General features: G+C 39.5%; 1 protein-coding gene across 1 annotated transcript; it reads right to left on the reverse strand.

The window, feature by feature from the left end:
- Positions 1–16,862: 16,862 nt before the first annotated feature.
- Positions 16,863–99,790, reverse strand: LOC120494960 (serine/Arginine-related protein 53-like; the record flags this gene model as incomplete). The annotated part of the gene is made up of 5 exons (XM_089121622.1): positions 16,863–17,301; positions 19,358–19,468; positions 23,719–23,825; positions 52,813–52,878; positions 99,652–99,790. Coding segments are annotated over 5 exons (516 nt in total), but the record flags the coding sequence as incomplete, so codon positions are not given.
- Between the last annotated feature and the right edge of the window lie 44,389 nt (positions 99,791–144,179).

Here is a 144,179-nt window from a genome sequence, read left to right on the forward strand (position 1 = left end):
CAAATGCCGTAACAAATGTGTTGCTCATGGTTAGTGCATGTTAGTAAATACATTAACTAATGTTAACTAATGAACCTTATTGTAAAGTGTTACCATATATACATATATATATATATATATATATATATACAGTATATATATTTTTTTGTCCAGATGTATTTTAAATGTATTTATTCTGAATATTTTAATTGATCGAATCTCTGCTTTGTATTATCTTTACAATGCACAGGTTTGAAGAATATCAGAGTAACAAAAGCAGGTCAAATGATCCAAAGTAACCTTCAGTCTCACAGCTCATGGAAACCCGTGTTGGGCAGGTCCAGTGCTGGTCACCCGCAACAGAAAGCTAACTAATTCAATACTGTCTGACTTAGTAATTGATTGCAACCTACCTCGGTCTATTGTGGAAAACAAGAGTTTTCGGCACTTTCTCTCTTGACCAGAAGTACACCTCAGTGTGTCTTGGCCTCTGAACATTGGCCTCAAAAGTGGAAAACCTTGCAGCGGAGCGATGCATGAAGCTAAAAACTGTGATGAGCAACGCACAAATTGTGTCTGTCACAGTGGATATTTGTTCCGATAGAAAAATGAGGGGGTTTCTTGGAGTAACTGTACACTTCATTGAGTCAGCTGATGAGAAGATAAAGATACATTCGAATTTTCAAAGGCCCACACACCGGTCAAAGAATCACTGAGCAATTTGAGGCAATTTGTGATGATTTTATAATAATAATAATAATAATATGTTTATTTTATATAGCGCCTTTCAAAGTTCTCAAGGTCGCTTTACAGTAAGTACAAGTGAGCATCACATAACAATATGACATATAAACAATACAAAACGTTGAGACATAGAAACATGACATAGAAAAAACAAATATAAATTGAGATAGTGGTACCAAAACAAAGAAATCAGCAGAAACAAGAAGCGAAAAGATAAGTTTTAAGGTGAGTTTTGAATTCATGTAATGTTGAGAGGTCTCGGATGTCTTGGGGAATAGAATTCCAGAGAGTTGGGGCAGCAGTACAAAAAGCCCTTCCACCAAATGATGACAGTTTGTGCCGTGGAATCCTTAAAAGACCAGTATCAGAGGATCTAAGTGTGCGAGCTGGGGAGTAGGTATGGATGAGATCAGAAATATAGGGGGGGGGGGGGGGGTGGGCAAGACCATGGAGTGCTTTGAATGTGATAAGGAGGATCTTGTAGTTAATTCTAAAGCGTACCGGTAGCCAATGAAGTCTGCGTAAAATCGGAGTGATGTGGGAAGATTTCTTAGTGTATGTGAGGACCCTAGCTGCAGAGTTCTGTATGTATTGGAGTTTATTTATAGAGGAGTCGGGTAAGCCATAGAAGAGAGAATTGCAGTAATCAAGCCGTGATGTGATGAAAGCATGAACCAAAGTTTTAGCATCGCTGATGTTCAGAAATGGACGCAAACGCGCAATATTACGAAGGTGGAAGAAGGCAGACTTAGTGAGCGAGGAAATGTGTGGAAGGAAGGAGAGAGAGGAATCAAAGATTATACCAAGGTTTTTAACAGTAGTGGAAGGTTGAACCAAAACTCCAGCAATGTGAACATTGTCAACACAGAAACGGGGTGTGATTCGAGGTGAGCCAATAAGAAGTAGATCTGTTTTGTCGGTGTTGAGCTTGAGAAAATTACTAGTCATCCAGGCATTTAAATCATCAATACAGGCTGATATGGAATTTGTGGGAAAAGGAGAATTGCATTGAGAATGAATGTATAGTTGGGTGTCATCAGCATAACAGTGGAATTTAAAGCCATGATGACGGATGATATTACCTAATGGGAGCATGTAGATGATGAAGAGAAGAGGCCCAAGAACAGAACCCTGGGGAACACCGTGTGGGACAGAGAGAGTAGTGGACTTAGCCTGGCGAATGGAGATGTAATGCTGGCGGTCGGACAGGTAAGAAGTGAACCAAGTTAGTGCAGTTCCAGAAACACCAATAGCAGAGAGTCGCGAGATAAGAATACTGTGAGAGATTGTGTCAAATGCAGAAGAAATATCTAGAAGAATTAGAATACTAGTGGAGCCGGAGTCAGTGGCCAAGAGGAGATCATTGACAACCCTGAGAAGTGCTGTTTCAGTGCTGTGGAGGGTGCGGAAAGCAGATTGAAAACATTCGTAGTGGTTGTTAGCTGACAAGTGTGTTTGAAGTTGGGCAGAGACCACCTTCTCGAGCAGTTTCGATAGAAATGGTAGATTTGAGATTGGTCTGAAATTGGCCATGTTGGTGGGGTCAAGGCCGTGTTTCTTTAGGACAGGAGTGACAGCAGCAGTTTTTAATTCCAGAGGAACAGAACCAGAACTTAGTAGTTGGGAGATGAGAAGTGAAATCGGGAAAGAAATCACAGATGCACATTTTTTCAGTAAAGTAGTAGGAGCAGGATCAAGATGACAGGAAGATGTGTTTGCTTTGTTGATTAGCTCAGAGATATAAGCAGGGGTTGGGGGGGTAAAATTAGTGAGAGTACCAGGTGTAAAAGCAGTGGCGAAGTCAGGTGTGTAGACAGGCGAGATCATGGATGGGAAATGATTGTGAATGCTATCAGTTTTATTTTGAAAGAAATGAAGGAATGATTCACAGAGGTCTGCCGGGTTACTAATGACAGGTGCAGGAGGGTTGGTGAGTTTATTGACCACCGAAAACAGTGCTTTGGGACGTGAAGACGCATTATTAATAATAGTAGAAAAGTAACTAGAGCGTGCAGTGTTTATAGCAGATTTGTACAATTGGATATGGTCAGTGTAAGCAGTAAGATGAACAGTCAAACCAGTTTTCCTATAAAGGCGTTCAAGACGACGACCAGCTGTTTTTAGCTTGCGAAGTGCAGGGGTAAACCAGGGAGATGTGTGTGTAGAAGGTACAACTCTACTTTTAAGAGGAGCATGAAATTCAAGGGCAGTGGAAATACCAGCATTATATTTGGTAAGGATATTAAGAGAGCTAGTGTGTGCAGTAATATCAGAGAGATAAGTTTGTGCAGATTCAGAAAACAGTACTGGATTTACAGAATTGAGGTTACGGAAGGTTATAGTAGATTTCACCCTGAGGCGGGGAAGAGGCATTTCACAGTTTAGTTCAACAAGGAGGTGATCAGACAGTCCAATTTGAGAACCAAGCACAGAAACATTATATAGACCAGTAGTGCAGACGAGATCCAGTGTGTGACCTTTAGAGTGTGTAGCAAAATCGACATGTTGTACAAGATTGAAACATTCAAATAATGACATAAGTTCACACGATTCTGCACAGTCAGTATCAACATGTATGTTGAAATCACCAAGTAATATAACACAAGAGGATAAGGCAGAGGAAAGGGTTAACAGTTCATGCAGTTCACTGAAGAAATCTGAGATTGCTTTAGGTGGACGATACAGGAGAATCAAGATCATTGGAGATGTACCAGAAACTTTGAGAGCTAAATACTCAAAAGTTAAAGTCACGTGAAAATCAATAGTTTTGACTGGAATGCTGCTGCGGTGAACAGCAGCCAGGCCACCACCCCTTGATGTCAAACGAGGTTTGGCCAGGTAGCTGTATCCACAGGGAGTGAGAAGATTTAGGTGGAAATAGTCATTAGGAGTTTGCCATGTTTCAGTAAGGAGCAATAAGTCGAAGTTTTTCTCAGTTAGTAGTGAGCAAAGCACAGTAGCCTTATCTGTGAGGGATCGACAGTTAAATAGCGCAACTGCAGGATGAAACACGCAGTCATTGCGCGTTTCGGTCAGAGACGGATCACATGAGACTGTTTTTAATGAGGAAAGGTTTATTCCTAGGGATGGTAATATGGCGGCTGCCGCTGCTTTGCGCATTACTGCAGCATGTTCCCGTATAAAACCTGAGGTATATGAAACCTCTAATGGGAAAGTGATAGTGGAAGATGAGTTCTTAAACTTCATTTCTATCAAAATCAAGACACTATCACAGGATGAAATTGTTTTGTTAGCTTCAAACAACTTCTCCTCGGACTGGATTGAGCATTCTAAGAAACTTTTGTTTGAACTGTGCCCGACAACGCAACGCAATATCAAGCACAAAGGCACTCAGAAGGACGTTAATAACATCAAGGACTGTTTGAAATTGCTCAATGAGCGTGGTGAAGATATTCCCAGGTTTGTCTCACATTACCTGGATGAACTCCCACCTGTTGGGATCGGCAATATGAATACCTCGGCGTTACTCGGCAGGATGGAACGATTGAGTCGGGAGGTTTCTACGCTAAGGGGAATCCTGGAAACGCAGGCAAGTGTGAGTGAAAATCTTGGGGCGGCTACTGCGGCCCTAGATCGCCGGATGACGGAGATTGAAGAAATCCGCGGATCCTCTGGCCGGGCTAGTACTGCGTCGGGATCTCAGGAGAGAGAAACGCAGGTGTCGGCGGGTCTTGTTCATCAGGCACTGGAAGAGACTACGAGTACTCAAACTCCTTCTCCTGCTTGGAATATTGTCGTGAAGGAAGGGAGGCGTAAGCCGCCTCAGAAGCCACCAAAATTGGCCGTGCAACTGAAACCTGGCCGCAAGCAGACCCGTTCAAAGCGTGAAACTAAAATGGGTATAGTTGGTACCGGCACAAACGTGAGTAATATCCCAGCAATTAAAACTAAGCTGGTGAGTGTCTTTGCAACCAGATTCTCTCCGGATCTTGATGCGGACACTCTGCGTGACTATCTGATTGGAAAACTTGGTAGTTCTGTGATGTGTCGCAAAATTGAGACTACCCGCAATAGATTTAGTTCGTTTCATGTTACTGCTGAATGTAATGAAGTTGGTGAAATTTATGAGCCGCAACTTTGGCCGGAGGGGATCTATGTACGTCGCTACTTTGAGGCTCGTAGACCCAAAGATGACAGCGATAGCGCGGCCCATATATCAGTAGGAGAGGCTGGCCTACAGCAGCAGTGCCCTATGTCTGGCCGTATACCAGTAGCCCCACAGGGGAGCAGCAGTCAGGCTGCAGCCTAGGAATAATAAACAGAGATGAACTTCAATATCGTGTCATATAACGCACGAGGACTGCGCCTTGGTCACAGTGAAGCAGACAAATCGCGCCGCCTAGTAGTGGACAAGCTCTTAGAGGCTTGTGATGTACTATGTGTGCAAGAAACTTTTTTAGCAAAACAGGATTTAGAAGGTCTAAACTCCCTGCATAATGACTTTTATGGGGTGGGTGAATCTACTACTGACCTGAGTACCAGGATTGTTTATGGTAGAATACCTGGTGGGGTTGCCATGTTGTGGCGCAAAAAAATATGATCAGCTGGTTAAGGTGCTTAGACTGGGTGTGGATTGGGCCATAGGAATTGAGTTTGATTGTGGGGATAAAAACTTCATTATCTTAAACATTTACACACCATATGAATGTTCTCAAAATGAAGAGGAATATCTCAATAGGCTAGCGTGTGTTATGTCTTTCATACAAGATAATGCCTCTACGTGCTGCTTTATTGTGGGTGATATGAATGCAGATGTCTCTGATGACAGTGCTATATTTGCCAAGCATCTAATGCAGTTCTGTCATGATAATGGTCAAATTCTTTCTAGCAAAGTGCTCTTGCCTGACATCAGTTACACCTACATCAGTGAGGCATGGCACACGACTTCATGGCTAGATCACTGCATTTGCACGGCTGATGCACATGATTCTATAGAGGCTATAAAAAAAATTAACTATGAATTTGCCACTACTGATCATGTGCCTTTCTCTCTATCTGTAAGTCTAGGCAGTCTACCTGCTTTTGTACCTGCAGATAACATGTGCGTGGGGAACATAGATTGGTCTAACCTGAATGAGGAGGACCTTAAAAAATATTATATCCAGTCTGATGTCCTGCTGAATAATATTGAATTACCTAAAGTATCTATGGCATGCTCTGATATTAATTGTAAGAACCCTCAACACGGTATTGAGCTATGTACCCTATATGAGAATATAGTAAAGTCCCTTCTTGTCTCGAGCAAGCCCCTGGTTAAGACACACAGATTGTACAAGGTCAAGCCAGGGTGGAATGACTATGTAGAAGAGACACATGCTGACGCAAGAAGAGCCTTTAAGGCATGGGATGAGTCAGGTAGACATAAATGGGGTCCGTTATTCGATTACAAGAAACAGGCAAATGCAAAGTTTAAATATGCTCTACGGTACATTAAGAGGAAGGAAAATATAATGAGGTCGGATTCTTTGGCAAGGAAGTTGCAATATAATAGTCCTATTGATTTCTGGAAGGAAATTAAGAGAATGAATAATTGCAAAACATCATTACCAACGGACATTAATGGTGTCAATGGCCCTGACGAAATTATTCAGCTATGGCGGAAACATTACTATGAGCTGTTTAACTGTGTTAAAAGTAAGCTGTTTACGATGGGTGACATTGATAGCAATGAAGATGTAACTGTCTTACCTCAAGAAATCTATGATGCAATTGTGATGCTAAAGGATAATAAGGCATGCGGTAAGGATGAGATATCTGCGGAGCATTTGAAATTTGCAAGTAGGAAACTCTGTCCCCTAATTGCTATTTGTTTTACTGGGCTGCTAGTCCATGGTATTTTACCTGATTCTGTTTTATCGGTTATATTAGTGCCTATCATTAAAGATAAAGTGGGTAAGATTAATAGCATAGACAATTACAGGCCCATAGCCCTAGCCAGTATTTTATCCAAAGTCCTGGAGAGAATTATATTGAATAGGTTGGAACATTTTGTTTTGACATCTGACAATCAGTTTGGCTTCAAACCCAAGCATGGCACTGACATGTGTATTTTTGCCCTGAAGGAGATTTTAGATTTGTATAATAGGCATAATTCAACTATTTTTCTGTGTTTTATTGATGCCTCCAAAGCCTTTGATAGGGTAAACCATGAGAAGCTATTCTACAAATTGTACAACAGAGGGGCCCCTAAATATCTAGTAAGAATCTTGGCCTTCTGGTATGCCCATCAGTCTTTTTTTGTGAAGTGGGGTAATGCTGTGTCTGCCTCATTTAATATAGGTAATGGAGTTAGGCAGGGAAGCATTCTATCTCCCTTTCTCTTTAATATCTATATGGATGATCTATCAAATCTGTTAAACAGCTGTGGGACAGGCTGTAGGGTTGGGGACACTGTTATTAACCACCTAATGTATGCGGATGACTTGGTCATTTTTTGTCCTTATAGTGCTGGTCTCCAACAACTACTAAGGGTCTGTTCCCAATATGGTTTGGACTTTGACATTACTTACAACTCTAAGAAGAGTAATATAATGATTGTTAGAAGCAGGGAGGATAGTAAACTCTCATTTCCTGCATTTTATCTGTCTGGTACTTTACTACAAGTGTGTGATGAGGTCAAATACTTGGGACATTATATCACTGATGACCTGTCTGATGATAGGGACATTCATAGACAGTACTGTATGATATATGCACAAGCTAATATGTTGAATCGCAAATTTAATATGTGCTCACTTTTTGTAAAGATTAGACTTTTTAAAGCTTTTTGTACTCCGATGTACACTGCTCACTTGTGGCGGCGTTATAAAAAAAGTAGTCTGCAGAAACTCAAGGTGGCATATAATGATGGGTCGCGGTTGCTGCTTAAATTGCCACGAGGGGGCAGTGCGAGTCAAATGTGTGTAAGAGTTAACGTATCCACATGTCCTGCTGTACTCAGAATCTCATGTACAAATGTATGTGTAGACTAGCAGAGTCACATAACAGCATCATCAAAACACTAGTGAATCCGGCATTGAGTGCTGTTAGGTTCACTTCTGGTTTGTGGAATCATTGGCGTTTTAGTTTGTATGTTAACATTTGAACACTTTTTTGTATGTATTGTAGAATACTGACTGTGTAGTCATTTTATAGAACTCTGTTCTTTTTTCTCCCTTTTTTTTCTCTCTCTCTTTCTTCCTTTTCTTTTTAATGCACTTTGTAATATTATGGTATATGTATAGGGCTATGGACCATCTTGTGTGTCCTGAATAAAGATTATCTATCTATCTATCTATCTATTCCACGGTGACGAGAAGACACCATAGAACAGCGGGTATCCGAGCGGTTCGACCAGATGGAAGGAATGGCTGAAGACAACGAGCAGCGCGATGAGAAGTGGAGGCGACAGGAGCGATGGACATAGCGGGGTCGCCTAGCAATCCCGAGCTCCGTGCAGAGTCTGTATGTAGCCGCGTCAAGACGAGGACGCGTTTTCATGCAACGCAGTTGGAGTAGCGAGTAGTTAAGCGCCATGGGTTCGACACAGCAGAGTAATAATCCCAGAGTTAGAACTCTAGGCAGTACCGGGACCGGGACGTTGGATGCAGTATACATAGTTAGACCGCAAACATGTAGCAACAACATGACATCACTGGCAATTTTAAGAACGCACTTCCCGTTGCAATAGAGTGCAAGAAAGCAGTAACACCCTCAGCGCTAATTATGCACGATCAACGCAGTATGCAGACCTTATCAGATAAATTGAATGATAGGGGGTAACCTGCCACTCAAAAAACTGTCCACAATAGATAAGCGAGGGAGTGGAGACTCACCAGCCACCTACGTAGAAGGTACAGCAGCGCGAAGATCGGCAAACAGCAGCAGAGTAGTGTAGGTTGGATGAGTGCCAGTGATGAGTTGGAGAGTTGTCAGTTGTCAGTATCCGCGATTCCGCGTTAAATCCACAGGGAAATGACAATAATAAAGTCCAGGAAAACGACTGTTCAGTAAAGAAGGAGATGAGCCGGTAGACGCAAAGCAGCAAAACAAACAAACAAACAAACAGAAAAGTTCCAGCAAGAAGCGGCAGCAAGGTGCGCACAGCGTACTCTCACCGGAAACGGAAGTCTTCAGTATAACAGCATTTTTAAACGACTGTCTTCATGAGTTTGCTTGAAACATACGGCAGTCATTGAGGTAGTCCCAGCCCAAGGGGTGGGAGCGTACTCAGCAAGGACGACAGAACGAGTCTGTCAAGGGAAAGACACGGAGCTAGCCAGGAGGGTAGATCGGGCGATCCGCCTCGCCTGGTGCCGGAGGGGTGATGGAGGAACTTACGAGGTTAACCGTTTGTTGGGGAACCAACAGAGCAAAAAGATGCACGTATCCGGCTCATTGGGCGGGAATGGTGCAGCAAGCCGACATGACCTAGTTCCTCGCACTAATTGCCGTAGAGAGTACATGGGAGGAAACAGGTTCAACACAGAGGCTATAGAATCTAGCGAACATGTTAGGTGTCGCCCAGCCCGCAGCTCTACAGACGTCTGTCAGCGAGGCACCCTAACTCAACCTAGGTGGGCAAGGCATGTCCTGGGACTCATAAGCCCAGACGATAGCATCCACTAACCAGTGGGCTAACCTCTGCTTGGAGACAGCCTTCCCCGTCTGCTGTCCTCCGTAACAGATGAAGAGCTGATCTGAGGTCCTGAAGCTTTGTGTTTTGTCCACGTAACAACGGGACAGAGGAAAGCTAGGGCTGGGTCTGCCTCCTCCAGGGGCAGCGCTTGCAGGTTCACTACCTGATCTACAAACGGAGAGGTAGGAACCTTGGGCACACGGCATCCGAACCGGGGTCTCAGAACAACATGAGAAAGACCTGGTCCGAACTCCAGGCACAATCCGTCGATCGAAATTGCCTGTAGATCCCATACCCTCTTAAAAGAAGCTAACTTCTACTGCATCTTGATGACCAGCTATTGCAGCAACATACACTTTGAGGGTGGAGGGAGACAGCCATCAAGGAAAACACGACTCTGATCGGGCAAGTTTGGGGGTCTTCTCGGTGGGAATAACATCAATCGACGAACAGATTCCACTTCAACGCATAGAGACGCCTCGTAGAGGGGCTCTAGCAGAAGTGATGGTGTCCACCACAGCCTGTGGTAGGCAACCTGGAACCTCTGCGTCACGTTCTGCTCCTCTAGTGGGTACCGCTGACCGGGGGACCAGCAGCGGAACAGAAATAGGGGTGTGCGATATTGGTAAAAAAATATATATCGACATTTTTTGAGATTTTGCCGATAACAATAACCAGATGATATTTTGCATTATTAAAAAACGTGTTTGTAAAAGTCTTTTTACTAGCTCCGTTTTACAATGACAATAGGATATTGAAATACACCTAATTGAAACATATTATTGGAAAGGGTATTTATTATTTAAAACTGAAGCATTCAAGTAGAAACAACACAAATCACTGCTCTGATGTAAGGTGAACTGTGCAGAATACAAGCAAATATGACATTATAATAATAGTATAAAAGCAAACTTGTCAAAAACAGCACAAGAAAACCTTTGTAAACAAATTACTCCCTTCTGTAAAATGTTCTATAGTCAAAAATACAAAAAACTAGCCCATAGTATTGTTCATTAAATTACTAACTTCAAGTTCTGTCCAATATTGCAAAAAAGTAAACAGCTTCAGATTTGTCAAATGTTGCACTCAAAAAAAATGTAAATGTAAACCAATGATTCTACTGTAAACATAGTCTGTGATTTAAAGATAAAACACCATCCTGTCCACAGCATCTAGCTGCACAGTGACATATTATGATATTTCCTCCTGTGCTGAAAGCTCTCTCAGAAGGGCTGCTTGAGGCAGGGATGCATAGGGACTTTTTTTGCTAGTTTCCCAAGTCTGGGGAAATTTATTTCTTGTGTTTTCCACCAGTCAAGTGGGTTAATGTCACTGTCTACCTCTGGTATCATTAAGTAGCTCTGGATCTCCTTTTCTATAGCATTGTGCAGAGACTCACCTCTGAATTCCTGTGGTTTCTTGAAATAACTGCCAAGACTTTTTTTGTCTTTTTTTGCTGGTTCAGTGGTGTTTCGCTGTTGTAGCCTGAGCAGAGGCACTTGATGGGCATGGGTTAGGCCTGTCTTCCTCTGTCCCCATGGCTATGAGTTCTGCAGTCACTGCTGTCCCAAAGGTTTTGATCCTGCCGTCGCTTTTATAGTGTTTTTTGACCTGTGGGGATCAGATCATTTGTCTGGAGTGCATGACCTCAAAATGTTTATTGGCATATACCAGCCAAATAACCAATTATATAAACTGAATTTAAACAACTGAACCTTAAAATGAACAAAAGTAATAAGAAAAGAAACAAAACAACTTCAGTGTTAAACATTCAACAAAAAGTGGCCAACTTTACCTGAATTCCCCCTACCTGATGCTTCTGATTGGCTATTTACTTCTCATCCTGGAAACCCATGAGTTCATGCATCCTGTATCAAGCTGTGCTTTCTGGCTGGATTCAACCTAACAAACTTCCATTTGATCATGTCTGCCATATCTGCTTATGAGCCTAAGTTAGATATTTGGCGCCATCTATCTTCTCAAAGTGGTTACAAACAACAACAACAACAACCTCAGAGAACATCAGTTGGAACAAAGCTTGTCATTTACATTGCCTTACAAAACCTAACAATTACAACATGTCAGTTTTCCACTTGATATGTATTTTATTTGTAGAAATAAAAATTAGAAAATAAAAAAAATATTCTCTCATTCTACAAAAAAAAATAATGTAATGATTATTCTTGTTCTTTATAATATACAATAATTTTACAGTAATTTGCTATTCAACATATAATTTGGGGCTAATTTCTCAGCCAAAATCAACTTACAATTAATTAATTGACACATCATGTAATTAATTAGATTACATTTTTTATGTCTTGACCAATTACACATTGTTTTACTGTAAATAAAGTGTAGAAGCAAAACCTCCTTTTTAAAATGTTATGTCGAAATAGGTTTAACCCGGAAATCCCAGATATCTGTTTTAAAGGGAATGTTCTTCCATTGCATCTGGGGATGTGACGTGATCAAGACATTCTGGCAAAAAGTGACAGCACTAATTTCTTCAATTATTTCAAAACCAATTCCAATGACCCCTGAAATATGTTCTTTGGGTTTTATTCCTGCCAGTCTATCATTATCATGTTACCACACTAAAATGATTGACATTTGTCTAGTTCTTGCCAGACGTTTAGCAGCATTACTGGAAGAACATAGAAGGTCCATGCATTGTTCATTGGTTAAAGAGCTGTCACATAGTTGTCACGGAACAGTTACAAAAAGTGGAGGGAGGACTCAAGTGCAGAAAATGATGATTTATTTACAAAAGAAAACAAAACACAAAGCAAAAACCCACAAGGGGGAAAACACCATAAATGGGACATGAAAGAAAACTGAACTCGAAGAACGAACACTTACTCTAAACACGAAGACCATAACTGGGAAACATATGACAACGATCCGACAAAGACTGCAAACAAGAGGAGACTTAAAAAGGGAACAAATCAAGAGGGAACAGGTGGAAGAACTCAAACACTAATCAGGTAACAAGGGGGAGGGATCAAACAATAACGAGAGCACATGGCCCAACATAACAAAGACACCCAAGTGTAATACAAGACAGGACAGACACGTGACATTACCCCCTCCCTACGGAGCGGCTACCAGACGCTCCATCAGGCGGGACAGACCAGGGCAGGACGGGCGGGAAAGACCAGGGCGGGACGGGCGGGACAAAGCGTTTAGTCCTGGGTGACCCGGGCGAAATACAAAGTCCAAGGGGCGGCCAGGGCGAAACACAAAGTCCCTCGGGCGGCCAGGGCGGAGCAGAACCCTCGGGCGGCCAGGGCGGAGCAGAACCCTCGGGCGGCCAGGGCGGAGCAGAACCCTCGGGCGGCCAGGGCGGTGAAGCATTTTGGGCAGCAGACACCAGCTCGGGAACAGACACCAGTTCGAGAACAGGCAGTGGCTCAGGAACAGGCACTGGCTCTGCCTCCGGCTCTGGAACAGCAGCCACTGACTCAGGAACTGCCGACACCGGTTCAGGAACAGCCACTAAAACAGAAATGGTCACAAGGACAGATGCAAATACAGAAACAAACAATGGGTCCAGAACCGACAGGGGCTCCAGCTCTGGAACAGGCACTGGCTCTGCCTCCGGCTCTGGAACAGGCACTGGCTCTGCCCCCGGCTCTGGCTCTGCCCCCGGCTCTGGAACAGGCACTGGCTCTGCCTCCGGCTCTGGAACAGGCACTGGCTCTGCCTCCGCCTCTGGAACAGGCACTGGCTCTGCCCCCGGCTCTGGAACAGACACTGGCTCTGCCCCCGGCTCTGGAACAGGCACTGGCTCTGCCCCCGGCTCTGGAACAGACACTGGCTCTGCCCCCGGCTCTGGAACAGGCACTGGCTCTGCCTCCGCCTCTGGCTCTGCCCCCGGCTCTGGAACAGACACTGGCTCTGCCCCCGGCTCTGGAACAGACACTGGCTCTGCCCCCGGCTCTGGAACAGGCACTGGTTCTGCCCCCGGCTCTGCCTCCGGCTCTGCCCCCGGCTCTGGAACAGACACTGGCTCTGCCTCCGGCTCTGGAACAGACACTAGCTCTGCCTCCGGCTCTGGAACAGGCACTGGCTCTGCCTCCGGCTCTGGAACAGACACTGGCTCTGCCTCCGGCTCTGGAACAGGCACTGGCTCTGCCTCCGGCTCTGGAACAGACACTAGCTCTGCCTCCGGCTCTGGAACAGGCACTGGCTCTGCCTCCGGCTCTGGAACAGGCACTGGCTCTGCCCCCGGCTCTGCCTCCGGCTCTGGCTCTGCCCCCGGCTCTGGAACAGACACTGGCTCTGCCTCCGGCTCTGGAACAGACACTGGCTCTGCCCCCGGCTCTGCCTCCGGCTCTGGCTCTGCCCCGGCTCTGGAACAGACACTGGCTCTGCCTCCGGCTCTGGAACAGACACTGGCTCTGCCCCCGGCTCTGCCTCCGGCTCTGGCTCTGCCCCGGCTCTGGAACAGACACTAGCTCTGCCTCCGGCTCAGGAACAGCAGACACTGGCATCTCCAAGATCCGAGCCAGACAGTTCGTCACAACCTTGGTGGCCACGCCAAAGGGGATCTCTGGCTCTGTCCCAGACTGGACAGACGGAATGTGAACGGTCTCTCGCTGGGCAGACAGGCGTTTCCTCCTTTTCCTTCCGTGACAGCGAGAAGTTGGCTCTGAGCTGTCCCTCACTGGCCCAGGATCGAAGGGGGGCCAGGATGGAGAGTGATGTTGAACCTCTTCTCGACCACCTCCTCCTCCTCTACGACCTCCCCGGGTCCCACGAAAAATGACCAGGCGGGTGCCCTGAAAATCTCTCCTCTCCCGCTCCGTGGCTGGGGAAGAGAAGTTCGAAAACCCACCGCTGGAACCAGGGTTTGACGAAGTCCTTCTGTCACCACAGATAGAGGAGAATTGGGTCGATCCAAATGTAGCGATAGTGTAGTCCGGGCAATCCAAGTCATTGTCGTCCATGCAAGCGTCATAATCCAACCACTCAAAATCCTTGTGATCCATACTGCTGAGTCCTCAAATGGTCGGATCGTTCTGTCACGGAACAGTTACAAAAAGTGGAGGGAGGATTCAAGTGCAGAAAAGGATGATTTATTTACAAAAGAAAACAAAACACAAAGCAAAAACCCACAAGGGGGAAAACAGCATAAATGGGACATGAAACAACACGGAACTCGAAGAACAAACACTTACTCTGAACACGAAGACCATAACTGGGAAACATATGACAACGATCCGACAAAGACTGCAAACAAGAGGAGACTTAAAAAGGGAACAAATCAAGAGGGAACAGGTGGAAGAACTCAAACACTAATCAGGTAACAAGGGGGAGGGATCAAACAATAACGAGAGCACATGGCCCAACATAACAAAGACACCCAAGTGTAATACAAGACAGGACAGACACGTGACAATAGTATTGCATTGGAAATAACCTACAGTATAAGGGCAAACTAAAATATTACCATAAAATATGGGATCTTTATACATTTTCTGGAAAATAACCAAATATCGATAAAGCAATGTTAGATACCGCTCACTTCACAGATTGATATGTGTATATATGATGCGCTTATGAACTTGAAAATATATGGGCATGTCTGTCTTAGCCTTTGTATAATAACTTCTATACCGGTCAGATTTTTTTGGATGCAGAGGGTGTGAGTGTGAAGGTAGTTAATATATATATATATATATATATATACGTATATAATGTTTTGTTTTATGTGAATGTTCTTGTTATATTCCATGTTTTTCAATAAAAATGTTTTTTTTTTTTTTAAAAATACATGTATTTAATACATTGCAGTTATACAACATTGAACTACTGTAAGGTTAATGTGTGTGTTATGGAGCGACGGCCGGGCCAGGGATGGCACAGGTGTATTATAGGTTTAGGATGCCTGTGGTTGCCTGATTATACTCACAGTACCAGCGATGTAACCGTACTGGGTCATGCTGGTGTTTTTTTTTTTTTACCATTTACCAACTGGCTAAGAATGCTATTTGAATAACTTAAATGAAAAATTTGATGATCATCTGTAACGCAGTCGCTACTAACATCTGATATAATATGTAAACCGTTCTCTATTGTATAAAGTGCAACACATGACTGGAGGACTGAATTGCAGAACTTGTCCAAACATGTCCACATCAGTATGATCAGATGCGGTATTAACTGCTGCTCTTTCACTTCTGCATTTTTGTGGTGTGTTAGTTTTGAGAGGAAAGCTTGCAGCCCACACGTGTATATTGATTTAAATGGCACTCTTAGCAGCGCAGATAGTTGTGTGTGAACTCTTAGGCCCTGTTAAACCTGGTATTAAGATGCGATTTGGTCGATCTGATACACATCTATTAACACCTGGTGTTTTAATCGGTCTTTTTAGTCCACTTTTGTCTTGATTTCTACTATGGCAGGGTAAATGTAGGGCTTTTTTTTTCAGATTTTTTGATCTAACTGACCAGATAAGCTCATGGAATTTACATATGAACACAACCAGAGAGGACAGAAAAACATACACAGAGTGAGTGTGTGAACACTGTATATGTTAGAGATCAGGAAGTGAGAGAGAACATTGTGTTCTTGACTGCCTGTGGAAGTGGTCGAAAGTAGAGGAAAGTGGAAAAGCTCAAAACCAGTGTTTTTAGTAAGTGTTTTAGCATGGTTTATTTTGCAAACAGCACGACTCTTGTTGATCTCTTTAGTGTTTTCTTTCTAGTGGAAGCCACACCTCAGCTTAGTATATACACATCATATTACTGTAAATAAATATTTGTATAAACAAAAGTTCAGGTCCTCGAATCGGAATATGAGAGGAGCCATGAGATGAGAGGAGTGAGTGTCAGTTCTGGGACTTCTCACGGTTTGCACATTTGGCTGTTACAACAGAAGTACAACAGCCGAACAAATTCAAAAATAAATGTCTTTAGGCTCGAGAGCCCAACTAAAGCAAACACTGATCTCCATAATGGTAACCAATTACGATTTTCTCCAAACAATGTTGCTATGTGGGTTGGAGATGTATGTCTATATGCTGTAGGGTTATTCAGAATGACATGACGGTGATGAAAATGAAGGGGCATCAACACAAGACACAAGGATCTCCTGAATACTCAGGTTTGCTGCACACAGTCAGGTGTATGCTCTACGTTTTGTGTGTTTATTTCTTCTTTTCCTCAGTTGACCTAGTGTGTCTGTTACAGTAGTTACTGCACTATAGCAAGTGTCCACCTGTCCTTGTTTATTTACTCATTCAGTCTGTGTACTGTATATACACTCTGTTCAGTTCATTGTCTGCTCTTATGTCTATTATGTATCTTTCTTAGTGGTTGTTCTCTCTCCTGAGTGTTTTTTCATTTGAGTTACTGTTATTTAACCTCTGCAACTAGATCCTGCTCAAACTCATCCCTGCCGAAACCACCGTGACACACAGCGCCCGAAAGATTCATTCGTTTCATTAGTAAATGCTAATCTGTTTAACGTCCACAATACCAGTTCTGTCCAAGAATTACAACACGATCATTTATTGAAAAAAAGAACAAGGCTAAAACAAAAACCTAGCAAACGCTACACACAATTGTCATACATTCATGTTGATGAGAAGGAAGGCTGCTTAAAACTGAAAAAAGAGCATGTGTAGAGGACAAAGTATGTGTAAATAATCCCTAAATCTACTATCATTATCAGTTATTATAAGGTTAGACTAACAAACCAGCACAGATTCAGGAGAAGCACATGCTGAAATTCACTTTTGGAAGATATGTCCCGAGGAAACCAGCAGGAGGTGCACTTGCTCCTTTCTGAGAGATGTAGGAGCTCCAGAGGCTAAAACGGTCGTCACATCCGCATTGTCATCAGGACACCGGACTTCCCATGAGCCTCTCCTGACGCAGAGAAACCAGTCTGTTCAACCACAACCTCTCGGCCTCCTCTTTATCCACGAACAACTGCAACAGAGTGAGAGCCAGCTCAATTCATCAGACTATTGAAGTGCAGTGAACGTCCACTCCAGAAACAGACACATCTGAATCATCCACCACAGCTGAGACAATAAACCCCTTTTCTCAGGCTTTTCCCTCACAAATGAAGAATCAAAAACTATTTTTTAATATATTCTAGTTCCTTCACAGCTGTGCAATGGATGATTCTGACACATAGTATACGCCTTATTCACGGCAGCGCCATCTTTGATTTTTAATGAGAATGAAAGCGAGGCTGTGAGGGATAGACATGCATGTTTTCGGATTGTTCTGCTCATGAAACACTGGAAAAATATCTTTCCAAGAAATGTCAGTTGACAAAAAACTCCCGACAATGTAATCTGTGGAAAATTGTAAGTAATCTAGCCGCTTTATTCAGCTTTTTACAGCGGATGCCATTGGAAACACGGTAAGTCTATCCCCTCACAGCCTCACTTTCATACCTGTCATGGCGCTGCTCTGAATAAGGTCTATTGAGTGAAACACAGGCTGTGATCACAGGGATCGCTTCCAGACTGGTGACCTCATGAGACGTGCGTCAACGTTGTTATGATCAGTTACGTGTAATTGAAGCGATGATTGAAGTACACTGATGATCTCTTATTTATGAACTGAAAATGATCGTATATTGGATTAGAAATGCACAATAAATTGCGTATTATCCAGCTTGTTCTCATCCCAAGGCGTCATATACTGACGCTTTTGACATTTCGTCAACATCCAACGCACATGGCACCCTTTAGCGTCAATATGAGATATATATGGGCCAGAAGGCGCCTCCTAGTGGTCTAACCATAACCCTACCCCAGACCTAAACCTACCCATAACCGAACAAAGCTCTGTGCGTGTTATATTGACGCTAAAGGGTGTCTTGTGCGTTGGATTTAGCCCAACTTTCAAAAGTGTCACTATATGACTATATGCATCCGTCTTCAACCGTCTGGATTTGGCCGAGGTCTACTGACGTCATACATCTAAAACGCAAGTAATCCTTTTAAAAGAAATCTTTCCTATTGGTTTCTAATGGATCCCAAGTCTGCGCTCTAATTGTCTCGGTTGGCTTAATATAGGACAATCACAGCTGCGATTAGATTTGGAGCAAGTGTAAATGGTATTGCATCATAAACACATCAGACAGGGTAATACACGCGCTTGATTCGGATGTCAGCATAAAGGGAGAATTTGAGTGATTCCCGCATTAGTTGTGCTTATGAGTTCCTTAAGTTTGGAAGTTCCGGATTGTTCTCCAACACTCATCACTCATTCCCTTCATCCAAAAAACACGAGAGGCACGAAATCAAATCTCTGCTCGGGAAAGACTGATCACTTCCATCCGGCTGCGTGCGCATTATAAGCGCGTGATTTACATCGGGTTAGGGTCCGCCCGTAGCACTCGTTGCGGGGTCTCTGTGTGTCTGGGAAACACGTGCTGAGCAGCGCTAATAGACTGAGGGTGTATGTCGCCTGGTTATCTCTTCGTAGGCGATCCTGCGACACGACAACGAGCCTCCTCTGACTCTCGACGCACCTAGCGAAGCGCAGATAACGAGTTTGAAATTACAGTAGATACAGTAAGTGGTGGTGGCTAAATGATTGAATCATTACTGGTGATCAGGGCTCTCTCGCCTTGGGCATATTGCTGCAATAGATCAGCCTGTCGAGCTCATCTGCATCCGTCACACATAACCCAGTTTGCCGAGTGAGAGAGATGGAGCGCACTTTCATAGGAAATTCTGTCTGCGAATATTACTGAGGGTGCATAAGAAGGGCCCTGTGTGGGTTGTCAAGAAGTGGAGCTTCTGAAATAGGCAATTTCTGCAAGGGTGGAGGGGAATAAGACTCGGGAGAGGAGAATTATTGATTGGAGGCCTTTTGGGGAGCTTATTGGAACTTTGGATGTAATGCATACGAAACAAATGTCTTATTTGATGGAGAAAAAAAAATGTTCTTTCCAATTAAAAAATAAAAAAGGGTACTATTTTTAATATGGACAAGTAGGCCCACACAAGAAACACACTCTTACGTTGGGGTGAGCCAGGCTGTTGCTGTCGTTGTACGTGATGGAGATGGGCAGAACGGGGACTTCCTCTTTCATAGTCTCGGCCTCTGTCTTGATCTCTGAAGCTTCAGTCACCTGTGAATAAACAGAAAATCACACAGTTTCCAGCATTCAAATCACCTAGTTTGCATTTTTTTTATAAACACTCGAAATATTGTACAAAGTCTCAGGACCTAAACATGTTCATCCGTCTTTCGGCATGATTCATGAGTCACTGAGAGCTACAAAGCAACAGCAGCAGCCTATCCCAGTTCCTCCTGAACTAAAACTAACTGTGCGTTCACACCGGACGCAAATAGCGCATCAAATTCTTGTCTACCGCTTCTGGATGTGACGCTTGACCACTTTGTGTTAATTTGCACGTCAAGAGTGAAACTGACGCCTGTAAAAAACAAAAGTTTGAAGCGAAATTTACGCGCGTCAGAATCGAAATCCGTGGCGGCCATTTTTTTATGTCGACCGAGCATTCATCGAGAGAGTCACCGCACTGTATTTGCTCTGGAGAGCAGAACAGCGGCGTGGGGATCATCGTCGCCGTATATTTGTGTCCACCGGACCCTTCGGAGCCGAAACCGTTTGGCGAGTTTCACCATTTGCTCGCTGCAGGAGCTGCGCTGGATGACGGCCGCTGTCAGCGGTACTTCCGCCTGTCCCGCGCCCAGTTTGATGACCTGTTGTCCCGCATCGCAGCGAGGATCACCCTTGCTAGGGTTGGGTATCGTTTGAATTTGAACGATTCTGATTCCGATTCCGATTCCTTGTTTCGATTCCGGTTCCTAACGATTCTCGATTCCGATTCTTTTAAGAGGCAGGGTCAAAAAAGTTTAGCTGACCTTGCTAACCAACGGCCTTTCTGAAGGAAATAATCCTTTCTGAAGGAAATACTCCTTCTGTCACAAATACTCCTTTTGTCACAAATTTTGCATTTTGCCGAGATTTCGTTATTTTTAGAAAAGCGAAGCCACACTTTGGATCGCCGACGTAAGCTACTCATGTTCGACTCGCGCGGTTATGCCAACACTTCCGGTAGACGCTTCTTCGTTGGTGTTGTTCAGCGGTTTCTTCTTCCGCTCGGCGGACTGTGAATATCGAAACTAGGAATCGAAATTTGAACTTTTGAACGAGTCCGGGAAAAACGAAAAGTTAGTCCCGGTTCCAATCGATACTCGATTCTCGATACCCAACCCTAACCCTTGCCCTCATCCACCTAATCTGTCATTTATTTTGATGATTAACAGAGCCAGCCTCCAAAACTTATTAACCTCTCCTGTGATTTTTTTCTCTCTCACGTCCAGACACAAACTTATGCACATACAGTATATGTTGGTTGTCTTTACATCATAATCCTATTTCATATAATCTAGATATGGAATAAATAACATTCAATAGAAAATGAACATGTGTCATATATTGAAATAAAATATTTGCTTTGTTGTGCATTAGAACCACACCAGGCATTTAGTCATATTACAAAATAATTTATTGAAGCATCCAGATACTTCACCACGTGAGCAAGCAGCAGGCTCCTGATTGGTTAACGCGGCGTGAATTGACGCCAAAGTTCAGATTTTTTAACTCGGGCGGCAGACGCGAATTCGTATCAAATGCGTGAATGCACAAACAACACTAACTAAATCATTCGCGCTTAACGCGTCAGACGCTCAATTCACGCAATTCGCACGAACTTGACGCATGAATGAGGCATATTCGCGTCTACTGCGCCGCGCTCTACGCCTCATTCGCACCGCAGGAATTTTTTACGCATGTAACGTGTCTTTGCATTGACTTAACATTCAAATCATTCGCGTCTGACGCGCTATTCGCTTCCGGTCCGAAATCGAATACTTCCCTACTATATAGTATGCGAAAAACAGTACGCGAGCAGAGTAGTATGTCCGAAATCCTAGAATTCAAAAAACAGTAGGTGAAAAGTACCCGGATGACCTACTACTTCTGGCGAGATTCTGAAGTGCGCATACAATTGACACTTTACTATCCCATGATGCCACGGGAGAGGAGTTGTCGTTATATTTAGAAAATGGCGGAAACAGGAGACGCGGCTGTAACGTTGGGAAATAAACAGACACACATGTGTATCTCTATTGATTCAGTCGTGTTTATTTATCGATTGTAATATCACACGCAAATAAATGTATTTTTCCTTGCCAAAAATCAACATCTGTCATTGTTCATAGGGGTTGTGTGTGTGTTTTATGAGGTAAAATTTATTAGATAAATAAATGTTATCAGAGAAATTCCGCAAAAGCCTTGATCTGCGAGCAGCTGACCGACGCCTCCTCTTGATTGTCGGCTCGGACGACGTAAAAACGCAGATGAAAACAGAAAGCAGAACTAATAACAGTGCGAAGTTGGTGCAGTCATTGGAATGGGCTCTTTACATTTTCGCACTGTTGTGACAGCGTATGTCATACGACAACAACATGGCGCATGTAGTACGTCCGGACTCATTCATACTACCCGTATTCATACTACATAGAACGTACTTTTTTAACGGCCGTGAAGTACGTTCTTATTTAAATATAGTACCTACTCACATAGGTGGCGATTTCGGACGCAGCAAATGAGCTTATGCTGCGTTCACACCGTGTCCTATCAGTAATCACGAGACGGCAACCTGGACCTGGAGCTGTTCACGTCCTCACAATCAGATTGATGTGCTACTATGTCAACATGATCAACGCTGATATTAATCTGCAGCAGTCAGGTGGTACAGATCAGTGCTCTTTAAGTTGTTTATGTGCTTTCAGACATGAGGTAATTTGTGGGCGTTCATGGTTTAGGAGATGCTCTGAGGGGAGGTGCTTTCGCAGCTAGCTTGCTATTGCTAGCCTCGCTACAACTGCCTATCCTACCTTTAATTAAAAAGAAAAGCTATCTTATCTCGATCTTTTGAGGTACACTGTTTTTCGGTGCCAAAACTAGTCATAATTTAGACCCGTTAAAGCTGGGCTCATCAACAGCAGTCCAGTCCCAGTGAAACACACCTGTCTTGCAGCTTGATTGGGATGCATTGTTAGGGTTAAGGAGCTAAAAAAAAAATCAGATTGGTTGGTAAAGCAAACAAGTCTTAGTTTCTCAAAATATCTTCTTGTATGCTCCACAGAAGAAAGTTCGGAATGACACGACGAGGATGAGAAAATGAACCAAAATGAACTCAGATTGATTAAAAGAGGCTTCATGCTGCCGTTTTTGGCATCCCGTTCAATAACGATTTGAAAAGACTGCACGATGATTCAGCAGCAACAAGGTTTTGTTCACCCATTAGCCATTGCTGGTGTTTAAACGTGGGCGGTCAAGTTAAAGAATTCAAATACATTCATCCGTCTGACATCAGTAAGCAGCAGACGGTAAAAGGTTATTGCATCTTTTTCAGATTTTAATAACGCTCACTTTGGACTGAGAAGGAAGTGAGTTCAATGAGCTATTTTATCTCAAGAGATCACGTTAAATCTGATTGACCCATTTAAACTGGGATTAGTGGGTGCAGGTTTGAACCCCATAATGAGTCATTCTTGAAGCAGAGTAAAGTTAAACAAACACTTATCTGCAGGTTAGTCCAAGGGGATTGAGCTTGTTCATGGATCTATCAGTATAATCATAACTCTCATGTCCCCTGTCCTTTCTGTATCCAGCACGATCCTCTAACATCCAGGCTCTGTTAAGTGAGAGTTGGCTGCAAAGTATAGCTGAGAGCTCAGAGCATCCAATTACATCTAATGGAAATTATTGAGAGAATCAAACGTGTGTTATTGTGTGGCCGTGTATGTCCTCCATTTTATTCAGATGGGGCTTTTATTGCTCCATCTACAGAGCTGTTTGTACATCATTCAGAACGAAAAGAAACTCGTGCAGGTAAAGTAATGTTAAGTGCTGGTCTCGCATCAGTTCAGCTCATCTCAGAGGAGCACTGCAGTCTGCACAGACAGATCTGAGATCAGCTCGGGGGAGCCGCCCGGCCCTTCTGGGCTGTAATCTATCATACAGGCTCATTTCAACTGTCACCTTTTGTCTCAGACCACAGAGATCTGTGAGCATTTGTTAGTAATCTAATTTGAGCGGTGAATGTGAATGCTGGCGGGACCAGATTCAGTAAAGCCGTCTGTGAAGAGAGCGAACGAGGCCCGGTGCGGCCCACCGACGGGCACACGCTTTCAGGAGCCCGAGCTCAAGTGGACAGAGCAAACGGAATTTAATGGGAATCATTTCATCTGCAGACAAACGCTACATAACTCGGCGAAAGGAAATCAAATAAAAGAATATATAGATATGAGACGGAATAGGGAGGGAGAGAGCGAGAGATGTACCTTGGTGGAGTCCCGAGATGATTTGAAAGCCTGAGGAACAAAGGAGTCACTCTCAATGGCCTCGATGTCCTTTATCCTCCTCACCTGCTCCGCGAGAGATAATTCCTCTGGAAGAACAGAAAACAGAGCGGTGAGTGGACAGACGAGAGGTCAGCCGGGCAGGTCAACTGCTCCCAAACCACTGAAACGGAAAAACATCATGCTGATGGATTCGATACTGTTGAGCCGGTAGTGCACGTTTGTACGGAGGCGTATTGCATTCACTTGAAGAAAAAAAAAATCTACCCTGTTTTCCTGAATTAACAAGTTAATTTTTTTGGGGAATTTTTTTTTTGCTCTGTTCTTCTGAATTAACGAGTTAATTTTTCATGGACATCTTTTTAATTCCGAAAAACAGAGCAAAAAATAAAAAATGTCCATGAAAAATTATCACATTAATTCAGAAAAACAGAGCAAAAACTTTTTTTTCTCATGAAAAATTAACTCGTTAATTCAGAAAAACAGAGCAAAAAAATTTCCATGAAAAATTAACTCGTTAATTCAAAAAAACAAGCAAAAACTTTTTTTCTCATGAAAAAATAACTCATTAATTCAGAAAAACAGCAAAAAAAATCTCATGAAAAATTAACTCGTTAATTCAGAAAAACAGAGCAAAAACTTTTTTCTCATGAAAAATTAACTCGTTAAATCATAAAAACAGAGCAAAAAAATTTACATGAAAAATTAACTCGTTAATTCAGAAAAACAGAGCAAAAAATGTTTTTCTCGTGAAAAAATAACTCATTAATTCAGAAAAAAAGAGCAAAATAATTTCCATGAAAAATTAACTCGTTAATTCAGAAAAACAAGCAAAAACTTTTTTCTCATGAAAAAATAACTAATTAATTCAGAAAAACAGAGCAAAAAAAATTCCATTAAAAATTAACTCGTTAATTCAGAAAAACAGAGCAAAAAAATTTTCCATGAAAAATGTATTCGTTAATTCAGAAAAAACAGAGCAAAAACTTTTTCTCTCATGAAAAATTAACTCGTTAAATCATAAAAACAGAGCAAAAAAATTTACATGAAAAATTAACTCGTTAATTCAGAAAAACAGAGCAAAAAATGTTTTTCTCATGAAAAAATAACTCATTAATTCAGAAAAACAGAGCAAAATAATTTCCATGAAAAATTAACTCGTTAATTCAGAAAAACAGAGCAAAAACTTTTTCTCTCATGAAAAATTAACTCGTTAATTCAAAAAAACAAGCAAAAACTTTTTTCTCATGAAAAAATAACTAATTAATTCAGAAAAACAGAGCAAAAAAATTTCCATTAAAAATTAACTCGTTAATTCAGAAAAACAGAGCAAAAAAATTTTCCATGAAAAATGTATTCGTTAATTCAGAAAAAAAGAGCAAAAACTTTTCTCTCATGAAAAATTAACTCATTAATTCAGAGAAACAGAGAAAAAACTTTTTTTCTCATGAAAAATTAACTCGTTAAATCATAAAAACAGAGCAAAAAAATTTACATGAAAAATTAACTTGTTAATTCAGAAAAACAGAGCAAAAAATGTTTTTCTCATGAAAAAATAACTCATTAATTCAGAAAAACAGAGCAAAATAATTTCCATGAAAAATTAACACGTTAATTCAGAAAAACAGAGCAAAAACTTTTTCTCTCATGAAAAATTAACTCATTAATTCAGAGAAACAGAGAAAATTTTTTTTTCTCATGAAAAATTAACTCGTTAATTCAGAAAAACAAACAAAACCTTTTTTCTCATGAAAAAATAACTAATTAATTCAGAAAAACAGAGCAAAAAAGTTTTCATTAAAAATTAACTCGTTAATTCAGAAAAACAGAGCAAAAACTTTTTTTCTCATGAAAAATTAACTCGTTAATTAAAAAAAACAGAGCAAAAAAATTCCATGAAAAATTAACTCGTTAATTCAGAAAAACAGAGCAAAAACTTTTTTACATGAAAAATTATCTCGTTATTCTGAGATAATTAACTTGTTAATTCAGAAAAACAGGGTAGATTTTTTTTCTTCAAGTGAATGCAATACGCCTCCGTACGTTTGTTCATGACACATTAAAAACAATCGTGTTTGTGCTTGTGTCCTGATCCCATTGCCCAGGTTCAGTATGTCAGTAGCACCAGATGCAGCACGCTCAAAATCACACAAAATGATAGAGAAAAGAGAATACTGGGGGGAAACAAGCTGATCGTGAGAGAAAGAAATTGTAAGGAAAGCTTGTTGACAAAGCATATGTGGTGTTAAGTTGCCACAACTCAAATCCCCAAAATATAACAGAACATTAGCAATATTTCCCCCTTTATTTATCTTCACCTGATTTGATCTTCAAGAACAAGCTTTTTAACTTTAAAATGACCTAAAATAGGTGTGTGAATTTAGCCAAATGAATCCAACAATATGCTGAACATAACATATTCTTTCTATGCGAACTGACTAGTGAAAATCCAACAAGTTGTGCTGTCCAGTCTGTAGCGCTTTAGTTATTCTCCTTTCTTAAGTTCTCCAAGAGTCTGAAGTGGATGCTGGACAATAAGAAAATGAAAAAAGTCCTCATGCTTAAAAAAACAACAACAGCCATATAGCCTAGAAGACGTAGAGCTTGATTTTCCTGTCTCTCTGAACAAAATAAAGCATAGTAAACCGACTCTTCAGGTTGGTAATTGATGTATATTGTATTCAAATCAAGTCCTACTAATATATATATACATATATATTAAGAGATACATATGGCAATGATTAATATTCCCTGCATTATCCATTTGATATATGTGTGTTATCACAGTACACACACTCATTGCTGGTCTTTGTCAGTCGCTGACGCCCTCTGGTGGTTGGGAGTACTGATTTGAACTAAAGACCTGCCGGGACTTTGAACAGACATGAACAGACAAAAGTATCTATCTAAATGGTGCCTAAAACTTCAGTTATCCATATTAACATCGTATTTCTTCACTTGTTGTATTAAAGTAATATAAAACTGGAAATCATGCCGTCAGACTGAATATACACTGTGGTTGCTGATAGTCAAAAGTGCTCTTGTTGGTTGTTTGTGTGATTTTGTTAAATTAAGACATTCTGAATGATAAAACACAATGGATTACTGATACTCAAATTCACCAACAATTTAATCTCTCTCCACTCATATGCATGAAAATGCTCATAAACAAACACTATTAGGCAGAAAGAACGCTCTGGCGCGCAAACACACACACACACACACACACACAGAGAGAGAGAGAGATCCCTGTGCTAATGAGAGGAATTAATTTAATCCATTAACTGCCAGGGAGCGACTGTCACAACACATCTTCTCGCTCTGCTCGTTTAATGAATAAATGAATATTTGCTCTGGTTTTCTCTCTGTTAGCAGAAACACTCGTTCGTTCGCTCGCTCACACACACCCAGCTTCTAGTGTTTGTCTTAAACACAGTAGCACTGCCCTTCTTTCTTGGCAAACTGTTGGAAAATGTCTAAAGAGAAACTGTAACGAATATCAAGCTTCTCATTCGAGTAACATACTTAAAGTTCTAACTTCTGACGCCACAACAAACATGCTCTGAGAAACAAACTTGAGCCCGAACTAACTGGTGTATTTACTTTACAGGCATGAAAACACACACTTCGTCATATAAAACAACACACTTGAGCATAAGGCAATATCCTCGAGAAGTCTACAGCCTGTCCTGAAGATGACAGCAGTCCACTGCCTCTCAATCACACACGTATTACCCCTCCTGTGTGTGTACTGAACATCTTAATGACTGATACATAGACACAAACACACAAGCCCACCCACATATATCAGTGACAACCTATCCTTGGCCCGGAATCCCATTAATGCCTCATACTTTTTGACAAACACATTATGGGTAGATAAAATGACTTCCATATGCTGTTTGTCAGATGTCAGTGAGGAAAGATATGTATTTCATAGGAAAATCAAAAATAATGGACTTTGAGAGAGGGGCCCGTACCGAGCGGATAGCGGGAAATCGATAGCGCTGTCGGAGAGACGTCTCTGCCAGAACACGATCAGCACGAGGCCAGGTCAAAGTTGACATTTAATATTGACACATTATCCACAAAATTAATTTACAGTCCATTGTCGCTGCATTACACAAGCCTTATAGCAGTCTTAACCACAGAAAAAGTGATTTTGTTATATTGAAGTATGTTTCCCCCCTAAAGGCCTAAACGGATTCAGTTGATGATAGGTTGGCTGTGAAGATGTGAATCAATTGAAAACAAACCAAGATTTGTAAAAACAAAACAAAACAAGGAACGACAGACACCAGCAACATTATTAAATGCCCTTAATACGGTCTCTTAATAGCAGTTTCTCCACTTCCAAATGAAGGAGACGATCCCCTTCCGAAGGCAGGACTGCTCCACAGAAGACCACCAGAGGGCGATGTCCAACAACTCAAGGTCCTGTCGGAAAGCCACAACTCACCGAGCCCCATTAATTCACATAATTGAATGCCTTACTTCCACGAGCAAAATTACAGCAGCTCTCATCACTGATGGAATAATGAAAGCAGAAACTGCCCATCATCAGGTGACGTCTCACACGGCCACGGATTCAAAGGTGCTTTTGAATGTCATGAGCAAGGAAAGCCAGACCTAATGAGGGCACTGCACTGATTGAGAACGACAAGTACGAGCGCGCTTGTAATAAACACACACTATATCTATATGTAAAACACGAGGAGCGTTCACAAGCGTTGGCACCGCTGTGTTTATGTGTTTGCTGGAAACAGCCAAGCTCAGCTCACAACAGAAATGAACCATCACTGAACTTTTCCTGTTATCACTGTAAAGCAGCTTTGAAATAATTGTAAAAATTACTAAACTACAAAAAATAAAACCATAATTTTTACGGTAAAAAAACGGCAGCTGTGGTCGACAGAACTTTACCGATAAAATACGATTGGAACGTTAATGGTTTTACGGACTTAACTTAAAATTTACAATAATAACTGTTGATTTACCAACCTTTTGAACAATTGATAGCTGTTTTGTACTATTGTAATACACTGACAACCAACAATCATCACAGCAGTGAGCCATCAAAGCTCATCAGAAGTAGTCTTCCATAAGAAGGTTAATACTAATATAAAGAAGTCATTCACACAAACATTAAACGTAATAAATGTAATAAACATTAATTTAACAACATTAAACCCTAATGTACGTAACTGATTAGAAAAAAAAACTAAAACAAGAAACTATTATTTCAACAAAACAAACAAAAAAAAAAACAGTTATTTCAACGAAAATACATAAAAAGTTGTACACAGGGAATTGTGGGAATGTCAATTTACGTTTTTTTCACTGTAAATTATACAATGAGTTAGTTCACTTTCAAAAACTGTAAATTTAACGGTATTTTACAGTAATTTACCCTATATAGTACGAAAACTTTCTGTTAACCAATTAACAGTTTTGCACTGTGGCATTTTTACCGTTAAAATCTTTTACACTGTATATTTACAGTGACAACAATATTAAAAAGTTGATTTTCCATTGGCTTGTATAATACAAATATTTTGTGTTCACAATTCCTACCTACTCATATATTTTACAGCTTGGTGTCGTATTAAAGATTGCATTCATTTACATGACCAAAAGTAGAAGTTAAGTTCAGCGCCACTGATATAAATCTACATAGATCACACAAAATAAACGAATTCACACCCAGCACACACAAACACACTTGGATCAATGCGCAAAAGCCTTTAAACACACAGACACTGGCTCTATGGTAATCCGGCCCCCCTCTCAGCATCAGGATAAGATATGTAATTCAATACTCAATTTAGCCTCGTCTCTGCGGATAGATTTATTTATTTATTTTTGGCCCGGCTAATTGATAGAAATTAAGCCATTAATCAAGCCACTAGCCATCATTCAGGCCAAAGAAGATGAATACAAACTTTCATAATAACCACCTTCCCCATTTTAGACCTCATTAGCATTAATTTTTAATGCAATTATGCTATTCTTTTACGCTGAGCTCATAAATTACGACTCTTTTGTTGCCGACTGGCCTTGTAAAAGCCGGGCTAATGCTTTGTAGTCTGATCTTTAAGGCAATTACTGGCTTCTTCAGTCTTTTATCTCCCTGCATTTCCAATAACCTTCCATCTAATGATTTATCTGGGCAAACCCCTGACACGCATCCGACTCGCCCCTCTTCCATTAACACTGTCTTTATTTATCTGGGAAGATCTGGTGTCTAAATAAAGATCCTCTCTCCACGAACGCCGCTCGACTTTGTGTGAGATAGGAAGAGAAAATGTGCTTTCGTTCAAGCCGAAACCTAGATGAAAGGTCATTGTGCCAAAATATCCCATTTAGAGAGATATCCTCATTTAAGAGTCAGCGTTACACCTCGTTCCAGCTACAAAGACAGAGGGATTTCCATATGCAGAGCTATTGAAGGGCGAGAGCCGTGTCAAGTAATAGTTTGTGACTGCATTGACTGAAAATGCATCAAGTGCGTAATGAGCAGCTATTAGGAGCATTGATTTGCTGATTTCAATTGATAGTTCCCCGAACAAAGTGGCGCGTCAATATTTGCTAACTAACTAATACCCTCTCGGCCTTGACAAATGAGATCTCGATGAACAAAGAGAGTTTGCAATCACGGCCAATGATTCTCCTCCGAGTAACATGTCCGGAGCAGATCGCGCTCCACAGACGGATCCTGAGCGATATGATGCGTGTCTCACATCTAAGTGAATTCTCTCTCGCTGAGGAGATGCTGTAATGTCTACAGAGAGATTTAGCTGTGGGACAGAGGATTTCCTCACCAACAGTCTCTCTAATAGATGTATGATCAATGACGCTTCAAAGTAAACACCTCAGACTGCAATGAGACAAACGCGGAAATGCTAGCAAACGAACTCTATCGTTCCTGCTGAAACAGCAGCCGTTTCAGCGTATAGTTTGTATTAGATACATGGGAGAAGTCATTACAGCATGAGAAGCATTATTGGTTTGTGGAGGTTTTATCAATATCTCGGATGGCTGATGCTTCCATACTTTAATTTGAGATATATTTGATGTTGAATGCCTAATTTAAAGTTAAATCAATAAATCCCCATTACTCGTCAAATTATCGAGCGATTCCTTGTAAAACTGCACAACTGTACTATATAATATCTGTGGATGTCACATGAGGAAGCAGTGAAATGTCGAAAAATACGTACATATGATCAAAATGTGTGTTTAAAGCATTTTCACAAACTCCAAATGTGTCATGTATGGCATAATACAGATGAAAGGTCATATGATTGGCTCATTATTCTGTTGCTTTAACACAGTCTCATCCCAAAAAGTCATATAACTGACGTTTTGGGACGTCTTTTGACCATACGTCAATATCCGCCTTTTTAGGGCCCCCTTAAACGTCGGTAGATGGCGATCCCGGGCCGTCATACAACTGACGCTTTACCTTAAACGTCGGTTAGGTGACGGGTTAGGTTTAGGGTTAGGTTTAGGTATGGGGTAGAGTTAGGATCCCATAACCTCATCTACCGACGTTTAAGGGGGCCCTAAAAAGGCGAATATTGACGTGTGGTCAAAAGACGTCCCAAAACGTCAGTTATATGACGTCTTGGGATGAGACCGGGTTGGTTGCTTTGATAATTCCAGCATATCACCATGCCTCATTGATAATGTGATAATGCAGACACTGTTTATCAAGCTTGCTGCAAGTGATCCACAAATCTGCTTGAATGGGTGAAACTGGTGAAACATCTCAGACATCAGCACATTCAGTCAAAACCTGTGAGTGAGCTGAGTTTTCACTCACATGCAGCAGTGTTTAAGGATAAGGTGTTCTAGAAACTGTTAAAGTGTTTTATCCTGTAAAACTAATCTTTGATCACCAAAATGACATATTTAAAAGAAAAGATTCATGCCTTAATGTAACTCGACACCTTTGCCTCATTTGGTATGCGCGGTTCTATGAATATGCAAATGAGCCCCGCCTCCACTCACTCAGCTCAGAGATTCACTGGTTGACTATCACATGTTGATCTGATTGGTTACAAGGTCGTTTGTGGCGTCAGAAACACCAGCGATTTAAAACCGTGTTTTTGACAATACTCAGCAATGCTGTCCACTTATGAATTTATCCATGCTTTGTCTTAAAGCACATTAAAAACACCAATATATATTTAAACAACATTAAAAGCTGGATTTCCACCACGGGGGGATTTTAACAAGTTTCTCAACAGAAGCTGACACTTACTGATGCCTACTAATACACAATAATAGCTGAACAACAGTTAGCATTAACACATACATGCTAATAAATATGCAATGTTATTTTTGAAACATAAATACATAATAAATACATTAAAACAAATGAGATGAAAAACACAAACATTGTTAATACAAACACACAAACATTTGTTCTGAACATGTGCTTCACACACAACGTTCAGCGATGTTTCTCTTTAACTACTTTATGGGATAATTCCCCCCAAAATGGAAAAGGAAATCTGTCATTATTTACTCAGCCTCATGTAGTTTCAATCCCGTATGACTGTCTTTCTGCTGCAGAACAAAAATGGAGATTTTTTCAAGACGTTTTTCTTCACGTGTGGAGAACTCACTCGAGGCCCACAGAAGAAAATCAATAGTTGAATAAAGTCCTTATTTTTGTTTGTTTTTTTTGCGCACAAAACGTATTTTTGTCGCTTGATCAACTTAAAGGAGTAGTTCCCTTTTAAAAAAAACTTTTGCTGATAATTTACTCACCCCCATGTCATCCAAGATGTCCACGCCTTTCTTTCTTCAGTCGAAAAGAAATTAAGGGTTTTGATGAAAACATTTCAACCAGGATTTTCACCATATAATGGACTTAATAACAGTTCAAGATCCAAATGAGAGTTTCAGTGCAGCTTCAAAGGGCTTTAAACGACACCAGACGATGAATAAGGGTCTTATCTAGGACCCTTCGAGTCATGACTCGAAAAAAGATTTGTTCATTTTGATGAACGAGTTCGAACAGGAGAGTCACGAACGCACATCACAGAACAGAGCAAGGTGAGCATTTGAGTTAGAAAACTTAAACTTTGTTATTTATTTATTAAATGAGCGATCGTTTCGCTAGATAAGACCCTTATTCATCGTCTGGTGTCGTTTAAAGCCCTTTGAAGCTGCACTGAAACTGTCTTTTGGACCTTGAACCGTTTGGTTCCCATTGAAGTCCATTATATGGAGAAAAATCCTGGAATGTTTTCATCAAAAACCTTCATTTCTTTTCGACTGAAGAAAGAAAGACATGGACATCTTGGATGACATGGGGGTTAAAAGTGAACTACTCCTTTAAGGTTGAGCCACCGTAGTCACTTTTTAAACATTGTCTTTACTAACTTTCTGGACCGGCAGATGCATTTATTTACCCAGAAGCCTTTGGAGGAGTGATCCAGCTCTCAGACTTCATCAGAAATATCTTCATTTGTGTTCTGAAGATGAACGAAGGTCTTATGGGGTTGAACAACATGAGGGCGAGTAATTACTGACAGAATTTACATTTTAAGGTGAAATATCCCTTTAAACATTAGTTATTGCTAAAAAAGGTGGTACTGTCTCCATAAATCATAAGTTCATGTAAATGCAAATACAAATGCACAATGGAAAACAACATCTTATAATGTCAAAACTGACCCATAACACATAATATCCATAATGAGAAAGCAAATGTGTGTGTGAGAGAGAGATGCAGCCAAACAAATGTCACTTTAACACGAACAGCAAGATGAAAGAGAACGCAGTGACCTGGACGGCACATAAACCGCAGCATTGGGAGGTTTTGCTGGTCAGCGGCTCTATAATGAAGGAAACACCCCTGGCTAATTACGTAATTGGAGTTAGCCTTTAAAACACAAATGATGTAATCAGACATAAAACAGCAAGATTTGCAGACTAAGAGCCTCTCCATTCACGAGGCCGAAGCTTTACGCCAAGGCTGTAACTCTCATTTACTCTTATCAGCGAGACAAACAAATCAGATCCCAGATATTTATGATCAGCATTATTTCACAGAGCTGTAGTGTAACTCACGTAACGGACTGCAGAGAAGGTCACGGACACTCATTTGGCTAATTAACAACAGTGCCCTGGTGACCTCTGTCTTGGGCAAATAACCCTGGAGGATTTCACAGCCTTGCACTCTGCTTTATTAGACCAAGATGACACACGTCTGATTTCACCGTTCCTGAGGGTTGAATACAGCCAAACATACAGCGGTATGAACTTATTCAAAAATAACTAATCAATCACACGGGTTTCTGTCATTTATCGCACCTATCATTAAATCTTTTTTTAATAATTGAATGTGTTAATCTCCACATAAATGAGAAAACTTCATACAGAAGTATTTTAAATATCCGTTTAATGCCATCTTTTTACTCCTTCGGCAAGGGTCTTATACTGATGCCTCCAGCAAGTTATATGCTTTTAGTTATCATTTATTAACAAGGACATAAATATTATAATTGGAGAAAGTAGTTCATTCAACTCTCTTAATTTAAAAAAACTTAAAAAAAATATTCACATAAATGTATTATCATAATAAATGTTACATATAGCGATGGCTTTTATATAGTGTGTTTGGTGCTGTTTCTTTCTCTGTAGACTGTAAAATAATAATAATAATAAAAAAACTTCTTTCCAACGTGGAAAAATGAAGCCAAAATATCCCAGTAATGGTGGTTGCTGGTGTCAGGTCCTTCGTGAAATCACATCTCCACCAGCTATCAGTTAATGATAATACTAAGAACGTAAAAACAATCATAATTTAAAATATGTATAGCTGACTATAAAACAAATTGACCCTAATCTGTATCTGGATGCTATGCTAGTACATAGGCTAACTACGTAATACAGACATTATTGGTAATTATGCCATAGTTAAGGCCCCGTTTACACGAGAACGATTCCGGGTGAAAACGTAAAAATATTTTATCGGATGTGCCTTTCGTTTACACGGCAACGGCGTTTTTGAAGCTTGAGAACGCAAAAAAGTGAAACCACCCTCCAGAGTGGAAATCTTAAAAACACTCGCCGCCGCGTTCCCGTGTAAACGGTAAAAACGCAAAAGTCTGCTTGACGGTGAAGGTTGTACGCAGGCGCGTGGACTTGGTGTTGTTGTAGTATGCACTCCTAGCCGCCTGAAGTGCATACTACATTGAATTTCACACACTTTTGCGTCACCATTTGCACGCGGATTTCCCACACAAAACGCTCGTCTAAATGAATAAAAAGTGATGACGCAACGCCACTTTTGCGTTTTCTCTTCAGAATCGTTTCCGTGTAAACATTGCCTAAAACAGCTTTTATCACAACATGTTTTTGTAGGAATTGTAATCAGGCGCAGAAAGAGAGGACCTATTAAAAGGTATTTGAGTCAATGAGATCGCTTGGGGGTCCTAACTAGGGCTGGGCAAAAAAATCGATTTTTCGATTAATCGTTTTTTAAAATGTGTTCGATTCAAAATCGATTCTCAACGGCCACGAATCGATTTTTTCCATATAAAGGGCTTGCAGACGCGGTGCTGCATCTTCTCGTATCTCTGCACTAGGCAAGCGCCAAGCGCTGCAGCTGTCGATACACAGGACATGACGGAATATTCACTTAACAATCGGGCCAGCATTGCATCGTAACTAACGTTTATCATTTTCACGTCTTTCTAAGTTTTACAAGCAATGTTAAACCAATCCCGTGCTCGTAGGGCTGGGCGATATGGCCAAAAAATCATATCTCGATATTTTTTGGTCAAATGGCGATATACGATATATATCTCGGTACTTTCTACGTTTTCTATTTAGATTAAGAAAATCTTTATATTTAAAAAAAATAAATAAATAAATAAATATATATATATATATATATATATATTCACATTCGGCCCAATGATATCCTACAAACAATGTTGATATTGAAGGATATGGAAACAAATATAATATAGGCTATGCAATATATTATGTGCAAAAAGCTTTTGTTTATATATTGACTAAAAGCTAAACTAAAAATGAAAATAAAAACAAAAACAAACACACAAACTAATTATATTAGCCTGCATTTGATTACCCCATTATAATCACTTTCACTTTCATTAAAAATATATACTTGTAGGTTTAAAATTCCACATATGGCACATTTATTTTCTCCAACAACAAATATTTTAGCAATATGTTTATTTTAGTCAGAATTATTGCGTACTACGTAGTACTATTCACGCGCATGCGCTCGTTCAAGGAAGCATGAATTTTAGCGGAGATTCACTTGCAGAAGCTCGTCCTCTTCTGACATGGACATATTTGTTGTGAAATGGACATATTTACTTTACTTTCTAACATTTACAGATGGAGAATATGTGAAATGTAAGTTGAGCACTGAGGAAAGCACCACATCTCAAACGGATTAAACAGCGCAAGTATATCTGTCAGTCAGCAACAGTGTCTGTCAGAGCATTTGACAGGGTGGCAAGCTGCCTTAAACTTGTTAACTATATCAAAGTGATTTTGACGCAATTAATATAAGCTTGTGTCATGTTTAGGACAAATTGTACTAGCCTAGCTACTTTCACTGCAGCAGCTCACACTGCAACCTCCGCTATTTTTCAGATGTGCTCATATCAAACTACTGTATCGATATAAACGGTATTGCCTCATTCCATATCGTTTCAAAAAATATAACGATACATCGTACATACTCGATATATCGCCCAGCCCTACGTGCTCGCGCACTCTCAGAGATGTCTTTCACTGCGTGCACAGTAACGTTACAGCCTAAGGGGCCGTTCACATATCGCGCCTAAAAACGCGTAGAAAACGCTAGGCGCACGCGTTCTCCTTTTTCCAAAGAAGCGCTAGGGCGGTTGCACTCCGGAGGCGTCTGTCGTTGCTAAGCAACCATCAGCTGCGCTCTCCATTACATGAAGGAAATTTCAGCAATGGATTTCCACCACCGAAAAACCCTTGCTGTAACTCTGTTACAAGATTTATTTACTCAGAAAAGTTAAAAAACGCCGCAGTGTTTGGGTGCACCCCATACTACAAAAACGCAAGAACCATGGGGAATTTCACCAGCTGATTCAGGTACTCCGCCTGGACAATGGGAGGTTCAAAGCCTATTTCAGAGTGGACAAGGACCAGTTTGATTATATTTTAAGAAGAGGTAACAAAAATGGCGAGGAAGCTGATTGGTTCGTGTCACGTGACCTACGGTGCGCTTGCGGCATTCTGAAAAGTTGAGACGCGCCTGGAAAAAACGAGCGCGTCGCACCGCGACCGCGTCGCTTCCATTATGAGCGCGCATACCGCGCGCCTACATTTGAAATAACGAACTTGAGCGCGCAAAAGACGCGGTATGTGAACCGGCCCTAAATCTGCCTCACAAACAGCTCGCCAGAAACAAAAGTTTTATCCCTGGATTATATCGCTTTAACAGTTAAAACACGCAACATTATTTCAAAATTCTGGTCTTGGTGAGTAACCTCGTAAAGACAGTCAGTAATGTCTTAAATTAGCATTAAACGTTTGTAACAGAAAGTTAATGAAACAGTAATGGATTCGCGCACTAGTTCTTAAAGTGAACGCAGCCATTTGTGTCAGTCATTAATTCTGTTGTCATAACAACAGAATATAGTATTAATTGTAAGCAATCAGAATTAATAGCCTTTGTATTTAATTCAGTCTGGACTAAAAAGACTATCCAGTGTTATTTTACATTGGATTACTTTAGTCAGTTTCTGTAGTATTTCTGACATACCCAATAAACTACCCCAAAATGTCTCTTAATTTGTGTCTTTATTCTATTGTATTTATTTGTGCTACTTTTTTCAATTTAATTCAAAGATTGAAATCAAGCTTCCATACATAAACTCTTAAAACAAAAATAAACAAAAAATTACATTACCATTTAAGTAAGATCAATGTAAAAAAAAAAGTCTAAATATTTATATATTTATTTATCTATATTTATCTTAAACATAAAATAACGTGATTCTGTTTGATCAAGCTGTGCAACTGTTCTGACTTTTTTTTTGCATATTGCATCAAAATCCTGTTTATTCTTTGTATGCATTTAGTGTACCTAAAATAAAAAGAGTTTTATATACAGGTTTATGGCTCTTAATTTCCTTGTTTTAATTAACCACTAGTAAACTTATGTCCACTGTTCTTTTTTATAAATATAGGATTTGTATTACATCTTCAATATAGTCGAATCGAGAATCAAATCAGGAATCGAGAAATCGAAAATTGAATCGAGAATCGAAATCGAATCGAACTGAGAGCTTGTGAATCGAAATCGAATCGAAATTGAAATGTGAACCAGCCCTAGTCCTAACGGAGACCCAATTTTAGTCCCGAGCCGGAGTCTGCGCAGTTGTGATCCTGAGGTGGAGCCGTGGCATCGAGGTCCCGCCCCCACTCATTCCCAAGCACAGCTGTCAATCATGAGGTCACAACCCGTTTTCTAACTGGTAAGGAGGACTTCAACATACTTCAGAGGGATAAAATGACAAAAAAAGGAAAAAAGTGTAATTGGACTTTTCAGTATGGCTCGCGTCCTATTCGATTACATGGAGAGGGCGGAGTTCATGAGCTATACTGCAGCCAGACACCAGGGGGCGATCACAAGGGTTGGGCGTCACTATTCAGGATGTGTGCGACACCCTTGGTCAGGTCAGTCAGCTCATCCCCACTCTGGATCACAGATAGCATGATCAAACACTGTAACACTAGCTAAAGGATGTGTGTGTGTGTGTGTGTGTGTGTGTGTGTGGGTTAGTACAGCTACTTCACGAAGTGAAAAACAAACAAACAGATGCTGCATTAATAGTGTTAATTATTTTACCTCTTTAAACTGCAAGTATTAATCACGCAAATGAATATTTCCCAGCCTAACAACAATATATTACTCATCCTTATGACTACACTGTCATGATGAAAATGTAGATCAATAGTGTTCACATTTGTAAACAGATGAGGCAAAGTTTTCAGTGCTACTGCCACACACGCGCTGTACCACAATAAGAGCACATCACAGGTTTGTCCCGGTGATTCATGGACCTCTGACAACTGGTGACCGACCACAGACTGACCCAACAGGCTCTGAGACCACCAGTCCCGACTTGATGAGGTGCAAATGACCCAACCACACACATGCAACTCTCAACACTCGACCCTGAGGGTTTCCTCTCGCTCCCACAACATAAACACATACACACTTTCTCACATTACACACTCAAACACACCTTCTCACATATCAGCATATGACAATCTAAGAGTTTCTTTGTGAACGCGGCTGCCACACTGCATGCGTGTGGGGTTTGGTCGGGCCACCCTGTCCTGACATCGTAAGCATGTTTAACACAAGCACATACACAGCTGTTAAAGGAGTAGTTCACTTAAAAAACTAAAAACTTTTGCTGATAATTTACTCACCCCCATGTCATCCAAGAATTCATCCATTCGAAAAGAAATTAAGGTTTTTGATGAAAACTTTCGAGGATTTTCTCCATATAATGGACTTCAATGGGAACCAAACGGTTCAAGGTCCAAATGAGAGTTTCAGTGCAGCTTCAAAGGGCTTTAAACGACACCAGACGATGAATAAGGGTCTTATCAAGCGAAACGATCGCTCTTTTAATAAAAAAAAATTAAAGACTCTCCTGTTCAAACTCGTTCATCAAAACGAACAAATCTTTTTTTCGAGTCACGCATCGCAGTACAGAGCAAGGCGAGCATTTGTGCTTATAAAACTTAAACTTTTTTTATTTATTTATTAAATGAGCGATCGTTTCGTTAGATAAGACCCTTATTCATCGTCTGGTGTCGTTTAAAGCCCTTTGAACAGTTTGCACTGAAATTCTCATTTGGACCTTGAACCGTTTGGTTCCCATTGAAGTCCATTAAATGGAGAAAATCCTGGAATGTTTTCCATCAAAAACCTTCATTTCTTTTCGACTGAAGAAAGAAAGACATGGACATCTTGGATGACATGGGGGTGAGTAAATTATCAGCAAACGTTTTTTTTTTTTTTAAAGTGAACTACTCCTTTATTAGAGCTACGAAACCTGAGCATGAGTATGAGCACTGTGTGACCGGATAGTGTAATGCAACTCTAGAAATAAGAGTTTGGCTCAACAGCTTCACAGTCAAAAACTGGTCAAAGAAAATATAGGATTATTATTCTTACATGGTTTTTATGTTATTGAAGCAATAATGTATAATTTGTATTAGTTGTCTTCATCTGAGGGGACAGTTGAGGAGAGACAGGATGTAACTGGGATTGGGAAAGGACCACAAGTTGGGATTTAAACTGCTATTGTTGAAATGCTGTTGTCCACAAGGATATGGCAATATTACTTCATTATTAACTTTATTAACTTTATCAACTAACATACTTTATTAACATTCTCAATGATGCCATGCATGTTCATTTGAGAACGATGTTGCTAATGTACTGTACAGTAGGATTGGTCAGTAGTCTATTAATGATGTGGGGTTTAGAGAAGTGTCAAAAAACTAAAAGTGCATATTATAGAATATGAAAATAAAACCTTTAAATGTGCAATGCAGTCCTTGGCTAGCACAACACCATTTACAGAGGGGGGAATGGACGTCAATCATCTCTTAATTGAATAACGCACAGGAAAAGGCAAGAGTGTTTGGAGAAATGGTCCAGCTGTAGACACTGGTCAATAACATGTCTGAATATTGAGAGTGAACACAGGTGAACGAAGGAAGGATAGTTTGTTGAACTCAACGACCATGTCTTTTCAAAAGAACAACTTTAACTTTGCAGTGATGAAAAAATCAATAAAACAGTAATTGCTTGGCATGACGAGGAGGAGGCTGGTGTCCAGGCGGATTAGGCGTTTTTTGGGTTCAGTGGGCCAGTCGACGCTAAAGGTCTCTGCGTGATAATTAAATCTTCTCACTCTGATTTTCTGCCAATTTTATTTCCCTGGGGTCCACAATACTGATTCACTGCTCATAAGCCAGGCATAACTAATAACTGGAGTATGGAAAATACTTGCTTTGAATGAGAGAAAGATATGCAAACATATTTTACTTCAAATGTTACAGCTACATAATGCTTACAATGATGAATTTCACTGTGTTTACTGTGTTTTAGCATGAAGATTTTAGACACAATAAACATTCAATAACTAATGACTGGTTTACAAACTAGGAAGGAAGTGTGCCCTAAAGGGAAATAAGAAATACATTGGATTTTCTTAATTAAACATGTAATATCCTACACTGTAAGCAATGTTTGGACATGGAGTGTTTGAAAACGCCTTCAGTGTTTTAGACACTATGGGCCAGATTTACTAAACAGGCCAAATTGGTATAAGACCGCAATCCTGACCTTATACATTCTTACACAATGCAAGCTGCAACTATACAATTATCAACAATTTCCAGACACTTTTCAGCTGGTCTGGCTGGGAAAACTATCCTTGATCAGTCATCTATGGAAGCTTGTTTCCGCCACAGAATGAAAAATAAAAAAGGTAATTGTGACTTTTTATCTCACAATTCGGACTTTATTTCTCAGAATTGCGAGATGTAGAAGTCACAATTAGCCTTTCGCCGAGCCCCGCCCCCCTTAGTTACTGCTGCTACCTCCGTCAAACAAATGGTCAAACACGGGCAGCGCGACAGATTGCCATGACGGCAAAGGGTATTCCCGTGCGTGTCAGTGACCTTTTTTTGAGCAATACCTCCGCGATATCAAGCAAGATCGAAGCAAAAGGGGTTACGGTATGCGGTGGAGGGATTTATTCCAAATATAAAATTAAGAAATGAATGAGACACGACTACTATTGATGCTAATGCTTAACAGTCTCAAGAAAAATCAGAAAAACCCCATGACCATGCTAAGTTACCTCAAATGCAACCAGCACAGCCTTGAAGATTTTATAAACTGGTTCAGTGGCTAATTGTTTGGAGTTCGAAATATATAATTTGCGCTGCATATTTATTCATTTTGCCTCCGATACAGGAGTACACGTTCGCTTTAACAAGCAGGTTGTTCATTACCACAGCAACCGATTGCGTGTCATGCTGAATGCTTTTTTCGTGTTTAAAAAGTAACTAACGTTATGCATAAGAGACGGAAAGAGGCAGAGAACCATACGTTATTTAAGGTTATTTCTATTCGTTACGATATTGATATATGAACTGATGTCATGTAAGCTCCATGCTTTCCCCGTTGCGAACGTCCTCTAAACTGTAGTCTACGGTGCTGCACTGCTAACTTAGCTGTCTGCTGCTCATTTTCCCAGAGAATATCATGGTATGTTAACAACAACCCTTTAGAAAATGTAAGTCCTTTGTGGATCCTCTTGATTTCTCCGTGCTTCTTTGACTAATCTCAGTCGCACGCACGCTGCACGCGAGACGAGTTAACCATGTTCGACACATTTAACTGAAATTGGGGCGTCCACACTGTTTAATACATCTTAGGCACCGCTCGCGTTGTGTTTTGGGCTTTGGAAAGGGAAAAAACACAACTTCTCCAGACAATCTCTCGGGGTATCATGTGTCCGATTTACAAACGCCGTGGGCGCACCGCTTACTGTTTGACGGAACAGCTCACACAGTAACGGTTGCTATGATGTGTGATTGGACAATGGCCATTTTGTGGGAGGGGCCGGCGAAAGGTCAATTGCGTGATACTGTATAAAGCCGCAATTGTATGTTATAAAGTCAGAATTGCGAGATTTAAACTATTCTGAGAGGGAAAAAAGTTTTTTTCCCCCTTTGGCCTGATAAGTCGCAATTGCGAGTTTATATCTCACAATTCTGAGAAAAGATGTCATAATTTTGACATATAAACTCGCAATTATGTGTTATAAAGTCAAAATTGCGAGATGTAAACTCGCAATTGTGAGAAAAAAGTCAGAATTGTGAGATAAAATGAGATAAAATCTTTTTTTCTCAGAATTGCAACTTTATATCACACAATTCTGACTTTATATCTCATAATTCTGACTTTATAACACGCAATTCTGACTTTATATATCATAAGTCGGACTTTACAGTTTATCTCACAATTCTGACTTTATATCTCGCAATTCTGACTTTATATCTCGCAATTCTGACTTTATATCTCGCAATTCTGACTTTATATCTCGCAATCTGACTTTATATCTCGCAATTCTGACTTTATATCTCGCAATTCTGACTTCATAACACGCAATTGCGACTATATCTCACAATTGTGACTTCATATGTCTCAACTCTGACTTTATATCTCGCAATTCTGACTTTATATCTCGCAATTCTGACTTTAACACGCAATTGCGACTATATCTCACAATTGTGACTTTATTTCTCACAATTCTGGCTTCATATCTCACAATTCTGACTTTATATCTCGCAATTCTGTCTTCATATCTCACAATTCTGGCTTCATATCTCACAATTCTGACTTTATATCTCGCAGTTCTGACTTTATATCACGCAATTCTGACTTTATACCTTGCAATTCTGACTTTATAACACGCAATAGCGACTATATCTCACAATTGTGACTTTATTTCTCACAATTCTGGCTCCATATCTCCCAATTCTGACTTTATATCTCACAATTCTGACTTTATATCTCACAATTCTGACTTTATATCTCTCAATTCTGAATTTATATCTCACAATTCTGACTTTATATCTCGCAATTCTGACTTTATATCTCGCAATTCTGACTATATCTCACAATTGTGACTTTATTTCTCACAATTCTGGCTTCATATCTCGTAATTGTGAGATAAAAAGTCTCAATTATTTATTTATTTTTTTTATTCAGTGGCGGGAACAAGCTTCCATAGTCATCACAGCTGAGAAGGGCTGTCAATATTGTGTAATAAAAAAGAAAATAATTCTTGATAATTTCAAGATCAAGAAATAAGGATTTATGCCGATATTGAAACGTACGACATTTCCAAACTTTTGAAAGTATATTACAGTATAACTTATGGAGCACAGAATAAAGTGACTGTTCAAAATGGCAAAGTAATCATACAAATAATCATAGAAATACCATGTGGAGTCAAGCTCTGCGATACAGAGAAGTGTCTCATTTAGTAGGTGGCGCATTTCAAAGCGTATCCATTAAAGAGCAGGTGGAGTTGGGACAATTAAATCATTTAGGCCAGTGTGAGCCCCCCTCAGCAGGCTCTGGTCCCAGGGTCAACTGCTTGCAGACCCTCATTTACACAGCATTCGTATTCATGACAGCAGAGCGCTAAATATTTAACAACAGTCTTGCAGGAGTTACATTGTTAAGCTCACAGGTCAAATCATTTGATTTATAAAGAGATCACCTTACTCTCTATTACCCCCCTATATCGTGGACAACAAGTCATCCGGTAGGTTTGCACGAGACCGTAACTGTGCTGCAAGTTATCATCTGGATTTGAACTCAAGAGCAACATTTGAAATGCTATGAAATATTGCTCTGATGATATTTTCTTCTCTGAGGGAGTTATTCAGAAATATTTAAAAGAAGCCTTACAGAAATGATTACCTCAATAAGCTGTTAAATTCCACACATTAATAGAAATTATGTAAATATGTGTGTATGTGCAATAATAATATATTAACACAAAGTAAAAAACAATGTATTATAATTCGACTTAAAAAAGGGATAATTAAGCAATATTTTTCATATTTATACACCATTAACCAGATATGCCCTATCTAATTAAGTTTACACTGGGGGACTGAGAAATTAAGCCTATTGACCGTCTGATTTTCATTCTCACACACACAGGCTTGTTCAGCACTACGACAGACACCTCTTGTGAATGACAACACAGCTTGTTATAGTGAGATTAGAAATGAATGGATACGGGGGTCAGTCTCTCTCTGTGTGTGTCTGTGTGTGTGTAGGGGAGTTAGATTTCATCTAAATGTTTAATGGTAGTATCATTCTCCAAGACACACACACACACACCAGCAAAGATGACCCGCACGACACAGCATAATTAAGGAAAGTCTTTGGCTTTGCCATGGTGAAAGAGCAAGCTGCTGTAATGATACGGGTTAAACGCTGTTATACGGCTCATTAAAATATATGATCTGCATGGATACGGACAGAATGCAGGTCTGTGTCGGAGGAAACAGTTACAGACTGAAGGGCTCAGCAGTGATTTCAATATGAAAAGAAAAAGAGAAATGTCCGTCAATACCATAGAAGAACTATTTTGGGTTCCCCAAAGAACCTTTCTGTTAATTAAAAGATTTTAATTAAACATTTCTTAAAAGAACAACATTTTTTTCTTAGTGTGAAGAACATTTTAATAATCTAAAGAACCTTTTTCCACTATGAACAACCTTTCGTGTAATGAAAAGGTTCCATGGATGTTAAAGGATCTAAATTGAACCAGCAATGCCAATAATGAATCTATATTTTTTAGAGTTTCCATCTAAAAAGCTTTTATGCACCTATCGGCCGAATAAAGCTATTATTTATGCTCGTTTAAAAACAGCCGTACTGTGTGTGTGAAGACAATCTCTCGTGTTGAATTTAGGGCAAGTCAATGCAACAATAACGAGTTAACAGTTAAAGAATAGTGACGTTAATTCCGGCTTTATTTGACCCTGTGAATCACCTGTAGTTGTTGCCAGATCTACGGTTTTCCCATTATATGAAGCGCCTCCTGTACAATAATCACAAAAGCTTTTTGCTCTGTTTCCTCTGATAAGAAACTCAAATTCTGTGCATTTTATCACGAAATTCAAACAATCAATGGCGTTCTGACGCTCTCAAATGTGACGTGACAGATCGCTGTAGCGCCGCCAGCTCGGAGCCTTCAATACTTCAATACAAATGAAATCTAGAAAATCATGCATGAATATCAGAAGGTATGTAAAAAGATACAGAACAACTTAGAGAAATCTGTATCATGTGTCATGTAATCACTCAATCAGTGTTTTAACCGTAGCTCGTGAACAATATCACGTAACGTTCATCTCAGGAAAGTTCACAGTTCGTTAGTTAGCTATGAAAACATTAGAGAAGAGATTATTTACTGTTAATTATATGTATGTTTGAATAAATGTGGCCTATACAAACATTTAAGAGCAGTTGACTACATTGCAAAAAATAAAACCGTAATTATTTTTACTTTAAAAAACGGCAGCTGTGGTCGCCAGAACTTTACCGATAAAATACGATAGGAACGTTAATGGTTTTACAGACTTAACTTAAAATTTACAGTAATAAACCGTATTTCATTATTTGATAAAATGTTGATTTACCAACCTTTTGAACAATTGATCTGTTTTGTACCATTGTAGTACACTGACAACCAACAATCATCACAGCAGAGAGAAGAGTTACATGAGCAATCCAAGCTCATCAGAAGTAGTCTTCCATAACCCTAAAACCGTATTCTGGACAAATGTGGGCAAAATAGTTTTGATTTATTTTTTAAAAATACTTCCCTTGATCTGAGCGCTACAAGACTTGGCTACCTTTTTTGGCTACTAAGTTTGCCTCCTGAACACACACATTTTTTTTTTGACTCAATTCTACAATGTTAAAGTGCTCATTAATCTTGTATTGGGACAAAAATGGGCACCCATAGAAATGAATGGGAAAAACTGTAATTTAGAGCATTCTAAAATAAGCCAAAACAAGACATCAGATGACAGCAAAGTCACTTTATTTTTAGGTTTTAGCTCTAAGAACTTATTGGAATGATTTTGTAAAGTAGTTAAAAAATAAAAAATATAAAACATAAAAATAAGCATCATTTACATAGAAAATATGGTACTTTTTGAAGTAAATAAATTCAAAAATACCCCCAAAATAAAAAAAAAAACACCATAAATGGATAGACAAAACTTTATCGAAGACAGTGATATAACATTTATAAAAAATAAAAATTAGGATCACACCTGAGTCCTCTGTGCCCAAATTTGTCCACAATTACAGGATTAAGGGCTATAAAGTGAATACGGTTTGAGGGCTACGAAGGTTAATACTAATATAAAGAAGCTGCACAGTGTCATTCACACAAACATTAAACACACACGAAATAAAATAAAAATTGCAATAAACATGAATTTAACAACATTAAATGTAACATAAAACCCTAATGTACATAACTGATTAGAAAAAAAAAAACAAGAAACTATGAGGAACCATAATTATTTCAACAAAAATAAATAAAAAGTTGTACATAGGGAATCTTTCACTGAAAAAAACATTTTTTCACTGTAAATTATACAATGAGTTGTTCTTTTTCACTTTCAAAAACTGTAAATTTAACGGTCACGATTATTTTTTACAGTGAGCTCTGTTGTTAATTTTACCCTCTAATATTATAGTATTGAACCAAATGAGAGGGTTCCCTGTACACTGTAAAAAATATTTTAAAGATTTGTTATCACAACATATTTTCTTTTGTCAAATCAACTTTATAATAATTCATTTAGTTGAGATAACTTATTATTTTGAGTTTCTGATGGTTAAATTCATCTACTTCATTGTATTAACTCACTTTTTCCAGTTCAATGAACTTAACATTTTAAGGCAACCCAGGTTACATTTTTAAGTTAAACCAACAATATTTTTTTACAGTGTAGTAATCACAACATTTTTTCTTTTGTCAAATCAACTTAAATAATTTATTTAGTTCAGATAACAAATAATTTTGAGTTTTTGATGGTTAAATTAATCTCCTTCATTGTATTAACTCACTTTTTCCAGTTCAATGAACTTAAAATTTTAAGGCAACCAGGTTACTTACTTTTTTAAGTTAAACCATCAATATTTCTTTACAGTGCATCATTTGCAGCATTATTTCAGAGATTTTTTTTATCCTTAAGAAAAATCCAACTATCGATATCGGTCGATATCATTCAGAATAACCAGATATCGGTATCGGTGGAGAAATTTAGTATCGGTGCATCTCCACTTGTATGATTTAATTTTATAAAGTAGGAAGCACGTTGTGTGAAACCCCCTCTAAAACGATTAGCATGAGTATGAGTGTGTTTTGATATCATGTGCTGTGTTATCCTCTGTAGATTTCCACTGCTCATCTGGATTGTAGCTGTGGAGTGAAGTTGGCGAGCCCCTGAGGGAAGTGTGCGCAGGCCCTGTTCATCCTGAAGAATGGAGATTAAAGCCAGACCAAAGCCTGCCCTGCGCTCACGATGTCACTTCCAGATCACGCGGACAGAGATTGAGTGTCGGCAGCAAAAGACACGTTCAAAAGACTGTAATTGTGACTATTTTTGTACATTACAAATGCGGGGTTGGAGGTGGTGTTGAGAGCCTTCCAGCGCTAGGCAGGAAGAATGTGTTACTTCATAAGTTTAAGAGAGAAATGAAAGTGTTTTGGGAGGGGGGAGAAGTCAATTAATTCCAAAGGGTGAGATTACAGCGTGAACTCTGCTTAAGAAAATCACTCGACTGCGAGCCACACACTGTAGCCTGGAGCCACGCATGTGCAATTTACCAGTGCTGGAATCTGGATGCAGTAATGGAAACAGGGATCAATGCAGAATTAACTGGAAGTGAGAGAGTCGGGAGATGAGCTGAAATGATGAAAAGCTGCACTGATATGATTTTTAACATTATTCTCTATTTCTAATGAACTGAGTGTAACAAAAACCTTTCAGTGTGTTTGATATGGCTGACGTTGATGTCATGCAAACGGTCCTCGTTAATTTACTTTAGGGGCAGCGTATGTCAAATGTTAACACACTTGCATAGGAATATGACCGTCATAAGCATAAAGCCTATTCACACTAAAGGGGATGTGAAAGTTACAGAGAAAATTGTTTCCAAAATTATTCAGTCAAGAAGAGTATGATGCAATTTTTCGTCAAATACTAAGTGGGGGGGAGGGGGATATCAGACACAATCCAATAATTAAAATTAGATTTAAATGTTTGAAAATGATTTCAGCTGGCGTTATTTTATTATGTGGGAAGAAAGAGAGCATGGAGTGACGCAAGAGACAGGAAATATGCGACCTGGTGGTAAAACAGTCAAACAAACAGTTTAACACCAATAAAGGTACGCTCACATTTACTGTTTAGCTCAGTCATGTCTATAGGAATCCGTGTGATTGGGAATCTAGCTTGGAGGCGAAATTTTCACGTCGGTCACATCATGTATTGACTGTGTTGACCAAAACAAAAAGTGCTGTACTGTACATCACTGTACAACTGATAATAGTAGGGCTGTGTATCACCAACAATGTCACGATACGATACAGATCACGATACTAAAAAGCCACAATACGATACGCATCACGATACTAAAGCCACGATAGGACACGCATCACGATACTAAAGCCACGATACGCATCACGATACTAAAGCCACGATACGATTCGCATCACAATACTAAAGCCACGATACGATACGCATCACGATACTAAATCCACGATATGATACGCATCACGATACTAAAGCCACGATACGATACGCATCACAATACTAAAGCCACGATACGATACGCATCACAATACTAAAGCCACGATACGATTCGCATCACGATACTAAATCCACGATACGATACGCATCACAATACTAAAGCCACGATACGATTCGCATCACAATACTAAAGCCACGATACGATAAGCATCACGATACTAAATCCACGATATGATACGCATCACAATACTAAAGCCACGATACGATACGCATCACAATACTAAAGCCACGATACGATTCGCATCACGATACTAAATCCACGATACGATACGCATCACAATACTAAAGCCACGATACGATTCGCATCACAATACTAAAGCCACGATACGATAAGCATCACGATACTAAATCCACGATACGATACGCATCACAATACTAAATCCACAATATGATACGCATCACGATACTAAATCCACGATACGATACGCATCACAATACTAAATCCACGATATGATACGCATCACGATACTAAATCCACGATACGATTCGCATCACGATACTAAATCCACGATACGATACGCATCACAATACTAAAGCCACGATACGATTTGCATCACAATACTAAAGCCACGATACGATAAGCATCACGATACTAAATCCACGATATGATACGCATCACGATACTAAAGCCACGATACGCATCACGATACTAAAGCCACGATACGATTCGCATCACAATTCTAAAGCCACGATACGATACGCATCACGATACTAAAGCCACGATACGATATGCATCACGATACTCACTTTTAATGTGTATCACGATACTAAAGCCACGATACGATATGCATCACGATACTAAAGCCACGATACGATATGCATCACGATACTAAATCCACGATATGATACGCATCACGATACTAAAGCCACGATACGCATCACGATACTAAAGCCACGATACGATTCGCATCACAATACTAAAGCCACGATACGATACGCATCACGATACTAAAGCCACGATACGATACGCATCACGATACTCACTTTTCGTGTGTATCACGATACTAAAGCCACGACACGATAGGCATCACGATACTAAAGCCGCGATAAGGTACGCATCACGATACTAAAGCCACGATACGATATGCATCACGATACTAAAGCCACGATAAGGTACGCATCACGATACTAAAGCCACGATACGATATGCATCACGATACTCACTTTTCGTGTGTATCACAATACTAAAGCCACGATACGATATGCATCACGATACTAAAGCCACGATACGATATGCATCACGATACTAAAGCCACGATACGATACGCATCACGATATGGATCACTTTGGAATTTAAATTTGTTTTGAGCTGAGTTTAGTAACAGCGTTATAACAGTTGTGATAACTGAAAAACAATTTAGTTTTTATTATCAAAAAAAAAACAATGAGTTAAATATATAAAAATGCTGAGAATGGCTCTTCCTTCTGCTTTTAAAGTCTGCCTTAATAACTGAAATGACAATTATAGTGACACTAAAGCATGTATACACTGCTCAATGACTAAACAAAACTATAAAAGCAAAAATGGTAACAACTTAAATTTAACTTAGTTTTCTCAAACTCTTTTAAATGCCAAGTGTTTAACAATTTGGTCTTAAGTGTTGAAATGTGCGCCAAACAAAGTAATTTCTTCTATGTTGAAATCATTTTAGATTATTAAATTTTCCCATTTTTATGCAGAAACAAAAATGCATAAAATTTTATAAAAACTGCATAAATGCATATTAAGATTTATCATTTGTGTGGATTTATTTTCTAACACAAAATACATGCTAAAGTGAATCAGTGTTTACGGGAATTGTCCCGCATTATTAGTGGGAGAGCTATAACATGATGTGGTTCAGATAACATCATATTTTGAGTTTCTGATTATTAAATCAATCTCCATTGTATTAACTCAATTTTTCAATTTCAATGAACTTAAAGTTTTAAGGCAACCAGGTTATTTCATTTTAAATGAAAGTTAAACCAACAAAAGTGCAGGGGCTCATGACGATATATCACTGTATCGATATTGAGCACAGCCCTAGATAATAGACAGAGGACCTTTTTGCCAACTCCGACTAGGGTTGTAACGGTATACCGGTATGGCGGTTTATCGCGATATTGACATGTATGATTATCATATCGTGCACATTTGCTTATCCGCGGTAAAAAAAAAAAAAGAATTCACCTGCACTGCCGCATGCAACTTCTTTCAGTTTGACTGCTTACTCCATATCCGTACAGCGCTGAAAATGTCCGAGACAGAGGCTGCGAATCTCTATCTCCCGCCGAAAAAATAAATAAAATCTGCAGCATGGGAATATTTTGTAACTTATATCCGAAAAAACGATCGTGGTGTTGTCCTTGAAGATGGATATCCAGTTTGCAAGATATGTGGACGAAGAGTGGCTGCAAAAGGAGTAAACACGTCGAACATGTTCTCCCATATTCAGGAACACCATCCCTCCGTGAAGATAAAGGTTATTCATAACTTTTATAACTTAAGGCCATATTATTTCTGTCATGCTGAGGGAATCCCGGTCTGTCAAAAAGACGCACACATGCGTCTTTTTGCGTTACAAAACAGATGACACGTAAAATGTGCGATTTAAAAAGATAGATGGATGAATAAAGCAAAATATAGCTGTGCAGTAGCCTAAATCAAATCGCGATGTGCGTGTCTGTGAATATACAACGCAAAAAGACTGGTGTGCAAGCCCCTTCTATATTCAGCGCGTCTCTGTATGAATGAGCAGCGCCGTTTCGTCTAGTTAGTAGATCTAGTACACACTCAAGTACGCATGACGCTCGTGGTTTTTAAAGCTGTCTCAGCCACTACGAAGACGTGAACACATGAACATATCTAGACAGAGAACACTTAATGTGCACTTTATAATTATTTTTTTTAAAGAATAATCATCAAATACACTGACTGAAACTCATAGGTGTTCAGTACAACCTGGAAAAAAAGTTTGGTTTAGCCTATGACTAAAATATATTATATTGTGTATAGTTTTTTGTCCATGTTTTAATTTATTAAACTTCTCTTGTGTAGACAAACTAAAGTTGTTACATTTTGTCTGATTGCATTCTCAAAAATACATTTTGGATTCAATCACAGAAGTTATTTCAGACAACCCAGAATTTCTGAGGAAATAAATATACATTTCATAAAGACTCTATTGAAAAAAACTTTGTTACAATAAACCATGTTCAACCAAAAACAATATCTGTTTTTATTCATTGAAGGGCCATTGTAGCTGATGATGATTATAATAATGATAGTTTAATATCGTATACTGTGAAACCGTGAAACCGTGATATTTTCTGAGACGATTATCATACCGTGAAAATCTCATACCGTTGCAACCCTAACTCCGACCCATTGTGATATCTGTGAGGGGAAATCTTTCACCCACATGTGAAATTCATAATTGCATAGATTCCAACTGAAATGAGTGGATTTCGACCCATAACCAATGGTAAATATGGCTGCACCTTTACATAATGAAAGATAGTGTGCATATGAATGAAAAGCTAGTCGTGCAACATATCTCTCACCTTAGTTTGAGGTTACATTTTTTTTCTCACCTTCCTCCTTTATTGTCTTTTCTTCTTTAATATTTTCCTTTGCTTTCAGCACTTCATCAGTTTTAGCTGAAATAAAAAAAGAGAATATTGCAAGTTATAAGTTATAAACAGACCATTTAATATATAATTAAGAAGCCCTTTACACTATAATGTCTCTCTGCAAATGTACACTCCTCCCGGCACGTCTTTAAGTCTTAAGCACACACTTATTAAATAATTTTTCAGCATGCTAATTAAAAGCCTGCGAGAAATCCTTATGCTGTGGAAACAGTTTGTGTACATAGTCTTATGGCAATTCATTTAGTCTGTTGACTCGCTTCTCTCCTGCCCTCCAAATAATGAAGACGTTAGCTGAGATGAAGACATATAGTGAGCAGTGAAGGGGGACTATCAATACAGCCTGTAAATTAATTACACCTCTGTTCCCGCACGTAATTTATTCTAAAGCGTTCATGTCTCCCAGGAGCAATTTGCCTTTATTGCTGTTTCACTCGCTGATGAGAGGAGTCATGCAAAATTGAGTCCCTCATAGCATTACCTTCTATGAGTTTCAACTTTGAAGTAAAAGGAGACGGGAGGGTAATCATAGTCATTATGAGAAGCAAATTGCCATGTTTAGACCAAATCAGCTGGATAACATGATTGTTTGACCAACACAACCATTTTAACAAATAAGTCCAGTATGACATATTTTATGTTTTCATATTTGATTTTTTTTCTTCCACACTCTAGTGCTCCACGAATCAGGTGTATTTTACTCTTCTCCAAGCTCAATGGATACCAATATCAATTGATCAATAAATACCGTTTTGTGGCTCTTTAATCCGTCAGACAGATAGATCACTGTAGTCTCAGCTAAAGCATGAATGAACATCAGAAGGAATGCGGTTTCAACCACGGAAATACGCCAATATTCACCGTTTCTCAAGTTCAAATCCACTGAATTTAATCTACTAACTCTACTGACTGCTTTGTTGGATAAAATGGCGGATTATGATTGGCCCCTGCGGAGGGTGAAATAACCTTTTATCTGTAAATATTTGATATCTTATCTATATATGGGACTGGACAACTTTATTATTCTGCCATATATGGGGTTTTTAAAGGGATACTCCACATTTTACAACTCCCTCAGAGGTAAACAGTTGAGTCTTACCATTTTCAAATCCATTCAGCCAATGTTCTGATATTTAGAAGAATATCAGTAACAGTTTCTGGCCCCATTGAAAAAATATATACTATGGAAGTCAATGGGACCAGAAACTGTCTGGTTACTAAAGCTTAAAGCTGCAGACAACAAACCGCAGTGCAGGCTTAGAAAAACAGAACGCGATCATCTGTTGGCGTAGATGCTAACTTCGTTATCCTTATTGTAATCGTTCTTGGTGTGAACGGGTCATAAGATCCACCAGATTTATTTAGTGTCGCCCGCGCCTGCATTTCTTGATGTATTAGGAGCCGAAGCTGATAGCACAGCAACTATCCGCAGTAGAAAGCTAAAGACTTTCACTTCATCTACACTTAATTCCAGTTTGGCTGGCAGGATGGATAATGGAGCCTCCACTGAAATTCAATTGTGATTATATGTGTAATTGCAGCTTCGGGCCCCTAGAGTCATGTAGGAATGCAGGACTATGTTTCATTGAAATGATCACACAGAAACAAATCCATCCGCCTCCTTCATCCAGTGGGCTGATTAGCAGCGATGGCTCGTTAGAATCCAATGCAATAACGCAAACATCAGAGAGAGAGATGGCCGGGGCCCATTATCAGTGATTGATGGAGGGGTAGTGTGTTGTACGAACACGGGGGCTCAGAGGGGCCCACTATTTAGATTGAATAAAGAGCTCGGGTTTATCAGGTTTATCCACTACAGTAGAGCCACATGCAGAACCTACTCGACTTCACCCACTTTCTGTCCCTATTTACGCAGCAGCAATTCATTGATACAACACTGCCAACTGAAGGAGCTTACTGGCTCCCGAAATAACATTAAGCAGACACGTGAGATAGCATATTGAATTCAAGCGTGTGCCGGCGCAATCCGTGCGGGAGTGTCTAACAGATGCCATGTAAAACCATGACAGATGAGGTGTTGAAGGGTGCGACACGAGGTCCAGGGTTCGTTTGGGCAAAGTTTGAACTCAAAGGAAGAACTGAGATGCATAAAAATGCTATTTGAATGGATCATGGAGTAAACAAAGTGTGTGGGTGGAGGATGCACATACAAACAAACACCATGACAATGCTGTGATGGAGAGAAGGTAAAAAGGAAAGGATGAAATAATGGGGATAATCGTCAACTATCGGGAAATGCGCACAGTAGAAGAAACTTAAAGGGACCTATTACGCTTTTAAAGCTTTCTTTAGTGTCTAGTGTTCAGTTTCAATTGACCCTATTATCCATGTTTGGAAGAACAAACACCACTCACCATGAAATCAAAATGGACAATTCTGTTGTTTTTTAAAATATATATATTTTTTATGTAATATTGCAGTTATTAATTATTATAAAAGTTTTATAGCCTGGCATGCCAGACCAACATCAAGATGTTAGGTCTGGGAACTCATCATTGACGGTGCTCAATCCGAGGGGCGGGATAAACGCTTGTCTTTCAAATTCTCTCTGCACGCAATTGGATAGCGCTACAACCAATCAGAGCAACGAAGAAGGTGACGACTGAGTCCCATGAATTTTCCCACCAGCAGAGCAAGTTGATATATTAAACTTTAACCGTATCCAGTCGGCAAAACTGGATTTAAAAAAAATGACTCAAGTGCCGTTCTTTGTTCTGGTTTCAAAGAAAAGCTTAAGTTCAAATCATCCAGAGTAGCGGTCAAAGCCGTATCGGAAGAGAGCTGTTTGCCAGCAGCAGCCATTCTTTAGCCCGCCCGCCGACTCAATACACGATGTGATTGGCCTGACCAGAGTTTGGTTTTCCAGCTAAAATGTCTAGAGTTGCTAGACCACACTGCCTGTGAAATAATTTTTGCTGCCGCTAGGCTGCGTCTAGATTTCTAGGCTAAATGATTTATCCATTTTTCTTTAATCTCGTCTCGTAATCTTGAATCAGAATAATTCCAATCTCTTCTCTTCTCGACGCTTTTTCTCTGTTTATGATGATGAGTCACGCCTAGACATGTGCCGGTATTCGGTAATGCGATAAATCGCGGTAATGAATATGCACGATATTGTTATCGCGGGCTCTTCAAAATATCGTGAAAAATAATAGATTCGAATTTAGACTTTTAGAGCGCGCATTAGCTGCTTATTTTCCTTCAACCACTCAAACACTGCGTGCTGCGCAGAACACGCGCGCACTCTGATGTAAACAATCCCCACATGAATAAGCACTGTGTGCATGCGACAGTGCGCACTAGTCTAATGTAAACAATCCTCACATGGAGTAGAAGCATGACGGAACGCTCCCGACGATTTATCCCCGCAGGGCTGCCAACTCTCACACATTCCGCTTTAGACTCAAGCTTGACTTTCAGACAGGACGTGGAATACGCGCGCGACGTGCAGGGATGTTTTGTTGATGCGCCGACCTGCATCGACCACGCCGGTGTTAAAGTTCAAAATAGTTAAACTTTTTATTTGTAAAATGGCAAATCGCGTTGTATCTGAAGGGCAACGTTGAACCAAGCGGCCAGCGTCGCGCATTCCGCGTCCTGTCTGAAAGGCGCTTAACGCAATTGACACTTTTCACACGCTCTCCCACAGAGAAAAATCACAGAGCAAAGAGGACACTGACACCGACAGACTAGACAGAGCAGGTTACTTTTGATATGAAAGTTGTTATTGATAAATTGAAGTTGATAAATCAGCTCATAGGTTCTGATCACAGATCGTTGCTCCTCAGTTCAAGTAAACCGATCATCATGTTACTTTCGTTTTTATTTAAAGATACAGTATAACTTACCGAAAGGTATATTTACTTATACATAATAACGATCAATCAGTGTTTTCAAACACGGAAAGAGGTCAGTAACACTGCAGGAGAACAGTTGTGTCACAAAACGTTACATTTACCTCAGGAAAGCCATTTAATGACCAGTACAGAGTATTTTGCTAAATATTATATTTAATTTCTCTCTGTATGTTTACAGCATTATGTGAGTTTTTTTTTTCTTGAGAAACATTAACAGACTGGGGCCTACCTAATATTTATCCAAATGAGTCAATATTGAATAAAGACTGAAATCAAATCCAAGAATTTAATTGAATAATACAAACAGTAACCTACCAGTCATTGTAACATGTTGTCACTAAACTTTAAACAATTTGGTTTAGTTACCATATGTTTTGAAAATCACAATTACACATTGTGATACAAGTTAAGTTTTTTTTTAGAGACCCACAATGCATCTGTTTTTCTTGAGCATTAAAATATAATTTCATTAAAATATCGTGATAATACCGTATACCGTGATAAAAGCTCAATCAATTAACCGCAGCATGAAAATTTGATACCGGCACATGCCTAGTCACGCCGGTACTGGGCTACTCCGCAGCGGTACGGCCCGAAACCGTCTAAAAGAGTCCCACTATAGAGTTGAGGTAAAAAGTACCGACTTTGGTACCAAACGTACCAAATTGTAGCCAATCGCAGACATATCCGGTGAGTGCATGAACAAAATGCCCAATCAGAGGTGTTTACGATTCTGCTAAACAGCACTCAAAGTGTCACATTTTTAAACTTTCGGTAGTTTTTGACAACTCGATCCCAATATAAACAGTATTTTTTAATACACATTTAAAAATTAAATCCGCATACAATCTACATTTTCTTATTTCCTTTCACAGAAGTCAAACAGATCTTTTTAAAATGAAAAAAAAAAAAAAACTATTTCAAAAAAAGTATATATATAGTATATCACAACATATAATTTTCAGTTTAACTTGAGTCAGGGTTGGGAGGACAGCCACATCCTAACAGACAGTACTCTACACATTTAATTTAGTGTATATTTAGCTTAACATTTCAAATGATATTTTGTAAGTAGATATATTTACTGTGGAAATGCAATTTGGACTAATTCTGCCGAATGGCCTATAAACACATCCTGAAGACATACAGCAAGGGGAGATATATTGTACAATCATACACAATGCTGCATGAGAGGGATTGCACGTCTATAACAGACAAGAATCCTCTAAGGACACGCAAGGCTCACATTGTCTCCCTCCTTAAAACAAACCCTAAAATCGAAAGACTCCAAACCCGTGCAGAATCCTCATCTCCAGCCTCGGGCCTCTCAGTAACAGCACACAAGAGCCATAATAATCCTCTGTGATTAATTACTCTGGCCTTAATCTCTTACAGCGCTGGTGTGGAGGAAAGAAGAGCACAAAGGAGTAAGAAAACCACCCGTAGCTGCAGAACAGCACAGCTCAGATTCAGACGGCATACCTGCGTCCCTCTCCAGAGAAATCTGCCCTGGTGAGTTTAATGAACGCTGAGGATGCGCTTACAGTGCTGCGGCTATAGTGTGTTTAATAGGGGTGTAACGGTTCAAAATTCTCAAGGTTCGGTGGAAAAGGACTACTGTAAGAACATAAGAACAAATAATCTAACTGAAAGCAATAGCACAAATAAACACAAAGACACAAATAAAATAAACAGTGCTTTTCTGGTATCCAACAGTATAGTTTCCAGGTACAGACATTGAATAAAGTAATCAGATGTAAAATAAGACTGCATAATCACAACTGTATAATTTATATAAATATTATTAGTTATTTCGTTGTCGACTAACTTTAAAAACACATGTCGTAGGAAAGTTAGGCTGCTGTCACTTTAAGAAATACAGCACAATCCAGTACACTGACACTACACATGGGTTGTCTTTCTCAACCGTTCATGCAAGGCATAACCACATGTTTGATAAGATGCTCACCAAGATGGGCATGTTGACATACTTTTTGTCAAAGCGTTATATGGATGGGGCGTCAGATCTGAGATGAACCGCCGGGCAAGTGTTGTGGAGAATGGTACGGTGCCTTTAATATCACAATTTCAATTTCAACTGGTCACCTTTTTATCACGCTCCATATATATATTATGTAAATGCCATTAAACAAGAATAAGGTGTAGTTTGCTTTTTATTTGAAGCACAATTATACAGTATATATAAAAAAATATAAATCTAAAAGAAAATTTAAAAATTCAAAAGTGCTGTTTTTTTACATTGTTCAAGTTAACACAAATTTCACAATTTGATTCAATATTGATTATTTTGGATATCAATATGGTGCATATATTTGGCAAAATGCTCCTCTTTAGAGTTAATTTTTCTAGCTGACTAACGAGTTTATGGTCACTGGATATGTTTTTTTTCTGAGGTAAATGTGACGTTACACGACATTGTTTACAAGTGTTTTACTGACGTCTTTCCACGGTTGAAACACTGATTGAGCGATTCCATGTGAAAGATACTTTGTGAAAGATCTGAGGCTTTGTTTCATATCAATAGTAACAAAGCACAAAGATTATGGATACGCGCTACAATGTTCTATTCATTCATCATCTAAAAACAGCATTGCCCAACGGTTTGTAAAAATGAGAATCGATTAAAATCGAGAAATTTTTTACGTAGCCCTAGTTCAAGTAGCCAATATTTTTTAAAGTTTCTTCGTCGTCTGTTTTCTTGCGTTTATTTAGCTAATTCTGCTGATAGCCGTAACTGATTCTCACGCTGGTGCTCAGGTGACAGGTCGCAATTTTTTTCAATCACACAGCACAGAGCATTTTAGTCCTACAGGAATATCTGAACCACAGCCAATCAGAGGCAAAGACCCGCCCAATCTCTATCTCTGATTGGTTTAGACCACGATATGATCCAAGGAGAACAAAAGACTCGTTTGTGGAGAGTCAACGGATGCGATCATGCGAGAACGTTAAGTGCACTGGTGCGACCTTGGAAAAACTGTTGTCGCACCCTTACAAATTTTGGTCGCATGTGCATCCAAATTGGCACTATAACAAATTGGCATTCGCACTATAGAGCCCTGGTTCGATATTCTACTGAGAACCGTTTCATATGAAAACTACAATTTAAACTATGCAATACTGTTCATAATTTTGTGAAGAGGCATACACTCTAAACAATGCAGGGTTGTTTTAAACCAAAATTTGCGTCAAATATGGACAAACCCAAATGTTGGGTTAATAATGTAATTTACCCAACTTCAACTTTCACTTTCAACTGTACATTTTTAACCCAACATTTGGGTTTGTCCATATTTGACCCAAATTTGGGTTGAAACAACCCAGCATTTTTTAGAGTGTAAAAAGGTGAAGCACCATATGTACAGCAGCAAGAGCAGGTTTTCTTGTTTTGTGTGTGTAAAAAATAAATAGTATTTTACAGACATGGAGACTTGTGACTTGGTGACTTGGACTCGAGTCGACTCGAGTCGCTATTTTTATGACTTGTGACTTGACTTGACAAAAAATAAAATACTTGAGACTTGACTCGGACTTGGGAGTTAAAGACTCAGGACTTGACTTGACTTGAGACACGATGACTTGAATGACTTGAGTGTTAATCACATCATGTTTTCAGTTTGAATATAAAATATATAAATTATGTAAAAAAAATAAAGTTGATCCAGCTGGAGCGCAGGCTGAGAATAGCGCTGTCATGACTGGATCACGAGATCATCAGTCATGCCCTCTCGTAGTACCTTACGCACACCACGCCCACTTACATCAGATACCACATCAACATGTCAGCCGGAGGGATACCGAGGGTCGTCGCGTTCGGCTTCAAGAATTTCTCAAAACAAGATGGCAAAAGAATAGCGCTTTGCAAGACATGCAACGTTAAGATCGCGGACAGCCAGACGACAACCTCCAATTTCGTCCGTCATTTGAAGAGCCATTCTGCCCAGTAAGTGCTTGTCAATTTGTTAATGTTATCTGGTTAGCTCGTTCGTAGTTAGCTAGCTAATGTAAGTTAAAGGAGAACTCCGGCGCAAAATTACACATTACCTAGTCAACCGTTATCTGAGATTTGTTTTCATGATTGCCGAATGTAAATAGTTGTATCTATAAAAACAGTTTAGCCTATAATGCTAGTATAACGCTAGTATATAGGGCATAGAGTAATGACAAATAAAACTCGCTTGTTATTACCACAAGGCTCAAAATAGCCCCACACTATTAAGGGTAAACATAATAAGGGTCCCTACATTCAAAACGAAGCATTGAGAACTTTGTCAGTGTCCATACAGTTTAATAAGAAGATATTTTATGCACACAGTCAACTTCGCGAATACAGGAAGAAGCTCAGGGAATTCAGTTTTCCTGTAGGAACCCCTAGCAATACTGCCCTACAAAGGCAAAGCGCAGTAACTACACATTTGGTCAAAAATGAGTTAAGACTTGTAATGGGCTTTATGACATGTGTTCTGTCTTGTGAAAAAATATCTGGGTTAAATTATGTCCCATTTCGGAGAGGCATTACCACATAATCTACCCAAAACATGTTTTACTGGCTGGTATAAAAACTTTAAAGACGTTTTTCTCTCTGTTTCTTTGTTTGTGTAGTTACTGCACTTTGCCTTTGTAGCAACCTATAACGTTCCGGAGGGAGGATTTCTACAACTTGCTTGAACATTTCCATTTTATTCTGAACACAAATTTTAAACACACACCAGTCAACAATAAATCAGGTTTATATTAATATATTTTCTTAAATGCATTTTAAATAATAAAAATAAACTAAAAATTTATTTTTATCAAACTTGACTGGGAGTAATTACTGGGAGTAAGTGAGTAATGTCTAATGCTTTTTGAAAACTTAAGGCTTTTTTCATAAAACAAGTCGGGACATCATCTCATTTTTGTATACATTTTTATTTCTTTAAATTAGTAAGCTAGTAAATGAATGCGTCATTGTACCCAAATGCACTTCCGAATGCGCCTCTGTCCATTTCAAACCAAACTGATGCCCATAGATGCACGTTTAGAAGAGTTTCAATTGCATGGGAGGGAGTAGCCAGCTAGCTCTCTGTTTTGTTTGAACATCAACAGAAGTGATGTTACCCCGCCATTGCTGATACATTTAAAACATTTCAAACACACTGTTGGCAGAAGTGAAAAATAAATAATTTTATTAAGTTACAATTTTGTTTGATTCCATGATGTATTTTACTGAACATGGGTATTTACAATGCAAATCCAAATTATTGTAATTTACTGGCAAATACTTTTCTTGTCTTTTCACTTTATTAAGATCAGATTCTGCATGTAAAATTAAAATAATAAGGTGACTGGACTTGCACTTGACTTGACCTACTACAAGACTTGACTTGACATAGCCTGTGACTTGACTTGACTTGACTTGCCCCCCCAAAAAATACTTGGGACTTACTTGAGACTTGCACATGTGTGACTTGGTCCCATCTCTGGTATTTTACTAAAAGTTATAATTGTTCCGTAATGTCAGAGCAGCTCAGCTACTTTCAGAAGAACAGTTTTACTTCCGAAGAACAGCAGCGCAGTGTTACCAAAAAAAACAACATTTATTTTCTGTCCCACTGAGCTGCACATGCAGCTTTACACAAGAGGTCAGGGTTTTACAGATCATTTTTAATTATAGGCTAGAAACATGCTAGGTTTTGGAAGTGCACACAAATGTTCTTTTAACAAGCATATTTCACAGTTTTCACTGAAACGGACAGACATCAGAAACAGCCTTGGGTGAGATCTTGTTTATCTAGTGCACTAACGCACCTCATCACCATCACTATTCTTTAATCGGTGTGTGTGTGTGTGTGTGTGTGTGTGTGTGTGTGTGTGCTTATAAGACAAAGTAAGAGAAATAACGATTGAGAGAGAGAGAGAGAGAAAAAAAACTATAGTCTCTTTAAATACAAACTGGTATGGAGTCAAACTAATCACAGGCAAACACTTACACAACCTCTACAAGCTCAAAGAATATGAATATCTGTAAATGAGTGTGTGTGTATGTGTGTGTGTCCTGAGCGACCACGTCAATCACAAGCAATCTGAATGTCAGAGCTCGGGAAAATGTGATAAATCAGCCGCTTGCCAAACGACAAACATGATATTTGCTGTAGTACCCCACAATTGGAAAAATGTCCCTTTGAATCAGGAATTCACTTTACACTCACATTCTCACTCTTACACACACACACACACACCTCTGGCTATAGTCCATGAAACCTACGCTTGTACACGTCTAAAAAATGTACATAAAAAGCAAATGAAAAAAAAAAGAGGATAATATACATAATACAGTAAATTCATCAACAACAACTAACCTGTGTGAGTGTCACGATTAAAGTTAGTCCATTTTCAGACATAGTTGGCAACAAGAAAATTAGACTTCGGCAGGAACTTAATTTGTGCAATGACAAATATGCAGAACGGCAAGTTATGTACACACTGCAAACACAGATATAAACCACAGGCCTGAGAAAGCAATCCATTGAGCTGAGCAAACAAAGAACTAAACACTTTGCTTAAATGGAGATTTACCAAACAGTGTCACATTCGAGTAAAATGATTACTCGACATTACATTAAATGATATTCATGAAATATTAACGGCTAAACAATTAGAAAGGGGGCTATCGTATCAATTTGATCAATTATTCATCAAAAAGTCCTTCATTTTGGATGAGATCAATGTCTCCATAATCTGATGTCTGCTGCTGTATTCTGCGGTCAGACCTTCATCCCTTCTCCAGACACACGTTTCCAAGAGAAGAGCGGCGCGATGAAGATACGAGAAGCCCCCTCACCAAGAGTAATTAATTAATTACATGTGTATAGCGTGGTGTTTTTGAATCAGGCCCCGGAGAGCACACAAACATCACAATCAAACCCTGAGCGCTGATCAAATATTCCATTTCCGCATATATTCCACCAGACGTTTCGCCTGGAGATCCCACGGCATCTCTCGGAGAATAATTCCAGATGATTGCTTTAATTTACAGAGTAAATACTGGAGATTTGGTTGCAGAAACAAAACAGTCTGAGAGTTTTCATCATGTCCACATGAGACTCCGCTTGTTTTATTCATGAGCGTTTGGAGAGAAATGTGCGTAGGCCTGTCTGTCTCTTTTGAAGGTATCTGCCACAAGTTCAAACTCAGAGGACATATAGCTTGAAGCCTCTGATAGCAGAACGGGTAGAGCGGTTTTAGAGGAGCTTGTGATGGCGGTCTAACCGAAGGATGAGTGTGAGACGGTGTTGGAAATCTCATTTGTGGCTAAATGCAAATATGAGGCTGTGCACCTACATGGACTCGAAGCTCTTCGTGACTCGAGGCGCAGACTGGACACTCCTCTTGATCATATCCTGAACAAATTCAAACCTCAGCGATCTAGGTCACGTGTTAATGAGCGGGGAGAGAAAGGAAAAAAAAAACATGGGTATTTTCATGCTAAATCATAAAACGTATACAGACAGATTTCGTCTGAAATGTAAAGGTGCTCTGAAAGGTACATTGTCTGTTGTCAATATTATAGCGATGTATGAGTCACTTTCAAACTGAGCAGCTTTGTGTTGAACAATGCACAATGTGTTGAAAAGGTAAATGTGACTGCATCTTAAGCTACTCAACTTTAATTTAGTACACTCAGCCACAAAATTATAACTGCCTGCCTAATATCTGTCGTTCCCCTGTTACGGCCTGAGCCTTAAAGGGTTAGTTCACCCAAAAATGAAAATTCTGTCAGTATTTACTCACCCTCATGTTGTTCCAGCCCCGTAAGACCTTCGTTCATCTTCGCAACACAAATTAAGATATTTAAGATATTAAGATCGCTCCTGCATACAGTCCATAGACTTCTTGAGGGACTGGCTCTTGCTGTCCTCAAAGTCATTAAAGACATCGTTAAAATAGTCCAAGTGACTACAGGAGCTCAATCTTAACTTTATCAAACGACGAGAACACTTTTGTGCGCAAAAAAACAACAAAAATAACGACTTTATTTCAACTATTGGTTTATTTCTCCCTCTGCGCGAGTCAGGTTACTAGTTTAATAGCGTAAGCTTCTGTTATTGTACGTCACACGCATCACACACACGACCAGCGTCGGCCAATAGTGAGCCTACGTGTGACGTAGCTCTACGCAATCACACTACGTTAACTGACTTACAGGCTCATGGAGAAGGAAGTGAATAGTTGAAATAAAGTCGTTATTTTTGTTGTTTTTTTGCGCACAAAAGTGTTCTCGTCGTTTGATAAACTTAAGATTGAGCCACTGTAGTCACTTGGACTATTTTAACGATGTCTTTAATGACTTTTCGGGGACAGCAAGAGCCAGTCCCTCAAGAAGCCTATGGACTGTATGCAGGAGCGATCTTAATATCTTAAATATCTTAATTTGTGTTCCGAAGATGAACAAAGGTCTTACGGGGTTGAAACAACATGAGGGTGAGTAAATACTGACAGAATTTTCATTTTTGGGTGAACTAACCCTTTAAGCTAATGTATGTGTCCTTCTATGACTGATCTGATTCTCTTCTCTTGTACTAGGCTCCGCCTCTGCACACCTGCAGCCTGTTAGTATAGAGCATCACAGTCCCGCCCACAGCCGGTGCCGGAAGTAAAAATTCAATACAATTTCTCCATTGACATTTGAGATATAAGCCATAAAAACATAACCATACTTGGTAGTAGTGTTGTCACGGTTCCAAAATTTCAGTATTCGGTACCAATACCAGTAAAAATTCACGGTTCTCGGTACCAATTTCGGTAAAAGTAAGGAAAATGTACATTTGTATTATAAACACTTTAGAAAAAAATTAGATAAAATGACCTAAAATAAACAATAGTATACACTAACACATTTTTAAAGTTGTTTGTAAAGTTCTAATCCGTTAACATTTATTTAATGCACAATCAAGTGTTTCTATTAAATAACATTTACAAACATTAATTAACGTTGTAAAAATATATTGTTCACTCAATGTGTTGATGTGAAGTAGCTAATGTTGATAAATGGTATCTTATTGTAGCGTTACCAAACTATAGGCTATAGTTTTTAAATAGGTTTTTAAACTATAGGTTTATAGTTTTATAAATCTTTATTTGATTTGACTGTACTTTTATTTAATCTAAAACTGCATTCATATTTAATTTTGAAAAGGCTTTTTAAACCTGCCGAGTTATACGATACTAGGCAAGAATACGCCTAGAACTGGCACTCACATTAAATGACATAAATAGGGATGCATCGATACTAATACCAGTACTCTGGTGTCGGTTGGATACTACTGTGCTCATGTACTCGTAAAACTACCCCGAAAGCACTTTAGAGGCCGTTCACATATCGCGCGTGGTTTTTTTTAATTATATTTTTGCGCGTGCTTATTCTTTCCAAAGCGCTTGCTCTCACGCGGCGTCTGTCGTTGCTATGCAACGAGTTTTTATTATGAGCGCGCTTGCCTCGCGCCTATATTTGAAATTGCGAATTTGCATGTAATCGGCCTCTTATGGCAACGTGACATTAGTCTAATCCAAAATATTTCCATATGTGGCTCTTTCCTCCTTTCGTGTCAACAAGTGGATTTAGAGAGAGAGCCATATCAGCGTTATGAAGAGGACGCAACTGTGCACCTTTCAGACAGCGCGTCTAGAACTGGATTAACCTGGTATTCGGTACCTAGAAAAGCTGGTACCGTAACAATTTTTTTTTTTTAGTACCGACTTGGTACCGAAGTACCGAGTTTTTTGACAACACTACTTGGTAGAATTAAAACCCAAGCGATTGTATATGCTCATATAAACACCTAAAGATCATGGGGCACTAACCTTATTTTAAGATAAATCCCTTTTATTCGCGATGTACTGGATAAGTACGTAATTACCTACAATCCTGAACAATCCCACAATCCCACAGTGATGCATCTGATTGGTGGAAGTCGTGTAATGTGTCTGAAACCCCGCGAAGGTACGTTAAGACTGAAGATCATTTAATGACGTAGGGCTAAGTTCATTGGACGCACCTCGCACGATTGGATGTGCAGTTACCGCACTTCAGCCTGTGAGCGAGCCAGATGCTCAATGTTTTAGCATGTGGAGCTGCATGCGTTTGCTTCAGTAAATCGAGGGAAAGGAGTTTCCATGCACATTCACTATATAAAATTCACTGGAGAAAAATGTTGACGTGGCCGTCGTCAGATTTGGAAGTCACTCAAAGGCTCTTTCACGGTGGCTTCAGTCGATTTCAGTGAGGGGCGGTGGTTTATGGGAGGAGTAGTTCCTTTGCTCGGAAATGAAAAATATGTACACAGGCTTGTACGCTTGACTTTTTTGGGATTTTCTCTTCGTTTTTTTTTCACTCTAAATGATATGTTGTATGCTTATGAGTTCAGCCGTAGCTGGTTATCCTCAGACATGCTCTAATACTCTTTAAATATGGATTTTACAAAATGTCAATGGGAGAAATGAATGGGAAATTTACTTCCGTCACCAACGCTCTCTCGAGCTATGGTTTAGGACTGTGATGCTCTATTGTTCCGGGCTGGAGAAATAATGACAGAGCGGAAGTCACGCACCAGACGAGTGTCAAGAAACTGAGAGAAGGTCACAGTCGCTACCCAAAGGCGTGGAGGAACGTAGTTTGAACACTGGAGTCCCGTTCCCATAGCGCCGTGATCGTTCCGTTGGGCGTGCACTGGAGGAGAAGGGCGTGAGTGGAAGAATGAGAGAGCCCTGTGCGCGTCATGATATGTTTCCGCCAGCCGCTGCTAAACTGTGCTTTGATGTCGTTTGTCTGAATGTTTTATGGGTTTATGGTTGTTAATGTCTGTTAATCAGTATCTGTTGCCGTCTGAGACGTGAGTTATGTATTACTAATAAATTGTTATACTGGTACATTTGGTATTGCCTGTCTCTATGTTACCTACCCCCGTCCCTAACGAGCACAATACAAACGGGGGTCGTAACATAAATGGGGGCTCGTCCGGGATGTCTGAGAGTACAGCTGGAAGTAATTAGTTGACTTGATTTGCTTTGTGTGAGACAAGTTTGTCCTACGCATTTCCTGGTTAGTTAGAGAGAACCGACGGGACTGTGCTTAGCACCAGTTCTGGCTTCGGTTTACTGTTTGTTGTTTTCGGAGGTACTCCGGGGGAGAGGTAAAACTTTACCCTCTGAAGAGCAGCTAGAATGTACTTAGTTTTCTGGTTAGGTAGGTAGGACCGGGTTGCATATGGATTTTTCCTTATTTACTCAACTTTAAAACAATCTAGATATACACTGTATAATGGCAACTTTTTATTTGAACAGATTTATATATCAACCTAGTGTTGAGGGGTTAGAGGCCGATTTTGCTTTCAGATTTGCGTTTAAAGGTTCGGTTAGCTCGTTTACAATTGGAGACGCAAGATCGTGCTCAGGCACGGCAGGATGATTTAAAACTTCAGATTGAAATGCAAGACTAGCACGGCAGCACCTATTGATACGAGTCTGCACATTTCAGGACTCACAATTGCATTCAGCGACACTTTCAAAAATGGAGGATAAAGTTTTATCACAGTTGACAGCGTGTTATTAAATAAACAAGTCCAATCGCGGCGAGAGTTCATATGTTAACCAAGTCGAGTCGCTTGCAACGAACGCAAATCACTTTTCCACATTCTCTCACATTATAGGACGTGGCAGACAACTATCCGTTCATTCAGCGCGGGTTTGTCGAGAATATGGATGCGAGTTGTGTGCCAGTTTCGGTTATAGTATAGTTGCCACACACTTGTTTTGTGTGAAACATTACAGGGGATTGCAGATGAACATAAACCGTGCGTTATGATGTCATAGATTACGCAGACGTGTTGGTCCAATTGTAATATTAAGGAGCATAATCTGGTTTTTTTTTTGATCACCTGGAGTGTTGTGTGTATGGAAGAATTTAAATGAGTTATCCAATACAATAAAATAAAGAAAATAAAATAAAACATGTCCTTGTAATCTTTACTCAAATATATTAATGTGCAAATAAATTGATGTGTATATCGGCATGGGTGGCGAGCAATAAGGTGGTCCACTGGCCAGTTTCAGAAAAGAGTTTCAGTGCGGCTTCAAAGGGCTTTAAACGACACCAGATGATGAATAAGGGTCTTATCTAGGACCCTTCGAGTCATGACTCGAAAAAAGATTTGTTCATTTTGATGAACGAGTTCGAACAGGAGAGTCACGAACGCTCCTCACAGAACAGAGCAAGGCGAGCATTTGTGCTTATAAAACTTATTCTTTGTTATTTATTTATTAAAAGAGCAATCGTTTCGCTAGATAAGACCCTTATTCATCGTCTGGTGTCGTTTAAAGCCCTTTGAAGCTGCACTGAAACTCTCATTTGGACCTTGAACCGTTTGGTTCCCAGGGAAATCCATTATGTGGAGAAAAATCCTGGAATGTTTTCATCAAAAACCTTCATTTCTTTTCGACTGAAGCAAGAAAGACATGGACATCTTGGATGACATGGGGGTGAGAAAATTATCAGCAAAAGTTTTTTTTAAAAGTGAACTACTCAGTAAACTGATTCAGTATCTTCACAATGCCATCAATCATCAAGCTGCCTTTGATGCAACACTCTAACAGAATCTCAACAGCATCACAATGATTAAGGATGATTATGACCGCTGATTACGGTATACGTCAAGCTTCTGAGCAAAACACGGACATCTCTTGATGGGTTAATGGACACTGGTATATTGACAAAAGCGCCTGTTTAAAAGAATAAACCATATATGGCTCAGTGGGACCGAGCTGGACTGGGGCGAACACTTAAACACCCGGCACAAAGAGCTGGAAACACGGTGGTCCCTGAGATTGTGCTTAGTCAAGCGCTGGTGCCTAAGCCCAGGAGAGAGGGGGGGCGCTGGGAACTGTGCTGGAAACGGGCCCGGGGAACGCTTTTTTCTGCTATATTAAAGCCTAATTGCAATGTCAAGTTGCTCAGTAAGCTGTCGGTCTGGGGTACCGAGACCAAAGAGCCATACATATACACAGATGCAAATCAGAAGAGGAGGACGTGCTGAGGGAGGAGAAATCAGAACTTGTTGAAGGAGACACCCACCATAGAAGACTCCATTTCTCCCTGTCATCTTTAATGCTTATTTTCATCACGTTGCTTAAAATATTGATAATCAATTAGCGCTACGTCTGTTTTGTTACAGAATTGGTGTCAAAGTCTATCACGCTGTCAAAGCCAATTCAAAGCTCATTCAAAGCAGTTTTCCTCAGCGGTGGCTCCGGCTTTGGAGGAGTCATTAGGCGCGGGGAACATAGCCTGGGGTGCAATCGCCTATTCTCTTTCATTAGAGCTGAGATGAGAAAGGTGAGGGAGATTATTAGAAGTTTGGAATGATCACAAAGGCCCGCACGGGCTGTCAGATTCCCCCTCCGTGTAATTCATCTGCCCCGCGTCCTCCCAACCACACCCGCGGAAACCTCCTTTCACGAGGAGCTCTCGTCTGAGCGGGGATGGACATTATTCATGAACATCTGCAGCCGGGAGAATATTCTCCTCTGGAGCGCCAACACCTTCAGGGGGGGAACATGCCTTTTTGGCTTTAAAATTAAAATGATGATGCTGGAATTAAAGGACAAAAAAAGGTGGAGGACATGAGCTTTGTGAGATAAAGACAGATTTAACCCTCAAACCGTATTCACTTTATAGCCCTTAATCCTGTAATTGTGGACAAATGTGGGCACTCAGGTGTGATCCTAATTTTTATTTATTATAAATTGTTATATCACTGTCTTCGATAAAGTTTTGTCTATCCATTTATGGTGTTTTTTTTTTTTAATTTTGGAGATATTTTTGAATTTATTTACTTCAAAAAGTAACATATTTTCTATGTAAATTATGCTTATTTTTACGTTTTATTTTTTAACTACATTAAAATATCATTCCAAGAAGTTCTTAGAGCTAAAACCTAAAGATGAAGTGACTTTGCTGTCTCCTGGTGTCTTGTTTTGGCTCTAAAGAAAGCTCTAAATTACAGTTTTTCCCATTCATTTCTATGGGTGCCCATTTTTGACCCAAATACAAGATTAAGGAGCACTAATTGAGTCAAACAAATTGTGTGTGTTCAGGAGGCAAACTTAGGAAAAGTAGCCAAGTCTTGTACCGCTCAGATCAAGGGAAGTATTTTTTAAAATAAATTAAAAAATACCCCCAAAATAAAAATAAAAAAAAACCCACGCTGAATGGATAGACAAAACATTATCGAAGACAGTGATATAACATTTATAATAAATAAAAATTAGGATCACACCTGAGTCCTCTGTGCCCAAATTTGTCCACAATTACGGTTTGAGGGTTAAATAATTATATTTCGTCTTACCTTTTAGGGTTTTATGTCACATCTTATGTTGTCACCACCCTGGGCGCAACTGTTTTGAAACTCATTAAAACACATCTGCTGTTTTCTGTCATTCTGCTTCATGTGTATGGCTCATCAAAACAAATCTGCAAGTTTCCACCCAATCATCTGAGGCCGATCAGCTGAACATCTGTTTGTGTGGCCATTGAGCCGATCTATCTGAATTCTGATCTATTTGTTCAATCAAAAAAGCAACGAGCTTAATTACATGTTTTTTATCAGGGCTACAAAAGGGGGGCAAGGGGATTGAAAAAAAAATGGCTCTTATCAGCAGGGTTTTGACAGGGCCTGAAATCAGTGTCAGACTACAGACCCTTTTTATTGCAAACGGCAGCCGAAGTTTACCGTGGCGGTTTAAAGCTAAACAAGGCCTGACAGACATGTCAGAGCAGTGGAGGGTTTCTGTGGCAGGGCAGAAATTTAGCTCGATTTCATGCCTTTTATCTTCCAAACACTCCCAACATCTCTGCAGAAAGAAAAGAAATACATTTTTGGGGGAAAAAAAAGGAAAAATAATGATGGTCGGACAAGAATGACAGATGATTGTCCACCTCTTCAAAATCCAAAAAGTAAATTTGAGGCGAAAGGAGGAAAATGTCTGCGAAAGTGCCAATGCAGAGCTAACATGTCAGGAGACGTTACAGCAGATATCAGGAAACAAAGGAAAATCAACAGCAACAACAATAACGGCGCCTCCCTCCATCTCCTCCTCCTCCTCCTCTCCATCATCCCGTTCCATCTCACTCAGCATCACAGTCCCTCTCTTCTTCTCGTTGTCTCTGGCTGAGGGCTATTATTTCAACCTCTTCTCATCCTGACTCTCATAAGAGAGGAGCAAACTCTGCCCTACTGAGAGCTGAAGGGAGAGAGAGCACAGCGAGCACTGGAGAGGGTAAAAATAGAAGCAGAAGTGGAGGAGAAGTCAAGTGTCCTCTGGTAATAGTCATGTTATGTTTGATAATGCCGCCTGTTGATTACACACGACAGCCATGCAGGTCTGCGGGGTAAACCGGTGGCATTTAGCGAGAGAAAAGGGAAATACGCAAACCAACAAAAGACTAAACGGGGCTGGAACTTTTACAAAGATTTAAAAGCGCACTTCAAAAATGATGTTTTTGTTTTTTTAAAACAAAAACAAAAACAAAAAAAAATGAAGAGACAGCTTTGAAAAGTACCAGTTTACTCCATAAAAAGAAGGGATGCATGATCTAATTGTGAGTTTGCTGATAAAAATTGTGATTGCGATTTAAAAAAAGAAAACATGTTCGCTGGGCTTTTTTTGTAAGCCTGCATAAATTGGCTTAACTGCTGTTAACATGGCTAATAATAATAACAAGAAAACGTAAAAATTAGGGCTGTCAGTTAAATGAGTTATTAACGGCGTTAGCGCAAACCCATTTTAACGGCGTCAATTTTTTTATCGCTCGATTAACAGTTTTTTGGCGTAGCAAACTTTGTAGTTTTCTTTCACATGCTTTTGCAACAGGACTTGTATGCGCGCGCTGCGATATGAAACTCATTGATTTCAATGGCTTGCACCGCGCGAGGACGTTTTGTTGTTTCGTCGACCAAAGCGCAAGTGGATCTAGCAACAACAGGCACGCCGCACACACTCGTTTGGGCTTGCAAGCCGGCCAAATAGTTGGTTAACGTTACGTTTTGAGTGCATGACGAGCACGAGACGCTGAAATGGATGCCAATAAGATTCTGAACGGAAATTTTACTTTTAAAAGTTGCCAAATGGTTCCATTGACAAGACCAAAGCGATCTGTGTGTTTTGTCGTTGTGAACTGAGCTATCATCATCACAGGATGTCCAGTCTGAAATACCACTTGATGATGGCCACACACTCACACACACAGATGATGTGAATTCTCCGCCCTCTCGTCAATATCAGCACCTCGTCAGTATTTCTTTCACCCTTTTATTGATGGACAGTGTTACACTGTGTGAGAGATTATTTGCTCTGAGTGAGAATGTTATTGTGAAATTGAACATAGTATATGGCAACGTTGTTTTCAATAAAAAAACATTTGCACAAAGCAAACCGATCCACTTTTCCATGATGATAAGAGCATTAAAATGAGAAAAAATGATGGGACAAAAAGAAATCAACGAGACATTTAGAATAGATAAAAATGTGCGATTAATTGCAAATTAACTATGACATTAATGCGATTAATTGTGATTCAATATTTTAATCGTTTGACAGCACTAGTAAAAATATAAAAAAAAACGCATGGTACGACTTTACAATAAGGTTTCATTTGTTAAGATTAGCATTAACTAACCATGAGAAATTCATTTGTAAATGTATTTGTTTCCCTTTGTTAACGTTAGTTAATACAAATAACAGTTGTTCATTGTCTTTACAGTCCATCAGCTAATGTTCGCAAATACTGTACAACATTATTAGTTCATGTTAACTAATGTAGTAAACCAAGGTTAACAAATTAAACATTATTCTAAAGTGTTACCAAAAGTACTACATAAAACCAAAGAAGAATTTTTATTATTAAAATTTTTTATTATTTACGTTATGATATTACGTTATGACTGATATTTGGCTGTCCAATTTTCTTTCTTTAAACCATTGAAAAACTCCGTGCCGCTCACTACAAGTGTGGAAGGATGACCGGCGTTCCCAAAAACACGGTAAACAGACTCAAACTCGCTCCGAAACACACAGCGCATCCATTTATTTAATTAAATCAGCCTTTGCGATTTGATAATCACACTAATCCATATCGTGATTTAGGTTTTATCGCCAATAATCATGCAGCCGTAGGAGAAAGCTCTACCAAACAGCAACAACAACCGTTTCCACATAATGCGGCGTCGTTGCTACAAATCCGGTCCTTGTTTCGGAGCTATTTAACACCCCTGGTGTTTTCAATTTGTAAGACCTTTCACAGCATCTCTCTCAAGCGAGGAAGATGAAGTATGAAATTAATCTTTATCCCTGTTTTGTTTCTTTGCCTCTTTTTTCACAATGCATGAAGGCAATTAGCTGTGTGGTTTGGTTCCAGGCTTTGTGCTGGGCGCCTCCGTGTGTGCCAACTCGCTGGCCTTTTGTTCAGTTGGTTTGTGCCGCCCACTGCAGCCCGTCTCCGCTGAGCTTTCCTCTTCACACCTACACAGGGCGTTACACAATTCTACCCTAAAAAGAGCTCCGCTTTAAAAACCCCGTTTCTGACTCCCTTTTGTCGGTTGTGTGCAATTAAGACGAATTCCCTCTTCGTTTATTTGCTGAAGTGCGTGTTTTCTTTTGTCTTGGCTGAGGATGTGTTAAACGGATGAGAGGAGAGGTACGCAGGTGGCTAATTCACAAGCCTTTTTGTTTTCTTATACAACTACTTTAGGTTTTACTAGGAGTATTTAACATGGGACCACATCCCACTAGCTGGAGCCAACGAGGAGCTTTAGACTGACTCTAAACTGGAATAAAACTGAATTACTATAGTGTCAGATGGTGGAGAGAATTGGTGTATAAAGAAAGCTCTACTATTTATAACTTATGGCGTCTTAAAAAAGGGCTGCAGTACAAACAGGTTTCTCAACACAACATTGTGCTGGACATGCAGCTGGAGGTGTCCTCATAATGTAGCACAGACCATTGACCTGTAGGGGCACGCACGAGGAGCCAATGAACACCTTTACATCTGACAATGAATAGAGAAAAAAAAACACCTTGCATATTTTCTCTAAGGAAAACAGACTTTTACGACGTCTATAAATGAAGAGTTTGGTTCCAAAACGCGATAAACACCATTTTTTTTAATGGCGTTTACTTTTAATGGCGTTTTTTTTAATGGCGTTTAAAAATGAGTTACTGCAAAAATCTGACTTTTCAATACAGACCAGATACAAAACAATGTTTAATTTTACGTAAAATGGGATATCCGCCGTGTTATTATGTAATGTTTTCTCCCTTTCTTTCCAAACCGCGACAAACGCTAGTCTCCCTTTTCTGCAAAATGCCACATATCCGCTAAACCAATCGCAACGCACCATTCCACGCAATGTAAACAGTAAAGGCAGCGCTTTAACTAACCCGTCTTCCTAGGTTTTCTCTATTTTGTCCTTTCGATCAACAAACAAACAAAAAAATGAATAATTTTGACAGCATTGGTGAACCTGCGGAGGGTAAGGCATCCTGCATGGGTAAACGTGACATCGAAATCGAATCATTTACGTGAGGAAGAAGATGGACTCGGGAGGAGGAAATGCCCGCTGTTGCTTGTTCTCACACGACAGCATCAAACTTCTGTCACGCTGACACACTGACCCCCAGAGGATCTTTTGGAAAACTTTCAGTTGTTTTATTCAAAGTCAACGAAAACCGAGCAGGACCGAGCCAGTTTACAGCTGATCGCCGTCAAAAAAGTTCAGCGGCGACGTCCCAAGGTTGACAACAGCGATATCGTTAGATCATGCTTAATAAATCATAATTCATGATGATGTGCTCGTCTTAGTTAATGTTTTAATTAAGGTTTTGTTCATCCATGAAGTCATGAATGAAAAACGTTGAACTGTTAAAAAAAAACGTTGATAGTTCCTGATGATATTAATGCATAATTCATTTATCCATGAATTCATGATAATTCATGACATGAACCCTTAAAGTGTTACCGAATATTGTTATATTAAAGCAATGGATTTATAGTATGCACAAGAAATTCAATGTGTATAAAATTTTATTTTGATTAATTGCATTTTGAAAAAAAAAAATTATTGGATTTATTGCATTTTGGGGGAAAAAAAAATCTGTTTTTATAATAAATCATTGGAAATCAAAACCTGGATTTCATTTTTTATTGTTATTATAACCTACAAATGCTATGTGAAAATTTGAAACCGAAAATAGTGGTTTTCATCTTCCCATTTTCTTGCTAAAGAAAACACAGTTTTACTCAAATTCATCCAAATGGATTTATAGCGTTTTGGAACCAAACTCTTCATATCCTACATTTGCAGTTCCTAGAAGAAGGCAAGGCAATAGCATTACAGTTTAAGGTAAGCTTAGGTTTTAAGGGTTCGATTTTATAAATGAAATGGCCCGAAAGGACCTTTACCACTGTCATATTTTGTGTTGTCATCTATGTATAAATAACCAAAGCATCAGATTTCAGTGTGCAAATATTGGTAACGCTTCCTTTTACAGTACAGTACTTACAGTGTACTTACCTAGAAAGTACTGGCAAATATAAGGTAAGTACATGGAACAAGGGTAGGTTTAGGGGTAGGTTCAGGGTTTGTACATTACCCAGTAATTACTAAAATAAGTACATAGTATTTACATGGGTAACTGGACTGTAAAAGGAAGCGTTACCCAAACATTATGTATTATCACTGTTGGTTAGGCTTTCAAATGGAATCAACGTATTTGGGAGATTACAGTGTTTGTGCGAAGCGCAAGTACCTTTGTGGGCGGGCGCTGTTGCTATTTTACCGGCGGGACAAATGACTCTTGTGCCCGACGCAAGTTTACAAGGAATTAGTCTGAGGTAGCTTCATATAAACCAATCAGAGCTTCATCCAACATACCCTTTAAGAGCAGGTGCGCATGTTGCATGACGGATTGTTATTATAACGGTGAGTTTACCAGGCGCACGACAGGAGCGGTTCACAGCCGAGGAGATGACATTCTTGTCAGGGCATATACTGTGGTATTATATGTTCGAAAGTATATATTTTTTAAACTACATACCACATCGTATTATATTATAAGGGGTTAAAAACGTATTTGTACACTTTAGTAATTAAGCATCCAGGGAAAACCTGACAGCCAGCTTGTGTTGTCCATACCCCAAGGCCTGTGTACCCCAAAGAGCCCTAAACCTCTGAAGATCCACTAGTCTCTATCGATCCCCTTTACAACTCCTGAATAATAAATTCCAGCCCCTCCTCCTCCTCCTCCCCTTCCCCAGAAATGCCCAACTGGGCCTAGGGTAGGGCTTAAACCCCACTAATTACTCCACATTGAAAGGAAATCATTCATCAACAGCATTATGGGACACTGAAGTGCCACCTAAACGGACTCAATGAAATCAATGAATTGGAAAAGCTGCTTCGACCATATGGGTTTAAAACCATGATGCGTCTACACTGCCACTCAAAAGTTCAGAATAAATGGCACATTTGAATGCTTTTGAAGGAAACCATTGCTTCTGCCGTAACCAATGTAGGATTTAGTAAATCAAAAATACAGTAGTAAAGTTGTGAATGCATAATTACAGAAACTTTATTTAGCAAATTTTCAAATGAAACTGTTTACGTGTGAGCCCATTGCTCTCGAGTTCGAAAGAAACGCTGTTATATAAATCTGACGTGAAAGGCTTTCGGAAAGGGCAACGCGGTTTAAGTACGCTTGCATTTCCTGACACCAAAACTTCAAGCCAAAATTTGAAACTAAAATGGTTGATAGACATGTTGTTCTTTTGAGAGGTGAAGGCTATTCAGTGTACTACCGACTTCAAAGAAGAAAGCAAACTGGATCTAACCCGGACACAAAGAGAAGTGGGCATTCCAGACGCATAACAACAAGAGGGAAGAGAACATCAGGCTCTCTATTTTAAGAAACAGACCCCTCGCTGCTGCTCGGCTGGCAGCTTCATTAACCAGTGCGCATTCAACACCAGTTTAACGTCAACAGAAAGAAAGAAGAAGAAGGCGGAGAACTGGGTAAAATAACATGACCCATGGCCCTTAAATCTCGCGTAGGGCTTAAAGTGATTATGTCTGACCCTTTAATTGTATTAGTGAAAGTGATGATACACGTCTAATATACTAACAGTTATAATATTGTTATTATACAATGGCTACCGGAGGGTTTGAAAGAATGCAGTTACAACTGTTATGGTGTTTGTTAATAGATATTTGTGGAGTACTGGTGGAATTATAGTGCAGTTTCACAGATGGTTTGGTGCGTGTGCCAGAGGACTGGTGGATTGTGTCCAGGGAGGGACCCTGCTGCTTTATAGGGGCTGATATTGGTGTCCCGAGACACACACTCACTCATGCATAATGCACTGGACCCTACGGCCAGCCAGAGGGCTTCACTCGAGACAACCACCTGAGATCTCACGGCCATCACAGGTGAAATGTTTGTGTTACTCTATGTGTCTTTTGCTGCTTCACATTAAACACATATGCAATAAACATGTTCCAGACGCCAAATACAGATTATGAGGAAACCAGAACGCATTCAGTTACAAAAGACTCTATTCAAAGTGATACAGCTAATATTGTGTTGCAATGTTATTTGAGCCTGCAAAAATTATTCGAATCATACAATGTTTTAATAATACATTTTACTACAAACAGTACAGTGTACAGTAAATTTGACTCTACATACACTCTAAACAATGCTGGGTTGTAGAGTGTAGGTTACATGAGAATGTGATCTCTTGTACAGAATACTAAAGTGTATTTTTGTAGAAATATTTTTCTATACAAAATATTAGGACAGAAATATAAAACATAAAAACGTTAAAAAAAAAACGTAATGAACTAGAACTATCCATGATTTTCATGAAGAATAAAATGACCCATTATGTGTGCTTCCAATATGGATAAATATTTTGGAGTTTTCTTTGCAAACTAATGTTTTGTACCATTGTTAAATTTCTAGGCATTTATTAATTGCAGGTTAATCAGCTTTTCGCACTGATGCTTAACAATTAGACTTAAAAAGATTTCTTATCCCGTGGGCTATAGCATCAGAAATTGAAGACATTATACAAGTTTCCTTTTTCCTTAGATTTCGAGAACTTCGAACCTAGATTTTAGATGCGGCCAGAGACTGGAATCGGACGATTTTCCGCACGATCGGTTCAGACCGGTCTCACGTCTTTCCGATTCCGTGCCGGTCGGTTTTGTTGCCAGCGGCACAGGCAATAATGTCAGTTGCGAGTTTCTCTTCTCTCTGATGCTGAAGTGACACACACCCGCCTCCTCTCACTCGTTTCATTCAGTCCGGTTGCTTGTATTGACCGTCATTTTACTAATTCCCACAGGTTTCGCTCATTTACCCCACTGATCTAGAATCGCAAGTACCAAAACGAGTGGCTTATTGAGCCTAAACAGCCAAATACACACAAAATGATTTCAAAATGCCGTCTTGGTGAATTTTCAGCTAAACACAGTCAGTGTTGAAACTTAAACATAAACTGTTAAAGTGACAGCAGCCTAATGTTCCTGCTGATGTCTGTCATGTTAATAACAAAACAAAAGAAAGAAAATCACTCTCTAGCTCTTAACTGGATAACTTCCGCAACTCATTGTTAGGATTAATCTCTATTACATTAAATGCATTACAATGATGATAATCCAGTGTCTTTTTACATTTGATTACTTTATTTCTGTAGTATTTCTTACCTGAATCTACTGGAACTGAAAAAAGTTTATTTCATATCTGTTTTTATTATGTTCCATTTATGTGTGCTGTTGTTTTAAATTTGTATATTTGTTCTTTTTTTATTATTATCTTTTTACTTTTAAAATTTTGCATTGAAGAAAAGTAAATTTTTGCTTGTAGTTCTTTGAAAGAAAATCGGATGCCGACAAAAATCGGTATCGTCATGTCATACTTGCAGTAAATCAGAATCGGCCAAGAAAATTATAATCGGTGAATCTCTAATATTGGTCACATCCAACAAATATGTCAGAATGCAAAATTATCTGCAAAACAAAAAAAAAATGCATCAAAATTTTCATTAAACATTCAAAAATTTTCATGATGTTTGGACTGCAATTTTGGTGTAGATCTGATGAACGGCCTTGGAAGAGTTTAAAAAAGAACGGAAATTTACAGATGCAATTTAGATACGTAATTGTTTTTCTTTCTACTTAAACTTACTCGAAACATGGCCAATAACAATCTTACTGCAGAAGGAAACGGCAAAATTAAAATGTAAATGTATTAAAATTAGGGCTGTGCAAAGATTATTTGCGATTAATCCCATCCAAAATAAAAGTTTGTGTTTACATAATATATGTGTGTGTTCTGTATATAATTATTTTTATAAATAAATTCATATGCATGCATGTATATATTTAAGAATTACTTGCATGTAAATACTCTATTTACACTCACCTAAAGGATTATTAGGAACACCTGTTCAATTTCTCATTAATGCGATTATCTAATCAGCCAATCACATGGCAGTTGCTTCAATGCATTTAGGGGTGTGGTCCTGGTCAGGACAATCTCTTGAACTCCAAACTGAATGTCAGAAAGGGAAAGAAATGTGATTTAAGCGATTTTGAGCATTTCATGGTTGTTGGTGCCAGGCGGGCCGGTCTGAGTATTTCACAATCTGCTCAGTTACTGGGATTTTCACACACAACCATTTCTAGGGTTTACAAAGAATGGTGTGAAAAGGGAAAAACATCTAGTATGCAGCAGTCCTGTGAGCGAAAGTGCCTTGTTGATGCGAGAGGTCAGAGGAGAATGGGCCGACTGATTCAAGCTGATAGAAGAGCAACTTTGACTGAAATAACCACTCGTTACAACCGAGGTATGCAGCAAAGCATTTGTGAAGCCACAACACGTACAACCTTGAGGCGGATGGGCTAAAACAGCAGAAGACCCCACCGGGTACCACTCATCTCCACTACATAGGAAAAGAGGCGACAATTTGCAAGAGCTCACCAAAATTGAACAGTTGAAGACTGGTCTGATGAGTCACGATTAATCGCGATTAATCGCAATTAATCTTTGCACAGCCCTATTTAAAACTGCTTTCAATAAACACAGTATTTCATTTAGTACCTTTCACTCTCTGGATTTCCCCATGTACTGCTTTGTGATCAGATGCAGAACATATTCCCGCTTGGCTCTACGTGTTCAAGTGACCCAGATCTGCGAGTTTCTGTGATCAGATACAGAAGTATTACGGCTTGGCAGAGGCCTCGTTCCTGCACAAGAATCAGGGAGTCACAGCGGTGGTGGAAGAGCACAATGGAGTCGAGGACTAAAGATGATCTCCTGCTATCAGAGGATCTTCAAAAATAAGCGATTAGACCCCCAAATCAGGTGCAGCCCTCACTAAAGATGCCTGTGGATAGAAGATAAAGCACAGCGAAGGAGAGCCAGGCAACCAAGAAAATGAGGGGATCCGGGGACGGGTTACAGATTACTTACACAATCGTAAATAGTTTCTGCTCCACGTATTCAATAATGGCCTTCTCCCTCTATTCAGTAATCTGTTTTGGGCGGCCAAAGGAAGCTAATACAGTTTTATCAAAGCTGGCTATTGGCAGGCAGGGCCAAGAGTTGATGTTTACAAGGCGAGGGCAAGCAGACGAGGTGAGAGAGAAAAGGAAGGCGCTGAAATCCAGTGGTAATTCCCCTCGGGCTGCAATCCAGGAGGATTACGGGCACATGTGTATAGAGATTATATATTTATAGTTAAGATGTTCATCCGCTGTTTGCGGAGTGAATGGAGGAAAAGCTGGAAGGGTTACAAGAGATGCGTCAGGCCTACAGGAATTGGGTTCCCTTCTCACTCATTAACACCTCGATTACTGTGTGTCTGAGCAAAACCAATGGCAAGATTAAGAACTACAAACGAGATGTTAACTGTTCAACTCGGTCCTCAGGGATTTGCAGTCGCGCGAGCCAAGTATTCGGTGCATTCTCCGAAAGTTTCTTGTTGGAGAGACATCCCTTTGCCTTTAACGCGGCCCAGATCTTCTAAACGCTGAGCATCTTCATCTTAGTTTCCCTCAAACTCACACAGGCTCGTTGGAGTACAACACACACATATGTGATACAGATGGAGCGTGGACGCCATCGAGAATACCTGAAGAACGCAAACACACAGGGAAGGAAAAAAAAAAAAATTGGACTAACATTAATTCTCCCGGCGTGTTTTCTGCAGGAGATGAAAGAGCTCTGGTGTAATTTCTGCTATTTATTTATCTGAAACCAGGGAATCTGGTGGATACGTATCCAAGGCCCTGATTGCTGCTGGGCTAATTAGATAGAAATATGCAACTACAGAAAAAAAATTGAGAATTAATTAAATGTTTATTTCTCTTCAACCCCACCCTTTAAGTACGGGAGGCTGGGTATTAAAAGGAGCTTGACAGATGAGAGAGAGAGAGAAAATAAGAAATATGGATGGAAAAAAGCAAGAAGCCGCAGTCAAAAAAAACAAAAAACACCATAATTACGCCATCTGTTCTTAAGACACACACCTCGAACATGAACATCCATGACTCCAGCTACCGCTTACGACCATGATCCAGGTTTTGTCACGGGCCTGGTCAAACTTAGTGCCGAATTAACTCTCTCTCTCATTCCCTCACACACTCTCCTCTCTCTCTCTCTCTCGTTCCCTCATTCACACTCTTCTCTCTCGCTCGTTCCCTCGCAAACTATCTCTCTCTCACTCCCTCACACTCACTCTCTCTCTCTCTCGTTCCCTCACACACTCTCTCTCTCTCATTCCCTCACACACACTCCTCTCTCTCTCTTGATCCCTCATTCACACTCTTCTCTCTCGCTCGTTCCCTCACAAACTATCTCTCTCTCACTCCCTCACACTCACTCTCTCTCTCTCTCGTTCCCTCACACACTCTCTCTCTCTCTCACACTCACGCTCTCTCTCTCTCGTTCCCTCACACACTCTCTCACACCCTCACACACAGACTCTCTCTCTCTCTCTCTCTGGACGGACTGCTCACATGATTCTGAAAATGTTGTTTGGGGCAGCCAAGTTGAAGGGGTGGGGCGGCGTCTTCATTAATCAGCATGTCTAATAAATCCTCGTGCCTCTTTTCTGACAGAGCATTAGTCACCGAAAAGCACTCGCTAAGAGACAGAGAAGAATGGGCCGCCTGTGGGACAGGGTCAATCAGAAACTCATCAAATGCGTCATTTCGTCTCTCCATTTAGACAAACAGCACTTGTTTATGGGAAAGATATCAGGTGTTCTGGAATAAGGAGCAGCGCTGAAACGGCACATCCATTAATCAGGCCTTGATTATACACGACGAGGAAGGTTGTTTATCCTAATTTCATTCATTGCGATCAACAAAGAAAATACAAGAGTATACAGCCATTAGTGGCAGCCACGGATGGCACAATCATTTTCTCCTATTAAATAAAGCGATGATGAATGAGCCAATAAAAAGTAAAACAAAGAGGTTTTTATTACTTCAATTTAAACTCTCCCCTTCAATCTTGCAGTAAATAATGGCGTGGGTGTGAAAGTGTCTTTAAAAGCGTTTACCCAGCGCCGATGGAGAGAGAATCACATGACGCATGCAAACTTCCCGTGCCGATGTTTCCAACTGGAACCAGTGGGTGAGCTAGTTAGGGCTGTCAGAGAAAACCTTAAAGGACAGGACCGGGACTTTTTGATCATTCGCGACTGGCCATCAAAAATGGCCACGGCATCAGAGCGTCCGGCGCTCGGTGCCGCTTAATGAAACACACATTTCCTTAATGGGTGGAGATGTGCCCCTGCGTTAAAATCAGTCACGTATTCAAACCCAACTGCTCAACAGCGAGACGGAGAGGGAGACATTGGACCAATAGATAAAGTAGGGGTGAGCGGGGCGCAACCTAACGCGCTGTCACGCACTTGTTTTAAACACATGCCAGCACGACGAAACTTAGTGTATTTACTAGTTGCCATGGAATATCACTGAATATTTATTTAATAGCAAATGTCTTACTTTTGTAAAAAAAAAAAAAAGATCTCTGTTTTTTGTGTTTATTTAAATTAGACAAATCACATAATTATTTTAATCTTATATCTGTTATTTAACCCTGTGAGATGGGGCTTTAATTCGGATCTAAACAGCAGGCGGGGCATGTTGTCACACTGCAGTGCAATGAGCCCCTATTGTATTCTATACTTGTATTAATTCTATTGAGAAGAGAATAAACACAGTCATGTCCAGAAATTATATGAATGTTTTGAACTGTATAGCGGTGTTAGTTTGTTTCTCAAACCAAAAATGACTGTGTTTATTTTTCATTATTAAAAAATGCCATTATTTCATTTTAAAAAATGTAAAAAATTGTATTTTATTGAGAAAGATAACATTGTAATCTGTCATATGATCATGTTATAATGTACCTCACCTATGGGGCATGTTGTCACATTCACCTCCATTCTTCCGGGGTAAATCAAGAGATAAAGTATACGCTGTATTAATTACACACATAATTGTACTAAACACGTGGAAAATTAATATAATACTAAAAAAAATAGTATTATTAAAAATATAGTATAGTATTAGTATTATAGTATTAGTATTATTATAGTATTATTAGTATATAGTATTATAAAAAAAATAAATACTAAACAAGTTTGCAAACACATGAAAGTCAAAAAGCGTTCTATAAAAAACATCTATCACACCGATGCAGATCGACCGCCACATCTGAAAAATACAGTTTACGTCCAAACAATAGACAGCACGTGAAAAGCGGGTAAACTCGTTAATATCGGTATATCGTTTTGGAGTAAAAGCACTAACTATCTTTAATTTGTCCGCGATTATAATATTAGCCAACAGTTTTAAAGCCATTTATTGCATCTTATCTAATTAGAGCAACAGTTATAAACGCTGTGGTGGGAATCAGGAGTGTTCGGCGCGCTCACACACACCTACAAACCCCAGCAGGCGGGCCGAGATAATTACATTACTTTGCAAAGTTTACTTAACAGTAAATGGTTAGTCAAATTTAAGGTGATTGCAAATTTTCTTTCATTCCACTTCAGTCACAGGCCTGTTTGAAACTCGTCTGCAAATAATTAGCGCATACATTTGCATCAAAATCATTTATACCATATGTTGCAGAAATTATGGAAAACAGCATGATTAAAATATTCCCTTTTTTCTGCTATGGTAATTTGTAAATGTAGTGATGGGGAGAGGGAGAGAGAGAGAGAGAGAGAGAGAGAGAAGGTTTGGTTTCAAGAGCACACCAGACACTGTTTTAAATGTGCCACAAACAGCATCAGCTGAACACTTCACACACACCTGACTCCAGTCATGAACACTTCACACACAGTTATTCTTCTGAGCTGAACTGCTAACTCTTGCATAGCATGGAGGAGTTCAGGTGGCATCTCGAAACAGTGTAAGGTCATATTTACATTTTTTATATATATATATATATATATATATATATATATATATATATATATATATATATATATACATATACATATATATTAGTGCTGTCAACTATTAAAATATTTATTTGGGATTAATCACATTAATGTCATAGTTAACTCGTGATTAATCACACATTTTAATCTATTCTAAATGTCTCTTGATTTCTTTTCGTCCCATTATTTTTTCTCATTTTAATGCTTTTATCATCATGGAAAAGTGGATCGGTTTGCTTTGGGCAAATGTTTTTTTTTTTTTTTTATTGAAAACAACATTGTCATATACTGTGTTCAATTTCACACAATAATCTCTCACACAATGTAACACTCCATCAACAATAGCTGTGTGTGTGTGTGTGTGTGGCCATCATCAAGTGGTGTTTCAGACTGGACATTAGGGCTGGGTAATAAATATCGATTTCTCGATATTAATCGATTCTCATTTTTACGAACCGATATCGATTCTTAAATCTCAAGAATCGATTAGTCATCCTATTTCATTTGAATGAATGGGATATTGTATCACGGCTGCGCGCATCCAAAAAAAATAAAAATCCCAATAATCTTTGTCCTTTGTTACTATTGATATGAAACAAAGTCTCAATTTTCAAATTACGTCCATTTTCCTTTAGAAATTCAAAAACATAAATAGTGTTTTGGCGCTGTGGCGTGAGATCGCTCTGGAGAAGCAGCAGCGCTGATCTCTCTTCCGGCTTAATAATACCAGTCACAGCGTCAAATAAACATGAATGAGCATCTGAAAGTGTGTTAAAGATAGAGTACAACTTATCGAAATTCGTATCATGTCACATTGATTCGCTCAATCAGCGTTTCAACCGTGGAAAGACGTCAGTTAAACAGCTTGTAATCAATGTATCGTCATATTTACCTCAGAAAACCCACATAAACTCGTTAGTCAGCTAGAAAAAATAACTCCAGAGAGGAGCATTTTGCTAAATATATACACCATATTACATATGCATTATAATCTTAATGTTCTTCAATATTTAATGCATATTTGAATAAATATGGCAAGTTTTTATGACAGCCACCATTTAAATGTTTATATTTCATATAATCTTCTTATTATAAAAATAAATAAAAGTGTAATTTAAGTATTTGTATAGCTACAAAACAGTTCATTATGACCTTCATATTAGGCTAATGAAGCCTATAGGCTACAACTAGACTCCTATAGTTTACAGAATTTAAGAGATTTGATTCCCTTGAGAAAAAAGGCCATTTATTGTAACTGATATCCAAAACAATCGAATCGCAATCGAAATCGAATCGAATTGCAAGCTTGTGAATCGAAATCGAATCGTGAAATTTGTCTCAATACCCAGCCCTACTGGACATCCTGCGATGATGATAGCTCAGTTCACAACGACAAAACACACAGATCGCTTTGGTCTTGTCAATGGAATTTGGCAACTTTTAAAAGTAAAATTTCCATTCAGAATCTTATTGGCATCCATTTCAGCATCTCGCGCTCGTCATGCACTCAAATCGTAACATTAACCAACTATTTGGCCGGCTCACAAGCCCAAACGAGTGTGTGCGGCGTGCCTGTTTTGTTTCCGGTCTAGCTACAGTAGATCCACTTGCGCTTTGGTCGACGAAACAACAAAACGTCCTCGCGCGGCAAAAGCCATTGAAATTAATGTGTTTCCTAGCGCAGCGCGCGCATACAAGTCCTGTTGCAAAAGCATGTGAAAGAAAACTACAAAGTTTGCTAGGCCAAAAAGGCCATAATAGCGCGATAAAAAATTGACGCCGTTAATGATGCGTTTAACTGACAGCCCTAACATATATATATATATATGCTCACATTAGGAAAGTCTAAATGAAAACATGATAACTGCTCGTAGCCAATCATTCAAACCTTGTATATCAATCAGGCTAAATTACAGTACTATAACTTCCCTCTTGTGGTTTATTTTCTGTGGCCTGTGTCTGGAAATCATTAGGAAAGCTAAGTGCCTTTGACATGCGGTACGAGCGTATTCCTGGTCTCTTGGATTATGAGGTAATATCAAACTGACCCGTCCCCTTTCTTCCACATGAACCGCTCTGCTAATGCCCGTAACATGCGCGTGTCAACACTGAACCTCCGCACCGCCAGTCGCTCCCCACTCTCCATTCCCCAAACGCACCGGAGAGGAAGTAAAAGAGGTGACAGGACAAGCACATGCTCCTCATGTAGGAATAGCACATATTGTTTCTGCACTTCCACCCCACATGCTCTCCTGAGATTGAGTGGGTGGCCACTGAGAAAGACAATGTGAAATAAAGCAGATAATGAGACAAACAGCGTTTCCCTGCAATAATGAAATATCTGAACACGTCTTTCATCACTCTCTCGCTTCACACAAAGACCCGGCTTTCCATGTTAGCCTATTAGTTCCACTTCAGGTATGTGTGTGTGTGTGAAATGTGACTCCCTCTATGTATGTGGTCTGCTGGCCTCACATCTGTTGCAGGAGTCTGTGTGAGTGTGTTCCCTCTCTCCAGGAGCTGCAGGAGACACTCACACACTCAGCACAGCGCGCGGGACGGGCTCTAATTAGCTGCGACTGAAGGCCTTTATTTAAACAACACAAATGGAGCACGCCGCTTCAGTTTTCGCGCACTTTGACCTCTCAGTGCTTTAATGTCGGAAGATGTGGAGAATGTGGCAGATGTGTCGGAAACAGCTCGCATTTGTTTACCGATTAATGATTAAGATTTTTTTTAGCCTCTTATGCTCAACCAAGCATTTTCATTTGATACAGTAAAAACAGCAATACGACGGAATATTATTCATTTAAAAGAGCTGTTTTCTATTTTAAAATGTCATTTTGTTCCTGTGATGGCAAAACTAAATTTGCGTTCGTCTTCAGCGTCACATGATGCTTTAGAGATCATTCTAATGTGCTGATTTGCCTTATTAATAATGGTTCTTCGTACACTCTTAGAAGAAAAGGTTCTATATAGAACCTTAACCCTTATGCTGCATTAGGGACATTTTTGGTCTTTTGCAGTTTAATTTCTTTGACCATTTTGGCTGTTTTAATGCAAATGGTATGAAATTTGGCAAAATTGTGACTTTTTGGATACATGTAAAAAATGTGATCCCATTTTGCAAAATATGTATAACACACACTGTGTAGATCAAATAGTAACACTCAGCACCATAAAGACCAAAAATGGCCCATTGAAACCCATTAAAACGTTGTTTAAATCTGAGGCTGTCAGTAATACATGAAACATGATTTTTGCACAAACATCCTTTCATTTTGAAGCAAAAGCATTATATTTGCATTATATAGTGTATTCCACCAGATGACGTCACTACATATTTATTCCCTATGGGTGGAAATGCACCTTATTTTAGGCAATAGGCAATGTTTAATAGGTGGCCATTTTTGGTCTCTAACGCGCTAAGTGGGATTTTTTGCAAAGTGGGACTGTGATAATCCAAATCTAAAGTTTTCTCTTTGCATTTAGTTTATTGAAAATAATTGAATTTTTGTGTTTTTTCCTCTTATACAAATCGATGGTTTCGCAAACAAAACTGGCAATTAAAGGGTTAAAATCCTGAAATTGAATACATTTTTGGTAGTTATGATGAGGACTGATGCTGGTTAAAAGATTTAACTTGGTAAAAGTGGAAAATAATAATAATATATAATATTTTAGGCAATGTTTAATATGTGGCCATTTTTGGTCCTTGTCCCAAAGCGCCGTATAAGACGCTTTTGCAAAAGCGTAAATATCCAACGCACATGGCACCCTTTAACGTGAAATGAGACGCAGATATATTTGGGCAGAAGGCGCCCCCTAGTGGTCTAACCCTTACCCTACACCATACCTAAACTTAACCATTAACCGAAGCGTCTCATTAGACGTTAAAGGGTGCCATGTGCGTTGGATATTTACGCTTTTGCAAAAGCGTCCTATATGGCGCTTTGGGATGAGAACGCGTTGAATGCACTCAACGGTGTTAAAAATCTAATGCAGCACAAGGGTTAAAAGATTTGGAACCCCGGCTTAAAGGTTCTATTCAGAAGCCTTTTTAAGGGTTCAATAATAAGAACCCTTTAGGGTTTTTTGTAACCAGGAAACTTTTGGGTTAGAAAATGTCTATATTTATATCATTTTACGTAGTTAATCAGTATCACACGAAGAGTGCCATTTCAGTTTTTCTCCTCCAAAAATCAGCATGATTATAAAGTTACTACAACAGTTTTAGGGCTGGGTATTGAGACAAATTTCACAATTCGATTCGATTTCGATTCACAAGCTTGCAATTCGATTTCGATTACGATTCGATTCGATTCAATATCGATTATTTTGGATATCATATACAATAAAAGGCATTTTTTCTCAAGGGAATCAAATCTCTTAACTAATGCTGTAAACTATGGGAGTCTAGTTGTAGCCTACTAGGGTTCATTAGCCTAATATGAAGGTAATAATAAATGAATCACTTAAATTACACTTTTACTTATTTTTATAATAAGAAGATTATATGAAATATAAACATTTAAATGGTGGCTGTCATAAAAAACTTGCCAGATTTATTCAAATATGAAGGTAATAATGAATGAATCACTTAAATTACACTTTTATTTATTTTTATAATAAGAAGATTTTATGAAATATAAACATTTAAATGGTGGCTATATATTTAGCAAAATGCTCCACTCTGTAGTTATTTTTTCCTAGCTGACTAACGAGTTTATGTGGGTTTTCTGAGGTAAATATGACGATACATTGATTACAAGCTGTTTAACTGACGTCTTTCCACGGTTGAAACGCTGATTGAGCGAATCAATATGACATGATACGAATTTCGATAAGTTGTACTCTATCTTTAACACACTTTCAGATGCTCATTCATGTTTATTTGGCGCTGTGACTGGTATTATTAAGCCGGAAGAGAGATCAGCGCTGCTGCTTCTCCAGAGCGATCTCACGCCACAGCGACAAAACACTATTTATGTTTTTGAATTTCTAAAGAAAATGGACGTAATTTGAAAATTGAGACTTTGCTTCATATCAATAGTAACAAAGGACAAAGATTATTGCGATTTTTTTTATGCGCGCAGCCGCAATACAATATCCCATTCATTCAAATGAAACGGGATGACTAATCGATTCTTGAGACTTAAGAATCGATATCGGTTCGTAAAAATGAGAATCGATTAATATCGAGAAATCGATATTTATTACCCAGCCCTAAACAGTTTAATAAACAATAAGTGAATTACTACAAAATGTTGCCGAATAATGTAATATATGAATGAATAATAGCCTATAAAGAACTTTCTTTCTTGTCATTATGGAACCTTTTTAGCGTAACAGGTTCTTTGGAGTTGAGTAAAGAACCCTATGCTTCACATATAGAACCCTTTCTTCATTAATATAAGAAGAGTGTATTCTTATTAATCCTGCAAGCTGTGTTTGCCGCTTAAAATGGTTCTCGCTTTTGAAAGGATTGTTTATGCAAGTCTTTCCTGTCACTTTTGCTCAATTGAATCAGTGCGTAAAAAGAAATATGTGTTGTGACTGGTAGTTTTCATGGAGTTGTCAGTTACAGTACTTAACAGTTAACAGTTACTAAGCCTAGCATGTTTGCACACGCATTAGCGAGTGTGTTTGTTAGGAAGCGAGCCTTAAACGCATGGCCACAATGACGCGTGAGACTCAGGGCCCCTGAGGAAGACTCCGAGGAGGGACCTCATTACAGGTCTGCCGGGGCCCCTCCACTATTGAGTGTGAGCGGCTTACGCCGGGATGATCTGTTTCACACACACTCGCCGAGTCCATCAACACACACACTCCCACACATGGACAGGAGGAGGGGGCAGCTTAGAGCGCTGGGGCAGGATTTAGAGATCTCAGGAGACCTCGCTGAAAAAGGAAAGCGAGGGAATAGAGAGAAAAAGCTGGAGAGAAGCGATTGGCGGGGGTACAGAGGAACAGAGGGCTTAAAGCATGGCAGGGCTCTCGGTTAGACGACATTACCATTCCAAAACCAGCAACATCTGCTCGATCACAGACTCCGAGAGCGAGCGTGAGAGAGAGAGATGGGGGGGGGGGGGGGTCCTCACTTGTTTATCACCACTAAACAATATAAGCTGATATGCTTCATTTTACAACATTACACTTGACAAAGAGCGAAACACACAGGGGCATGAAGTCACAAGTGCGGTGACATCACATTTACAAACCAACAGCTTGTTATCAATCACACACACACGCACTGACCTGATCTCACATAGACACGAGCTCAAACACACATTCCCAGATACACTGTTACACACAGAGAAGTACACAAAAAACAATTAATGAAATACTGTCAACAATGAACAAAAAAAAAAATCTGCAAATTCTGGCTCATACATGAGAGAGAGAGAGAGAGAGGGAGAGGGAGAGAGTCCTCTAAGCCAGTGTTTCTCACCCGGGGGACGGGGCCCACTAGGGGCCTCAGCAAACCTCCAAGGGTGATTATTTTAATGAATATACAATTAATATATAATATTCATGTTAATATATGCATTTTTTTTTCACTAAAATGTTTAAAAAACAAAAACATTTAAATAAATAGCAATGATATGTGTTTCCCCTCCTCAACATCTATTGTTTACACTGAAGAACACACAGTTCTTGTAACTTTAGGAATAAAAAATAATAATTGTGGTTAATTAATTTCACCAAGATCTGCACTTTCAGTCTCTGATAATCTGATAATAATATATTGTAGTTTATGACTGTATAAACCAGTATAAATATAACATTAACATATAAGTTATATATTATAACTCTTAGTTTGTTCTAGGGGTGTATATATATATATATATATATATGCTGGCATTACATAAATATAAAACTTGTAATATATATATATATATATATATATATATATATATATATATATATATAAACGTATACGTTACAACTGAATAGCAATTACAAGTTTTATATTTATGTAATGCCAGCATTACCCTCTGGGATCGGCTATCGTCGGCTCACTTTTTTTCTTTTAAGTGCAAAAGAGACTCAAATTACTCTGCTGAATTTGATCTTGCATATTGTTGTACATCATTAGATCCTATTAAGTGTCTAAGCTTTTTGTGTATACTCACAATAAAAACAAAGTGATCTGCTTTTTGTAAAATAAAGAAAAATAAACATGATGCATGTTTTGCCTTCTCTCTGTCAGTGAAGTTCATTCTGAAACGCGTCGGAAAATGAACTAAGTGAATACTTGTCACAGAGACACGAAAGATTTCTCTTTATGAACCTGAAATTCTCTTCTTTTAAATGTAATTTACATAAAAAGCAACAAATCTCAGTTGATGTAATCTGTATGAAAATAGTGAGATGTCAGTCTTTTTCTTTTCACCTGATTATAGCGTATGACGTGCTAATGTGACCCCGCCCACTGAGAGCGCGCTATTCAAACGCTAATGATGAGGCAAGCCATGAAAACGCCCACATCAGCTGGAGATAAAACATCCAGTTTAACAAAAATATTGTACTTTACCTCGTCTTGCTGTGCTATGAGGAATAATACTATCGTAATAATCCCGGAAAAGTTACCTCAGATGGTAGTTTCATTTCGAGGAGCACGGATTCAGCTGATGTAAGTCATTTATTCTTAAGTGCATGCAAGGATTTGTTTCCAGCTATGACAAAAAATGTGCTTTGTGTGTGTGTATATTGTATATATATATATATATATATATATACACACACACACACACACACAAATATATATATTATATGCCGCATGCCGCAATATATATATATATATATATATATATATATATATATATATATATACATATATATTGTCCTCGCATTCCTCTTGTGCGACACACCTGAATGAAAGGTTGGGCCGTTCACGCCCATTCGCATATTGCCTTTCCAAACCCAAAAAAAAAAAAAAAATGTTGTTCACAATTTGAAACAATCTATTGTTTTAGGTGAATGATTAGGCAGGATGATTTCATTTTTAGTTTTTTTTTCCAATAACCACATATAAACAATAATCTCTCAATAATACAAAAACATGTACATACATGTTGCTCACATATTATGGTAGCCCTGTTTGTGCTAAATAGAGTTTAAATTCACCTGTGCCATTAATAGGTTTATAAGCAACTGAAAAAAGCACAAATGTCAGGGCATGTCAGAACATCTCAAGGACCCCAAAAACACCTTAGACCTATTATGTTGTCTTGCTGACTGTACACAAATACTTGTTATGTGAAAATGCTTCTTCAGGCCAGTGGAATACACAATCAAAAAAAAACATGACATTTTCATGACGTCTCTATGCAAACCTCATGACCTCAACGGTATACAACGGATTACAAGGTTATATCAGTGTTTCCTCTACATTCATTCTCCCGTGGCGGGCCGCCACACTTAAAATCCTCCCGCCACGGCTACAGCTTCTCAGTGACGTCCGATATTCTGCATAGTATTATGTTATTTTGTTAAGCCCCACTAAAAGGCATAAAAAACTTTGTAAAGCACAATCAAGTTTTCACCCTATATTCCAAGACTTCTAAAGTCATTGCATAATGTGTAATTTTAGTCGCTAAGTTAAAGTTAACGGAAGTCATCTCGCCTCAGTCATTCTCCATTCAGAATTCACACAGCTCGTCGCGTTCGTTTGCGACACGACGACACTCTCTTCAAGGTCAATATTCCCATTATTACTTCATTTGTAGATAAAGCATAAAGGTCTATGGTTTTCATAAAATGACTTTATCTTGCTGGAGTGGAGTTTATTGCCCATACCTTTCACAATCCCTTTAAGTAAGATTACAGCATGGAGTCGAGAGAGTGCTATTGTTCTTCATGCGCACTGAAATTTAATACTGTTAAAAGAAAAGGCTCAAAAAACTGTTGCATATAGAATACACTAAGCATTAGTGCTGCACGATTAATCATATCGCAATCGTAATAGCGATCTCAAACCTATGCAATTACATAACGCAAAATGCCGCGATTTTATATGAAATAAACAAATTAGGGCTATTAACGCAGCATCTCTTCTTTTTTTTCATCCTTTGACTAGTGTTACACGATCCTGCTCTTATTTGTGCAAATGCCTTTTCGCATTTTGCACGACAAGAACTGAAAAGCTGCCTGTGAATGGAGTAGTATGAAGCTGCAGACTCGTGTGAATGCCCTAAATGAGACTCGCAGAAAGACGCGCGCCATAATGCGCATGCACTGACACGTGCCAGAATACAGTTCTCTTTCGAGCTTGAACGAACAATAACACACACAATTATGCCAAAATGTCGTTTTGTCGAGTATCTTCATAACGTAAGAAAAGTCTTAAGGACGAAAAGAGTAGTGCTATGAGGCGCATGTGAGATCCGCGTCTCGGCAACGGGTGCTCTTAAAGCGCCAGCAGCGAATAAAGCGTTCTGTCAGTCAAGTTAAAAGAACAAAGGGAAATTAGAAATTTACTCACTGATCTTGAGTAAAGAACTTTTGTAGCTTTAATAAGGATTATTCTATATATAATTTATAATTCATGCAGCACAGACTGTTTGATAACTTTATTCAATTTCTGTATCCTACCTGTTAAGACAGGAAGGGCACAGGTAAATATGGTTTTTATTATGGGTTTATGTGGGGATTGTTTGAAGTTCACTTAATTTAAAAGTTGTTAATTTTTTTTTTAGCCTAATAATTTTTTTTTAAAAGTTGATAGCTTTCACTGTAATGATGGTTTGGTTGATGGTTTATTGATCATTATAGGTGTTATCAATCATTTAGTTGTTGTCTGTAGTTTGAGTTAATAATAATAATAATAATTCGTTACATTTATATAGCGCTTTTCTGGACACTCAAAGCGCTTCACATAGAAGGGGGGGATCTCCTCAACCACCACCAATGTGCAGCATCCACCTGGATGATGCGACGGCAGCCATATTGCGCCAGAACGCTCACCACACACCAGCTTACTGGTGGAGAGGAGACAGTGATGAAGCCAATTGGTGTATATGGTTGAGAAATAAACATTAATACACAGAATGATCACTAATCTGTGTGTGCATTTTACTTTAGAACCAAGCAAGTTGGACTCATGAAACCATTTTATTATATCGAAATCGCACATCACAATTGCAATATTGACCTCAGTAATTGCAATGGCAATATGACTTTTTCCCCCAAATCGTCCAGCCCTACTAAGCATATTATAGATATAATCCCTTCGCTATGTTCTTTTCAATGTGAAGCATTGCTTGCTGTGACTTGGTGTTGCTTCAAGTGCATCATTCTGCACACGGGATGCGCATGATCGATTATAATACTTTGGGGAGACAAGGCCCCCCCACCGGGGAAATGGGCCTGCCCCCACAGCTTGGAAAAATCCTAGAGGAAACACTGTATATGATATAAATATTATAAAAAAAGGTTTGTCCTAAGATCTTGGGAGCATAACGTATAAGTACTGATGTCAGATTATGTGTCTGATTCTACATGGAGATCATGACAAAACTCAAATGTCTTTTGAACAATGTTGACATTTGAATATCTTGAATGCGAATTTCATCACACATCCTACAAGCAGTGTAAACATGTATTTTATTTTTTGCCGGGACCGATGGGTGAGTGTTTGCTAGATGATGTATGGCATACCGTCCCTTTAATATGTTTCCTGTACGACTGACAGCGGGGTCACCGCATGTCCACACACACACACACCTGCACACACACATTAAAAAGTAATAAGCATACTGTCACATCTGCTGCATAATCAAAGCCCACAAAAGAAAGCATCCAGGGATGAAAGGATGAAACAGGACATGTTCTGGACTGAAAGACACACGTGTGCTGCTGTTGAAGTAGCTTAGCATTCCTTTTATCTTAAAAAGTGTGTCAATTTAGCTTAGTCATGAGTCTCTGTGTCTCGAAGGCTTCTGTGTGCATGACCTCTTCACACACACACAGGTCTATCCTTTTTCTTACACATTACCTCACTGTGACTTCCCTGCTTATATCTCTCCATCACCCTTGACAAGATCTGGGGCCAACTGTGCGACTCAGCCTGAATGTAGTGTAAATGAGTACAGTAACAGTTTACACACTTCCACATATTTGAGCGTTGCACCATTCAATATAGCTGAAATGTAACCCTATGTATAAACTAAATATTTACTGAAGCCTCCAGCCAGGAAAAATGATAGATCTAAAATGGCAGAGCGACTGGATTATATCAATGAGCGCATGCTTCACACATTTCAGTGTTTTACACCCGTTTTAACCCTCCATGACTCCAAGGGCCCTCATGCTGGAGGTGAAGATGTTCCCCAGTCACTTTTTTATATACACAAACTAGGAGTGGCAATATAATTCAAATTCAAATAATTATATTATGGTCTAGAAGAACAAAAAGTTTTTCAGGATTCCCACTCTTTATAAGCAATGAATCTGATGACTTTTCAAGTCATGAAGTGAGTATGATACTCGTGATGAGTAAGTGAGTGGTTTATGAGCACTATTTAATCATAGCTTTAATAAACTCGCAGTGTCCACTACAGTCTCTCCCGGACACCAGTGTTTTACAGATTCAGAACTGATGAATCACTGAGATCTCGGTCTCCTGATCCTAGTGTACATTTGCTTTTGGCATCTTATAGAGCGTTTAGACCCGGAAATGTTGACGAGTGACATCAGACTTTACAGATTATGATGCCATCTTATTGAGAGGATAAAAAAAAACCTACCTTGTAAAAAACACACACACACACACAAAAAACAATGCTTTCCAAGCTCACATTTGTTTAAACTGTGGGACTTATTTTCCTAGAGCCGCCATATTGGGACTTTCAATTCCTGTCATTCACTGTCCCGTCTCTGCTTTATACTGTCTCTGGCCTCATAGAGCAATAAGGTAAAACGTTGAGCAGTTTGGCACACATTAAAAGGTCAATGTCGTTGTAAACCATGGTTAAATGTTGGGTTTCACTTAGCTTTCAGCTTACAACTTTAACCAATGGGCCAACAAATGTAATTCTCTGAATTCCTCATGTTGAGTCGAAAGCAAGTCGACCTTTTTGAACTTCATGAAAAACTCCTCAAGAAAGCATTCTTTGAATAATGTAATATAATGTTATAATATAATGCATGTATTACATATGCATATGCACATATGCATGTATTAGTCGACAATAGTATTACAAGGTGCAATATTGTGTTTAGGGCTGGGTATCGATTCACATTTCAATTTCGATTCGATTTCGATTCACAAGCTCTCAGTTCGATTCGATTTCGATTCTCGATTCAATTCTCGATTTCGATTCCTGATTTGATTCTCGATTCGACTATAATGAAGATGTAATACAAATCCTATATTTATAAAAAAGAACAGTGGACATAAGTTTACTAGTGGTTAATTAATACAAGAAAATTAAGAGCCATAAACCTGTATATAAAACTCTTTTTATTTTAGGTACACTAAATGCATACAGAGAATAAACAGGATTTTGATGCAATATGCAAAAAAAGTCAGAACAGTCGCACAGCTTGATCAAACAGTATCATGTTATTTTATGTTTAAGATAGATAAATATATAAATATTTAGACATTTTTTTACATTGATCTTACCTAAATGGTAATGTAATTTGTTGTTTATTTTTGTTTTAAGAGTTTATGTATGGAAGCTTGATTTCAATCTTTGAATTAAATTGAAAAAAGTAGCACAAATAAATACAATAGAATAAAGACACAAATTAAGAGACATTTTGGGGTAGTTTTTTGGGTATGTCAGAAATACTACAAAACTGAATAAAGTAATCCAATGTAAAATTTAGTCCAGACTGAATTAAATACAAAGGCTATTAATTCTGATTGCTTACAATTAATACTATATTCTGTTGTTATGACAACAGAATTAATGACTGACACAAATGGCTGCGTTCACTTTAAGAACTAGTGCACGAATCCATTACTGTTTCATTAACTTTGTCACACGCGTTTAATGCTAATTTAAGACATTATTGACTGTCTTTACGAGGTTACTCACCAAGACCAGAGTTTTGACATAATGTCGCGTGTTTTAACTGTTAAATCCAGGGATAAAACTTTTGTTTCTGGCGAGCTGTTTGTGAGGCAGATTTAGGCTGTAACGTTACTGTGCACGTAGTGAAAGACATCTCTGAGAGTGCGCGAGCACGGGATGGTTTAACATTGCTTGTAAAACTCAAAAAGACGTGAAAATGATAAACGTTAGTTACGATCATAGGTTACGATGCAATGCTGGCCCGATTGTTAAGTGAATATTCCGTCATGTCCCGACTCCTAAACGCGTGTGTGTATCAACAGCTGCAGCGCTTGGCGCTTGCCTAGTGCAGAGAGACGAGAAGATGCAGCACCGCGTCCGCGAGCCCTTTATATGGAAAAAATCGATTCCGGCGGTTGAGAATCCATTTTGAATCGAACACATTTTAAAAAACGATTAATCGAAAAATCGTTTTTTTTGCCCAGCCCTAATTGTGTTGTATAGTTTGCATACTGTTCACTGCACAGACTACTCTTCTCCTAAATGCACTGCAGTATGTGAAGCAGAACTTTTAAATTTATAGTAAGGCTACTCTGAACTCTTATCATGGTTGCATGTTTAATTCGTCAAGTTCTCACGGCAGTTCAATTAAATAATTAGTCAAGAAAAAGATGTTTCCACTTGCCATTTTCAGTTCATTCACACTAGGAATGCACACTCTTAGAGAAAGGGTTCTATATATGAAGCATTCTGCTAAAAAAAGGTTCCATAATGACAAGAAAGAAAGTTCTTTATAGGCTATTATTCATTCATATATTGCATTATTCAGCAACATTTTGTAGTAATTCACTTATTGTTTATTAAAATGTTGTAGTGACTTTTTAATCATGCTGATTTTGGAGGAGAAAAACTGAAATGGCACTCTTCGTGTGATATTGATTAACTACATAAAATGATATAAATATAGACATTTTCTAACCCCCATATCTTGAATTTGTGATCATTCACATGCATTCATAAACACATTTTAGGGTCTTGATGTTTGTCAATAATATGAAATATTTAATCCGGAAAGGACAAAACAAATGATAATGAATGAACCCAAAAGGTTCCATATACTGTAGAACCTTTTTCCTGGTTCCAAAGAACCCTAAAGACTTCTTATTATTGAACCCTTAAAAAAAGGACCTTTTAGGGGTTCCAAATACGTAGCGCTGATAGAATATTTTCTTCTAAGAGTGGCGTATGTAAGTCAGGTAATGACCACATGAGCAGAGAACTGACAGTAATGGACTGGTACCTGCGGCTTGAAGCACCAGCTGGAGTCGAGCTTTGGCCTGTTCTGCAGGAGTCTGGAAAAAACAGACGAAATCAGATAAATAAATATATAACACAACTCCAACCTTGATAGTCAAACAGAACCTACAGTATGTGAGCAGTTAAAGCAGCTTCAGTGGCAGCGATTAACAAGATCACATCTTCAGTCATGTACAAATGACAATAAATCCCAGCAGATCGTGTGTGTGTGTGTGTGTGTGTAAACATGTACACGAGGGCTAAACAGGTTGGGATTTGGCAGTGACTCGGATATAATTCCTATCCCCGCACTATTAGATTCCACCCTCTTAATTGTCAAGAAAGAAGAATGATGAGGGAAGCAAGTTATAAAGGGCCCTAGATTGCTCTGGAACGCAGGAAAGCCTGGTGTGAGTTGGTGTTATGAAGGTGTGTAGGATTACAGAGAAATTAAATGCTAATAGGATGAAATTTCAATGTGGATCCTGCACGGCTCACCGTAGCTCATCGGAGAATGTGGGTGTCGCTGACAGCGCTAACGCACATTATTCAGCATAAATCGGATTTATCAAACTGTAAAGGTGTCACTTTCTAAAAATGTCATTTGGGGTGATGACAGGGAAATATAATGACCCGCTTTAATGTAAAACTGTCACTCCACTCTGTGTCTTGGATGACAAGCCCTTCTTGGAAATCTGCTTGTTTTTGACACCTCGCTTTCGATAACTTTTAAAAAAACACGGTTCCTCTTCTCCGTGGTATTTCCAGCGTACTCGTTTTTTCCCCCTCCCTCCTTTATATTGTTATCAGAAGCATATCAGACTGTTTCGGGGCATCAATCAAGCAGACAGAAATAAAGGAAGGATTATTGAATGTTCAGATAAACCCCCTCTCCTCCCATTCAAACCCATCTTCTATTCTCTCAGCCATTACAATAACATCCAGTCATGCCGCAATAACCAGGCGGATCACACCTCTTAAGTAGAGGGATAATAGCTGGCAGTGCAATCATCTTAGTTACAGTTTATTATGAAATTTATACCATTGCATTTGCATTTGTTTAAAGTGACCCCGAGGCAAGTGTCCGGAGATATTACACCACCAAGTGTTTAGACGAGGGAGAGAGAGAGAGAAGGAAAACATATAAAGGGGGGCTGGGAGGGACGAGCATCAATATGAAGAAAAATATAATTAGTTTCAAAGGATGACAAATGGGTGGCGGATTAATAATTAGATAAGTTTGTCAAATTATGAGACAGGCCTCATTCTGGCAAACACTGAGCAATAAGAGAGAGAGCTGATAAAATTTGACACAGATAGAACACAAACACCCACATCTGGAACACTATCCGATCTGGTTATAACCCACATCCTAACTAACAGAACTGACCGCTTACTGAATCATGATGAACAACTAAATGCCTGCAGGAAACAGAGGTGAAAACAAAGAGCTGTAAGCATGTAGAAAAAACACAGAATCTCACCGACGTTCAGAGAGTCTCTTGCTAACTACAATAAACTGTTCATTAGACTTTCACTTTCATTACAGGACAACCACAATACACGAAAAAAAGACAAATCTGCCCAAACTGAATCATCCCTGCTGAATGAAAAAAAGGACACAAATTTAGAACTAAAGGATGTGTACTATCCCTTTAATAGTGTCACATAATCTTTCAGAAATCATTCAAATTACTGCTCAAGAAACATCTGATTATTATAATTATCAATGTTGAAACTGTTGGGTTGTGTAAGATTTATGCCTAGTTCAGATTACACGATTTATTTTTGTCTGTTACGATAGTCACTGTCGGATTACGCATTTTTTTTGTGTTACGATAGTCACTGTCAGATTACGCATTTTTTTTGTCCGTTACGATAGTCACTGTCAGATTACGCATTTTTTTTGGCTGTTACGATAGTCACTGTCAGATTACGCATTTTTTTTGTCTGTTACGATAGTCACTGTCAGATTTCGCGATTTTTTTGTCCGTTACGATAGTCACTGTCAGATTTCGCGATTTTTTTTTGTCCGTTACGATAGTCACTGTCGGATTACGCATTTTTTTTGTCCGTTACGATAGTCACTGTCAGATTACGCATTTTTTTTGTCTGTTACGATAGTCACTGTCAGATTACGCATTTTTTTTGTCTGTTACGATAGTCACTGTCAGATTACGCATTTTTTTTGTCTGTTACGATAGTCACTGTCAGATTACGCATTTTTTTTGTCTGTTACGATAGTCACTGTCAGATTACGCATTTTTTTTGTCCGTTACGATAGTCACTGTCAGATTACGCATTTTTTTTGTCTGTTACGATAGTCACTGTCAGATTACGCATTTTTTTTGTCTGTTACGATAGTCACTGTCAGATTACGCATTTTTTTTGTCTGTTACGATAGTCACTGTCAGATTACGCATTTTTTTTGTCCGTTACGATAGTCACTGTCAGATTTCGCGATTTTTTTGTCCGTTACGATAGTCACTGTCAGATTACGCATTTTTTTTGTCTGTTACGATAGTCACTGTCAGATTACGCATTTTTTTTGTCCGTTACGATAGTCACTGTCAGATTTCGCGATTTTTTTGTCCGTTACGATAGTCACTGTCAGATTACACATTTTTTTTGTCTGTTACGATAGTCACTGTCAGATTACGCATCTTTTTTGTCCGTTACGATAGTCACTGTCAGATTTCGCGATTTTTTTTGTCCATTACGATAGTCACTGTCAGATTACGCATTTTTTTTGTCCGTTACGATAGTCACTGTCAGATTACGCATTTTTTTTGTCCGTTACGATAGTCACTGTCAGATTACGCATTTTTTTTTGTCCGTTACAATAGTCACTGTCAGACTACGCATTTTTTTTGTCCGTTACGATAGTCACTGTCAGATTACGCATTTTTTTTGTCTGTTACGATAGTCACTGTCAGATTACGCATTTTTTTTGTCTGTTACGATAGTCACTGTCAGATTACGCATTTTTTTTGTCTGTTACGATAGTCACTGTCAGATTACGCTTTTTTTTTGTCCGTTACGATAGTCACTGTCAGATTACGCATTTTTTTTGTCCGTTACGATAGTCACTGTCAGATTACGCATTTTTTTTGTCCGTTACGATAGTCACTGTCGGATTACGCATTTTTTTTGTGTTACGATAGTCACTGTCAGATTACGCATTTTTTTTGGCTGTTACGATAGTCACTGTCAGATTACGCATTTTTTTTGTCTGTTACGATAGTCACTGTCAGATTTCGCGATTTTTTTGTCCGTTACGATAGTCACTGTCAGATTTCGCGATTTTTTTTTGTCCGTTACGATAGTCACTGTCAGATTACGCATTTTTTTTGTCTGTTACGATAGTCACTGTCAGATTACGCATTTTTTTTTGTCCGTTACGATAGTCACTGTCAGATTACGCATTTTTTTTGTCTGTTACGATAGTCACTGTCAGATTACGCATTTTTTTTGTCTGTTACGATAGTCACTGTCAGATTACGCATTTTTTTTGTCTGTTACGATAGTCACTGTCAGATTACGCATTTTTTTTGTCCGTTACGATAGTCACTGTCAGATTTCGCGATTTTTTTGTCCGTTACGATAGTCACTGTCAGATTACGCATTTTTTTTGTCTGTTACGATAGTCACTGTCAGATTACGCATTTTTTTGTCCGTTACGATAGTCACTGTCAGATTTCGCGATTTTTTTGTCCGTTACGATAGTCACTGTCAGATTACACATTTTTTTTGTCTGTTACGATAGTCACTGTCAGATTACGCATCTTTTTTGTCCGTTACGATAGTCACTGTCAGATTTCGCGATTTTTTTTGTCCATTACGATAGTCACTGTCAGATTACGCATTTTTTTTGTCCGTTACGATAGTCACTGTCAGATTACGCATTTTTTTTGTCCGTTACGATAGTCACTGTCAGATTACGCATTTTTTTTTGTCCGTTACAATAGTCACTGTCAGACTACGCATTTTTTTTGTCCGTTACGATAGTCACTGTCAGATTACGCATTTTTTTTGTCTGTTACGATAGTCACTGTCAGATTACGCATTTTTTTTGTCTGTTACGATAGTCACTGTCAGATTACGCATTTTTTTTGTCTGTTACGATAGTCACTGTCAGATTACGCTTTTTTTTTGTCCGTTACGATAGTCACTGTCAGATTACGCATTTTTTTTGTCCGTTACGATAGTCACTGTCAGATTACGCATTTTTTTTGTCCGTTACGATAGTCACTGTCAGATTACGCATTTTTTTTGTCCGTTACGATAGTCACTGTCAGATTACGCATTTTTTTTGTGTTACGATAGTCACTGTCAGATTACGCATTTTTTTTGTCCGTTACGATAGTCACTGTCAGATTTCGCGATTTTTTTTGTCCGTTACGATAGTCACTGTCAGATTACGCATCTTTTTTGTCCGTTACGATAGTCACTGTCAGATTACGCATTTTTTTTGTGTTACGATAGTCACTGTCAGATTACGCATTTTTTTTGTCCGTTACGATAGTCACTGTCAGATTACGCATTTTTTTTGTCCGTTACGATAGTCACTGTCAGATTACGCATTTTTTTTGTCCGTTACGATAGTCACTGTCAGATTACGCATTTTTTTTGTCCGTTACGATAGTCACTGTCAGATTACGCATTTTTTTTGTCCGTTACGATAGTCACTGTCAGATTACGCATTTTTTTTGTCTGTTACGATAGTCACTGTCAGATTACACAATTTTTTTTGTCCGTTACGATAGTCACTGTCAGATTACGCGATTTTTTTTGTCCATTTCGATAGTCACTGTCAGATTACGCATTTTTTTTGTGTTACGATAGTCACTGTCAGATTTCGCGATTTTTTTTGTCCGTTACGATAGTCACTGTCAGATTACGCAATTTTTTTTGTCTGTTACGATAGTCACTGTCAGATTACGCATTTTTTTTGTCCGTTACAATAGTCACTGTAGGTTACGCATTTTTTTTGTCTGTTACGATAGTCACCGTCAGATTACGCGATTTTTTTGTCTGTTACGATAGTCACTGTCAGATTTCGCGATTTTTTTGTCTGTTACGATAGTCACTGTCAGATTACGCGATTTTTTTTGTCCGTTACGATAGTCACTGTCAGATTACGCGATTTTTTTTGTCCATTACGATAGTCACTGTCAGATTACGCGATTTTTTTTGTCCATTACGATAGTCACTGTCAGATTACGCATTTTTTTTGTGTTACGATAGTCACTGTCAGATTACGCGATTTTTTTTGTCCGTTACGATAGTCACTGTCAGATTACGCAATTTTTTTTGTCTGTTACGATAGTCACTGTCAGATTACGCAATTTTTTTTGTCTGTTACGATAGTCACTGTGTCAGATTACGTAATTTTGACTCCTAAAATCTTGTCGTGTCGTGGACAAGACACATGTCAGACTACACGTTGCTTCCTGACCAGTCATTGCATCCCTTCTTTAACGGCGCGCGTGATGTCAAGTAGGTGAAACTAGTAGCGAGTGACTTACGGAAACGAACTTAACAAACAATGGGTGAAGTGGTGAGAGTTTTATTGGCTGTCCTGTGTTAAAAAAAAAACGACAATGTACACGTTCCTGGATTGCTCGAAGAGGACAGTATGGGCTGTCAATCCTCCAAAGAACTTGAGGTAAAATATTGTTTTCTTATATATTTTTACTTTTAGTTTTAAAATTGGTCAACCTCATACATGTGATGGAACCGTCATGGACGTCGTGAAGCATTTCAGACGTGATGTAGGTTGTAGCCCACTATGACACACTATATGAGATGATACGATCGAATCTTACATCCCGACGCCTGTTGTCGTTTACGAATCCCCACGACACCCTACATTAAACGGCTCGTGCCAAAATCGGGCTAAAATCGTGTAATCTGAACCAGACATTAGAGGCATTCGATTGATCAAAAGTGACAGTAAAGAGGTGTAATGTCACAAAAATAATGTATTTCAAATACATTTTCTATTCATTAAAGCAGTGGTTCTCAAAGTGGGGTCCGCGGACCCCTGGTGGTCCGCGAGCTAAAGCCAGGGGGTCCGCGAAATAATTTACAACCTAACGTTTTTTTCCATGCTATGAGTCATGTTTTCTTTATCATCTGAAAACATGCTGTTTATTCCTAAGTAACTTGTATAAAGCATTTAACATAAAACAATACAAAGTAGACACTTAAAGTTTTCTATAGATAGATAATCTATGTCTTTGCGTCAAGTAGACTATTCGCTGCTGTTGATTTTGCGGGACGTGCGCCAGAAAGGAGACAGAGAGACGGCATGAACCCGCATCCGGTTCTTTTCTGTATTTTTAAAAGGCATGACATTTTGTAGTCATTTATAATTTAGCCTATACACAAATAAAAAAATGGACACTTTACCGTTTCGGATGATGCACTCTTGTCTTATCTATGACCATAAATAAGAGTATTCCTGTTTCCACTGCTGAGGAAAAATTCCCATGTAATTGCGCGCCGGCGTCTCGCGTGCGCGCACAATAGTCAGTTCTAGCACTGCTACAGATTTGACATTAGAAGTCTGATCATTATCAAAATAAAAGTGCATAGTGACAGGGCCGTACCCACAACTGAGGTTGCAAGGATGCACATCGCGATGATACTGACCTTCTCGTCTGAGGTGCTTCAGCAGACTAACAACGATAGCTCGTCAATGTCAAAATGTTTGAGTCGGAGTGAACTCAAAGTTCCCCGCACGACGTTTCAGTCAACGGTCATAAAGTGCGAGATAAGATGTAGGCCTTAATTAACATAAACTAAACAGCTGTTTTAGATAAAAGTTTTAAAAAACGACTGAAACAATCAGTTTGCAAAGTATTAATCAAGCTCAACTTTAACAAAGGAAAAAGCAGGTCAATAGAAACATACTGTGCCCATGAGATTAACATTATGGATTCATATATTTAACATATACTGTATGTTTTTTTTAGCTAATTACAGTAGCTCAAATTAACAACTCACGCACCTATTAAACATAATGCCATTATCATTGTATGTATAGGCTTATGGGCTTTATTTGTGTGCAGAATAGGCCTAATTATTGAAACATTTCTCTTTTAAGGCCATTCCTGATTGGAATATGTGATTGTGTTTCGTGACATCTTGACAAAAAAAAAAAAAAAAATGTATGCCACTGACTGACATGCTTCTACTAAATCTATAGTTATCCAATTGTGGGGCCTTAAAACACCTTAAAATGCACATGTGTAGATCAAGAACATCAAAAATTCCTAAGTGAGGGATCCTAAGTGATTCCTAAGATCACTTTCGTTATCTCAGTAGGCTATTTAGAAATTCCTGCATAGTACCCTGGGTGGAGACCATTCATTTTGTGCAAAAATATTTCATTTGCCGCTCACACATTAACTTTGTGCTCAATAACTGTTATAAATATGAGGGGGGTCCTTGGAATTTTTTTTCCCCTGAAAGGGGTCCCTGGCACCAAAATGTTTGAGAACCCCTGCATTAAAGAATCCTGAAAAATAGATCACATTTTACACAAGAATCTTAAGCAGCAAAAATGGTTTCCGACATTGATCAAAACTATTATTATTAATTGAGCACCAAATCAGATTGTTGAAGGATCATGTGACACTGAAGACTCGCATAAACTAGTATCGGTAGTGCATACAGTTTAAGTGAAAATAAATCAACAATATCAATAAAGTGATATAAATACATAGCCTAAATAAATGAACAAATGTGATATTGGCACCAACACATGATGATACTCATAAGGCTGAGTAACAGAGCTTTTCCGATGATAGAACTGATGCGTGGTAAATGTAGTCCAATCAGAAGTGTTCATGCTTCTCACAAACATAATGTATTTGAGCTCCGAGCAGAGACATGATGAGTCCAGGCTTCATGGGCTTTAGAGTCCCACTGATCCCACGGTCCTGGAGCCGTCTCTATCCCACACACACACACTGAGCCAAACCAATTATATCAATTACTGCGCCCACAGCTCTACGTTCACGCTGCTTCAGTCGCTGTCTGTCTAGTGTCCACACCTAGATCTCTGCTCTCCATCCGACCGGGATAGCAGCGGGAAAGGGAACATTTTTAAGGATGTTTAGGCTAAACATTAGCAGTATGACATTTTTGTTTGCCTCCCTTTTGTTTCTTCGAAGGACGGGGGTTGGAGAATCTTAATTTGCTGCAATTGGGATTCTGTTTTCCATGAATCTCCAGTACTGATCCCTGCAATTGTTCCCTGTTTTCATTTCCAAAACATTTCGAACAGACAATATTTAGGCCCCGTCCACACTACTGAGACCTTTTGCTACGTTTGCACCTCCCGTCCAGACTAAAACGGAAAAAAAAATTCAGAAACGCTGCAGCTCCGTTTTGAATCTCCGGAGGGCGTTTTTAGTGAAGACGGGACAAAACGGAGGACTTTAGAAACGCTGGCGCAAAGGCTCACGCTCGGCTCTATGATTGGGTGCCATCAGTCATGACGTGTCCTTCCCTGATTCATCAGCCACTGTTTACACCGGCACGTGCATGCCCAGTGTTGGTGAATGGTCACGTGATCCGCGCTTTCAGTCATTTTAATAGAGTGCTGAAGTGATAACGTCACTTTGTAGGACAACTCGGAAGTTGGGTTCCCTCAATCGAAAAGCTATGCATTTTCCCCATAGGCTTTTGGAAAATCGCAAAAAATAAGATCTGTGTTCAACAAAGGGTTGTGACCCTTACACGTTTTGTCTATCAAAATAATCTCTACAAGTTAATCCAAAATGTATACATTTTGAAGCCTATATAAAGTTTTTTAAAAACACAAGCGGACACAATAAAGTTTAAAAAAACACAAGCAGGTTATAACTGTGTGTTCTATGTCATAGATCAAAACATGAAAATATTTAGAGGCTTTGTTCACCACAGACCAGAAAAAACCCATTCAAAAATCCCATAGACTTTAGAGCGAGGGAAGCGGGAGTGCTAAAACGCTAACTCACTTCCGCGTTTTGGCCTACAGAGTGACGTCGTAACTTCGGCACTCTATGTGGACTGAGATCAATTCTAATTAGGGATGGGACGATAACCGGTTTCACTATAAACCGTGATAAAATGTACTGACGGTTAGTATTATCGTTTAAAATTTAATTATCATTTAAACCGTGTTTGATTATCGCGATATTAATAACTCACTGAATCCTGTTGGCCAGTTTGACGCAGGCGCGCAGCACGCAATATTTTTTTTAATTACTATTCGAGAAGGAATGGTGGAAGGCAGTGACCGTGCTCAGGAGATTTTTCAGCCTTTTAAGAGGACCAAATCTGAGGTGTGGTCATATTTTGGGTTTTACAAAAGTCCTGAGGGAAACTTGATCGAGGATGGTCACCTTGTCTGCCGAACAAAAAGTCACTGCAATAGAAACACTTCAAATCTGCCGAGTCGTCTTGTGTGATCATCACCCGAACGCAAGGCAAGTTAACTTTGACCTCAATACCAAAACTACGTCTGGGAAACAATTGGGCACGAAATGTTGTTTTGAGTTGAAACATTTTATGTCACTCACTTGAAATAGACGTCAAGCTTCTGCGAAGAAAAGTTCGTAGCAAGTGGATTTGAGCTAAAGACGAACGAACAACTTCAAACAAGACTATTATTAAGAGTGATATTTTAAGGGATAGTAAAGTATAGATACATCACGTATTAAACCGATTTTATTTTTACCACATAATTATTTTTATAATTAAATCTTACCCGTTTATGAATTAATTTTGTAAAACAATCGTCCAGACAAGATATATCACACCAATATTATCAAACTATGTAAAAAATAAATCAACTCTGATTTCATTTTTGCAATACAATCAAAAACCGGAGACGCAAGACGGCAAGTTGTGTTTGAATGAAACAAGAGCGCGCGTCCGTTGTGCTATAGATGTGCGCTGTGTAATAATGCGTTGCTATTGACGACGGGCATTATAAAGAAGCAAATGCCATAGAATAGAATCTTGCTTAAAAAACTGCAGAGAGAGACTTCTTTTATTTGTTGCTTGTTGATTTTCAATTATAAAATGAAATGTTTTCAGTGTGAGCATCAGTTCTTTTTGAGCACTTTCATAAATTTTTAACAAAAACCGTGATAATATTGATAATCACGATTATTTTGGACACTATAATCGTGATATGAAATTTTCATACCGTCCCATCCCTAATTCTAATACGCAGATAAAACGCTGGTGTGGATGGAGATCGTATTCGTTTTAATTCTACGTTTTTAAACGAAAACGCAGTTGTGTGGACGGGGCCTGAGACAAAACAAGAAGCAATCGCTCTCCAATACTACTACAAATCCCAAACACTTCTGTGTCCTTAAGTTAAAAATATCAACAAACTGAGTAATAACGTCATCACAGTAACGGATCACTCTCCCAAACACCCGGTAGAGTAAAAACAAACCTTTCTCACGAACCGTTGAGGAGGCATGGTGGAAAACAAGCCATGAAAGTTTCCTTTCAAATAAAAAGAAGCACACCACTATGCGAGCCCACACACACACTATTACTATTGCCTTTACTATTGTCTCAAATTTAAGTTTTTTTTTTTTTTTTTTTTTACTTTCTATTCTTCAAACATGTAAAGCAGCAAAACTGAAAAACTAAAATTTGATAATAATCAGAAATATGAGTGATTTCTGAAGGATCATGTGACACTGAAGACTGGAGTAATGATGCTGAAAATTCAGCTTTGATCACAGGAATACATTACACTTTACTATATGTTCACATAGTTATTTAAAATTGTAATCATGTTTTGTAATATTACTGTTTTACAGTATTTTTGATGCCTTGGTGAGCAGAAGAGACTAAAAAAAAACATCTTACGACCCCAAACTTACATATCTAGTTTATTCCATTACTCATTACTGTACTCATCTCATCTCATCTGACTTCTTCATCCTCATTGATAGTCATTTTTCATTTGATATTTCCAACCTCTGCCCCATTCCTTAACCCAAAAATAAATAAATAAATAAATAAAGACTGCAGCATTACGTTACAGGATCCCCCTAGAAAATGCAATATTCTGTTTTTAATATCCAGGTCTATAAGATCAGGGTAGAGATGGGCTCCAGTGCAATATGTTTATTTATATATTTATAACAAATACTGCATATCAGGAGTTCTGGGCCGGGCGTCTATAAAATATAATGTTGTGTATGGATATCTTTTTTAAATATAATCTCAATATGAAATCGGAGGCCTTTTTTACAATGTGCCATACTTCAGGACGGCGCTAACAGCATTTAGGAAAGCAGAGGCTGTTCATCTTTGTGTCTACAGTAGGCACTGCCGCTGCATAATAATAAGCTTTCCTGCCCCAAAATGTTATTTAGCTGCCTGACGCTCATTTCTCAAACTTCACCACTTTTACAATTTTCCCAAACTTTTATTTCCTTGATTATTGCCAACAAGATTTCATTACGTATTTAGAATGTAAACAAGCGTGAGTGATGACAGAGGTTTAACCGCGGCGGTCCTCGCCTTCGAACACACAATTCACAGAAACACACACACACACGAGCCGGGCCAAAATGAAAGGCAATTGTATTAATAGACTTTTTTGACATGCACGTGAGTTTGTGCGTCACACACACACACACACGCGAGCCAGGCCAAAATGAAAGGCAATTGTATTAATAGACTTTTTTTTTGACATGCATGTGTGTGTTTGTGTGTGTGTGTGTGTGTGTTGCAGCCTGGGCGTTGGGCTCAACTCACATAAATCATGTAGAAGAAAAATGAACAAATGTGGCGGCTAACTCATCTCCTCACCATCCGGAGAAAATGAAATTCACTGGAATACCTATCAAAACTGCAATCATCAGGAGATAAAATCGCCTTTGCTCCATCTGCACTTTCCGATTTAATTTCCTTTATGCCCTTGACATTCAGAGATACCATTTAGATAATATGTATACAGTAAGGGACCAGTTCACCCACCGTGATATTTATATATATATATATATATCTCACACCATCATTTGGAAATGGATATGCAATACTTCTTTGTTGGTGTTGTTGTTTGTGTTACTCCACTCCTGTTGCGAGATCTATGCAAAGAGCTCAGGATCTTAAGAGAGAACGAGATAAAGCAGCGGGATATGAAAGCTGCGCTCTGCCCCTCTATCAGTGTGACATGCAATTATGTTTGGGCAGGCGTCGGGTTAAAGGTCAGCCTGACGACTCCATCATTTAGCGAAGCTGCTTATTTCACAAACGGAGGCCCGTGGCAGACTCCCAGACACCTCCAATCTGATGAAATCATTAGTGTAATAAGCATGTAAATCTGCTAGCAAATTATCCTCGCGCAGCTCCTCGGCTTTCATTTAGCTGACACTTGCTGAGGTGTTGTCAGATCACCTCTTTATCCCACAATCAAATTACTGGCAAACACGGGAGCGAGGGAGCGAGACGGATCATGGGTGCTGGACGCCGCAGACTCTCTCCGACACTCTATTGATTTCTCAAGCCCTGATCTCCCCTCGTTCGGCGAGAGAGAGAGACAGGTGCTTTTGATGATGTTATGGGATAAATGTATTATTAAGCACCAGAAGATCGGGCAGAGCCAAAACAGAGCAGTTTCTCGCAATCGCTTGTCCTAATGTGAACCATAAATAATTCATTAAATATAAACAAGGCATCAAAAGCCAAAACCCATGGGGGAAGTCGTTTTTAAATATCGTTTCTTCGTTTTTAAAGCAGATGGACGTGAGATTAAGGAAGTTAAGACTAGATAGAAATGAGCCAATATACAGCCACTGAAAGCAAGAAGTCATGACCAGTCCCTTTACTGTAATTATTTAGCCATCTAGCTAGATTCAGGCGTCTCTAAGGCCGGAGACACACTGGCTGCGTCGCGTTTTCTGTGTCTTTGCACACCAGGAACGTGTCTGACGGAGCGCTGCTGCTGCTAGGTGACATTGAGGGATTAGCGGTGTTGCTCTTGCCATTACGACAACAATTTCAACTGTTGTCACACAATCTGAAAAATAGGGAAGTGTTTATTTCAATAACATTTACTAATTTTGTGTAGCTTTAGGCCTTGTCCACACGGACACGGGTTTTTTTTTTTTAACCGGAGTTTTTCCTCCTGTGTTTTAAAAAAAAATCCCGTCCACATGAAAACGCAAAAACACGTTATCAAGCGCTGTCAAGAGCATGCCACAACAGCAGGTGGCGATATAACCCTAACCGTAAAGCAAAACAAAAAGTTATTACAAGTTCTGGTAGGCTGATAACGGCGCACACTCTGACGTCGCAAGGCAAAAACCCCGGTTTTACTGTCTACGCGACAACACTGAAACCGGCGTTTCTGAACATCCTCACCCTGGTTTCTCAAAAATGTTCGTTTCAGTGTCCTGATACTGCTTTTCCGTGTGGACGAATGGCCGAACCGTGTAAAAAAAGTCTGTGTGGACAAGGCCTTAAAGAGCCTATATTTATCCAGATGGTGGACCGTCACTCAGAAGACACATGTTGTTTTTGTAGCCTATCCTAACTTTATATTCTCCTGAGGCCCAGAACGTTTTTTTTTCCAAAAGTTTTTCTTCTTCTTCATGTAATCACGTTGTTAAGAGCATTAGAAACAAATGAAAATAAAAAAAAAAATATTCATATGTTATGCTATGACCTCTGTTAGTGGACTCGATTGTTTAAAAAATAAAAAATGACATGAAATAATAAGCAAAAATAATGGCAATATTTGAAAATCGTTAATTATTATTATTTGTTTAAATTACATTGATATCTGAATTCATGTTAACCTAGACTTTCAAACATCAAAATGTAATTTATTAATATAGCTGCAAGCAGCGATTACGGGCCCAAGCTTTGGATAAAAGCGTCAGCTAAATTAATTTAAAAGTGTGTTTGATTTATGGACAAGTGTTCGAATCCCAGTCCAGGAGTCCGGTCCTGATGGCAGGGGGTTGTCAAGTTTTCAAGCACGTTAAGGGCCCAAAAAGTGCCCGGATAGTCGTAAGAAAAATAATAATCCTAAACAAAACAATAAGGCTCTGCACCCTTTCAGGGCTTAGGCCCTAAATATGTATTTGTATATATATTCTTGTACAAAATGACATATAAACATCGTTTCCTATTCTATTTTGCCTGGAAACGCTTCCAACATGCTTGCGTGTCGCGTGAAAAATAGGCGTCGGTTCTATTTGTAGCATGCAGGCGTTTTCCAAATTTCAGACTGAGTGTGCTCTAACCTGTTAACATGGGAGCCGAAATAAAAACGGACACGCCATACAGCCGGTGTGTCGCCGGCCTATGAAGAGAGGTAGAGGAACAATTGAGCAATAAAAAACTGAAGAACAAATAAACAGCCTCAGTTTTCCCACACAGAGCTAATAAGCACAACCATTAAAAGTCCCACAAAGAAACAACAGTGTTCCTCATTCAGCAGAATTACAAAGATCTTCTTGAATATGTTGTAAAAATATAGTTAAGTTTCAGTAAGTGATATTTTTGGAGCTAATGGTAAGCAACACTGATTAGAAGCAGCGACGGAAAGTTTAACCAAGTTGCCTCCGTCTAGACTTTGTAAAGTTTGCCATCTTTTAACATTGCTAGATCTGAAGCCTGTTGAGGCTGTTTATGGCTCATGTTTACTGGGTAAATGCGTACGGCTTTAGGGGAGGTGCACAAATCTTAATAAAATACTGCGGCACCTGGTGTCTGACGAGCAGGATGCAATCTACAAGCTTTTATAGAGGCAACCATAAATTCTCAGGGACAATATTCACATATTCAAATTTTTCAGGAAACCTACGCTGAGCACTGCTAGACTCACACATATGCATGTTTTACAAAACACAACTAGCACTGTTAAACTTTCGTTTAAACCTTTCCCAATTTTCTTTAGCATCTGTCTACTAACAATGACATTGTAACATGTCTCAAAGATAATCAAATCTCATAGAGATAGAATTCAGTGGAGATGCCATTTTAAACTCCTGTATTTTGTTGAGGCTCATTTCAAAGCTAGCATTTAATGTTTTTTTTTCAATACACACACATTTTGTAAACACAAAGGAAATAAAATGGAGCAGTTGGACATCTGACAGGACTCCATGCAACTTCCTTTATGTGACGAAGCCCATGGGTCAGCAAAATTAAATGTAATATTTAAGCGGTTGTAAAAAAGATGGGTGCAGTGAAAATCTTGCAAATAACACCAATCTTTAATCAGCCTTTTAAAAATGAGTCAAAGACACTTGCGGGTTGACAAAGACTGCCCCAAAATGATTTGGCTCACTCAGCTGTGATAAGCAAAATACAGTTCATGGTACCATTAAAAATTAAATATACAGTAAACAATTTCCAGAATATTGATTCATCCAGGCCATTAAAGTCCAATTAGATCTATCAGTGCTTTGATGGGGAACAACACTGTAAGGTAATTCTGTAAAGAATTAAAAATATTTTTTTAAGGCATACACACATACTGTGATCATAACACAATTCATATCACACATACCCTAGTGTATGTCAAAAAAACCAAATCTACTTTTTGGCTTAAGTGTCCCGCCAAAACCATAGCAGCATTAAAGCACATTTTCTCAATGAAAAGTATTGACACATTCTTTTGCTAATGATTAAAAGATCAATTTTAGTATTTCTAACAGCTGTATCAGTAAACATTCAGTGCTTAAAGGAGTAGTTCATTAAAAAAAATGCTGATAATTTACTCACCCCCATGTCATCCAAGATATTCATGTCTTTTTTTCTATTCTTCAGTTGAAAAGAAATTAAGATTTTCTCCATATAATGGACTTCAATGGGAACCAAACGGTTCAAGGTCCAAAAGACACTTTCAGTGCAAACTGTTCAAAGGGCTTTAAACAATTTCAGAAGATAAGGGTCTTATCAAGCGAAACGATCGCTCATTTAATAAATAAATACCAAAGTTTAAGTTTTATAAGCTCAATGCTCGCCTTGCTCTGTGATTCGCGTTTGTGACTCTCCTGTTCAAACTCATTCATCAAAATGAACGAATCTTTTTTCGTGTCATTTGGTTCATTCAACGAAGGAAATGAATGAGTTGACTCGGGAAAATATTCCAAAAGTTCGAATAGGAGAGTCATGAACGTGCATCACAAAACAGAGCAAGGTGGCCATTTGAGCTTATAAAACTTAATTTTTTCTTTTTTTTTTTAATGAGGAATCATTTCGCTAGATAAGACCCTTATTCATCGTCTGGAACCGTTTAAAGCCCTTTGAACAGTTTGCACTGCAACTCTCATTTGGACCTTGAACCGTTTGGTTCCCATTGAAGTCCATTATATGGAGAAAATCCTGGATTGTTTTCATCAAAAACCTTAATTTCTTTTCAACTGAAGAAAGAATGACATTGATATCTTGGATGACATGGGGGTGAGTAAATTATCAGCAAACGTTTTTTTTTTTTTTAAGTGAACTACTTTTTTAACCTTTCCTCAAAAAAAAGAAAAAAAAAATCGTTAATGGAAATGCAGTTTTAAATAAACTTTTATATGTATTGTGCATTTGTGAGAGTACACAGGCTTTTAAATTGTCATTAAAACCTATTGTTCAGAAGTCTCAGAATGAACGTTGATGGTGTCTCTACTGTTGGATTGGCACATTGTGTATAGAGACCCTTTTCAAACAGACATATTGATTCAAGAGGGTTATGCATGTAATCTTCTTTTCAATAATTCACTGTGCCTTTTATACAGTTGTAGATCAATGGATGCGCTCATAAACTCTCCTCCCCTTTCATTCTCTCCTCTGTCAAATCAGTCCGGCACAATCTTTCCTTTCATCCTCTGTTCACTCTACATCTGTCCATCACTCTCCCCAAATGAAGACAAGTTAAATACACATTAACCTGTGACGCGGTCAACAATCTGTGAAAATGCTTCATTCTCCGGAAACAGTGCCATTGGTCCCTTGGGAATTACTGCTGATTTCATTAGCAGGACACTGAACTAACATTACGTTATTTGAAAGATATGACTCTAAAGACACTTTTTGTGCCGGCGTCACTATTACGTCACGGCGTAAGCTGGAGGCAAAACAAAGGGAAAACTGGAGCCGGCCACTACAAATCAGCTAGTTCATCAGCTATTCATATTTATAGTCGGCTAAATGAAAAGATTAAAATGTCATCTTGCTGTGTTGGGTGCCAGAATCGGCTGAGTACACAATCCAATTTCAAATGTTCACACATTGTGCCTGACAAAAAAAAAAAAGACAGCTGTGGTTTAGGGAAGTGACGATGAGGATATTTTCCCACCGGTTATCCCGGTATCTCCGGCGTTTTTTTTTTTTTTTTTTTAAATTCGCTAATTTAAAGGCAAAACTAAAATTCATTCATTATGGTGTAAGCGTATCATCCATCCATTGAGTAAGCGTGTACTGGTCGGCCAATCTAATTCTGTACATTAAAGTTAACTTTTCCAAATAATAAGCGCGGTTTCGGACCATGTGTTCTTACATATTCAGACAAAATTGGATTTTCTCCAGTCATAGTTAAAAAAAAACAAGCTAACAAAACTTGCAAGCTACTTTAGCGTTAGTGAAGTGGCCAGGGCAATCGTTCTGCCTCTACCTAAGCTCCGCCCACTAAAAACGTCACAATGTTTACTAACTGAAAAGGGGTCTATAGTGTGTGCAAAAACTAAACTGACTATTTGAAACTGTTTTAAAGCATCCTTGTTACATGTCTTCATATATTACAGAATTATTACACCCTGTAAACTTTGACCGAGTTATGAGAATATGCTTGTACTACCCACGTTCAAGTTATCGACTGTTGGCAGTAGAGCGTTTAGCATTTCAGTTCCTAAGCTTTGGAACATGCTGTCTCAAAACCTCCACACTTACTCTTTACTCCAGGCCTTTAAGTGCTACTACTGTTTTTTTCTTCCTTTTTATCTCTTGTAATGTCTCTCATCGACCTCTCTTTCTGCAGTCTTTCTTCAAATCTACTTCTAGCTCTCTCTCACTCCTCCCCCATCATGAGTGGACACACCCCCTACTGCTGATTGGCGTTCTCTCTCACTCCTCCCCCATCATGAGTGGACACACCCCCTACTGCTGATTGGCGTTCTCTCTCACTCCTCCCCCATCATGAGTGGACACACCCCCTACTGCTGATTGGCGTTCTCTCTCACTCCTCCCCCATCATGAGTGGACACACCCCCTACTGCTGATTGGCGTTCTCTCTTACTCCTCCCCCATCATGAGTGGACACACACCCTACTGCTGATTGGCGTTCTCTCTCACTCCTCCCCCATCATGAGTGGACACACCCCCTACTGCTGATTGGCGTTCTCTCTCACTCCTCCCCCATCATGAGTGGACACACCCCCTACTGCTGATTGGCGTTCTCTCTTACTCCTCCCCCATCATGAGTGGACACACCCCCTACTGCTGATTGGCGTTCTCTCTTACTCCTCCCCCATCATGAGTGGACACACCCCCTACTGCTGATTGGCGTTCTCTCTTACTCCTCCCCCATCATGAGTGGACACACCCCCTACTGCTGATTGGCGTTCTCTCTTACTCCTCCCCCATCATGAGTGGACACACCCCCTACTGCTGATTGGCGTTCTCTCTTACTCCTCCCCCATCATGAGTGGACACACCCCCTACTGCTGATTGGCGTTCTCTCTTACTCCTCCCCCATCATGAGTGGACACACCCCCTACTGCTGATTGGCGTTCTCTCTTACTCCTCCCCCATCATGAGTGGACACACCCCCTACTGCTGATTGGCGTTCTCTCTTACTCCTCCCCCATCATGAGTGGACACACCCCTACTGCTGATTGGCGTTCTCTCTTACTCCTCCCCCATCATGAGTGGACACACCCCCTACTGCTGATTGGCGTTCTCTCTTACTCCTCCCCCATCATGAGTGGACACACCACCTACTGCTGATTGGCGTTCTCTCTTACTCCTCCCCCATCATGAGTGGACACACCCCCTACTGCTGATTGGCGTTCTCTCTTACTCCTCCCCCATCATGAGTGGACACACCCCCTACTGCTGATTGGCGTTCTCTCTTACTCCTCCCCCATCATGAGTGGACACACCCCCTACTGCTGATTGGCGTTCTCTCTCACTCCTCCCCCATCATGAGTGGACACACCCCCTACTGCTGATTGGCGTTCTCTCTTACTCCTCCCCCATCATGAGTGGACACACCCCCTACTGCTGATTGGCGTTCTCTCTTACTCCTCCCCCATCATGAGTGGACACACACCCTACTGCTGATTGGCGTTCTCTCTCACTCCTCCCCCATCATGAGTGGACACACCCCCTACTGCTGATTGGCGTTCTCTCTCACTCCTCCCCCATCATGAGTGGACACACCCCCTACTGCTGATTGGCGTTCTCTCTTACTCCTCCCCCATCATGAGTGGACACACCCCCTACTGCTGATTGGCGTTCTCTCTTACTCCTCCCCCATCATGAGTGGACACACCCCCTACTGCTGATTGGCGTTCTCTCTTACTCCTCCCCCATCATGAGTGGACACACCCCCTACTGCTGATTGGCGTTCTCTCTTACTCCTCCCCCATCATGAGTGGACACACCCCCTACTGCTGATTGGCGTTCTCTCTTACTCCTCCCCCATCATGAGTGGACACACCCCCTACTGCTGATTGGCGTTCTCTCTTACTCCTCCCCCATCATGAGTGGACACACCCCCTACTGCTGATTGGCGTTCTCTCTTACTCCTCCCCCATCATGAGTGGACACACCCCCTACTGCTGATTGGCGTTCTCTCTTACTCCTCCCCCATCATGAGTGGACACACCCCTACTGCTGATTGGCGTTCTCTCTTACTCCTCCCCCATCATGAGTGGACACACCCCCTACTGCTGATTGGCGTTCTCTCTTACTCCTCCCCCATCATGAGTGGACACACCACCTACTGCTGATTGGCGTTCTCTCTTACTCCTCCCCCATCATGAGTGGACACACCCCCTACTGCTGATTGGCGTTCTCTCTTACTCCTCCCCCATCATGAGTGGACACACCCCCTACTGCTGATTGGCGTTCTCTCTTACTCCTCCCCCATCATGAGTGGACACACCCCCTACTGCTGATTGGCGTTCTCTCTCACTCCTCCCCCATCATGAGTGGACACACCCCCTACTGCTGATTGGCGTTCTCTCTTACTCCTCCCCCATCATGAGTGGACACACCCCCTACTGCTGATTGGCGTTCTCTCTTACTCCTCCCCCATCATGAGTGGACACACACCCTACTGCTAATTGGCGTTCTCTCTCACTCCTCCCCCATCATGAGTGGACACACCCCCTACTGCTGATTGGCGTTCTCTCTCACTCCTCCCCCATCATGAGTGGACACACCCCCTACTGCTGATTGGCGTTCTCTCTTACTCCTCCCCCATCATGAGTGGACACACCCCCTACTGCTGATTGGCGTTCTCTCTCACTCCTCCCCCATCATGAGTGGACACACCCCCTACTGCTGATTGGCGTTCTCTCTTACTCCTCCCCCATCATGAGTGGACACACCCCCTACTGCTGATTGGCGTTCTCTCTTACTCCTCCCCCATCATGAGTGGACACACCCCCTACTGCTGATTGGCGTTCTCTCTTACTCCTCCCCCATCATGAGTGGACACACAAGCTGTGTCTGAAACCGCTCACTCGTTCACTCATTCACTAATCCATATATAGTGTATGGCATTTGAGTGCACTATATCTGCAAGGAGTGAACGAGATGAAGTGAGTGAATTCGGACGCTGACGTTTACACTGTGCGTCGGAGAGTTGGAGCTGTCGCAGAAAAGGCTTTGTCACGCGTACTGATAAAACTCCTTTTATCTTACATTACCTACCTTATAAAATAATATTAACAACAATAACAATCATAATGACTTTATTTTGTAATTATACCTCCGTGCCAGCTTTGTAGTTTCATCGACTGAAATTGTCTGTTAACTCTCACGTTCACAGATGACGTGTCGTCGAGCGCCCTCCGGCGACCGTTATTATATTCAAAACGACGATTAACGGATATTTTTCAAATCCTCCACTGGATGTAATGTAATCTCAGTTCTCTCCGCATTGGATTGTGGGAAATAGGGCTTCAGCAAGTGTACATCGAATGTACACTCGAATTCAGAGAGGATTGTGGGTAAAAGTAGTGAATGAATGTAGGGAATGATGTTGTTCACTCAGAATTCGGACACCACTACAAAATGGCCGACACCCGATATAGTGCACTATATAGTGGATAGGGAGCGATTTCAGACACAGCTACACCCTACTGCTGATTGGCGTTCTCTCTCACTCCTCCCCCATCATGAGTGGACACACCCCCTACTGCTGATTGGCGTTCTCTCTCACTCCTCCCCCATCACGAGTGGACACACCCCCTACTGCTGATTGGCGTTCTCTCTTACTCCTCCCCCATCACGAGTGGACACACCCCCTACTGCTGATTGGCGTTCTCTCTCACTCCTCCCCCATCATGAGTGGACACACCCCCTACTGCTGATTGGCGTTCTCTCTTACTCCTCCCCCATCATGAGTGGACACACCCCCTACTGCTGATTGGCGTTCTCTCTTACTCCTCCCCCATCATGAGTGGACACACACCCTACTGCTGATTGGCGTTCTCTCTCACTCCTCCCCCATCACGAGTGGACACACCCCCTACTGCTGATTGGCGTTCTCTCTTACTCCTCCCCCATCATGAGTGGACACACCCCCTACTGCTGATTGGCGTTCTCTCTCACTCCTCCCCCATCATGAGTGGACACACCCCTTACTGCTGATTGGCGTTCTCTCTTACTCCTCCCCCATCATGAGTGGACACACCCCCTACTGCTGAGTGGCGTTCTCTCTTATCCCTTCCCCCATCATGAGTGGACACACCCCCTACTGCTGATTGGCGTTCTCTCTCACTCCTCCCCCATCATGAGTGGACACACCCCCTACTGCTGATTGGCGTTCTCTCTTACTCCTCCCCCATCATGACTGGACACACCCCCTACTGCTGATTGGCGTTCTCTCTCACTCCTCCCCCATCATGAGTGGACACACACCCTACTGCTGATTGGCGTTCTCTCTTACTCCTCCCCCATCATGAGTGGACACACCCCCTACTGCTGATTGGCGTTCTCTCTTACTCCTCCCCCATCATGAGTGGACACACCCCCTACTGCTGATTGGCGTTCTCTCTTACTCCTCCCCCATCATGAGTGGACACACACCCTACTGCTGATTGGCGTTCTCTCTCACTCCTCCCCCATCATGAGTGGACACACCCCCTACTGCTGATTGGCGTTCTCTCTCACTCCTCCCCCATCACGAGTGGACACACCCCCTACTGCTGATTGGCGTTCTCTCTTACTCCTCCCCCATCACGAGTGGACACACCCCCTACTGCTGATTGGCGTTCTGTCTTACTCCTCCCCCATCATTAGTGGACACACCCCCTACTGCTGATTGGCGTTCTCTCTCACTCCTCCCCCATCATGAGTGGACACACCCCCTACTGCTGATTGGCGTTCTCTCTCACTCCTCCCCCATCATGAGTGGACACACCCCCTACTGCTGATTGGCGTTCTCTCTTACTCCTCCCCCATCATGAGTGGACACACCCCCTACTGCTGATTGGTGCTCTCTCTCCTCCCCATCATGAGTGGACACGCCCCCTACTGCTGATTGGCTCTCTCCTCCCCATCATGAGTGGACACACCCCCTACTGGTGATTGGCTCTCTCCTCCCCATCATGAGTGGACACGCCCCCTACAGCTGATTGGCTCTCTCCTCCCCATCATGAGTGGACACGCCCCCTACTGCTGATTGGCTCTCTCCTCCCCATCATGAGTGGACACGGCCCCTACTGCTGATTGGCTCTCTCCTCCCCACCATGAGTGGACACGCCCCCTACTGCTGATTGGCTCTCCCCTCCCCATCATGAGTGGACACGCCCCCTACTGCTGATTGGCTCTCTCCTCCCCATCATGAGTGGACACGACCCCTACAACTGATTGGCTACAAGTTTATTGTGGTGTCAGATCCACTTTCAACATTGTTTCTCAGAAATCGCTTACTCTACTTTTAAAGTGAAGAGGACACAGTATGCTTGTCCACAAAATTATAGGTCAGGCTACACTAGCCGCCCCATGAACCACATGACACTGATGATGTCCCAAACAAACACTAATGCCTGTGCTTCTAAACAGGACCAACGGTGAGAGATCTTGAGAAGGAATGAGAGGGAATATGTGATAAAGATTTGATTTTAGAATATAAGCATGATAATTGATAAGGAGTAAGGTCAGGTGTGTAGAGTGACCCTTAAAGGGCCAGGCGTGCGTTTAATATTCAGGGTGTGGAGCTCAGGGAGGTGAGTGTACATTCAGAGAGTCAGGACCCCACTGTGACCTCTCTCCATTATTCATCCCTTAGAAAAAAAAAATAGAAATGGAAACTCAATTCCACCCAGGAGGAGAAAAGCATCCCTTTAACTCCAGTGCATGGCACTTTGACCCTGTATTAGAAAGGCTGCAGAAAACCCAGGAAATGTTGGACGTTACATTTTTAAACCCTCCCAAGGGCTCATTTTAAGGGCCAACAGGACGGCCTACATCCAGAGAGAGGGAGGCAGGACGGTAGAAGTGAGAAGGCACTGTGATCTCTCCAGATGTGTTCAGACGTAATGTGTGCTCGACATGAGTGTGTGAACTGTACATTCAACATCTTGAGGATACGAATCAAAGGACACACAATATCCACTGGTGAATGTGTGTTTACTCTTACTCAACTCAGGTGGGGAACTAACAAGCAACACCTTTTAGTAAAAAGACAAAAGCAAAAATTATAGAGGAAATGTAAAAAAAATGGAATGGGACAAATGAAAGAGTAAAAGTTTACGAAAACCCAGGCAATCGTGTGGGAGCCGGAGAAAGACCTCTCTGCTATTGCAAGGCAATTGCTGAACATTCATTTTGGATCCAGATATCAAAGTTTCAGGAAACACTGAAGGGGGAGAGGAGCACAACTTACCAGATGTTCTAATCCAGCTTTGATGTTCCCGGTTTCCCTGCAACAGAAGAACACATTTGCTTGGCTGTAAATAACGCATCTCATCACCCCTTTCTCCACCTCTCACGCTTCACCCATAATCACTGTTTTTAACGCTGCACTGTATGTACCCCGTTCCAGGAGGACTTCTTTTCAAAATGACAATACAAGTTAAAAGAGTTTGAGTGGAAATCAAAAATGACGTGGTTAAGGACAGCTGGTCTTCATGGGAATAATGATGCACACAGATGCTGTGTGGGTGTGTGTGTTTACGTTAAATAACCATTCATTGTGTCTCATTAATCCATTCATATACATGCTCAAAGTATGGATTCATGCAGAGTGCGTCACTGAATCTGTTTACCTGACAAGAAAGGACAAATATTCAATACGGTATTTGAGTTGACAGAAAGCAGTTTATAAAGATACATTTTTTTTCTTTATTATTTAAAATGCATGTTTTTGGCATTAAAATGCGGTCAGTTCTTTTCAATGAACTCAAACATGTTCTCATGTCTCAAAAGCTGACAGAAAATACTACACATACCATATTTAGTCTTCTGCGTGCTAAAACTGTCTGGTTTACTGTACATCATCATGATTGTTTATGCTTTGACAACAGTAACAACATACAATTCACTGACTTGAACTAGCACATGATATTTAAAAAAAAAAAAGTTTTATATATATTAAACACTACTGTTCAATAGTTTACTTCATTTCAAAAGTTTTTTTAACCATTTTCAATATTGATAATAATAAATGAGCACCAAAATCAGCATATTAGAGTGATTCTATGTGACACTGAACACTGGAGTAATGATGCTGGAAATACAGCTTTGCCATTACATGAACAAACTACATTAAAAAATATATCACAATTAAAACCAATTGTTTAACCCCTTAGCTGTCACCCCCCCTTTTTGAGAATGGGGGTTAAATGCTCTATTCACACTTAAATGGTTGTAATTCAAGAATGCCTTTGAATATATACCCAAGTTTGGTCTTGTTTTAAAGAAAACACTCAGCAGATTATTGCTGAAGTGAAAACACTTCAAAAAATGAAAGTATGAACAAGTTATGGAAGTTTTAATTCACAGTAAATCAAATATACTGTACTATATATTTTTTTTATTTTATATAAAATATATTTTTTACAAAATATTTTTACCCTAAAATTACTATAAAATCAAAGCCATAAATCTAACCAAGTTATGTTCCAAATTTGAAGTTGATATCACAAAAATTGAAGTTCCCATGAGATTTTGTTTAGGCGTAGTACCAAAAATAGCCACCGGGTGCCATTGAATTCCATTGAATTTAGTTGTGTACATTCTGCCTTAACAAATTAATACATTTCTGTCCAAATATCAATTTTGTCACAAAATTTGGAACCTTGAGACTCAGACCTTTCTGACAATATGTGTTTTGTCAAGATTAGAAAAGGTTTTGATCATAAATTATGAAATATAAAGATGCCCAAAAGGGGAGGAGCCTCATAAAATAAGTACCGTTTCTATGGTAACGCAACGTTCAATTATAAAATGGTTTTCACAGGATGAATTCTGAGTTTATAAGCTTTCAAATGATACCTAATTTATGATAACTACTAAAATATGTGATATAATAAAAAAAGGCGATAAAAAATATTATTATATTTTAGAGGATAATATATACATATATATTATAATTTTTAGAGGATAATGTTATACTATACTTTTTATTTTTTATTGAAAAATACTAGATTATATGTTTTATTATGAACTTTTAGCATAAAAACAGAAGTTTCAATGATTAAAAGTGGGTGCATCAACTTTTTGTGACAAAGGTCAGACCTCCTGTTATGATCCAGATTTTTTTAGATGCACTCTTCTCATAAATTCATTAATTACTCTTCCTACATAATTTTTAACACAAAACAGGGGTCGAATATTTAATTAGAAGTCTTAGACCTTTCCAAAAATATATAATTTGTCATAATTAGATTAGGATTTAATAGAAATATAGTGAAGTAAAGTTAGGCGTCCCGGTACCGGGACGGTGACAGTTAAGGGGTTAAAACTCTATTCTTTCATAATATTACCGTTTTTATTGCAATTGTGAGGAAAAAAACTGCACATTTCTGTGGCTCTCAGAAGCCAAATTCGTCATAATAGGATAAACGTTGATGAAAAAAATGCAGCATTGGTGAGCATAAACTTGATGCCGTCATAAACTTCTAAAGCGGGGAACGGGAGATGACAGCAAATATCATTTTTGCATTTCCATTTGCTCCGAAAGCATGAGAAAACAAATCTGTAAAAGAGTAGCATGACTTTACAAGAGGGGGAAAATGCAGAGAGATTGATTACGTTGGCCAGAAGAGAGAGAGAGATCACTCCCTCAGCTATTGTATTAGAAACACCCTTGGAGAAGCATTTTTGCCATATTATCCCTAAAACCGTATTCTGGACAAATGTGGGCAAAATAGTTTTGATTTATTTTTTAAAAATACTTCCCTTGATCTGAGCGCTACAAGACTTTTGCCTCCTGAACACACTTTTTTTTTTTTTTTACTCAATTCTAGAATGTTAAGTGCTCATTAATCTTGTTTTGGGGTCAAAAATGGGCACCCATAGAAATGAATGTGAAAAACTGTAATTTAGAGCATTCTAAAATAAGCCAAAATAAGACACCAGGTGACAGCAAAGTCACTTCATCTTTAGGTTTTAGCTCTAAGAACTTATTGGAATGATATTTTAATGTAGTTAAAAAATAAAACATAAAAATAAGCATAATTTACATAGAAAATATGGTACTTTTTGAAGTAAATAAATTAAAAAAATACCCCCAAAATTAAAAACCCTCCATAAATGGATATAGAAAACTTTATCGAAGACAATGATATAACATTTATAATAAATAAAAATTAGGATCACACCTCTGCGAGTCCTCTGTGCCCACAATTACAGGATTAAGGGCTATAAAGTGAATACGGATTGAGGGCTACAAAGTTAAATAACATAATATTTAGCATCATAAATGTACATAACATGTGGAAAACTATGCTAGATTTGCAGAAACGCATCATCACAGTCCAAGAAAAGGGTTATTGCGCCTCTTTATTTCTCTGTGCACAATTACACCAAACTAAAGTCTAAAATACTATAGTATTGTCTGTGGGTGTGTAAAGAGGAAGTAAAAAGACAAGAGAGAGACAAAGCAGCATAGTTTGTAAACATGATGTTCACCAGCCAATGGCAGCACAGAAATGGCTCCGGTGGTTAGGGACACAAAGCCTAATGTGATACCATCTCCAGGAGCGATTCACTGCTTCCTCTCTGTCTCTGATTGCTTTTCTACATCTCAGCACAGAGAGGCCAGTGCAAGCTAACAAACAGCAGGTCATTGTTGAGACGCACGAGTCAGGGGTTTGGCTAAAAACAAGTTACCGTGGTGACAGGAAGCTGTAATCCTTTAATAAGAACAATTAGCAGAAAACAATTACTTACAAAAGAGACAATATCACTCCCTTTCCTTTCCCCTCATCACACTAATTCTGTTTTCTTTTCATAATCACTTATCCAATTTCACCAGTGCTTATTATCTTTTTTTTTTTTTTGGTCATTTAGCAGCTTCCCCTGTCTATGGCTAAATGACTGTGCTCTTCTAATTGTATCTGTCTCTCTCTGTGGCAAACGTCTGCTCTGAAAAAATAAAATAAAACATCCCAATTCAATTATAACCTTCAAACCGAATCACAACACTGCTGAGTGCAGACACATGAAGACATTATTGGCAAATGAATATACATTTTTATTGAACTGGTACATCTTCACCTTTTCATTTTTTTTTTTTTTAGCTTCAATGTTTTTTTTCCTCTACAGATGTTGTCCATTTCCTGCAGGTCTGCGGGGAGCACAGATCTCCCATCCCTCTCTCCGGACGCCCTGAACATGCTCGCATCGATTTCTGAATTACAGTGCAATATTAAATAATTAATATACTTGCCATGATCGATGTTTTGCCTTAGCCCAATATTACATTATCAATCAAACTCGGTTTAATGTAATAATATTGAAAATGTGTCAGGGGTTGTTTGGCTGGTTTACAATTTGTGTGCGAGAGAAGCATGTCATGGAGCATTTTATATTGTTTAAATGGACAGTGGTGGAAGATGAAACAAGATCAGTGGAACTATCATCCACTTATAATGATCTTAATAAACATAAACTTACTCCAGTCAAAACACTGGCTTGTGCGCAACAGTGAAAGACATACGCACTGGTCACCAAACCTGACAACATCTTCAAAAACAACACATTTCAAAACTTGGGAATGGATTTGTCCTTTTTTGGTCCCACTTTATATTAAGTGGCTTTAAGTACTATGTACTTACATTGAAATTAATAATTTGATACAATGGAGTTATTGTGTACATAGATGTTTTTACATTGTACTTATATTTTAAAAATACCAGCATGTAATTACAGCTGTATGTAATTACATTTGTAATTACACAGTTGACCCTCCCCTCACCCCTTAACTTACCCTTAAACGGACCCATACCACCACACCTGTCCCTAACCTTACCCGTATCACACCTCAATAGCAGCAAATGTGTTTTACAATACAACAGGAACAAAATAATACATTGTACTTATTGTTTAATGTAAGTACATAGTACTTAAAGCCACTTAATATAAAGCGGGACCCAATTATTTACTACAGGGGGACAAGACCCATTTAAACATTATTCAAAACTGAATTCTTTCAGTCTTTGTGCCTAAAAAAAATGACAAATCCATTCCCAAGTTTTGAAATGTGTTGTTTTTGAAGATGTTGTCAGGTTTGGTGACCAGTACGTATGTCTTTCACTGTTGCGCACAAGCCAAAGTAATCTTTGATCACCAAAATGACATTTCTTTTAAAATCTTAAAACTGCTTGAATGAAACGACACCCTTGCCTCATTTAGTATACGCGGTTCTATGAATATGCAAATGAGCCCTGCCTCCACTCACTCACTCACTCAGAGATTCACTGGTTGACTGGTTGTTTTGTGTCGTCAGAAACACCAGCGATTTCACACTGTGTGTTTGAGACTGTCTTTGGTTCACCGCAGGTTTAAAGAGGAAATACTCAGCAATGCTGTCCACTTATGAACTTACATATGCTTTGTCTTAAAGCAGATTAAAAAACACCAAATACATATATACATATATATACATATACAGTTTACCAATCAGTTTACATATATATATATATATATATATATATATATATATATATATATATATATATATATATATGTAAACAACATTAAAAGCTGGATTTTCAGCACAGGGGAACTAAGTTTTAGATTTATCCAATTGAGTTTATGGTTACTGTTTTGATAAATGTGTTTTTAGCTTTTCAGAAAATGTGAAACAGATCATTCTTTGGTGAAAATCCTACGCTTCGTGAAGCAAATACACACAATTAAGTTTTGAAATAGCTAGAGCGCAAGGTTTCAGATGTCTTGGAGCATTGTGCACAAAAGTTCTGAACTATGAACTATGTGGATGCAGGAAAAAAACACATTTACATGTATCATGGCCATGATTTAGGAATTTGTTCTCTCATTTTAGTAAATTGTGGGCAAGTTTAGCAGAGTCGGTCCCTCGTTTTGATTGAACAAAAATAAGGGAACAAATTATTACAATGTGGCCAGGATTTAGTAAAACGAGGGAATGAATTAGTGAAACATGCTAAAGTTTTAGTAAGTGGTGGGAACGATTGTGGCCAATATATGTATTCATCATATATTTTTGACATGTGGGGATCCTTAGGTTTAGAATTTCATTTCATTTCATTTATTTATTTATTTCAACAGGGACAATGTGCAAAAAACATTAATTAAAGATGCTTTGCACCAGATTTAGCTTAAGCTAGTTTCCATCTGTAGTCCCCGAGCAGGTGAATTACAATATAAAATATACAATATAAAATCTTATAATTAGTCACTAAAATACAACTAGTAATTAATTCATTCATCCATTCTCTATTTCAACCATCAATAAAACCTCACTAAAAGTCATATTTACATACAGAATGACACAAGGGTAAGCAAAAACAGTATTTGGGGTGACCAATTATTTCAAATGATCCAAATTTGAATAGGACGGGAACTTCAGTGCACTTCCTACACTTCACCTTTAAAATTGTAAAGCGACTAAGGTAAAAGAGAGAGAGAGAGAACCTAAAAACAAAGAGAGCTAATAAAGAGGAAATCGGTCAATGAACGAGGAGTCAGCATGAAGGACGGGAAAACAAATGTTCCCTCTGCATGGCTTCCCGTAAAGAGGTCATTATTTATCTCGACTTAATTAAGTAAAAGAGGACAAACAAGTCAAAGTGTTAACAGAGCTCGATGCAATGCCAGCCATTTGCTTACAGGTCAATAGTGCCAAATAGGAAACGTCTGACCAATCTGTCAAATTCAAGAGGCCCTGACTGACGTCTCTCTCTGTGTGTGTGTTCATCGTACCCATGTGTTATTATCCTTTTCTTCTGAAAGACCCGTTTCTCCATCTCTCTCTCAGTCCATCATCTTGTCTTCTGCACAAGCATGACAGAATTAAAGTGCCCCTATTATGCTTTTTCGAATAATCCCTTTCATGCAGTGTGTAATACAGCTATCTGTGAATGTACACGATCTGCTCAGTTGTGAAGTCTAAAGAGGACGATATATAAAGTGAATGTATCTCAAAAGAAAGAATCGACTCTGAAGCGCCTAAATGAGTCGTCAGTAAGGGAAATCCCACGTCACTGGGTAACACTTTTGCCAAATGCCCGCCTATGGTCTTCATTGGCTGCCCGACACATCCTCCAATGCTGTAGCTGGTGCTGCGTATATGTCGAGAAGACGCCGTTTTCTCCACTGCAAAAGCAAATTCTCTTTGTAAGCACTTCCGAAGGATGCGGATGTAGTTAAAATTACCAGCAGTGTAACCATTTGCTTTTCAAAGCTCCATGATGACTAAATGGGATTTACAAAATCCTTATCCATTAAAGAATGGGTAAGTTCCAGTTTATTTGGACCAACTTGATCCTCAAAATCAAAACCTGGAAATATGACGTCTTTTTTATGATGGTAAAATCGACGTCATCATTACTGTCTTTACTGTGTGTACAATCGCTGAGCTTTAGGAAGCCTCTGGAGCTGAAGTTCAGTTCTGGTAATGAGCGTTTCTTTTCCGTCAGGCGATGTAAACTGTAGACCAATCAGGACAGAGCAGACCAATTACAACAGACTGGGCCATCTGACCAATCAGAGCAGAGTAAACCAATAACATCAGACTGGGCCTTCTGGCCAATCAGAGCAGAGTAGACCAATTACAACAGACTGGGTCATCTGACCAATCAGAGCAGAGTAAACCAATCACAACAGACTGGGCCATCTGACCAATCAGACCTGAGTAAACCAATCACAACAGACTGGGTCATCTGACCAATCAGAGCAGAGTAAACCAATCACAACAGACTGGGTAATCTGACCAATCAGAGCAGAGTAACCTAACACAACAGACTGGGCCATCTGACCAATCAGACCTGAGTAAACCAATCACAACAGACTGGGTCATCTGACCAATCCGAGCAGAGTAGACCAATCACAACAGACTGGGCCATCTGACCAATCAGACCTGAGTAAACCAGTAAACCAATCACAACAGACTGGGCCATCTGACCAATCAGACCTGAGTAAACCAATCACAACAGACTGGGTCATCTGACCAATCAGAGCAGAGTAGACCAATCACAACAGACTGGGTAATCTGGCCAATCAGAGCAGAGTAGACCTAACACAACAGACTGGGCCATCTGACCAATCAGACCTGAGTAAACCAATCACAACAGACTAGGCCATCTGGCCAATCATAGCAGAGCAGCTCTCTGAAAGGAGGGATTTAGAGAGACTGATTCATATATCGAGTCATTTGAGAATCATTGTAAAATGAGGTGATGTGCAATGTATAAACCTTTTTGACCTTTGATCCACGTGAACCTGTTGTAGGAGACCTCCAGAACAAAATCTTCCTGTATTCAGACAATCTTCCTGTATTTGGAAAAGTCGGTGAAAAGCATAGGTCAAGCTTTTAGCCCAGTGATCAACACAGATCCACTGATGTACAGGTTTAGCAAGCAGTGGTTTTGTTCAGGCCCACTTTAACCCTGCCAGGGTCTTACAGGGGTCTACAGACAGGTCAAAGCAGGCTCCGGCGTATCCAAAGGAGGGCACCATATCAGTTCTGCGGGGGCATTTCAACCCAAGGCGACCCTTGGAAAGAGGCTATTTTGCACAGGGTACCGATTCGATCAACGGTGACCCGGGGTCAAAAAAGTTGTTACAAACTGGGCTGTTTTTCAGATAAGAGTTTTTTAACCAGATAGAGTGAAGGTGATTTTCAGTCGATTTATAAAGTTCACAAATGTGTTCTGGCAAACACAAGAGTTGCTCATTGCATGAACTATGGACATGTTCTAAAACTGCCTTTATTTGATATTTTGTTATAAAATATGGATGTGGATTTTCAGATACTTTACTCCAAATAGAAAATCTTAACACATTTATTGAATGGTTATGCTCTTATTAATCTTGACTTTACATGTGATCATCAACGTTTGCCATATTAATTTAATCTGAACTGTTTTAAGTCAAGTTAAGTCCAATTCATATAGCACTATTCATAATACACAAGGTTTCAACGCAACTTTACATTTTAATGTTTAAAATATCTTTATATCTTTTTTCATGGAATTTCCAAAGGGCAAAAAGTTGCAAAACTGAGCCTTTCAATCCAGAAAATTGGGATTTTTTATGAACGTTAGACCTTTTACAAACAAACATTTTCATATTTAAAAAAATGACCCCTTAAGGTTGTCTATGTAAAAGAGAAGACCGACTGAGAAGGAGAGCAATATGAAGAGAAGTTCAAGATCAAACAAGGCACATTATGCATCATCAAATGTGTCAGTGAGTGCTCATATGTTGTCCACTGCCTGATTAAAAAAAAAAGCTATGGTGGGTTTATTAAAGGAGAAGATGATAATGGAGAGATGCATCCTTCATCCATATGATCCACTCATCAATGTCTCTTCCTGTCTCTCTGGCTTCCTGTGTGGCAGGGAAATGACAGGAGAGCCGAGGAGAGCGTGGCAGAGTGATAGACTTGGCTGTGCAATAAAATGGAGGACAAGCAGGTTGATTGTCATCTCCATATCACGTACTTAGCAGCGGCACTGAATTGAAATTGAAATTATGTTCCTGAGTGTATAGCACTGCTGGCCCTTTTGATTTCTCTGTTAAACTGTTCACACACACACACACACACACACACGAGTGTGCTGGTAAGGCTGCCACCATCACATTTCAGCATAAGTAGGTTGATAATAGCAAAGGCTGGCCAGTGAGTCTTTAATCAGATCAAAACCTCCCTTCTTTTAGAGCTCAAGTCCCTAAAAAGGGAGACAGAGAGAGAGAGAGACGGAGAGGGTGGGATTGAGAGATTTATAAATAACAAAACTGGGCTCTTAGCATAATCCTAGCACAGCAGAGATTCAAAATCCATTAAAAACCAGGAAAACTCTTCATAGGACACAAAAGACGAGAAAGAAAGACTGGAGCTTTCTTCTGTGTTCATGAGGAATAGAGGGCCGCATGTGCACAGAGATGCTCTTTATGGGGCAGACAAGTGTTCAAGAGCCACAGGAGAGTGGAAAAATTAATACAGAGTTCACCTAAAAATTGCAATTTGGTTTAATCACTCTCTTGTCATTGTCAACATGTATGGCTTTCGCTTTTAAGAACACAATAAAAGATGGTCACACTTTACAAAAGAGTTTCCATTTGTTAAAGAGTTGATGAACTGAGATATCAAATTTTCCTTGAGCTTTTGACATCTAAGAGGTCATCGTATTATAAGAATATCCAGTAAGTTTCAGAACTGAAAACGTCCTTGTTAGTCCAATAAAAGCTTTTATTGACCCCAGCCTCAGCAAACGACTCGTTTTTCAAAGTGGGGAACTATGACGTCAAAGTAGTGTTGTCAAAAAACTCGGTACTTCGGTACCAAGTCGGTACTAAAAAAAAAAAAAAAAAAAAAAAAATGTTACGGTACCAGCTTTCCTAGGTACCGAATACCAGGTTAATCCAGTTCTAGACGCGCTGTCTGAAAGGTGCACAGTTGCGTCCTCTTCATAACGCTGATATGGCTCTCTCTCTGAATCCACTTGTTGACACGAAAGGAGGAAAGAGCCACATATGGAAATATTTTGGATTAGGCTAATGTCACATTGCCATAAGAGGCCGATTACATGCAAATTCGCAATTTCAAATATAGGCGCGAGGCAAGCGCTCTCATAATAAAAACTCGTTGCATAGCAACGACAGACGCCGCGTGAGAGCAAGCGCTTGGGAAAGAATAAGCACGCACAAAAATATAATAAAAAAAAACACGCGCGATATGTGAACGGCCTCTAAAGTGCTTTCGGGGTAGTTTTACGAGTACATGAGCACAGTAGTATCTACTCGACACCAGAGTACTGATATTAGTATCGATGCATCCCTATTTATGTCATTTAATGTCAGTGCCAGTTCTAGGCGTATTCTTGCCTTTATAACTCAGCAGGTTTAAAAAGCCTTTTCAAAATTAAATATGAATGCAGTTTTAGATTAAATAAAAGTACAGTCAAATCAAATAAAACATGTTTTTTCTCCTGTAGCCTATAGTTTGGTAATGCTACAATAAGATACCATTTATCAACATTAGCTACTTCACATCAACACATTGAGTGAACAATATATTTTTACAACATTAATTAATGTTTGTAAATGTTATTTAATAGAAACACTTGATTGTTCATGTTTGTTCACTTCATTCATTGTGCATTAAATAAATGTTAACGGATTAGAACTTTACAAACAACTTTAAAAATGTGTTAGTGTATACTATTGTTTATTTTAGGTCATTTTATCTAATTTTTTTCTAAAGTGTTTATTATACAAATGTACAGTTTCCATACTTGTAACCGTGATAAACACTTAAATATATGTAAATTTAAACTAAGCTTTGGTACCGAAATTGGTACAGAGAACCGTGAATTTTTACTGGTATTGGTACCGAATACTGAAATTTTGGTACCGTGACAACACTACGTCAAAGAGGATAAAACACCACCCCCGCAGAAGAAGATCGACGTCTACTTCAACATGCCCACCGATTCGCGCATTACACGCACAGCTAAATAACATAGATGCCTACCTCGTGATGACAAACCGGATCGAGCTACGGAGCGATACAGAATATTGTGGAGTGGCTGGTTGTGGAAGAAGACAGTCGCTGCATAAGCTTCCTCTGGATTCCAATAGGACTGCATGGATAAACTTTATTTTTAATGACGTTCCAGCTGATGAGGGTAAAACATCGTCATCTGTTCGCTTCATTTCACTGAGGATTGTTTTGTCAACAAGACTGGATTTGCAGAGCGATTAAGAGTAAAGAACGGTGCTGTGCCGTCTATATTGGATCTGACAGGAATGACTTTTTTGAAGGACGTTTTCAAAAGAATTTCCCCCAAGTGCATCGACGAGTGAGTCGAAACTCATTATAATATGCAAAACTGTTCTCCACTCACAGCAGACGGCATTTACTTCCAAGTCTTCAGTGCGAGACGCTCATAAAAACCGAGCGTTTTTCAGCTAGGCTCAAAACTAGGGAACAAAATAGCGTATTACTTATTCATTTTGATGTTTTCGAATGCAAAACCAAGCGAACGTCATAAGTTGACCTCAGACAACAATATAATACAATTTAAAAAGCCAGTTCATGACCCCTTTAACTTTGTCACCTCACTGAAAAATACTCCAAAAGTATTTATTAATCTTAGTTAATATTCTTTTCAGCATTTACTAATGCATGATTATAATCAAAAGCTGTTGTTAACTATTGGTCGAACTGTCTATTTAAGGAACATTTTATCTAAAAATGAAAACTTACACAATTATTTGCACACCCTTGTGTCTTTCCAAACCAATATGATGACAAATCCATATAATAACTTCGCTTGAAGAGCACTTTCCATTCAGAAAACACTCGTATTGTTTGAGGAAATCATAGGACTTCAAAGGACAATGTGTGTACAGAGCAAGTCTTACGTTACGGACTACCTTTTTGATGACTTTGAGTTATGATTGATATGATTTAGGTTAGTTGGTTTATTTTAGTTTTCTTTTATGCAATGTTTTATGTAATTATTTTTCTCTCTCTTTGTACAACACTTTGGTAGTTTTGAAAGTGCTCCATAAACAAAGACTGAGTTGAGTTTTATCAGCCTATTACAAAGACTCATTGCTTGAACAACACGATTTTTGCGTACAGTAAAAACTAGGCTAATACACCAGTGCATAATTGTAGTGTTATCTGACATTAACTTTCTATTCTGCCCTCAGGCTCCTGCATAAGTTGCTTTTCCTTGCATCAGTGAGCCTGTTATATTATTAATAGATATTAAAAGAACTTACCAATACCTACATGAAAGTATTAAACTGTTACTCTAGCATATTAAATAATGAACTATGCCAACAGCAGATAAAGCAGACGTGTTATGGCCTGTTGCATGAAGCCGGTAAGTTTGAGTTTAGTCTGAGCAAACTCTTGTTTATCAGTCTCAAGAAAGTGGATTGTTTTGAGCTGGTCAAACAACTCGCGCTTCATGGCTACTCTGGAGAAAGTTTGATTCTGTGTTAGAGATTGCAAACCAAAATTAGATCTGTTTTGAGTAAATGTTGACAATTTTTCAAATAGTCCACAATTTGTTTTAGAAAACTGTTGAGATAACCATTTGACTACACCTCAGGCAATCCCACATTGAAATGCCAAAAGGAGGCATGTAATATTGCTGGCACCTTCTCAAAATACTTATAGAGAATTTGAAAGTGATTCTCGTTTACTTTGGACCTGTGGTGAGTTGAAAGAGCCTGCAGTATAACACCACATATTCAACCAGTTTAATTGGAGTCAATGACTTGATTTGTGTCTCTGTGTGTACCGCAATAAGCATGGACAAATGAAAGAACACAGGTCAGACACAAGACTTGGCTAATCTACAGGAGCATCTCCAGAGACCGTGATGGTCTGGTTTCCATTGTACATAATGTTGTGAAGAAGTTTAAAACTAAATTAAGCTTTCACAGAAAGCAAGACCTTCCCTACAGCCGGACATGCAGGCTTTGCTGCCTTGAACATCATATGTCAGAAAGCAGAGACGTCATCGAAGGTCATGGGTCTTCCAGCAGGGCAATGACCCCAAACACACTTCAAAAAGCACACAACAATGGTTCAAGACAAACCCGGGACTGTTCTGGAGCTAAGAGTCCAGATCCGACAGCAGTTATGAGAAGAAGGCACCCTTCTATGATTGGAGAACTGAAGCAGAAGAGAAACAGCTCTCCAATGTTAAAGCTAGTGCTCTATTGCAGTTATTTAACCAAAGGCTGTGCTACCAAATATCTCTTTTAAGGGTCTAAGCACATGGTCTAAAGCGCACGGTGCAAGTGCACTCAGAATCTACTCTTGCTAGTTTAACAACGGGGGAAATGGTCAGTGCACCCGACACATGGTCTAAAAGGGTTGTCTCTATTCTCTTAATGAGTAATGGGTGTATTTTGGGCGTAACGTGCAATAAACCAATCAGAGTCTCATCTCCCATTCCCTTTAAATGCCGGTTGTGCTCGAGCCATGGCGGATTCGCTATTTACATGGCGGAATTTGCAGGCGAAAAGACTGACCCCTTCTCCAGAGAGGAAACAGATCTGCTCATGCGCGAGGTTAAAGCTCGCAAGCAGACCATCTACGGGACAAAGTGTACACATGGCACAGTCTATTGCCTCAAAACATCAATGCAGCAACAATATGCCTGAACACACACCTGGTTTTCAGACCACAGATGCACACAGATGGCCACAAATAAATTTGGAATTTAAACAACGTGGCGCAGGAGGTGAAAATGAAAACTGCGTCGGGGATGAAACTAGCAAGACACGCTCGCAGCTGCATTGCAACGGGTGTATAATAGGGCTCTAGGGTGTCAAGTGCAAAGTTAAAGCAGTTCACAGTGAAAGAACTTTACAGAGGAAATCAGACAGAATTTTAATTACATCGCCTTATTTATTATATTAATTTGACATGATTATACACTCACCGGCCACTTTATTAGGTACACCTGTCCAACTGCTCGTTAACACTTAATTTCTAAGCAGCCAATCACATGGCGGCAACTCAGTGCATTTAGGCATGTAGACATGGTCAAGACAATCTCCTGCAGTTCAAACCGAGCATCAGTATGGGGAAGAAAGGTGATTTGAGTGACTTTGAACGTGGCATGATTGTTGGTGCCAGAAGGGCTGGTCTGAGTATTTCAGAAACTGCTAATCTACTGGGATTTTCACGCACAACCATCTCTAGGGTTTACAGAGAATGGTCCGAAAAAGAAAAAACATCCAGTGAGCGGCAGTTCTGTGGGCGGAAATGCCTTGTTGATGCCAGAGGTCAGAGGAGAATGGCCAGACTGGTTCGAGCTGATAGAAGGGCAACAGTGACTCAAATAACCACCCGTTACAACCAAGGTGGGCAGAAGAGCATCTCTGAACGCACAGTACGTCGAACTTTGAGGCAGATGGGCTACAGCAGCAGAAGACCACACCGGGTGCCACTCCTTTCAGCTAAGAACAGGAAACTGAGGCTACAATTTGCACAAGTTCATCGAAATTGGACAATAGAAGATTGGAAAAACGTTTCCTGGTCTGATGAGTCTCGATTTCTGCTGCGACATTCGGATGGTAGGGTCAGAATTTGGCGTCTACAACATGAAAGCATGGGTCCATCCTGCCTTGTATCAATGGTTCAGGCTGCTGGTGGTGGTGTCATGGTGTGGGGAATATTTTCTTGGCACTCTTTGGGCCCCTTGGTACCAATTGAGCATCGTTGCAACGCCACAGCCTACCTGAGTATTGTTGCTGACCATGTCCATCCCTTTATGACCACAATGTACCCAACTTCTGATGGCTACTTTCAGCAGGATAATGCGCCGTCATAAAGCTGGAATCATCTCAGACTGGTTTCTTGAACATGACAATGAGTTCGCTGTACTCAAATGGCCTCCACAGTCACCAGATCTCAATCCAATAGAGCATCTTTGGGATGTGGTGGAACGGGAGATTCGCATCATGGATGTGCAGCCGACAAATCTGCGGCAACTGTGTGATGCCATCATGTCAATATGGACCAAACTCCCTGAGGAATGCTTCCAGCACCTTGTTGAATCTATGCCACGAAGAATTGAGGCAGTTCTGAAGGCAAAAGGGGGTCCAACCCGTTACTAGCATGGGGTACCTAATAAAGTGGCCGGTGAGTGTATATTACTTGTATATTATACACTTGATGCATTTCACACATAAGCAATTATATGTTGGCAAAAAAAATGACGATTTTAATTGAAATTATAAATATATATTATTATATACAATTATAAATACTAATAAATAAAGCTTTAATTCATTAATTAAATAAATTCAGTTGATGTACTTGCTATTTTCTTTCTCAAACCTTGCAGCAGTGTTTCTTCCTGCCTTTCAAATGTGTTATTTATTTATTTATAGTAGAATGATTTTCTTAATCTTCAGCAGAGAAGTGAATTGCATGACTCTCGTAAGAAGTGAATCAAACTGACGCACTGCATGTTTCATGTGATTGGATGTTCCCATCAGATGTCACACACTCCAGAGTTAATCAAAAACCATGAATAAAACCCTATGGTGACAGAGAACATTTATAGCGAGCGTAGTGATACTGTTGAAACCCCGTTGAATATGCTTGATTTGGTCAACTCTAGACCTACTCTGAAACTCACATTGGTTAAACTAGCTTTACGCAACAGGACTCAGATCACGGGTATGTGACGGTGTAAGTGATTGTTGGCTTTAGAAAACACAAAAGTAAATATGTTAAAGAATGCTCTCAGTGCTCCTTTCCATAAAATAAAATTGTGTGGGAACTGGGGCTGTCGAGCATAAAATAGTTCCTTTGTTGTGCATTAGAACCACACCAGGCATTTAGACCCCATTTACACCTGGTATTAAAATGCGATCTGTATCCAGATAAGTTATCCAGATAATAAGTACTGATTCCATTTACACCTGGCCACATAAATGTGTTTTTGCAAAACGGATATAAATCCGATCTTCACCTCCTGCGTTATATGCAGATTTATTGGATTGCACGACACCAAAAGCAACAGATCTGAGCTGCATTTTATTGATCATCAGCTAATTTCCAAATCAGAGACATCAATAAGAGAGAGTGGCAACAGGCCTGGTAAGATAATTTCGTTTCTTTACTTGAAGATGTGTTAACTGCGTCTGTGACTTACTTTCACTTTTATTTGCGATGTTTGCACGTTGAATAGACGCTCAGCTGCTCATCTGCGGTGATGCGTGTCGCGTGTCGCATCTGACTAGGCTATAACATGACATATAGCCTATATAACACGCTCTCACTCGTTTATTTTTTAGCATTTTTGGGAGGAGTAAAATATACATATGTGGTTTCAACAACCAGATTGCGTTTACACCTAGTAAAGATCCGGACACAATGCGAGCCAGACTACCTCCAGATGTGGTCAGGCAGATCCGATCACGATCCGATCACAACGCGTTTACACCTTGCATTAACATGCGTTTTTTATTATCCGGATAACTTATCTGGATACAGATCGCATTTTAATACCAGGTGTAAATGGGGTCTTAGTCATATTACAAAATAATTTATTGAAGCATCCAGATCCTTCCCCACGTGAGCAAGCAGCTAGGCTCCTGATTGGTTAACGCGGCGCGACTTGACGCCAAAGTTCAGATTTTTCAACCCGGGCGGCAGACGCGAATTCGCGTCAAACGTGTGCCATTCGTGCCATTCACGCAAACTTGAGGCGTATTCGTTTCTACCGCGCCGCGCTCTACGCCTCATTCACGCTGCAGGAATTTTTACACGTGTAAAAAATTTTATGCATCTTTGCATTGACTTAACAATGAAATCATTCGCAATTTAGTGTGAATAATTCACGCTAAATCAAATTCTTCCAAGGGATACCATTGAATAACTATAACAAGGGAATTGAGCAATGGAAGTCAAAATCAGTATCACAATAAAACAACTTACAATACTTACAAGATGGTAAATCCCCCCCACACACACACACACATTTTTGTTTAGAACTGATTAAGAGAATATAAAACTTTTAAAATAATTATTTGGGATTTGAATACAGTCACAAAAGGAACAGATAGATTACACTTTCACTGCGACAATTCTGAATCTGAACGAAAACACATTTATTTTCAAAGCCACGATTTTGAATAAAATAAAGATTTCTGGTTGAAAGGAAGAAGATAATGTAGAGCAGCAGAAAGACAGTGGGTGGACACAGAAATCCAGCACTCTCTTTACATCCTCACTCAATATTTTAATATATTTATAATCACAATAAAATCCAAAAGTTTGTGTATGGAGTGACGATTTGTTTTCAGACTTGCAGTTTTTTTCTTCCTGTGAGGCAGAGCTCAATTGGTTAGAGCTAAATGTGCGGGGCAGGAGGTATTGAAATGGCTCATGGAAATATTCCTGCTGCCAACACTGCAATTGGACAATGCCATGGCATCTGTCATGGCAGCGTGTAAAAAGATGGTGCTGGCACCGCATAAGACAGTATCAAAGAGGAATTGAGAAGGAGGGAGAAACAAGCACTTCATTTGCAAACGGCACCCGTGCACTTAGACACTGGAGTTAACAAGGTAATCAGCTTCATCACATTACTGAATAATATAGACATCTGTCCTATAGCAATGTGACATCTTCAACCTGACACACACAGTGTTGAGAAAAACCTCTCTTCTAAAACATCTGTTCTATCTCCCACCTTTTCTTCTCGAAAATCCCAGATCATAAAGCCGTCGCAGAGTCAAGAAAATAATGCTAAAAACGACAAACCCAATATAGTTATTCTCATTAGTACGCTTGCAACACATATGAACTGTAGTATGTGATGGAGCAATTGTTTTGAGTCTGAAGGCACAAAGTGAAGCATTAACTGTCAAGATAACTCTCGGAAGATTGGAGTGGTAATGTAATGGATGTAGCAATGCTAATGTATTTGGTATTGGTGGATTTGCTTCAGAGACTTATATTGCTAATACATTCACAGACATTGCTGTGAGCATGAAAGAAACGCTGTTGCTGCTGCACATGTAACATACATTAAGCCCGTAGCGGATCCATACAGGTGGAGCTGGAGAAGGAGGAGGGTTTCTGAAAGCACGCTGCACTGCTAACAACGACACACCGGTACAGCCGCAGCTCATTGGACGCTGATGCAACAGCAACCCATCAGCTGTGCCATGTAGATGATGATCTGATCGCTACCAAAATGAGTTTAAGACCAATCAACTTGCGCCATCTAGAGTTTCATGCCAGAACTAGGTCATTATTTTTGTTGTTTAATATTATTATTATTATTATTATATGTGCATTGTGGACAATGTTAAGTGCGTGAACACGATGGCCAATCAGACACGTTTACGCAAGTCAAAATACACTCAATACCTGTTTTTTGTTCAGTTCACTCATTGGCTGTTGATAAGGGTGTGACGAGATGAATTTTCCTATCGGATGTTTGCGGTTCTTCGTGACGTACGCGGGGAGAGCTGACGTAAGCAGATTCCAGCTCACCAGGTACGAGCTGCCACGCCCTCGGCAGTTTAACCCTCGGAGGACCAAAAACCCACCCCCGCGTTTTGATCCTTTTTTTTTCACATAGCTGCAACATATACTTAAAACACTCCGTCATTAATTGTCATATAAATAAAATCTATACATGTTTATAAACTATAGAGGGTCTTCTTTATTGTGTGTGTACAGTCTTATTAACATCAAAATCTTGTGTTTTTGTAAAATAAATAAAATAAACAGGGTGCGCTTTCAGCTCACTCTGTCTCCACAAAAATCTTTCTGAAACGCATCCGGAATATGAACTGTAACGTTTGCACGTTTTCAAGTTTTTCATTAACCGTTAACCGAGGCCCTTATCGGTTAATACTCGGTTAACCATGTGCGCGTCGCAACCTCGAGATACAGAGTTAATTTTTAACACCTTTAATAACTGGTTGGACCCCATTTGAAACGAAATTAATTTATAGAAATAAAATGCAGTGGTAAGTACAGAGCAGTTAAAGTAGGCGCGTTTCCATCACCCTTAAAACTGAAATTGCCCATTGAAAATACGCACATTGGCAACACGTCCATTTCGCAAAAACTCCGTGTCCGCAAATAATAATAATAATAATCATCATTATTGTAACATTATATTAGGCTGCATATGTAGAAGACGCTTTTATCCAAAAAAAGGAACAAAGCACAAATAAACACAATATTTTGACGCATATCCAGTGTGTGTGCTTAGTGTGGAGGCTGCGAGACGCCCATGTGAACACTTGCAGTTTCATTGCAGTTCTTTCAGTGGAAACAACTTAAAATACTCTTTCATTTCTGGTCATACAGAAAATAATAATACATTATTCGCAAATATATTTATTTGCGTAAACTCACAATAACAAGAAAACGTTGTGCTTTAACAAAGGCGCGCTTCATGATCTCCGTGAACTGAAGCGCGAGACCTGAAACCAGACACCGCATTCGAATTTGTTCGTTTTAAATTGGACATTTAAAGCTTTTGTAGACTAAAGCTTTAAATGTCCAATTTAAAACGAACAAATTCGAATCGAAAGCCAATATCTTCTGACTATGTAATTATGTAGCCTAGCTAATTATGTATTTCTCTCTAAAGGTGCATCCGGGGATGGAGATTTGTTTTTAGCAGAAACTGATTTAGAAAACAATAGTTTATTAATAAACAATTAATGCCTCGTTATGTTATATTATTTTATGATCAGACACATTTATTATATCTTATAAATCATCTAAATCCCCTTTCTGTAGGCCGTGGTTACGGCTCTTCTCATTCAGCACTGCAGGGAAAATCATTTCCAGGTTCTAATCTGGCCTCAAAAAACCAGTAAAATCTTTTTTTTTTTTCATATTCATTTGTCAAATATTTTAAATGTTTAAAGGGGCAAAAAATCAAACAAATATCTGAAAATTCGTCGATATATATTTTTGCGCAACATTTGACGTACAGTTCAAATGAACATTTTGGTGTTCAACTCTGCGTTTTACAAAATACAACAACCGTTCATTTTTCGTTTTGCAATTAGGCCAACGGATTAAATAAGGGGAAACGAATGAACACAACAGTACACTGACTGTTTGGACATATACGAGGCAGAGTTCTTTTTTAA

The sequence above is a fragment of the Pimephales promelas genome, chromosome 16 (assembly GCF_988280905.1).
Source record: "Pimephales promelas chromosome 16, fPimPro1.hap1.1, whole genome shotgun sequence".
In the NCBI taxonomy this organism is placed as follows: Eukaryota; Metazoa; Chordata; class Actinopteri; order Cypriniformes; family Leuciscidae; genus Pimephales; species Pimephales promelas.